A 144,179-nucleotide genomic window follows, 5' to 3' on the forward strand; every position below is an offset into this window, starting at 1 on the left:
AACATTTGGTTCACTATGTACCCATCAAAGAGTGAACATCTGCTTCCAAGTACTTGTGGTAAAAAACAGTCACCGTTTCTGGTGCTCACATCAGACATTCCGTGAGGTCTGTGAGATTTATGTCTAGGGGTCAAATCTCAGAGTTACAAGGTACAACTTCTAGGGATGACTTCCAACCCACAGAGAGGACTCTGCCACAGAGGTGTGGTATGACCAACAGGCTAACTCTGAGACTACCCACTTCTTAGTCTTGCTTCTGGATGCCCCCTCCACGAAAGCTCACAGAGCATAAAGCCACACTTGAGGAGTTGGTGAAATGGTTCAGAGGATAAATATGTCTGCCACCAAGCCTGACAACCTGGGTGCAACACCTGGGACCCACATGGTGGGGAAAACCGATTCCAGCAGGTTAAAAAAACAACATGGGCCTGTCCCATCCTGGTACAGAACACAGACACCAAGTTTGTATTCTACTTATCTCAGTCACCCCGACTGTTAAGGCACAACTCGTACTGTGCCAACTCTACTGGAATTTATTTTATTTTATTTTTAGTTTTACAAGACAGGGTTTCTCTGTAGCTTTGGGTCTGTCCTGGAACTAGTTCTTGTAATATTGTTAAGGTTTACCAGTCAGTTGTGGTGGCACACACCTTTAATCACAGCACTCAGAGGCAGGGGCAGGAGTATCTCTATGAGTTCAAGACCAGGCTGGTCTACAAAGTGAGTACCAGGACAGCCAGGGAGACACAAAGAAACAATTCCTCAAAAAAAAAAATCCTCTTCCTTCCTTCCTTCCTTCCTTCCTTCCTTCCTTCCTTCCTTCCTTCCTTCCCTTTCTTTCTTTCTTTGAGATAGAATCTACACTATGTCAACCAGACTGGCCCCAAACCCATGAACTGCCTTAGCTTGCCAACTACACACAAACACCACTGCTCCGGGTACTGCTATTGCTTTCTCCTGGTGCACAGATTTGAAAAAATATAAGTACTAAACAGAATCATTTCTTTTACTTCTAGGTGTAAACTACTAACCCAAAAAGACCACTGAGAAGAATAAAAGCTGAAGAAAAATGTAATTTTGGAATAAAAATGTAAACTACTCCTTACACTACCCTGCAATACTCATTTACTTATACGGCATAAAAATTATGCAGGTCATAAGAGCATGGAGTTAATTGTGATCTTATTACAAGTGAAACTTACCCGCCAGCCCCTTCTGTTGTTGAGAGTGCAATTCAGGGCCTTGTGAGAGCTAGGCAAGCACCACACCCCAGAGCCCTTCTTTTTATTAAATTATTGTTTAATAAAGGACAAAACCAAACAGCAAAGTTGCCATCTTCCAACCCGTCTGTAATGGCCAATTGGAACAACAATGAAAAAGAAAGCATTTATTGGAATATCTGATCAATTCTGACTCATAAAGCAGAACTTCACATGGAACGTTTTGAGAATTTACAAGTGCTTTTTCTCTAAGTGGGCCCTTTGGTAATGTGTCTCCTTCAGCTCCCTCCATGACTGCCACAGTAGCAGTCCTGGGATCAAAACCCACAAGCCATTAAAAAATAGCAAGTAGACCCAAAAGTAGAGCCAGCTCTCGGTGTTGAGGTTGGGGCTTCCGACAAGCCACTCGGGGAAGAAGGTCATCCAGCCACCGTAGAGTTCGCACACACACAAGGTGATCTGCATGAAATGCCTGGGGGAGAACACACGGCATGAAGCAGGTGTAGCTTGGGACTCTGAATTGCGGCATCTTTTATTTAGGGCAGCACCAACGGTCTTTACTACAGAAACTTGTGGGCTCCTCGGTGGTGCTCCTTTGATGGGCCAGGTCAGCCTAGATAGCAAAGACACCATCCCTGCTTGCAGAAGCAACGCTGCCCTTCCCAGCATTTAGAGTTCTAAGGACACTTGAGTGCCCTGTACTAACTACTCTCGGGATTTAGTGAGGTCACCGCGGACCCTCAAAGACACCTGGATATGAACTTGACCCCAGCCAGTTCCATCGGTTGTAAAAGGTGACAACTGTCCTTCCTCAAAGGACACTGCGGGGAGTTAATGGACTATGTAGGGTCTTCATTTCCTGTGACTGACACAGGTCATGCACATATATATTATCAGTGCTGGAGACAACATGCATGTAAATCTGTAATGTGTCCGCAAATGTGGTCATGGAGCCAAAACAATGTTAAAGCAGTCAAGAAAAATCACTGCTAATTATCTGTGAAAGTGGTGGGGAGAGGGGATTAAAAGCTGGAGGACTCTCTCAAATCTGAGATTTCATGACAAAGCTTTACATCTTGAACTCTAACATAAAGCTCTTGTCTTGCGGATAAACACACTTGCAACTGCATCCAAACATCGCACAGGCACTGGGCAGCTAATGTCCCTCCCTTCCCGATGGATGGCAGTGAACTTACCGGTAATATTTCTCCTTGACTATGGCATAAATGAGAACCAATGCCAGAATCCCATCCAAGACAACAGTCAGGATTTCCAAAGACACAATGGTTGGGTCAAAATACAGCCATCTTGCATCAGCCTTGCCGTATTCTTTCCCTAAAGACAAAATACCTGTGTTTAGTCCCTCAACTGGCAAACATTTTGTGTTGTTAATTTTTTAGGGAGAAGACAAACAAATGGGCTGCATTATGACAATTTCAGACAAGTCCATCAGTTTATTCTGTTTATTCATGCGCGCCACCTCGTTACCCTCTCTGCTGCTCTCTTTTCTCCCCTAAACAGCCACTTTCTACTTCCATGCCATGTGTACCTCCTAATCTACATTTGCGGAAATGTGGTCCTTGCCCATTTATTGATTGGATGATTTGGTTTTGCCGCTTAATTTTTTTGTTTGGTTTTTGAGACAGGGTTTCTTTGTGTAGGCCTGCCTGGCTCTCCTGGTAATTTTTGAGTTCTTATAGATAATAAGTATTAATCTCGGGCAGATGTATGGTTGATAAAGATTATCTTTCCTTCTGTGGGCTCTCCTCATTCCTTTACTGAGTAGGAATCTTTCAACTTCCCGCAATCCCATTTGCTAATACTTGCTATTATTTCCTGTGTTATTGGATTTCTGTTTGGAAAATCCTTGCCTGTGCCGATATCTTGAAGTGTTTTCCTTACATGTATCTCTAGCAGTTAAGCATTTCAGGCCTCACATGAACGTCCTTGATCCGTCTGGAGTTGGTTTTTACACAAGGTGGGAGAGGGGCAGTTCCACTCTTCCTCATGGACTAGTCAGTCCTCACACTATTGTTGAAGAGGTTTTAATCTTTTTTCCCAATGTGTGTTTATGTCACTTTGTCCAACATCTGGGAGCTGCACCATTGCATGGGTCTGTTTCTGGGTCCTCTATCCTAGTCCATTGCTCTATGACTAGTAAGCCTTTTTATGCCAGTTAATGAGAATGACCACTGTCTTACAACCTTCACAATGCCTGCGGAGGGCAAGGGATGTCTGGGACTACTGTGCCCCTCACCCTTGACCTAAGCCGGAGAGCTGCTCTACTTGTAAAATACAAGCACATCCATGTATGTGCACTCTTGGTTACAAGTTGCAGGATTAAATTAATTCAACACAGTCAAATTTTGCAAACACAATATTTAATAATGATGGTTCTCAAGCCTGGGGAGACAGTTCAGTTGCTAAAGCTCTGGCCTCAGAAGCATGAGGACCTGAGTTCAATCCCCAGCACTCATGTAACAATGTCAAGCAGGCGACACACACTAGCAATCTCAGCACTGGTAAAATGGAAACACATGAAGCTTACTGACCCAGTAGGTCAGCAATTAGCAATGAGTCTTATCAGTCAGCTCCAAGCCAAAGAGATACCTTGTGTGGCAGGAGGTGGATGCCATTCTTGAGGCTTCCTGAGGTTTTCCTCTAATGTACACAGGCCTGGGCGCACACCTACCTCGCAGTGTATTGTGGAATATTATTTTAACTGGGCAAAGATGTGTTATATATGTTTATGCTGTAGAATATCACTTTAACTATGTAAAGGTTGCTACATTTGTTTCTGCTGCCTTTGCTAATATAAAGATGTGTTACATTTGGGTACACTGCATTTGTTTCATTATGGAAGAGACATGTAGCATTTGTTTCACCTTGCCTGCCTACTGCACCTGATTGGTCTAATAAAAAGTTTTATAGTCAATAATTAGTCAGAAGAGGGATAGGTGAGTCTGGAAGGCAGAGAGAAAAAATAGAACTCAAGAGGAGAGGAGAAAGAGGAGCCTAGGGAGAACGAAGGGTACATGCCTGGGGCCAGAAGCCAGGCAGCTACAGCCAGAAAGCCAGAAAGAGACAGCAGAAAAGTAAGATACACAGAAAAACAGAAAGATAAGACGCCCTCAGGAGAAAAGAAAGATAAACAGAAACAAATTAAAATAAGATCTAAGATAAGACCGGAACATTCATAACTAATAAGTCTCTGTTGGTGGTCCAAAAGAGAGCCTGGCACAGCAGTATTGACTGTTACTTACTACAACCTAGGGTCGCATGGGAGATGGGCGTCTGGGGTGGGGCTGGGGCTGCTTTGCTACCACTAATGGAGGCAGGAATCCTGCCCACTGTTGGTGGTACCACTCCCTGGGCGGGGAATCGCGGACTGTGAGAGCTGAGAGAGCAAGCTGAGCATCCTATGTGTGCCCATCGCTCTCTGTTCCCGACTGTGGTTGTGATGGGCCCAGCTCCCGCAAACTCCCACCAGTGACTTCAGGACCTCGAGGGACCGCCCCTGAGCTGTGAGCTGGGCAAACCCATCTCCTTCAGTGGCTTCTGTCATTTTATCACAGCGACAGGGACAGAGAGTAAGATACACATGTGTGAAAACAAAAGGAAAAAGGCAGGCAGGATGGCTCAGTGGGTAACGGCTCCTGCGGCCAAGTCTCACAAGCTGTGTTCCACCCCAAGGACCCACATGGTAGAGAAGAAAACTGACCTCCCACAGGGTGTTCACACACACACACACACACACACACACACACACACACACATTTAATTTTAAAAATTAACAATCTTTTGAATACATTACACTTACTTTAAATATAAAGTTTTCAAGTGTAATCTAGATGTGGGAAATTATTAAGGAAATGTTTCTTAGAACACGTTCTGTGGGACTGGAGAGAGCATAGTGACTGAGGGCATTTACTGGTACTGCAGAGGGCCCAGGTTCCGTTCCAGCACCCACCCGGAGGCTGCCACCCCCTGTAACTCCAGTTCTAGGTGATCTGATGCCTTCTGGTAGCAGGCATGCATGTGGTGCACATATATACACATACATTCAGGAGAAACATTCGTGCACATAAAAACAAATAGATCTTATATAACAAAACATCTTCATGCCTGGACATAGGGGCCCATGCCTTTAACCTCAGCACTTAGGAGGCAGAAGTGGGCAGACCTCTGTGAGACCCTGTCTTCAAAATCCCATTTTGTGATTTTTGAATGTTTACTTAGTTTTACTGGAGAGAAGTTTCTGTCATCCCACCCAGCCTTGAGCTTGAGATAGCTCACCTCCGCCTCCTGAAAACACCCAGCAGACCTGCCAGCTGAGTGTTGAAGGCCTCGGATGACGCAGCCTGAAGTCCAGAGTGAACCCCAAAAGGACCGTGTCCAGCAGCAACAGCCACGCCACCCTGCCAGGTAATACCTGGAAAGCAGGGTATTCAAGAATCTTTCCAGACCCGTGGTCAGAATGTTTCTTCTAGAATGCACTATGAGTCAGGAAGTCTTTCTCCAGTCTGAGAAGAGGGTCTTCCACTCTTGAGACCATTTTTATTCCCACTTTAATTGTTACTAGTACCTTTAAAAAGATAATGAGAGAGAGAGAGAGAGAGAGAGAGAGAGAGAGAGAGAGAGAGAGAGAGAATATACACGTGTATATAGATGCCCAAAAGAGGATGTTGGGTACCCCACAAGTGGAGTTGTAGGCAGCTGTGAACTGCCCAGTATCAGTGCTGGGAACTGAACTCAGGTCCTCTGTAAGACTAGCAAATGGTCTTAACCACTGAGCCATCCTTCCAACCCCTAATTATTTTACTAATTTTTATGGACTGTTTTATGAATTTACATGTGATCCTTGAACAGCAGGCAGGCTAATCTTCTCTGTATGGTTCCTATGGTAGCTTATGTGCTGTCAAAGTGAGCACCCTGTCTATTTTTTTTAAACTGGTAACAATAGCACATGCTGACCTCAGCCTCTCAAAGGACAGGAGTAAAGTAGTGGGCATCTCTAGCTCACTCTCCCTTCAGACACGCTCTGTGATACTGAGAAGGTTTAACTGCTCAGACATGAACTCTAGCATCTGACTGGACAGAGCAGCAGGAATTCTCCTCTCATAGACCCAGAGAAAGGACCCCTTGGGACCAGCTACAAAGGTCTCTCAAGACAGGCCCTCCTGAGACAAGGACCACACAGGTGAAGAGTCTCCACATAAGGCCTCACACACCACCAATCACGACCTTGGTGAATCATCTGCTAGGTTTAGAAATAACTGTAGTAACTGGGAAGCAAGGCAGTATTGAAAAGACAAAATTTCCCTAAATATAAACAGGAGGTAAAATGAACTAATTGAGGTATCCCAAATCTAGGAAAATTATTCACATAAAATGTCAGTTCTTTAAGGAGGGAAGAGATTAGTGAATGCTTAGACATTAAAAAATAGAACTAACCGCACACTGCCATCTCTATTCATTTTTTTAAAGATTATTTATCTTATGCATATGGGTGTTTTGTCTGTAATGGCGAATCAATCCCACACCAGTTATGTTTTAAAGGGGTATTTATTTTGGGGGGTAAACTTACATACACATAAACTGTCAGGAAAAGAGCCTAGTCGCTGAAGCAGGAGCCAGAACCAAGTGCCAGAACCAAGAGACCAAGCCGAGGCTTGCCGCTCTTCTTTTAATAGAAATATACCACGCCCCAGTGGGCTGGTATTTCAGCAGCTATTGGCTGACGCAGCGGAAGGCGCTCCCGCAGCACTGTGAGCTCGTGCTTCAGCGACTATTGGCTGAAGCAGCGGAAGGTACTCCCGCAGCATGTCTGCATATATGTGCATGCACCCTGTGCATGCCTGATGCTTGTAGATGACAGGAGAAGGGGCAGATCCCCTGGGATTGGAATTACAGGTAGTTGTGAGCCACCAAGTGGGTGCTAAGAATTGACCCAAACCCTCTGAAAGAGCAGCCAGTATCTTTAATCACCAGGACCTCTCTTTAGCTGCTTATTCAACAGTATTTTCTGAGCATAGAAGGGTTGTCTCTGCTGGGCCTTAAGAATGTAGCCACAAGGTCTGTATGTAAGTGGCTCACACTAGGAACGACAAAAGTAATGCTTAGATTGAAAAATGAGACCCAGGAAGATGCCCTAACGGTCACCTCCTCTTCACAGTGCTGTGTCAGGAAGGCGTTTGACTCTGGATCGGCCACCATGACATCTGTTCACAGCCCAGGGAGGAGGCCACTGCATCATACAGAGCTCTATGAGGGCTGCATCTGGGATGACAGTGAACTTGCAGGGCCATGCTGGTGGGCTTGGAAGGAACAGGATGGGGTGAGTCGATCCTGAAAGAGAATGTGAAAGGCTCATCTGACAACTCTGTGGTCCACTCCACAGAAACAAGCAGTGTCCGGTCTCCACAGTCAAGAGGGCTGATGGTGCTGAGCGGTGGTGGTGCACTCCTTTAATTCCAGCACTCAGGAGGCAGAGGCAGGTGGATCTCTGTTAATTCTAGGCCAGCCTGGTCTACAGAGCTAGTTCCAGGGCAAGCTCCAAAGCTACAGAGAAACCCTGTCCCAAACAAACAAACAGAAACAAACAAACAAAAACAAAAAAGGAGGGCTGATGGCTGGTGACTCTTTTCTATGGAAATATTGGGGTGGCTTCCAGATTTTACTGTATGCCCCGGCCCCAGGCCAGAAAGCAGAATATCTGCAGCAGGAGGGAAGTGTAAAAAGCTGAGGACTGTCTGGATATGGCAGAGAAGGCAGACGAATGACCCGATGGTGGCCCTGGGGTCCACCAGACCATATGTGAACCTCTGGTCCTTTGTAGCTGGACTCTACCCACCGCCTACCTTGCTAACCCTGAACAACCAAGGGTCCCACACCAGGGTTTAAAATCATGATGATGTGACCACTTCCATTTACTTGTGACTGACAACTGCAGGCAGTAACGGTTCGGAGGGAAAAGAGGCAACGGCTGGAGGAAGCTTTGAGTCCCACCACTGCTGCATGCTCTGCCATCTGGTGGGGATGAGGGTAGCCTACAGCCTGAAGCCATGCCCAGTCTCTTGGAGGTCCTGGTCAGGACCTTCTGGAACAGTACTGCTCTTGAGCATTCACTTTCAAAATAAAAGGGCAGTTTACCTGAAGATGGAGACACTTTCAAAATAAAAGGGCAGTTTACCTGAAGGTAGGTAAACTCTCTTTTAAAAAAATAAAAATCATAAAAGAAATAAGAACTCGAAACACATTCCCACATATACTTGCAAATACCATACACACAGATGCTTAAAAAATAAATGAAGATAAAAGCAGAATAGAATAACAAAATAAAGAAAATAAGAAAAAACAAAGACACACAGTAGACAATACAGAACTGCAGATGCCAAACCTGAAAGCACTAAGAGATGCTGGCGCCCGGCTCACTGACTTAACCACACTGGTAGAGAACATACTGGGAAGTCAATATTAGTTGTCTAAGTGTTGGTCAATTTACACTGAGTGTAAAGAAGATGGCTCTATAGGGTAGGAGGTAATGTGGGGTTCCCCTCTGTATGCTGTGAATACCATTGGTTAATAAAGAAACTGGCTTGACCTGATAGGGTAGAACTTAGCTAGGTGGGGAAAACTAAACTGAATGCTGGGAGGAAGAAGGCAGAGTCAGGAAAAGCCATGGAGCCACCACCAGAGACAGACACACTGAAACCTTGCTGGTAGGCCACAAGTTTCATGGCAAAATATAAAATAATGGAGATGGGTTAATTATAGATGTGAGAGCTAGCTAGCAATATGTTTAGGTAATTGGCCAAGCAATGACTTATTAACACAGTTTCTGGGTGGTTACTTCAGGAGCAGTTAGAAATAAACAAGTGGCCTCTGACAACAAATTGGTGTGCCAACATGGCCAATAAAATCTACTTTAAAATCTGAGCAAGCTTGAAAAGGAATTCTAGACACTAAAAAACAAAGTTTAGCTGCGTTTTTTTTTTTCCTGGATGGGCTCTGCTTGCTGGAGGCATGCTGCAGCTCCTTTAAGAGAGCCTTCCTGATTCTGCAGTAGCAGAAAAAAAGCGGCACAGTTTCAAAACCGGCAGCTTTCTGGGTTGTGATGCCAGCACGAACTCTGGCTCTTTCAGGAGACTGATCATTTAAATGGGGTTTGTGGGCAATGTGCTGCAAGTTACTTGGAGGCAGCATGGGCCAACTGGTTGTCAGAGTTGAGGTGATGAGGACGGCTTCCACCCATCAGTCTCAGAGGCAGTAAACAGACTTCCGCCATGTCAGACTGGGCAGAGCAAGCAGACAGCACCATATTTCCCCTAGCAATGGTGCAGTTTAGGTTAAGAAGTGCATAACATTTTAAGAAATACCCCTGTACAGAAAAGAATTACAGATACGCAATAATGACAGATTCAGACATAAAAGACCTCTAAACGAGTCACAGTGTGTTTAAAAAATGTATGTAGGCTTAGGAGAGAAAAGAAAAAGAGTAGAGAGAGTTATAAAAGAAATAAATGGTTTTAAAAAAACAAAACAAAGTCTTTAAAGAAGCAGTATAGATAAAAGGAATAAAGATAATAAAATATTAAAAAGTAATAGAGTAAAAACAAATAAGCTATGTAAAGAGGGAATATACACAGAGCATCTTGATTATGTATATTATTGTGTTGTTTTTTTTTAATTTTTTGACTATGAAGGAGCTAAGTAACCAACATATATATTTTAAAGATATCTTAATGTCAAAATATGGGTCTAAGGATATGTTGCCTTAGAAAAGAGGTTCTTCTTTTGTTTCCACAGAGGAGGATAACCTGTGGAATCTTTCCAGACTAATGTGGTTTGATGAACCAAGGCCCCTGAAAAGTTGCTTTGAATACCCCCCAAAACATTACTTCACCCATTAAACAGCAGTTAGAAGCTCAGAGGGAACTACGCCCAATTTCCCAAATATTGTTTATAAATGTTTATTTACATTTAAAGGGGGATATGATACAGAGATAAATACTTTGCATTGGTATGAATCTTGGTCTATTGATACAAGTTTAAGATCAGTTTTATTTTATGTATATTTCTGTTCTTGATTATGGTATTGTGTTTGTACAGCTCATTTAAAAATGTAATGTATAATTAAGGAATATAGGTTAATAGAGAGTCATCTTTAATAGTCAAGTTTCTAGTCATGTTAGTTAGGTTTTCTAGATGTACAGAGATGTATTTCAGATGGATAGACATTCTTCAAACCTTTCAAAGACTACAGAATATGGAATTTAAAACATTTAAGAAGTTAGGACTTTTCATGACGACACATCAGATCCTAGCAGCACCAATCTACTTCAAGAGGATAACAGACATTAAAGAGACTCCTTACGGAGTTGGCTAACCATTTGGGCAAGAAACTGCTCTTGCCTGGACTGCTTGATGGTATACTGGGTGAACTAGGCATGCAGGACCCATGGAAAATGACTGCTGAACTTGCCTAAAGGTGAGATGATTTTGGGGGGGGTTCCTGCTTCATAAAAGACTCCACTAGACATTCTGCAGAATACAGAAGAAAGTGACTGGCAAACTGCCAATATAGGCAGAACTATCTTTGAAATTTCCTGCTTCATAGATAAGTCTACTAGATACTATGGGCCTGTAGACTGAAGATGGATGCCCCAATGGTACAGAAGAACTTTGGGTGACTGTAGAGGCAGCAAGATATCTCTGTCATTTCTACAGTTTTGGAAGTTGCTTACAATGCATTTCCTGTTTACTTAGGTAATATTATATTTTTCTGGAGTCTTTGATGGAATTGAAGAATTTGTAATTATAGTTATAGTTTTTCTTGGTTATGACAAAAGATAAAATAGATATAAAATGGTAACTGCAATTGTTGTTTGATATCTGTTTTGTCATATTTTACTATTTTAAAGTTAAAACATTCCTTTTTTATTTAAACAGAAAAGGGGAGGTGATGTGGGATTCCCCTCTGTATGCTCTGAATACCATTGGTTAATAAAGAAATTGGCTTGGCCTGATAGGGTAGAACTTAGCTAGGTGGGGAAAACTAAACTGAATGTTGGCAGGAAGAAGGCAGAGTCAGGGAAAAGCAATGGAGCTGCAGCCAGAGACAAACACGTTGAAACCTGGTCAGTAGGCCACAAACTTGTGGTAAAATATAAAATAATGGAGATGGATTATTTCTAGATGTAAGAGCCAGCTAGCAATATGCTTAGGTAATTGGCCAAGCGGTGATTTAATTAATACAGTTTCTGTGTGGTTATTTCAGGAGTCTGGGCAACCAGGAAATGAAAAGTGGCCTCCTTACAATAAGAAAGTTTGGAGGCCCAAAGAGATCAAAGGTCAGAGAGTTTGGGACTTGTTTCTAATTCATTGAAGGTTATTGTGCTTCTAACAAAGGTCCCACCTAGTTGTAAATCAGAGTTGTAAATCAGAATTCTGCTCTCTCAAGGCTATAGTTAACAGGTCCTGTTCCTGAAATAGGGAAGTAGTTGGTTCCTACCTAAAACCAAAGTCTAAGGATCCAACTAAGTTCCAGTTTCCTTTATGGAAATAACTTGGGATTTCATCCAGGGAGTGGTTTGCCTACAGAGTGTTTGGTCTAGGGCATGAATCAAGGACATGAGCAATGAATGTACCCTGTGACTTTCAATTTGTATGTTAATGCAGTCTTTTGTTTTGCTCCTACCTTTTGGGACAAGAGGCATATTAACCAGTTGGAAATTAAACACGGGCAAAATTTCAGTACTCACTGGAATTCCCTCCTAATACTATCCTATATGTTTCTGCGTTTTATTATTTCCATTCGCATCTTCGTATTCTTTACTATATTTCTAAATCCCCATGCCTCCACTCTGGAAGAGATATTTTTGTCAAGGAGGGATTTGGAGAATTATTTAGAAGACAGGTATAGACATACAATCAAGGGAAGACTGAGAGTTGGAGAGGTGGCTCAGCAGTTCAGAGTATGTATGCTTTTCCAGAAGACCTGAGTTCAGTTCCCAGCATCCACACTGGGCACTCACAACTGCCTGACTCCAGCTCCAGGAGGGCTAGTGCTCCCTTCTGACCTCTGGGGACACTGCTCACATGCACAAACCCACACAGACACACACATGCAGAATTAAAAATAAAGTTTTAAAAGTAAAGCTACACAAAACATCTGGGGAAGTACCTAGTTTAAGAACTGCAGGCCTTTTGGTGTCTTTTGTTTTACAGTGTTGTGTAGGGGCTCACACACGTTAGGTGAGCACTCAACCACTGATCCACACCCCAGGTATACACACTCTGTTTACTATATAACTTTGCTAATATGTAATTCACAAGGCATAAATTCCATGACATTTTAGTACGTCACAGATATGAATAGACACAGTCTAACTGAGAACACTGCAAACAAGAACATTCACCCATTAGCAGTCGCCCACCTTTCTGCCCACAATCCGACTCTCATCCCCAGCCCCGGGCAACCACTAATTTGTTGTCTGTCTCTATAGATTCACCTGTTCTGGTCAGGACATGTCAACGGGATTGTATAATATGTGAAATAGACATTCACTTCATCGCTGTCATTCTTGCAATTAATCTCCTCAGACATTTCAAATGTAAACGTTTTTAATTACTTACATAAAGATGCAATCAAGCCTTGGGAATCTGCAACATTTCCTACTAAAGACAAGTAGACGAAAGCGCCTTCCTAGAGGGAAGAAAAGGAAGACAGGCTCTGTTTAGCCTCACCACCACAGACACAAGGCACTGCATGGCAGCAGCTCCCCCTGCCCCTCTATACGGTGTTCACATCTTGATCCAAGGCCTTGAGGACCACAGCACCTCTGGAGTCTAACCAGAGATATGAGCATGACCAAACGTAATAACAAATGTTACTTTTTAATGATTGGCATTATCAAACCAGAGGTGTGTTCTTATGTAGAAAAAAAGTGAAAATTTCATGGAGAGTGCTTGACTGTTGTACAAAACAAAAATTAGCTTTAGATTATTCTAAAGATCTTAAATCTTCAAGAAGACTGGCAATAGTTCATTTTTAAACCTTAAAAATAAAACACATGTGGCCAGCAAATGTCTATAGCAGAGTTGAGCCCCTCCCTATGCTGCCTGAGAGAAAATTCACAAAGGTTTTCTTTTGACATTTAGTGATCAAAATGTCTGCAAGTATCTAGTATTGCCTAATCATGGAAGTGTTTCTTTACCCAAGCTTCCAAAAATCAAATAGCACTCTACCTGCCCCAACAGCTTCATATGACATTGGCACACTCTGCCCCTCAGAAATATTTCATATGACATTGGCACTCTCTGCCCACCCTCTATTTGCTTGGGTACCATGTTTTACCACTTCTGGGAGCTACCTACTTCTTTAGACCGTTCACCCTAAACATTATTCATTGACATCAGCCCCTCCCAGTCCTCCCAGCCATAAATCTGGGGCTTATTCTATGTCAGACAACAATGAAGCTCTCTTCTCGTGCAAATCTGTGACTCTTGGAATGGACTGAAAGCCTCTGTCCACTCACTCATCTGTGTGGTGTGGGCTCCTTGCTAAGAGCACAAGGCGCTGCTACACTCTCATTCCAGTGTCCAGTGGCCGACTTCTGTCCATTTTGGTTGCTAACACAGAAGAATCTGCAGACAGATTAAATTCCCATCCTGGTTCTGCAAGCATATGCAGTTGCCTTCTCTGTTTTATCTGAGTGGTTTCTAAAACCGGAAAAGCCACTTGAGCCATGCCTCCCGTGCTTGTAGAGGTGGTGTTCACTGCAGGGGACCATGGATCCTTTTCTTTACTCACCCAGTATCTTGACCCTGTGTCACTTCGTGGTACAGAGGTGGAAAGTCCTACCCTACCTGAATGTCTCAAAATCACGCCGTATTAGTTTGCTTCGTATGTGGGCTAGGACTTACTAGTGAGAGATGTCTGTCCATCCCACAGGTTCTGTCTGTCCATCTCTGACTTTCATGTTATCTCATGACTGGCATTCAGCATCGTTCCCCGCCCTAATCTCTGTTAACACAGGCTTGGAAGCTAGTTTATGCTATCTTTTCTTGACACTCTTTCTGGGTCACCTAATTAGTAAATGTGCTTTGTCTGAGTCCATCTAAAATGCATTTTCTTGACAGGAGATTTAGGCCAGGCATGTCAGGAAAAAACCTAGACACAAGCTAATGCCAGTGTAGTCTACACTGTGAGTTATGGGCCAGCCAGAGATGACAGAAGAGAATAGGGGTGAGGAAGAGCAAGAATGAAAGAAAAGAAGGAAGAAATGGGGAAAGAAAGGGAAAACAGAATCTAAAGTGTCCAGACTGAGGACACAGCGCAGAGGCAAATCACTTGTCTCGCGTGCACGAGAACCATCGTTCTGTTCCCTACTACCCAGCAAAACCAAGAGCAGCTAAAGGGTTTAAGATATATTTTATTTTTAATTGTATGCATGTACTAATGTGTCTGTCTGTGTGCATGTTAGTACAAGTGAGTACAGGTGCCTGTGGAGGTCAGAAGAGAGAGTTGGGTCCCCTGAGGTAAACATTTGGGTGGCTGCAAGGAGCCTAGTTTGAATCCTCTGCAAGCACAGGATGTACTCTTGACTTGCAATCTTGATCACTGGACTAGACACCAGACCTACCCAGTTTACCTCAGTTGATATCTCTCTCTCTCTCTCTCTCTCTCTCTCTCTCTCTCTCTCTCTCTCTCTCACACACACACACACACACACACACACAGAGAGAGATATTTACATTACAATTCATAACAGTAGCAAAATTACAGTTATGAAGTAGCAATGAAATAATATTATGGGTGGGGTCAGCACAACATGAGGAACCATGTTAAAGGGTCTCAGCATTAGGAAGGTTGAGAACCACTGCATTAGGAGGTGAAGGCAAGAAGATCAGGACAGCAAGGCTAGCCTTAGCTTTCTGGTGACTTCTAGGCTAGCCTGGGACGCATGAGATCTTGTATCAAACAGAAGATTAGCACACTGCATCAACCTACACCCAAAGTGTGATAGTACACTGTCGTCTCACAAAGGTGTAGAGTACACCGTCATCTCACAAAGCTGTAGAGTACACCGTCATCTCACAAAGCTGTCGCCGAGGCTGAGGGAGAAGGCACCAACTGTGAACAACTGTGAGGTCCTCTCCCTCAAGGTAACAGTGAGGGCTGAGAAACCCCCTCCTTTCCCTCAGGGCAACCCTAAGGCTGGCAAACCTTCCCAGCAATCGCACTAGCCTGGCATCCATTGCCACAGCAGCACCTCCGAGAAGGGCTGACTTCAGAGGAAGGAGTCCCTCAGTTCAGCATCTCAGGGCATGAGGGTCTGAATGGCCCAGCCTGGGGTGGACGGAGAGTGGTGGAGTCTATGTGGAGAAGAAACCACATCTCAAACCAGGCTTGCTTCTTTTACAGCAATCCTCTGGTGTGAACTGTCAACGGGTCCCATAAGGGCTACCACACCCCTCAATGACCTTCCCATTAGATGTCACCTCTTTCAGATGGTATCTCTGGAAGGTTCTGTGACTTCAGCCTGGCCTTACACTAAAAGAACTTGAAGAAACACAAATAGGTAGGCATAGGGCCACTGCAGCAGCTACCCTAATGCCCAGAGACTCCTCAACAACACACTCAGCAAGACATTTGAGGCAGAATCTGGACACAGAAGGAGACCAGTGACCTGGGATCTAAAGATTCCTGAAGACCCCTGATCAAGTCTACTCTTACCACACAGGAACTACACCAGAAACTATCTAGTGTGATTTCCCAGGGGCCAACATTGTTAAAGGAGACCCACAGGGTTCCTGACATGAATCCACTTTGTGTCAATGAACTGCAAAGTTGCTTTTTTTCTACCCCTTAAAGTTATTTTAGGCTCTGAAGCTTCAAATATGCATGGACCTTTTCATAAGCAGCGCCCAAAGTTACAGCTTCAGAAGTTTTTCATCATAACACACACTCCATATCCAGCCTTTCAGATTAAGAGCCAAAGTATAAGAGAACTTAAAAATAGCCAAAAGATTAACAACAGTTTTAACACCAAAACAAGTCAATGAATCAATAAGCAAATGGACAAGTGAACAACATTTCCCAAGGTTCAAAGGGTCACAAGCATGCGACAAAATCTTCAACACCTTTAGCCATCAGGGACAAGCAAATCTGAACTACACTGAGATTCTGTCTTACATCAGTTGGGATACCTAGCATACAAGAAATAGGCACTAGAGAGACATTCAGAGTGGGAACCGGCTGCTCTTCCAGAGGTCCTGAGTTCAAGTCCCAACAACCACATGGCAGCCCACAGCCGTCTATAATGAGATCTGATGCCCTTTTCGAAATGCAGAATGAGCACCCATATACATAAAAATACATTTTAAAAAATCTAGCTGGACACAGTGGTAGTACACACCTTTAATCTCAGAACCAGGCGGAAGCAGGAGGATCTCCAATTCCAGGCTATCCTGAGCTTGAGACCCTGTCTCAGAAATCAGGCTGACAAAATGATTTATCAGGTCAAGGCACTTCCTGTACAAGCTGGGAGACCGGTTTGAGCCTAGAACCCACATAGAGATGGAAAGAGAACCAAGGCCACAAAGTTGTCCTCAGACTTCCACAGAAGCGCCATGGTACATACATATATACACACATGATAATAATAATAAAAAACCCACACAGAAACCTACTACTGTAGAAGCTTCCTATAACACATATATACATAAAAGAAATTTAAATGGAGTCAACATGTAATGGGAAAGACAATACTCTAACTAGACATCATATGCTACCACATAAAACACCCCCAGTAATAAGAATGGGCATCTCTTGAATCTCTGGCCAAAGGCCCAACAAACTCTAGAGACCATTGCCAGTGCTGTTGGTTACCATCCACAACTTTACAGTAAGGCCATGTTGCAGGGAGACACTGCATACTTTTGGCACAGAACATGAAGAAATCAGGCTGGTGCTCAACTGGAAGCTTCACCCCTACTGACTAGTGTCCACAGTGTTAGAAGGTGCTGTGCACACAACCAAACGAGAAAGGTCATTATCAATGTTATCCAGGGATGAAACCAGTAAGAAAGAACAAGAAGTTGGGTGGGTAGATATGGAGGCTGGAGGAGATGGGAGGAGTTGGGGGACAGGAAAGAATGTTATAAAAATATAGTATATGAAATTCCCAAAGGGGGAAAAATAAAAATAACCAAACCCAAACATATTACCTATACCCACCACTTCCTGCACAGCTTGGTCCTGTTAGCTGGACAGGGGTGATGAGGGAATGAAGAAAGACAAGACACAAACACTCACATCCGGGAGTGTAGTCAATGCATTCTGTGCACTCTCTGTCAACACTCACACATGGACCACAGGGAAGCTGTGATAATTCCCTGAGCCTGACCCAGGGGAAGGCTTTGCTGTTTCCATGGGTCTGAGGCACTGGAGACCTTGACATGGCCGTGTCGCTAATTCACATTCACTCAGGGCTTCCTCTGCTCCCCACACATGCCCGTATGGAAAATGGCGGACATTGAACTGCTCATCCCTGTCTCAGTTTGTAGATGGCACATCACTGTCTAATGAGGTCTGCATAAGGTTTGCTTATGTAAAACAAAGTAAGGTTCTGAAGATCAGGATGTTTGGCCAAAAAAACAAAACAAAACAAAACAACAACAAAAACCAAGCTATTTCCTATTGCAAGGTCAAAACAGAAATGAGCTAACTCTAACTGAGAAGCTGCAAAGTCACTTTAAACATAAACAGACCATGGCAGATGAAGTTAACAAAACTCTGCTTCCTTTTTCTTTTCAGATATTTAGACGTGTGGCTTGTAACAATGTATTTTATAGATTTCTAGAATCTGGGAGTCAAAAGAAGCCAGTGCCTTGCCGGGATGCTACTGTGATCTAGGATTGAATGACAATTGCACAAGCAGTGGTGCATGCACTCATTTAGTCCTCAAAGAGATGAAAAAAAAAGTGGCTTTACCAATTTAAAAAACAAAAACAAAATAAGGCTAATTTGCATGTGAAAACACCTTGTAGTTTTTTTTTTCTTTTTGCTTGAAAAGTATTTGAATGAAGACTCAGAAAACAATGTAGCACTCAGCATCAAGAGTGGAAACAATGTAGCACTCAGCATCAAGAGTGGAAACAATGTAGCACTCTGCATTAAGCGTGCAGAATGAGGTGGAGTGGGAGTGGAGCGCACACTAACCCTGTTGACACATATCAGAACTTTCAGATCTGACCAAGGGTCTCAGCCTCATCACACTGGGGTTGACATGGCAACAGCCTACACCACCATTCGAGGGAGGACCAGCTGCGGCAGCCCCTCCCCCAGGCTTTACTGACTTTAGACCTGTCTAGTGACAGCTGCCATTCTCCTATTGAAATGACCACTCCCCTGTGATGTAGTCTTTCCCAGCCCCAGCAGACGGATGTCACCTGACATTACCAGTGGATAGTGATGGCTCCTGCGGAACCTTGGTGTCAGTCACACTAATTCTACTGCAGCTGTGATACTGGGCTTAGTGTTGGATTTAGGACGTGGGAACCTCTGTCCTCTTAAGAGAATCCTCATTTCTGCTGAGACAGCTGTTCTCAGGCTAAGGACCACATAGGAAGCCTCGAGGATCACTGTGGCTGGACATAGGGGTTATGTTGTCTGGTACATGAACCAGGATAAAAAGAGTAGAGGAAGCTGGTGAAGGATGCAGGCAGAGGGAGCTGTAAACTCTGAGTCTGCGGAAATGCCAGGCACTCTGTGTCCTTCCAGCCCTGGTCCAGGAATCACAGATCTCATATGAGAATCTGTCACCAGTGCAGAATCTCAGTCAATCCCAGGGTGACTGTGTACATGGTCAAGTTTGAGAAACACTGCTTGAAATCACAAACGGTATTTAATCCTTACAACAGGTTGTTTGTTTGCTTGTTTTGAGGCAGGGTCTCAATTTATGGTGTGCACTAGCCTCCATCTCAAAATCCCCATCTCAAACACTGAGCTTTTAAGAGTGAGCCACATGACTTCTGGGTTTATAGCACCCATTGATGCTTCCATGTTTTAAGGATGCCAGTCAGGGCTGGAGAGATGGCTCAGAGGTTAAATGCACTGACTGCTTTTCCAGAAGTCCTCAGTTCAGTTCCCAGCAACTACATGATGGCTCATAAGTATCTGTAATGATATCTGGTGCCCTCTTCTGGCACGAAAGTGTATATGCAGGAGGAACATTGTATACATAATAAATAAATCTTAAAAAAAAAAAGATGCTAGTCAGCTTCAGCTGTCACAAGCACCTGAAGGAGTTTCAATAGAGAAATTTCCCAGACCAAGAGTTGTCTTGATTGATGTGGGAAAGCCCAGCTTGCCACAGGAGGCCAGCTCTGCATATGATACCATCTTGCCAGGTAGGTGAAGGGGATGGATAGGAAAGCTAGCTGACCACATGCCAGTATGTGAGCTAGCAAAACAGCCTTCCGCCATGACTCCTGCCTGATTTCACTCAGAGATGGACTGTGCCCCGGAGGCAGATGGTGAAATAAACCCTTTCCTCCCCGCTGCTTTTGGTCAGAACATCACAGCAACAGAAAGCAAACTAGCAAACTAGGGTGATGGATAAGGAAACTGAGAAGGGAGTTTCCATCCTTCCTTCTCTTCCTCATTACTGGAAGGACTTAGTGGGAGGGGCCTGCCTACGCCTTCGCAGCAGGCAAATCTCAGCACTGGGCTCAAGCGCACATCTGCTCTTCCCTCCATCCCCAGAAATACCAAACCAAACAGTTAAAGATAATAACTGACCCTGAGCTTATCTTATTTTATTGCTTTTTGTTTTGTTTTGTTTTTTACAAGACAGGGTCTCACTATACAGTCCTGGCTGTCCTAGAACTCACTATGTAGTCCAGGCTGGCCTCCCGAGTGCTGGGACTAAAGCTGTGTGCCACTATGCCCACCAAGCCGATGTGTAAAGAGGAATCTATAGCCGGCAGGATTGGGGGAGGACAAGAAGAGTGGCCAGCTAGCAACATGTACACACATGACCTCACTACCTTTGGTTACAAATGAATGTTGGGCTGGATTGGGCTGGGCTGGGACGGGCCTGGCAAAGAGAAGCCATCAGAGGTCAATCTCAACTCCATATCAGAAAGACTTCTGTAACATGAGGGCCGGCTTGTTGGGGTATCTGTTCCGCCCGGTACCCCACAACCAGCAACTCCCAAGGAAAATCACACACAAGACTCCATAAGATTAGAAACTGATTGGCCCATTAGGTCAGGCTACTTATTAGCTCTTATAACTTATGCTACCCCATTATCCTTATCTACGTTAGCCACATGGCTCAGTACCTTTTCCAGCGGGGCGCCAATCAGCGTTTTATTAAAATATGATTGGCAGAATACAGATAATTCTCCCACACCAGACTTCTACAAATAGGGCTGCTTCAGCCAGAGAAATGGTGCTCACTAAAGCTCTCAAACAAGTAGAGGGGGACCCTGCGTCCAGAAGGGGTGTCAGGAAGATCCTGCCTTCCAGGACCAATGGAACCACTAGGAACTTGAGACTATTCCTCAGACCCAGCTGCTACCACCTTCTTTCTTCGTTACATTCATTTATTATTTATTACATTTATGACATCTTTTTTGCTGTGTGTACGTGTGCCACAGTACACACATGGAGACTGGGGGACAATTTGTGGCAGTCAGTTTTCTCCTTCTAGCACGCTGTCCTGGGATTAAACTCGGTTCTTTAAGCTTGGGAGAAAGTGCCTTTACCAACTAAGACATCTTGCCACATCTCTGCTATCACCTTCTGTCCCTGCACCTGGTGCTCCTGGGACACATCTATGTAGTATGTGCTGTGCTTGGCATGAGCCCATCCAGCTTCCAGTAAGACAGTTGTCCTAGCTTCCTATTGCCATGACAAAACACCATGACCAAGACAACTTATTAAAAAATTAACTCGAGAGACCAGGGTTCTAGAAACTTAGAGTCCATGGCAATCATGGTAGAGAACACGGCAGCAGATAGGCCTGGTGCTGCAGCAGAAACTGAAAGATTACATCTGGATCCAGATTGGAGAGTTAACTGGGAATGATGTGGGCTTTGAAACCTCCAAGCTTCTAGTGACACACCTCCTCTAACAAGGGGACATCTCCTAATCCTTCCCAAACAGTTCCACCAACTGTGGAGCAAATATTCAAATAGATGATCCTATGAAGGTATTCTCATTCAAGCCACCACAATAGATATGGGGGTCACAGGTGACTGGACCAGAGATAAAGATAGAACATACCAACTTGAGAGGAGGTGCCTCCCAGACTGACTGCTGGTGGGAACCAGTCACCTGTAAAGACCAGCTGGTCAATGACATCTTTGCCCTCTGCAATACAGACTGAGAAACAGAGGGAAGAAGTCATAGGACTCCAGGGAAGTGGCTCAGTGGATAAAGGCATTTGCTGCCATGTCTGATAAGCTTGCTCTCCAGGGTTTCCATGGCAAAAGAAGAGAACCAAGGCTTGCAAATCATCCTCTGATCTCCATATGCATGCTGTGGTAAACACAAATGCTCCTCCAAATAAGTAAATAAATAATAAATAAATGCAATAGCAACAAAAAAGAATGGGTAGCCAAGATCCAATCAGCATGTACACACACACACACACACACACACACACACACACACACACACACACACACAAATGATGTGGGATGTCCTTTTGTATATGTATTACTCTTATTGGTTAATGAATAAAGCTGCTTTGGCTTATGACAGGACAGAACATATCCAGGTTGGAAGAGATATAGAGAGAGAATAGGTGGAGTCTAAGAGACACCATTTAGCTGCCAAAGGAGAAAGCCGCCACCACTGGAACCTTCCCAGTAAGTCACAGCCTCGTTGCAATTCACAGATTAATAAAAATGGGTTAATTTAAGATATAAGAGCTAGGTAGGGATATACCTAAGCTGTTGGCCAAGCAGTATTGCAATTAATATAGTTTTTGTGTGATTATTTGGGTCTGGGTGGCCAGGAAACGAACAAGCAGTCTTCATTTACAAAATGGTGTACACCATCTGAGGCATGAATCCACATAAGACCTAATAAAAGCTTAAGGAAAAAAAAGAGAGCTTCTAGACCCACAAAAATGGAAGCCACGTGCAGTTTCTTGGTAGCCACATTTCAGATAGGCTCTGTTTGCTGGTAGCAAGCAGAGGTGTGGCTCCTTTAAGAGCAGGCTTCTTGACTCAGCAACAGCAGCAAAAACTGCACACCTTCTTTAAGGGAAGGTTTCCTGATTTGTGTAACTGTAATTATTGCTTGATTCCTGTTTTATGTAATTTTACTATGTTAAAGTTAAAACCTTCCTTTTTTTAATTAAACAGAAAAGAGGAGATGATGTGGGATGTCCTTCTGCATATGTATTGCTTTTATTGGTTAAGAAATAAAGCTGCTTTGGCCTATGGCAGGACAGAATAGAGCCAAGCTGGAAAAGATATAGAGAGAGAGTAGGTGTCTAAGAGATGCCATGTAGCTGCTGAAGAAGAAAGACGCCACTGCTAGAACCTTTCTGGTAAACCACAGCCTCTGGGACAGAGGTTCAAGCCATGCAGCCCCACAGGCAGTTCACCTCAAGCGTCCAACCAGAGTGTACTGAGTAATCATGATTATCAACCTGACTGGATGCAGAAGCGCCTGGAGCTGAGTGGAGCCCCCTCTGTGTGAGAGGACTGGGGTGACAGATAATGAGCACGGCTGTTACACAGTGGGGAGGATTTGAACAACAACATAGGAACTATACCATGTCATATGTGTGAGGGGCAAGCTCTGAGTTTGGTGGCAGAGAGCAAACCTGCGAGGTTTAAGAGGCAATGAGGGCAGCCTGAGTACCAAGGGCAAGGCTTTTGGTTCTCAAGGCTCTACCTTGTAGTATCAACTCATCCCATATTCTTGGATACCCTTGCCTGTCAGGCTTCATTTGCAGCCAACTGCTAACCAAAGCTAATCCAAGCAAGTGCATTCCTTAAAGGCCTCACTGCTAATGCCTGTGCTCCCCACGGACCTCCAAAGACACCAGGGAAAACACTATTAGTTATTGCAAAATGCCCATTAATGTGAGTTTATTAGGATTTGTAAGATTTGTCTTAATTTCAGAGAGATTAAAGTACCAACCAAGTGGCTTGTGCTTCTCAGTGATCACGTCCATATATGGAGAAAAGAACACCTCAGGTGGGAAGAACGAGGGCAGGGGCAGGGTGAACCCAAAGGAGCCCTTCCCAGCCAGCAATCAAAGGCTATTTGGGGGCGTTTCCTTCATATCTGGAGAGGTGGGGCGTGGGGGGCAGAGACAGACCATTTACACACAGACCACACCTCCAGGCAGCATGAATGGAGGCATGTGTCATGTCACCTAGTCAACTCAAACTGGGTTGTAGACATACAAATATATTTTTTGAGAAGTTTTACACTTTTATATATTTCTGGAATGTTATCACTGTTTTCCTTTAAGCGGGACACATTTGCTTGCTTGTTTGTTTTTGAGCCAGGACACCATGTGCCCCAAATTGTCCTTGAACTTACTATGTAACCAAAGATGGCTTTGGTTTCTGCCTCCCTCCCAGGCGCTGGGGTGACAGATGTACTACACACGGTACGGCTTCACTCCTCTTGCTCTTTGGGAGGCTCTGTAGCTTAAAGATCAGTTCTTTAAACAAAGGCTTCCAGGGAAAAAACCTTGCTCTAGTCTCTATACAAAATTACTAGGAAATTACTGGGAAAGAAGGAATTTCATCTTTGCAAACACCTGGTATTGACACATTTAACTGGAAATGCTCATTGACCTAAACCATTGCCAAACACCATGTCTTCTTCATATTTCAAGACTATGGACTTTAGCTTCACATTAGCTTAAAGGAAGGTCAGATTTTATTATTTTTTTTTAAAAAAGGGGGTATTTAAGATTATATTTTTAAAAACTTGGGGGGGGAGTAGATTTCATTAGTACTTTCTATTGGCTATTATAGTACTTTCTATTTGGCTATTTATAAAGTGGGGTGAGGGACCAGAGAGATGGCTCAGTGGACAAAGGCCCTTCAGCCAACTCTGAGGCCAAAAGTTTGAGCCATAAAACCCAATAATGGGAAGGACAGAACTGACTTCAAGTTGTCCACTGCTCTCCACATGTAATCCTGTGGTGGGTGCATGATCTCCTGCCCCATCCAATTAAATAAATGAAAAAAATAAAGTTATTCACTTATTTTAGGTGAATTTTAAGGACACATTATGGTTAATCTGGACTGTCAACTTGATGGAATTAGAATCACCATGGAAACAATGCCCTGTCAGGGACTGTCTATACTAGGTTAACTGAGAGGAGAGACCCACTGTACATGTGGGTGGTACCATGCCATCAGCGGGGGCCATGGGCTGAAGTTTCTGACTGTGGACCCTAGGTGTGCAGCTGACCCTGCTCTTGCCAAACCTTCCCCACCACAGTGGACCACGGCCCCTCCACTGTGAGTCAGAGCAAACCCTTCCTTCTTAAAATGTCTCCAGCCAGGATTTTGTTGCAGCAATAACACAAGTAACTAATACAGGAACTTGATAACCAGACCATGCAGTTCTTGGGCCTTTGGAACTGGACTGTAAGAAAAATGTGAATGGTTTGAAACTTTGGGCTAGAAAAGCCCTAGAATGCTCTAAGCAGCGTTTAATAGGCCATTCGGGCAAAAGTTTAGAAGACTAAGATACTGAGAGAAAGGATGAGAGTGGAAGCCAGGCTCACGAGAGCCCGGGGGAGTGAGGCCTCTTCGGGAAGCTGACCTAGAAGTCACTCAGGTTACACCCTGACACAGAATCTGATTGCTTCCTGGCTGTATCTTGAGTCCATAAGACCAGAAATGCACACAACAACAGATTTGGGAATGAGTGGGTAGTTGAATAAATCAAGGAAATTTTAAAACATGATCTCAGAATTATGTGAAAATGAAAAATATCAAGCTTGTGGGATGAAATAAAGTCAGTACTAAGAGTGAAAGTTCTTAGCACCTACATTAAAAAAAAATCAGAAACAGTTCGAATAAATAACTTAATGATGCACCTCAAGAATTAAAAAAAAAAAGAAAGAAAGAAAAAGAAAACCAGGAATAAACCAAATTCCAAAACATGAGATTGGAAAAAATAAATAAAATAAAAAACAAAGGAATCAATATAAAAGAAAGCTGATTCTTTGAAAAAATTAACAAGATTGACAAATCCCTAGCCAAAATAACCAAAAGACAGAAGACCTAAATTAATAAATTGGAGATGAAAAGAAATTAATAAAATTGGAGAAATTCAGAAATCTGTAGGGACATACTTGAAAAACCTATATTCTACATAATTAGGAAAGCTGCAAGAAATGGATTTCTGGATATAGCTGACGCACATAAGATAAACCAAGATGAATGGTGTTGGGAGTCGGGTGAAGGGGGTGAAATTCCTCTAGCAATTCTCAGGGGATACCTTTGATAGAAGGCAGCACCTGGGAAGAAGGGCTCGGTTTGAACCAGGAAATCAGCCTCGGCAAAGGGGGCGCCCTCGGGCCTCCCGGGACGTGAGCAGGTTCCCATACTTCCTCCCATGAGCGGAACCCAAGCAGTTGGCAAGGCGGCAACGCTTACCAGGACGAAATGCACCAGGGCATCATAACAGAGCCAGGCGAGCACCCCACGCTCCACCGCGCTCCGCCCGCGGCCCAGGCTCAGGCCCAGCGCGCACCCTGCGGCCAGCAGCGCAGAGCACAGCAGCAAGGAGGGGCCCGTCGCCATGCTCAGCGCCCACTCCTCTTTCACGGGTCCCCAAAACAGCCCCAAAGCTCTGCAAGCAAGCCAGCGAGACTGTCGTGGGAGGGGCTTCCCACGGACTGAGCTTCTCTTGGAGATCCGAGCACGCAGGGGGGAGGGACTTCTCGTGGGCGGGTCCCTACGGGCGGAGCTTGTGAGCGGGCGGAGCTTCGCGTGGGAGGGATCCTGCGGTGTGTTGACGGGCTCCCGTGGCCAGAGCTTCTCCTGGGCGGAGCTTCTCGTTGGCGGGCCTCCGAGGGGCCTGCCCGCAAAGCTGGCTTGGCCAGCCTGAGCAGCTGACTCTGACTAGATGGTTCCTGAACCTAAGATCATGTTTTACATGCTTAACCGCTTCCACAACATAAATGAAGTCTGACGTCTAACAAGGTTCAAAAGATTAAGCCACTGAGTGAAAGTCCAGACGGTGGAGATTTTGTGCGGAGACGGAAATCTTGAGAACAAAGGTTCTGAGGAGGCCTAGCAAGTCTTGCAAGGAGGCCTAAGCAAAGATCTTCACAGTCGTTACAGGCCTTTCAACCATTGTTTCGTTTGAGACAGCCTAGCTACTTAGCTCAAGGTAAAATGAAAATCAGTCTGCAGCCCAGGCTGATCAACTCAAAGTTATCCTCCTGCCCTGACTTCCTGAGGGCAGCAAAGACAGGAGCATCACCATGCTACCACCCCCACCTGGGCTCCCTTGCAGGGTTTTTAAATCTCATACAGTTGACTGACCCTATTTCTAATATTTAACCCACAAAAGTCAGGTGCTGTATGCCTCTGCTGGGGATGGGCCTCAGCAACACAGCACTTGCCTAGCACCCACTAATTTCCAGGTTTCCGGGTGGGGGCAGATTTTGGGAAAGAGGGGAGGGCAGTTGCTTAATGGAATTAATTCCAACTTTGCAATACAGGGCACTTCTGTAGGCTGGCCTCACGGCAGTGTGAACACATTAAGCATCACGGAGCTATAGGCTTTAAAAATGGCTGGCTAGGAGGGTGAATTTTTCTGTATCTGCGGAAATTATCTCTTTACTGTGTATTGCTCCTCCCTCGCACTAGAACATAAACTCCACAAGACAGGGACTGTGACTGGCTTGTCTGGTAGGGGATACCTGACACCTATTGCAGATCTGGCACATACCGGCTGTCTAAGAACTGCTGACTGAGGGAGCAGAGCAAACCCTGCCAGAGCAGGAACAGAGAACCAATGGCTCTTTAGTAGTCAGAGCATTTCTCAACCACACTGACAGGCCCTAAGGCCCACTGAGAGCCCAGCCTCTCTGAGCATGCCTATGAAGGATTCTCCGGATTAGTTTAGTTACGCTGGGAAGACGCTATTCCATAGGACAAGCTCTGCACTGAGGAAAGAAATGCAAGGCACTGGCATGCTTCACTCTGCCTCCTGACTGTGCACGTCACTAGTCTCTAGTTCCTGCCTCCATGATTGCCCTCCACGAACTGGAGCCAAAGTAAACCCCTTCACCCTTATATTGCTTCTGTCAGTACATTTTTTTATCACAGCAGCAAGAAAAGCCATGCACCTGGGAACTAACCTGTCTTCCTCTAGATGAAAAAGCTGGAGATGTCTCCTGCCCTTTCAGAGGGTCTGAGGTCAGTTGCCACCTCATCAACCAGCTGTTAACTCCTGCTCCAGGGGACTCAATGACCTCTTCTGGCCTCTGCAGCACAGCCCTCGCATACGCATGTACAGTTAAGAAATAGAAACAATGTAAGAGCTTAGACTAGGAGCCCTCGGAGTCCACCCCTGCTCTGCGATCTCAGTTTCTGCCTTCACCACCATGCTGCAACAGCTCCCTCAGTCCTTCCTACACTCCAAACCAACTTACTTCACTTTGCACAGTTCTTTCCTGTGCCTCAAGTTAATTCCATCCCCTCCTATCTAGAACCAGCCAGAACCCAAGAATCGTTCTCAATACTTCCTCTCCGCAGACTGCACCTCTCAGCATCACCAAACTAGTGTGTACAGCTGTGAGGCACCTCTGAGCCTGGCTCTCCATCTGTCACCTGTGTTTCACACTCACTAAACTGACTAATTATCTTGAAATGACTAAAGTTGAAAGACTCCGCTACCAACTAGCTGTCCTGATTAGAACTCATCTTTTGTGTACGTAAACAGGTTAGGGTAGGTCTCTGCCTGCCACCCCCCAGAGGCCAGAAGATGGCACTGATCAACTGGTGATGGAGTTATGGACACCTGTAACTGCAGTGTGGGTGCTGACAAATCGTGGGTCCTCTGCAAGACTAACAAGTGCTCTTAACCTCTGAGCCATCTCTACAGCCCCAAACACCATCTTCCCTTGCCCCCTTTGTGCCAATTTCCTACTGCTCAGTGCTGAAATCCTAGGCTGACCACCGGGCTGTCATCTGCCCCATCAGCCCCTTGCTGGCCCTACTTACCTCTCCCTCCGTTGATTCTCATTACAACCTTGCACACCCTTTTGTGCACCCCACAATGCCTCTGTAGTTTTCCCGCCTCCACATTTTTCAGTGAACCTGTCCAATCAACCTCTGCTCTTGCTTCACAGTTTGGAGAAAATACAGCTGAACAGATCTTCATCAGGTCAAGAGGGCTGCACTAAATCAAAAGCACAGCCGACCTTTAGGGAACGCTCACTAGCCTTTCTGAGCAGGCCTCTTCCTGACATTTGTTTAGCCTATGCCCTAGGGTAGTACCTGGCATGAGATAGGATGCTCAATTGCTCAATAAATACCTTAATGTTTCTAAAGGCTTAGTCAAAACCATTAAGAAAAAATTTACTGTCAAGGTACACATAGAGTTAAAAGAATATGATAAGGAAAATTGGACCGATAGTATGAAATTTAAATTTCAGACAGGCAGATGCCTATGTGATAGGGCAATGGAAGTTTAGGCTGTTCACTCTAGAGTTGGAAAATGACTGAAACTCTCTTCCCACACGAGAATTAAGGGTCGAGAGGACGGAAGCTGCCATTCCACGATAACCAGAAGCTAGTCACACTATTCATTGTTGAGGTACACTGCCTGTTTAAGGTGACAGGAACCAGGCCCAATAAAACATTGACAACCAGGACGGGGCCAAGGCATGGCTGCTCTGGTGTGTGTGTGTGGGGGGGCTCTTGTACCAACAGCTCCGCCTCTTCTGCTCTCTGAGAAAAACCAAGCACTAGTTCCAATCACACTTGTAATGACGGCCACTTAAGAGAAATGAGTTTGTACATGGATAGGAAACTCTAAAGCAACAGCAGCCAGAATTGCAGACTGAGCTCCTTTGAAGTGACTCATTACTTCTCAATCTTATCCCATAAAATGGCTGCCTCAAAAATCTGGTTTTATCTCCAAAATAACACATGGATGTAAATGTATGCTCTGGAACACAGGTTTGCAGCTGCATAAAACTGGTAAAAACTGCTACCCCATGAAGACATTCCTTATTTATCTTTCAGCTTAACAAGGTTTTGTCTTTGGACACCGTCATTGGAAAGGGAGCCATCAAAAGGTAGATGGTAATTTTTAAGGGAGTGCAGGGGCATGCAGAGGATACCATTCCGTAGCACTGGTACCCACTTTATTTAATGGTTCTGGAATGTGTACTCAGGGTCTAGAGCGTGCCACTTCATCTCTCTACTTTTTTTCTCCTGTATTACTCAATATCCTTTAAGCTTTCCAAGAGAACAAAATTCTTGTGTGATTTAGGAAGTGATGAGCATCAATCAGTTTTCAAACTGCGCTGCCTTGGGGCCGACACTAACTCCTAGAATGGCTGACCTCTGAGAACAGCCTACCACTATTCACACAGCAGACAGCTGCACACTGTCTCGGCTGGGCCTTTGACACAGGAGTTGACTTAGACCAATGGTGTACAAGGATGGAATTTAGGAATGTCACGTTCAGGTGTCTGGACTGGAAGAGGAAGAGGTGCTACTAGGACCTCGTGAGTATAAGCCACAAATGAGGCTAACCATCTCAAAGTGCACAGAACACCTCAACAATCAATTACCCAACAGCTTGAAATGGACTGAAATAAGTTGCAGTGCCGGTTGAGCTAAGAAATCATGGGGACAGACTGTACTCCCACAACCATTTTCCCAAACACCCTTCTTGAGGACTGATCTGTACATACATTTCCGAGTCTTGCAGTCCCAGTTTTTTGTGTCTGCATGAAAAGTTTCCTTTTAAGCTTCAAGGTGGGTTCATGAGCACTTTTTAGGCCAGTTGAATTAAGAATCAGCTTAACAAATATAAATTACACACTTCCTTCCCTTCAAGAGTTAAAGGTTTTTCAGAAGTTTAAAAATCATAGGTCAAAAGTGTTAAAAAAAATTGTCACAGGAAGGCTACCTGAAAGCCAGGTGCTGTTGGTTTACCTGTAACAATGAATGCCCGAAAGAGAAGGCACCTCGGAAGGAGCGATGGAAAGATCACATTATTACATTGATTTTCTTCTACATCTTTTACAGGTAGTCTGAAGTGACAGCATACAGAAGAATATCTCTATGCTCAAAAGTCCGGCTGCTTCTTTGTTCTTCTAACTAATCCAAGATTTCATTCTGAGCTACACTTCTACCTCGACAGGAAACACTTTCAGGTTATTTCAATGACTACTCTCTGTTACAATTACATGCCTTCATAGCTTAGGCAGCCTTACTCTGAATGACTAGTTTGTTGCATCAAAATCATAACCACACTATTTTTCCAAATAATGGTTTTCCCCCGAAAATACAGTTTTCCAGTACACTCAGATTGGCAGAGAATGGCATGATGAACCTATGAGCCAAGGATTGCCGGTCACCATCAGAAGCCAGGAAGGAACCCTTTCCAGACTGAGTGGAAGACAGCGTGGAACAGAGAGCCGGGCTTGACTTGACTTCTCGTCGCCAGAACTGCAACAGTTTCTGAGGTTTGAAGCCCCTGGGTCACAGGTTACTGTTTTGACAGCTTAGAGAATTATACACATGTTGGTACTTCTGATGTGCCACAAAATATTCTCTAGGTAGCTACTGGCTGGTCACTGTTGTGGTAAAAAGGAGATATCAAAAAACAAGGGCAGTCACTAATGCTTTACCATCACTGTGGCTGGCACTTGAAGATAATTCCAAAGTTAAGCTTAACCACACAGAAAACAAGCTAAACAATTATTTTCAGAAATAAATCTTTCAATGTTTTATCATATTTGATAGCAGCTTTTTTATTGGTTACAAAACCTAAGCCCATATACAAAATTAGGAACACGTTTAGATGCCTCTTTTGAAAGAACATTTTAGTTATTTTTAAACTGAGTTTAAAAAAAAATAAAAACAATGCAATTTTAAAACACTGTTTTGAAAACTTAAAAGTGCAGCAATACACTCAGTTCCTTTGTCTACGAAATGGTGCGATTCCAATTCAGGCCTGGTAAGGTCACGGCAAACTGAATCAAGCAGACGTCTGCACTGCTTGATGCTACTGTTACTAAAAGGTTAGTTTGCACTTAGGATGCGAGAGGAAATAGGGATCATCACAGTAGAGGCCCAATTTTCATCTCAATGTGTGCAAATTTTAGAAGGTAACTGTCAGTTAAGTAGGGAGAATCCAGAAGAAACTAAACTGGAAGGGGGACAATTCACAACATTAAGAAGATTTGGACTTTAAGGATTTCACCAAAGTTTGTGACCTTAATTCATTCTGACTTTGTTATTCCTACTTTTAGTGAACACTACACAGTTTCAAAATTTAGACAAGTGTTTGAACAGGATGCAGTTACCATATGAAGCTTTAACTCAAAATTTGGGTAAAGAAAAAAAGGCACAATGAACTTCAACTCAATTTTATGTGCACAAGAGTTGAAAAATCTGAGCCACCTTAAAGAGAAATTGATTCTAAAATTTATAAAACCTATAAATAATCAGAGGCCAAACCACTATATTAAAACAGATTCTCTAGCAAGTAAAAATCTTGCAGTTTAAACATACGCTTGTATCCATTTTAGATACAAGACAAAGCTCACTCTTTAAAGTGGCTCCACCTTGGCAGATACACACATTTGTAATGAAGCACACCTGCTGTGTTGTTTCTCAGTGAAAACACCCCAGCTGGCTCACAAAGCTCTGATGGCATCCGGCTCCTCTTCGTCACAGTAGACACGCCCCCATCTGAAAACTAACTTAGTTTAGATTTCTATCCCTTCACATCAATGCATTGGGAAATTAGACCCCGGGAACAAGAGCAACAGAACCATTTCTGTGACAGCACAAATTATTTAGTTTAAAAAACTGCAAATCCATATTCATTCATCAATATCTGGGTCAGACAATTTGCCAAAAGCAATGACTTTACATAGCAATACCGGATTTTACAGATGAGAGATCTCTGCAAATCGGGCTGAGTTAAATAACTGCACATCATTCCTCTACACAGATCCTGGCTTTCTCTTTAACATGTGCGGATGCTCTGAGTGGGATCGGAATGAGCTCCCCGATACTTAAGAATGAAGTCTTGGAACACTTCTAAAGAGTTGCTGGTTGGTTGCCACCACTTTATCAAAAGTACTGGTTACTAAGTAAAAAATGTTTTAAGACTAAATTACAGTAAACATGAAAGCTCCACAGTTTAAACCCAATATAAATCAACCATATCCAATTATCAAATTAAAATAAAAAAAAATAACTCCTGGAAGCTGAAAGCAAGGCTATCTTAAAACTTTACCAATGAGTATTTTAGACCTTTTCCATTCCTGTTTTGACTTATTTATTTATTGACGTATTTTTTTGTAGTCAGGGACTCTTGCTTTCAACTTAACAGAAGTTCAAGTCTGTAACAGGTTGCAGCTCAGGTAGAGACCATGCACAGCATTTGATTATTCAGAACAGCAGGAGCACACAGGCTGAGTGGGTGGTCAGATAGGGTTTGCTGTTCTCAAACATTAGGTACAACGGCGAAAGCATTACCACTGATATCTAAAGCTCTTGCTCCAACCCTGGCTTCTGAGGCAGATAATAAACACATCAATTAATGGTAGGTGAAGTACAGTTTTAAAAAACTTATCTTTTTAAATCAATAACCAAGTTTCTTGTTTTTAAGTTATTACTTTTTTGTGTCAGTTCCACCAATGAAAATCATTTGGCTTGTACTTTAATTCTTCCACATAAGAATATGAAAATATGTTTGTGGAGGACAATGATGGAGGCTCAGATCACACTGCACCTCTGTAGTCTTCCAACACGGATATACATCATACCAAAGTGTCTTGATCCACAGTGCACCTTTTTCCAAAGGAGTACCAGCGGGCAGCTGATACGCCACCACTATGGAGTATTCTAACTGGAGACTGCAGCTCTCAGCATGTGGCACCAGGGAACATGGAAAAATAGGGTAGTTGAGATTGTTAAGGAGAATTCTAAAACAGTTCAGGAAATCATGCATATGCATTTACAGTCCATGTGAGAGTGACTTTTGGCAACTGCAAAGTGACTGAGACATGGCTTGCTTTAGAAGCATCAAAACGAAGAGGCAAGAGTGCTGGGAGCCTTCTGCTGCTTGCTGTCTTATCGCTTGGTGGCCATCTGGTGGTGTTTGTATTGAATGAACGATGCTGCACTTAATGGACCTTAGAAATTAAATTCCTTTGTCTGGAGGTTGGCTGTTGGGTCAAAGTTGTAAGTACCTCCTTGTGTTGCTTCAGGAATGAGGCTGGGATCTTCATCAATCTATAAAAACAAAGAGAAAACTCCAAATGAATATTTTAACTGCCTAAAACTATCCAGGTAAATTAGCAACAATTTCATGATATTAAACAAACACAATTGAATAATTTTCAAAAGGTTCTTGGCTTAATAAGTTCCCATATCTGCAGATGCACTTCATGTGAGTGTCATTTCCAGAATTATTTCTTTTCAGTTAATAGATTAAAACTGTAACAAGAAATGCTTTTATAATTTTTCCTTATACTGAAGTTGTGGTAAAAATGTTTAAAAAAGTGATTAGTGCTGGGCAGTGGTGGCGCACGCCTTTAATCCCAGCACTCGGGAGGCAGAGGCAGGCAGATCTCTGTGAGTTCGAGGCCAGCCTGGTCTACAAGAGCTAGTTCCAGGACAGGCGTCAAAAACTACAGAGAAACCCTGCCTCAAAAAAAAATCCCCCCCCAAAAAAAAAAAACCGAGAAAGTGATTAGTGGAATATCTAACAGAAAACAATACAAATTTCGTGCACATTAAGAATGAGAAAAATTCTAAGTAAATGCCCATTACATGCAGACATCTGCATTTTAATATGTACTTACATCATCACCAGAGAAATATTGATCTATGATTTCAAATGCTAATTTATATATGTCTTCATTTTCATGTTGCTGCAAAACTTCAATTTTCTCCAAACCTGACAAAAAAATGTAAGAATAATTAAGGTGGTAGTAATCTGCATAATCTAGTTACAGAAAAGCTCTATGAACCTCAGAGTATGTCTTATCTCACTCAAAGATGACAGTCTGGAGAGGTAGCTCAGCAGTGAAGAGCACTGGCTGCTCTTCCTGAGGACCTGGGTAAATTCCCATCAACCACACACTGTGGAGCACAACCATCTATAGTGGGATCTGATGACCTCTTCTGGAATAAAGATGTGCATGTAGGTACATAAAATAAATCTTTAAAAAAAAAAAGTAATAGTCTGGAAGAACATACAAAAACCCAACCATCAGCTGAGTAATTCCTTTCCCCTTAAAAATATTTGATATTCCCTGGTCTCACAAATCAAAGAACAAATAAACAAAACCCCCAACTCAATCACCAAAACATTCAATCTGACAGAGATAACAGGGGTTTGTTTCTTGGTGCATGGCAAGTTAATGACAGTACAAGATCGGAAAACCTCCGAAAACGTTTCAATATAATCATGATAGCTCTTCCACAGTTTTCTGAATGTAGGTCTTTAGAACTAAATTAATGGAAGCTTTGCATCAAAAACACTGCATTTCAAAAAGAGAGTAAGTCAGGCAGTGGCAACGCACGCCTTTAATTCCAGCACTTGAGAGGCAGGGGAAGGCGGATCTCTGTGAGTTTGAGGTCACCCTGGTCTACAAGGTGAGTTCCAGGACAGACACAAAGGTATATGCAGAAGATTCGTCTCGAAAAAACAACGAAGTGAATAGCTGTGTTCACAGGTCTGAACAGCAGAAAGAGGAAGTTTTCAGAACACTCATCATTCATCTCCTTTTCAGGCTTTATGAGAGAAGACTGTGTAGTCAACTCTGAACTTGAGGTCCTCTGCTTCTATCAAGTGCTGCATACAGGTGTGCACACCTGTGCGCAATTGAGAGTATCTTTTATAGTTACACTGTACCATAGACTTCATGTACCAGGTGCACAAGTTTATGTATTTAAAACCTTAGTATTCATCCAGGAGATAACATTTTTTAACATTAAAACAGTTGAGTTTTAAAATATTATATACAAATCAGAATATGAAGAAATAGGTGTCAACACTAATTAATGAAAAATGCTTTATAAGACGATATTACACATTGTGATTATTACTCCAACAGGAACAAACATAACTTTAAAAGAAACATTAAAGAATTGTCTAAGCTATTCAAAATTACTGGGTTATGAACTTGACTACGAAATTAATTTTTATCTTAAAATATATCTTAAAACAAGCATGAGCATGAATTTGCTTGTATTGAAACCATTTACACGATCTTGAACAAAACTCTCACATACCTTTCTATTTTTACTGATCTGTGAGGCTATTGTATTTATTTTCGCTAAAGCATAAGTTGGGTAAACGACATAGTTAACAAAAATGCAAACAAATCATTATTTATAGTTTTATAGAAAATGTCTGGATACTTTAGTACATACAGAACAGGTACTTTTTAAGAACAAAATTTTTAAGTATGTATTTCATTATGTCCTTACCAGAAATGATAATACTAAATAAATGACTTCAGTCCTATTTATTTCAACACTTTTTTTAAATTTTTTTTAAATTTTTATGATTAATGTATCTTTTTATTTTATGTGCATTGGTGTGAAGATGTCAGATCCCCTGGAACTGGATTTTCAGACAGTTGTGAGCTGCCATGTGGGTGATGGGAATTGAACCCGGGTCCTCTGGAAGAGCAGTCAGTGCTTTTAACCGCTGAGCTATTTCTCCAGCCCCCTTCAACACACTTTTGTAACAATCCTAAAGTCTCTCCAACTTTGGGAATTCAAACAAGACACAGACAATTGGGCAACCACTACCCAAAGAAGAATCTACCCAGATACATGGTACTATGTATAACATAAAAATAATAGGTTTGCTTTGCCTAGATTTTGAGAATGGATTAAAGAAAGCTTTTACCTACTCGAGTAGTCCACCAGGCTTTTAACATTGTACACTGTGACTTCAAAATGAACACTGTGGTATGGTCCTCAGAACTGAGTTGTTGGGAGGACTTTAAGGACCATTAAGTAACGGGACCTACTGAAGGTTTGATGCTGGGGATCTGGCCTTAGAAGAGTTAGTAAAGCTTTTGCAGAACCATCCTCAGCATTACCTTACATTGTACGTTATTACAAAACACTGAGTCTGTCCCTGGGTCTCTCTTATATTCTCTCTTATGTGTTCTGCCCTGCAGCTCCCAACCACGAGGACTTTCCTAGAGGCATGCGTATCCATACATTGTACACAAATTGGAACAACCATTCCGTCTTAAGCTTTCACTTTCCAAAATTCCCAACTAAAGAAATCTTATTTTATAAGCACTTATCCTCAGATTATTTTTTTGTATGGCGATGGAAAACAAACCAATGTAATAATGAGTATTTCCTAAAATCTATCAACCTCCAGGAAAATTGATTTCATGACCAGTATTTCTAAAGTATGAACTGCTGTATTCTTTTGTGAAAATCCTTCAGCAATGCTAATATGCTGAATAAGACCAGGAAAATACTCTGGTCACTTAATAACAATGAGCCTATACTAATTTTCTAGTAAGCTGAGCTGAGAGGAACTAGTGTTTAAAACGCCAGTGTTCACCTACTCACCTCCGCATTCTTCTATTATCTCGGCTATTGTGCTTGCTTCATCACCAGCCATTATCAGGATGTTTTTAAGACCATCCAGAACCACCTGAACCACCTGAGAGTCTTTCACCGACAGTAAGTTACAGAATGGTGGTATTACATTTTGTTGTACAAGGTACTCCACCTAGACAATACAAAAGAAGATTTTATGAACTCTCCTTCCCTCTAGAAACTGGAGTAGAGACGAAAACGTTCAGTAACTTCTAGGAAGAAGAAAGAAGTGTCCGTGCTGCAGTTAGTAACAGTGACCAGTTACATTTTTTTCAAACTCACTTGGTCTTTTCTGCCACTTATTGTTAAGTTGCTAATGGCCCAAGCAGCTTCTTTTTGTGTTCCGAAGTCCCCCTGGAGAGCAAAAACAAATTCATGAAATAAATTCTTTACCCAAAAGTCTGGGTTGTAATAAATTAAGGTAAACAATGTATTAATGATATGACTGACCTTAGCAAGCTGGTGAATGATCATGGGGATTAACCCAGCATCTATTACAGCTTGAACTTGCTGCTGATTGCCTGCTGTTATATTGGAAAGGAACCATACTGCTTCCTGTAGTGAACAAAATATGGGTCAGTTTTATTGGAAAAACTATATTTAATATCTGTATTTTTCTCATTTTAATGTTATAAATATTTGATAATAAAATCTCCTGAGTAGGGTTAGAGTGATCGTGTCTAAAATGTAACGGGTTAAGACCTCCATTTTATTTGACTTACTATCATTTTATGTGAGTCTAGTGTTTGTAAACGAGTAGACGGAAGCGCCCGTGCATGTCATGGTGCGCATGTGCAAGTCGGTACTTCCCTCCATATGCGGTTCCAGAGACAAACTCGGGTTGTCAGGTTTACACGGCGAGCATTTTTACATGTGATTTAGCCAGCTCAGACCTACCATTTTATTAAAGGGGAAAGAAGCCTCCATCCCTAATACTTCTGTGTCCACTTAAACCAGTATTTATTCAATAATCTGTAAGCCTAGCTAAAGCTACGTATTGTTCTAGGCAATGGTGATACAGCAACAAATAAAACAGACCCAAATCTTTAGCCTAGGGGGCACATTTCATTCTCTTTTTGAAAGGCAAGCCAGAAGAATGGAGTTTCCAAATACTTGTCAACACTACTTGTATTAAAGAGCTTTAGTTTATTGGAAAGCATGAGGTGGGGGAGAAGGATCACTGGGTAAGGCGCCGAAGTCCTGACGCTCAGCACCTGCCTTGAGATGCATGGTGACAAGCGTCTGTACACACAGCTGCAGAGAAAGCAAAACCCTAATATACAGTCAAGGACAGCCATCAGTGAAAGTCTGAAGGTTCCTCAAAAAGCTACCACACAATTGCCATGACTCAGCAACTTCCAGTATGTCAGAAAGGAAATTAAACCAAGGACTGAAACAGTCCCTGAGGGGTCAGTGTTTTCTGCAGCATTAATTACAACAGACACTAGGTATAAACAATCCCAGTGTCAACCAACAGGCAAATGAGGAAAATGTGGCACATTCATACGAACAGAATGACTTATTCAGCCATAAAAGCGAATCAAGTCAGGGCTCTGGGAGGTGGCTGAGCTGGGGAAGGGCTTGCCATGCAAGCATGAACATCTGATGGATCTCCAGCATCCAGGTAGAAGTTGGGCTCAGAGGCATCTCTACCTGGAGCACAACCGAGGCAGAGAGAAAGGGTCTGTGGCGCTCATGTCCAGTGAGAGACCCTGACTCAAAATCCGAGGTGGAGGAGCTGGAGAGATGGCTCCATGGTAAAGAACACGGACTGCTCTTCTCCAGAACCAGAGCTCAGCTCCTCGGAACCACACTGGGTGGCTGACAACCGCCTGTGCCTCCAGTCCCGAGAGCTGATGCCAGATGCACACACCCATCCGCCCGAACAGACAAAGACACAGAATTAATAATAAAAGCAATTTTAAAAAATACATGTAGAGGGAGGAGAGAGGAAGGGAGGGGAACAGAGAAAAACGTACAGTTCAATAAAATCAATTTTTAAAAAAAGGACAAAAAACACATGTAGCAAGTAACTAAGGAAGATACCTGATGTTAACTGTGGTTCTTCACACACACATTCACAGAAAGGGAGAGAGAGAGAGAGAGAGAGAGAGAGAGAGAGAGAGAGAGAGAACTCTATAATACATTGTATTAAATGAACTTTGAGAACATGGTATAGGATAGCCAAAACAATCCTGTACAATAAAAAAAACTTCTGGAGGCATCACAATCCTTGACTTCAAACTCTACTATAGATCTGCGCCTGGTATTGGCATAAAAACAGACAGGAGAGCCAATGGAACCGAATGAAAGACCCAGATATCAATCCACACACCTACAAACACCTGATTTTTGACAAAGAAGAAAAAAATGTTAAATGAAAAAAAGCATATTTAACAAATGGTGCTGGCATAACTGGATATCACCATGTAGAAGACTGAAAATAGATCTAAGTCTATCAACATTCACAAAGCTCAATTCCAAATAGATTAAAGACCTCCACACAAAGTCAACCACACTGAACCTCATAGAAGAGGAAAACACACTTGAATGCACAGGCACAGGAGACCACTTTCTAAATATAACCCCAGCAGCACAGACACCGAGAGAAACAATAACTGGAACCTCCTGAAACTGAGAAGCTTCTGTAAAGCAAAGGACATGGTCAACAAGACAAAATGACAGCCCACTTCACTAACCCCACATCAGACAGAGGACTGATCTCCAAAATATACAAAGAACTCAAGAAACTGGTCACCAAAAGAGCAAATAATCCAATTAAAAAAAAAAAGGGATACAGACCTAAATAGAGAACTCTCAACAGAGGAATCTAAAATGGCTGAAACACACTTAAGGAAATTCTCAACATCCTTAGTCATCAGAGAAATGCAAATCAAAACAACTCTGAGATTCCATCTTACACCTGTAAAAATGGCCAAGATCAAAAACACTGGTGACAACTTATGCTGAAGAGGATGTGGGATAAAGGGAACACTCCTGCATTGCTGGTGGGAGTGCAAATTATTACAGTGCCTTTGGATATCATTATGATGATTTCTCAGAAAATTAGGAAACAACCTTCCTCAAGACCCAATAATACCACTTTGGGGTATATACCCAAAGGATGCTCAATTGTACCATAAGGACATGTGTTCAACTATGTTCATAGCAGCTTTGTTTGTCATAATCAAAACCTGGAAACACCTGAAAAGCCCCTCGACCAAAGAATGGATAAAGAAAATGTTGTACATTTACACAATGGAGTACTACACAGCAGAAAAAAATAACGACATCTTGAAATTTCCAGGCAAATGGATGGAGCTAGAAAACATCATTGAGTGAGGTTACCACCCAGAAAAACAATTATCATATGTACTTACTCACAAGTGGCTTTTAGACATAAAGCAAAGAAAACCAGCCTATAAATCATAACCTCAGAGAACCTAGAGAACAATGAGGACCCTAAGATAAACATACATGGATTTTATCTATAAGGGAAGTTTAGACAAGATCTCCTGAACAAATTGGGAGCATGGGGACTATGGAAGAGGGCTGAAGGGGAGGGGAGAGACAGGGAGGGGAGCAGAGAAAAATGTATAGTTCAACAAAATAAAAAAAAAAGGTATGTGAAATAAGCCATAAAACTCTTAAATAATTATCTACTATACAACTAATAATAAATTTGTAAATAAACTTGAAACTTTTAAAAGTAAATTTTTATGATCTTTGAAAGAAGGCATGACACCCTAAGGTCTATTCTAATTTGTAAGGGAGTAAATTATCTGTTTTTTTAAGAATACCAGTTATTTTAATGAGAGTTTATATGTTTTTGCATACTGGTTACTAATTTAATGATACTGCTCAATCTATAAACACATAAACAGTCTGAAATATTTTACTGTGATGATAGTAGGACGAAAGGAAACAGAAACTAAAGCAATTATAAAAGATTCACTTACAGCCATCCTCATCCTGAGTGCCATGATCCTGAGTGAGAAAACACATCGTAACTGCAACAAGGAAACAGCCACAGACAAAAGAAGGGGCAGCGTGTGCCTTACCTTATTTATTTTCTCTTTCGGGTGTGATAAGAGGTTTGGGAAGTGGGACAGGACATCGCAGTTAAGAACCACCTGGGTCTGCTCGTCAGTGCCGGTCACTATGTTCCCAACTGCTCTGAGTGCTGCAGTCTGGAGTGGGGAGAAAATGTTTTAAGTATGTTTATAATGAAATTGTCATCTCTGTAGTTTTCATAACTCTGAGGAGTGTGAGGAGCAAATGATGAACATTTATTTCATCCCTACAGCAAAGCCAGAACCAAACTAGCAAGGACTTTTAAACAACCATCTCCTATGGAAAATTATAGAATCCCACAGAAAAATTATGTGAAAATTTTTTAGAAAAAAGGTTTTTAGGCCTAGCAGTTATGGCACACACTTTTAATCCAGGCACTTGGGAGACAGAGGCAAGAGAATCTGTGAATTCGAGACCAAGTCTGGTCTACAGAGCAAGTTCTAGGACAGCCTGGGCTAAACAGAGGAAACCTTGTCTTGAAAATAACAAAAGAAAACGAAAAACATGTTCTGCCCCCAAAACCACACAAATATAAAGCATCCAAAAAAAAAATTTTTTAAAACAATGGAAACTAAAAATGATCAAATCTTCTCTTTAAAAACAGGTATTCTTATTTATGACCAAAGCAGCACCACAGATTTTAATATGGTTCCAAGTGAGCACACATTTGTGTTTCTCATTTAATGCTGTCCTGTATTTAATATACTCAGTGTTACCCTGGGTCAGCACACATTTGTAGGGAGAAAAACACTTTGGCAGAGAAGCAGGACGGGCAGAACTAAATGCCGACCCTAATCAGAGCAGAGTCAGGGGGTTCGCAGGTGGAAGGCTCTGGAAACTATCCCAGGGACGGAGAGCTAAGAGAGGCAGAACGAAAGCTTAAGTGAGAAGGAAAAGGAGCCTTGACAGAAGAGGGTGAGGGAAGAGCCTAAGCATCCACCAGGAGACGAGAACCCAGAAATTCACCCACGGGGGTGAAGGAGAATGGGGGCATCAGACAAGCACCATGCTGTCTCCTAACAGGATAGTAGAAGAAAGTTATTTGTGGAGACCAACAATTTCACGTCTTTCTATTTGAAATCATAATGGAATGTATGCAGGTCTCTGTTTAATGGCTTATATAACTGAAAAGCTGAAAAATTATTTCAAATGAACAAATCTGGGTTCAGGAGATAAACTAGGGCATCCTGAGATGCATGCTGTTGGACTTAACTCAAAGTTGGCTATAGAAAGATTGGTCATAAAAAGAATTTTATGAGAAAAAAGAAAGAAAATACTTACTTGAACTTTCACTTCCTGGTGGCTCAGAAGGGGCACGAGGAATGGTACAACCCCTGAGTCAATAACCATCTGGATCTGCTCATTTCCTCCATCTGTCAAGTACGACAGAGCCCAAACAGTGTCTACAAGAATCTATAAGAAGTACAAACAGAAAAAAGCTATTCCAGGAGCTGTAACAGAAAAGTAAGGAGTTTTCTGTTTTAACTAGATGGGAAAGGTATCGTGTACTTGACTGATGTAAGTTTAATCTTTCCCTCAGGGCTTACCTGCGATCACCTTTCATAAACATGAGACGGAAGTTTAGGATGCTTGTTTCCAATTTCTGACTTTATGTACCAGATAGATAAAAATAGAAATAATGTGTTGGCAAGATAGCTTAGCAAGCAAAGAGTTTGCAAGTTAGCCTGGAAACCTGAGTTGGATCCCCAAAACCAACATAAAGGTGGAAGAAGAGAACCAACTAGAGAAAGTCATCCCCTGATCTCCTCACAGGTGCAGCATTCATACATAAACATAATAACAAACATAAAATAAATACTGTTAAACAAGCATAAAATTTTTCCTGAGCCCAAAAATTAGGCACAGAAGTAACTGTGATCTATCTTATACACCTGAAGCCAAAACACTATGCTGCTTCAAATTTAGAAGACCCCAAAAGAATCATATATTCATTTTTACTAGTTTTGAGTATGATCTGCTAATACAATTTTTCCAGCCACTAAAATGAACAGGGTAAGGAATGATTCAGCACTTGAACCTTGACAAAGGCCCTCAAATGAAAAGCATGAAGCACAATCATGTAGTGCTGAGTGTAATGGCACACATGTGTGATCATAACACGTGGGAAATGTAACCAAAGGAGCAGGAGGAAAAGCCACCCTCAGCTACACAGTGAGAGTGAGCAGGCTGCATGAGACCCAAAACCCAAATTAAGCCACATCCTCATCTATCTGAAGCTTTCAACTACAAGAACAAGACCAAACAGGGTACCAGCCTCCAGGATCTGGTAAACTGATTCAGAACAGAGGTAGTGTGTGGTTCTCCTTGGTGTCCTCACAGCAGCAAAAACACCACTCTTAACCCATTTGAAATCCAGAGGCCTTTCTACTAAGTGTCCAAATTAAAGACATCTTTTGCCTGAAGTTTTCAAAAGCAGCTACCTGAATACACATATCCTTTAACAAGGCATGCATACAAGTCAGAGGAGCAGATAAAACTTCACATAACTTATACCTTTAGCATTACTAAGAATCATGAGAACACAGTTCCAAATTACCTATAAGAAGAAAACAAATACTAATTTGGATCTGGACTCATTCCAAGCCTGTGTGAGATGAAAAGAATAAAGAATGAGAAGAGATGGAAGAGGTGCGATTATGCACGTTTGAAACAGAAACTGTCAGAGGGAAAAAATTAGAAGGACCTCAAGACCACCACCATAAGAAACCATATAATGTAAGTATGGTTTGAATATAATGACTCCCATAGGCTCATATATTTGACTATTTCGTCATTAGGGAGTGGAACTGTTTTAGAAGAACTAGGAAGTATGGCTTTGTTGGAGTAGGTGTGCCATACTGGAAAAAGTGTGTCACTGGAGATGGGCTCTAAAATTTCTAAAGCCCAAGCCAGGCCTAGCGTCTTTTCTCTTCTGTCTCATGTATGTGGATCAGAATGCAAGTTCTCAGCCACTGCGCCAGCACCATGCCTCATGCTACCATGCTCCCTACCATAGTGACAATGGACTAAACTTCAAAACTGTAAGCAAGCCCCGATTAAATGCTTTCTTTTATAAGAGTTGCTGTGCTGGAGATGTCTGTTCTCAGCAATTAACACAGAAACTGCACCAAAACTGGGGTGTCGCTGTGACAGGCCTGGCCATGCAGTTTGTTGGTAGAATGTGGACTCTGGATTAGGAAAGCAGGTGAAAGCTTTAAGTGGGCCAAACTAGTAAGAGCAGGGAAAATAATGGTGCTGGTGCTGAGAGCAATGCAGATGACGGCAGTCTGGCGCAAGAGGTTTCAGAAGAGAAGAATGCCAGTAAGTGGCCTTGAGACCATTCTTGCAGTATTTTGGCAAAGAATATGGCTGTTTTCTACCCTTGCCCACTCCACCCCCAATCTGCTTGACAGTAAACTGAAGACTTTTTGATTAATGGCAGTAGCAGAGGCGATTTCAAGATAGCCTAGTATTGACTGTGCTGTGTTGTTATTAGTGTTCAATCTTACGTAGATGTTGAACAAACAAGCTTAACAAGGAGAAATAAAAAATGTACAGTTTGAAGAGAAAAAGGCACCAAGAAATGGAGCTAAGTCCGGTGTTCAAGGAGACAGAAAGTTTAGAGTTCAATGCTAAATAGAATAAAGGGAATGGTGACCTCCGGGCAAGACCCCATGCAGCTAAGCTTCTAACTTGTGACGAGGGAATTAAAGAAAACCTTAAGGAAACCACTGAAAACAGAAAGCTAGACAAGAGGCCCAAGCTCCAGCCCCACTAAGCAGCAGAACTTGGCAGCTGTGGCCACGTGCTTCTGGCCTTAGTATCAAGGATACAAAATATGGGTTGTGGAATCTCCCTCCTTGACTAAGGAAATCTGCTGAAGCCAAGTGTGTGGCAGTGGTGTTCCTTCATGAAAGCCACTCACTGTGTGAAGCTGTGAAGGTGAAGTAGGGATTGCCTTGGAGACCCCAAGATGTTAGAAATGTCAGAGCCATGGGATAGCTGCTGAGGAAAGCTGAAGACTGGGTGTGGAACCAGTCCAAGAGAGAGAAGCGTTGTAGTCAACAAAGCTGGAAAGAGTTGGAGTTCTGAAGAGCACATTAGGCATGGAAATGCAGAATTTGGAGTTTGTTCTGATGGTTTTCATTCTTGTGTTGTATAGCATTTCCTCATTGTAATCCCTTTTCCTCTGTGTTGTTAAGTACAGGAGCGCTCGCTCTCGCTCTCTCGCTCGCGTGCTCTCTCTCTCTCTCTCTCTCTCTCTCTCTCTCTCTCTCTCTCTCTCTCTCTCTCTCTTTCTTTTTTGAGATAGGATTTCTGTGTTGCCCTGGCTGTCCTGGAACTAGCTTTGTAGACCAGGCTAGCTTTGAACTCAGACATCCACCTGCCTTTGCCTCCTGAGTGCTTGGGTTAAAAAGCATCTGCCACTACGCATAGCTGAACTTTAAACTTTTAAACAGTGTTGAGACTTTTAAAAACTTTTGAAGCTGAATTGAATGCATTTTCACATTATGATACGCCTACAAGCTTATGGGGCCAGAGAGTGGACTGTGATGGCTGGAATAAGAATGCCCCCCATAAGCTAATCTATCTGAATGATTAGTTATCAGGGAATGGCAATACTTTTGAAGAATTAGTAGGTATGGCTTTGGGGTTTCAAAAGTCCAAGTCAGGCCCAGCCAGTGTCTCTCTCATCCTGCCATCTGAGGATTCAGATGCTACACTCTCAGCTACTTCTTTAGCACCATTTTACCTGCATGCCACCATGTTCCCCACCATGCTGACAATGGACTAAACCTCAAAACTGTAAGCAAGCCTCAATTAATTGTTTTCCATTGAAAGAGTTGCTGTGGTCGTGGTGTCTCTTCACAGCTACAGAATCTAAGACATTAGGTAAACAATAATAACAGCAAAAAAAAAAAAAAAAAAAAACCCAAAAAACCTGAAAGGGGCAAAGCCAAGAAGCTTGCAGTATAACAACAAAGCTGACATCTGAGTCATCAAGAGTCCCAGGAAAGAGCTGAAAACAGCCTTGGTCCCAAGACTGCGAGCAGCCTCTGTGTTGAGGAGGTAGGAGTTAAGTATACATTTATTTTTACTGTGACTTGTTCAGGACCACACTTTACAAAATGCCTTGTTTCCTTTACTGTTGTTTTGGAAAGGAAAGTTTTATTAAAACTGTTTTAGTTTTGAATATAAAATAGTTTTATTAATTACGCCTAATTTTGGAAAACTCTTGTGCTTTCATTTAACTGTTTGCCAAAACCTTCCAAAGTAAAGTGATATTCAGAGACAGTTATTGAGACCAGATGGCTTACAGACATTTCTGGGGTACTTACATTTGAAGATTCCTTATTAATGAATGTCTGATTTAAATTCTAACCAAAAACTATAACATCATTTCGTACATTTTCGTTATAAGGGTTAACAACCTTAGCTGCAGACAAATAAAATACTTAAGCTATTTATTTTTTTAAAAAAAGGTAGAGCTGAAGAAAAATGTGCATAATGGAGGAAAATGCCCCCAACTGTGCAAACAACTTAAAGTCTATAGATGCAAAATCAGAGAGATGAAGCAAAAGAATAAGTTCATTGATCATTGCACAGGCAAATGGAATAAATAAAAGGTATTTAAAAAGAAGTAAATATACAGATAGCTACTAGAATAAAGCATATAATTATAAGCATATTAAATATAAGATGATTATAGAATTAAAATTAAACTCTTTGTTGTGTTAGCGGTTGCACACAGGGCTTTGTATGTACTAGGCAAGCACTTTACAACTATGCAACAACATCCTGAGTGAAGCCCTCAATTAGCTTCTAAAATAAAAACTAACTCTACAATCTATATGAGACATATCTAAAGTAAAGTAATAGAGACTAAAAATAAAACTAAGGGCATAACTATACCAAATAAACAAGAAAAAGGAAGTAGAGGTTGCAATTCTGGTAAGAGAACAGTAGAATTTAGCTAAGAATTAATGCAAAAGATACTTTATGACATGAAATTAATGAAGATACAAATGTCTATTCACCAAATAATACTGCAACTGTCATTATAAAATGGATAATATACAAAAAGAATATTTCAAAAAGCAGGAGAAATTTGTTCTGTTACTGTTTTTCTTTTTTGGTTTGTTGAGATAGAGCTTTCTGTGTAACCACTGTGGTTGTCCTGGAACTCTCTCTGTAGACCAGGCTGGTCTTGAACTCAGAGATCTGTCTGTCTCTGCCTCCCAAGTGCTGGGATTAAATGTGTGAGGCATCACTGCCCTGCCTCTGTTACTGTTTTTTAGACAGGGTCTCTAAGGCTGGCCTTAAATTCCTTATCCTCCTCCCTTTAGCTCCCAGTGTTGGGATTACAGGCATCTGCCACAAATACCTAGCAATTAGGAAATTTCAGTAACCAGGAGATCAAACCAACAAAGAAACAGCAACAGGGGCTCTAAATTTGTAGTCTATATTGAACTTTGTATCCTGGTGATTTTTAGCCTGTATCCTTTTGATGGGTAATGACGAGCATGAGTGTCAACACTTTCTGAGTCATGAGTCATTCCACTCAGTCATCAAGTGTGAAGTGCTCTTTGGGGCCTCCAAGTCACCTGTCACTAAATACCAAGTCTTGGCACATAAATGACCTCCTGAAATTGTTAACTTTCCTTTACATTACTAGTAAAAGAGGCTAGGCTGGTGTGAGATGTTATGTGACACTGCATTGTCCATGAACACATTCAAACAGGTGAGAAAGCCAGATACTCTAGCATTACAATCGCAAATTAACTTCCAGCGACAAAACAGATAAACAGCAAACACACAAACTGGCCCTCTGGATTGTCCTGCGATCTTCCACAGTAGGTGCAGTTTGATTTCTGATGCCTTATACAGACTACTAATGGTATAAGCCCATCTAACTGTTTCCATAATTCCATCTGACCTCATTCATTCTCATTAATTATCATCTCACACATCCTGGTGCCGTGGACCTCTTCCTGCTGATAGTTGTGTGTTGCCATATGCATCCTAAAATGTAAGTAAGAAACCTGGTATTCCTCATTTCTTTTCTCTCATCACACATATCAAATGCAGTAAACTTTCAATCTAAGCATATTTAAAGTCTCCCACACTTTCATATTTCCCAATTCTTAGCTCTGACATTGTTGTGGGTTTTGTTTTCTTTTGGGATAAGAGCTCATGTAACTCAGGCTGGCGTTGAACTCCTGCTCCTTCTCTCCTTCCCAAGCAGTAGGATTCTAGGTGCAAACTACCACACCTGGCTCTTATATTGTTCACTGCATATGTTACTTCCTTGGTGTGTGTTACCTTTAAGTTGCCAATAGTACTTCCATAGTCAGCACTCTGGTTACTTCTCTATTATATTTTCTTATTTCTTTTTACACCATGTTGTGTGTTTGTGAGATCATGGTATAGATCATGGACCTAGCTTTAATTCTGTCATGGCAATTATTTATTGTATGACCATAGTGTTTCATAAAATTTTACCATTTTATAGATAGTTGTGGTGTGGGAAATCCTTCTGTATATGTGCTGCTATTACTGATTAATAAAGATCTGCTTTCAGCTAATGACTTAGCAGAACATAGCAAGGCTGAAAGAGATAGAGAGAGAATAGAAGGAGTCAGTGAGAAGCTATGTAACAGGCAGAGGAGAAAGAATCGCCAAATGGAACCTTGCTAGGAGGCCACAAGCCTTGTGGTAAAATACAAAATAAGAGGAATGAGTTATTTTAAGATATAAGAGTTAGCCAGAAATATGTGTAAGCTATTGGCCAAACAGTATTGCAAATAATATAATTTCTGTGTGATTATTTTGAGTCAGGGCAGTAGGGAAATGAACTAGCAGCATCCGACAACATAACTGTACTTTAAAATTGACCACAGCAGGCCCCCGTGGGGACAAGTTATAATATCCACCATGGATGCCCACTGTGCTACAGCACAACACAGATATACATACATACATACATAGATGTATTTTCTTATACATAGATATTGGTTTAATCCACAAATTAGGCAGATTAATAAATTGACAAAAACTAATAATAAAATAGAGCAATGATAGGCATATACTACAAAATTATTTTAAATATACTAATAAATTATTCTAAAGTTGTTCATTTAATATTTTAAGATTGCAACTGACTACAGGTGACTGAAACTTTGGAAAGTGAAACCACAGAAAGAGATTGCTGTTCTTAATCACTTCAGGGACCAACAAATCAGCATATTTGCTGGAAGATTAAAAACAAAAATTACATCAATCTGACTTAAACTTACTCTCATCCTCCACCCTCCGCCCCACTATTCTTTAGCACTGCTTTAGAAAACCCTCTGGCAGCATCAAGAGAAAAACCCCACAGTGACACCACTTTACTCACATTTATGTCCGTGTGATATATGAGAACACATAAAGCTGGCAAAATCTGAGGAAAGAAGATAAACAGTCATGCTAGTTGATGAAAATGTCTTTACAAAAACAAATAATGACACAAAAAAACAGTAACTACTTAAAGTGTGAAATTTGTTTGAATATCTAATTTAATAAATTCAATTTGAAAATCAAAAACGTATTTCAAATGTTTAAATAAAAGATCCAAATAAATCTAATAAAGATTAATACTCCTAAAAGAAAGTCAATTATTTTCAGAAATCTTATTTATGACATAAAATGTCAGGTGAGAAGAATGGAGATGTTAGCACACAGGCATACACTGATAGTCACAAGAAATTTCCTTTCACAGTTACCATCGTCTAAATTTTTATTCAATAAGATGTTTGAGTAAAACACTAACTTTAGTCAGGAAAATTACAACCAGCTGGGCAGTGGTGGCGCACAGCTTTAATCCCAGCACCTACGAGGCAGGGGCAGGTATGGATCTCGGTGATTTTGAGACCAGTCTGGTCTACGACAGCTAGGACTGTTACACAGAGAAACCCTGTCTCGAGAAACAAAAACAAAAACATACAATTACAACCAGTGCAAGGTATAGGGTTTGTTTGCTGACTCCTGGGTCTAACAGATCTTCTACAAACCTAGAGCAACTGAGTAATGGCTGCTAGGCACTCACACTAAGAACAGACACTAGATAAAGACACAGATTATAAAGATACAGAGTCAATGACTCTCTATACAGTTGAGCCAATAAAGGTTTTAAAGGATTTTTAAAATTTAAAGTAGAGCACATTTCTAAGAACATCAATTTTTTTCAGAAATTAATGGACTGAATACAAATTAACTCAAATTATTTGCATATTTCTTAGCATTAAATCCATAAAGTAGTACAGCAAAACAGAGCTTCTCCCCTCCCCATTTATTTGGATTTATGTTTTCTCTTCATGGAAACAGTCATGAAAAAAATACATTATATGGACTGGCATTCTTCTTGCTACTATAGCACTCAACTCTGACATATGCTATGTTATACTTAAAAACAGAAGAATCTTCAATAAAATCAGTATATGCTCATTATATTCCCTGTGCATGAATACCTAAAGCATAATCAGGGAGATAAACCATCTCGCCTTTACAATTCTGCATTTACCTCCTGAACTGTCTCCATAGGCGGTGGGGGGTCCTTATTCCTGCAGAGATTGACAATGACCCATGTGACGTTCCGAAGGAAGGTGATGGGAATGGAGGGGTTGATGAAGGACAGAAGAGGTTTGACAACTCCCAGTGATATGACATAATCTCTACATTGAGGACCATCACCTACAGAAATGAAAATTGTATTTAAAAAAAAAATTACAATCAGGATGGGAAAGTCTGAAATGTGTGCAATGGTTCATGTTGGGACACTGATGCTCTATGTTTCCTCACCATTAGTCAGACATCAAATGCTGTTTTCCGTGATTTTGATTTGGGGAACACAAATTTAACCACTACCAACACAAATTATATATTTCTTTTACACTTAGGAACCACCTTACAAATGTTTATGAATACAGTCAACTCATATGAAATTCAGAGGAAACATAGTGTGTAATGGCTATGCCAATGTAGGAAAAAAAGTTAATTTAAGATTCTCAACTAAAGCCTTTTCAAATCCAAATTCAGCTTACCTATAATGTTTCCCAAAGCCCACACCGCTTGTTCACAGACATTCTGATGTGGGGAATGGAGGAGTCGCAGGAAAAGGGGCACTGCATCTGTGTGTAATAAAAACTCAGTTAATAAAATAGTCACAAGTCAGACACACTATAGTTGTCCAACTACAGTTCACTGCACAAACAGGGGAAGGATACATAAAAATAACTAATTTCACTACTTTTAACCTGGTAATACTTGAACAATAAAGTACCAGAGCCCAAAGCAAAGTACTATGCCATCAACTTAAAAAAAAGCACAAAATCTTCCCTATATTTAATTTTTTAAGTTCCCATCCCAAACATGTATCCTGAAATCATCATACTTATTTTCAATAAAATTCCCCAGAACCAACTAACCAGATTTACCAAGTAATGTAAAATAACCATATTTCTTCTTCTATCTTTATGTTTATGTGTGTGGGTGTTTGGCGTACATGTATATCTGTGCACCACAAGTGTCTGTGGAAGCCAGAAGAGGGTGTCTGATGCCCTAGAACTAGTTAGAGATTGCTGTGAGCTACTATGTATGTGTGTGCTGGGAAAGGAACCTGGATTCCCTGGGAAAGCAGGCAGTGATCTTAACACCTCTCTAGCCTCTTAATTTCTTATTCCATTAAACCCTACACATTATCACCATAACCAACCTCAAGATGAGTTCACCATTTCTTAAACTTTCTACTCTTGTGCTAGCTCCAGGATATTTAGGCTTTATCTGTATACTACTAAAATTTACTAGGCCTTTTTATTAAAAAAAAAATCATACTTTAAAAGAATGTATCACTGGTAAGCATACATTACCTTTTAGCACTTTTGCAGAACTACATGTTCATCAATCAACCTTCAAAGAGCTTTCCTATCTCTAGCAATCACTAACCACTTACTCTTCTATTACTCAGAACCCCAGAACCAGGCAAACATTAAATAGCTGCCTTTTCTGTTTATACATTTCTCTACTCTGGATATTTCTGAGAATCACACCAAATGTCATTTTGGGGGGGGGGTCTGATTTCTTTCACTATGTGACTTTCTTTTTTCAGTGTTCTGCCTGTATGCATCCCTGCAGGCAAGAAGAGGGCACTAAATTTCCTGCAGGGGCAGGTTGATTTCTTTAAGGCCAGTCTGGTCTATATAACAAGTTTCAAGTTAGCCAAGGCTACACAGTGAGGATGTGTGTAGTGGCGTATTATTTATGACCAGAGGCAAAGCTAAAGCCACTAGAGGTCAGGCAACGGTGACACACACCCTTAATCCCAGGATTTGGGAGACGTAAAGTCAGATGAATCTCTGTGAGTTCAAGGCCACCCTAGGCTACACAAGAACGATGCAGAAACAAATCCAGGTGGTGCCCTTAATCCCAGCACTAGAGAGAATATAAAATGAGAGGACAGAGGGGCTTAGTATGTGGTCACCCAGCCTTGATAAAGGTAAGACTTTTAGTGGCTCGGCTGTTTTTGCTTTTCTGGTTTTTGGGTTGAACCGCAATATCAGTATTCGTGCTACAGACCTGTCTTACAGTTCAAAAACAACTTTTTAACTGGTGTATATAAACCAGGTGTAACACCTGCAATCCCAGCACCTAGAACACTAAAGCAGGAGTGTCCTGAGTGTACGGTCAGGTGGGGACTAGGCCCTGTCCTGCCCTGCCCGCCCCAAACAAGTATATGCCATAACATGAGAAGGCTTAAGCTACTCAGTACACTCAGAAAGTATTTAACACAGGACTTTTCAGTCCTTACTAGGGGATGGATAGTCTCCACCCTGAAAGATAATAGTCCATTTTCTTTTTGGGTCCAAAGTAACAATTATTTTATGACAGTTTAATACTGAGGGAAAAGAAAAAAATCATTGAAGTAACATAAAAACTTATACTGTAACTTCAAAATAATTCTAAGATGAAATTCAGTCTTTAGTATAAAATCCTCTGTCATCATTAAAAAGAAAGATTTGACTTACTAGACTGTACAACAGCTTGAGTCTGTGCAGAGGTTCCTGATGCTATATTAGTTAGTGCCCAAGCAGCTTCAAACTGTAATGAAGGACTGTTAAAAAATAAAATAATCCTTTTAGACATGGAACTACGACCTTAACTTATAAGCCTCAAATCTACACAAGCACCATACCCGATTATTTCAATTTCACTTGTTATATTCATCACTGGCTGCCACCTCTACCTAAGCATGTGATTGCTTCTCAGTCACTACAAACCTGTCTTCTTTATGTCCATCGGTAGTTGCAATACTTAGCCAATATGTCTCATGACTCTTCCTCAACATTCCTTGCCTTACAGAGTAACCCACTATCACTGTACTAGCCAAAGTTCTCGCATCACGTCAATACCAGCTGTGCCCTCCAGACTACTTACAACTGGGACCCTCACCGAGTACACTATCATTTGGGTTACATTACTAACTGTAGTTATTAAAGCCTGCATAGTTCTGCAGCTAAAGCATTATAATTTGAGACAGTCACGGAAGATCTAACAAAGTAAAAAATCAAATTCACTATTCTAAATTTTAACTTAATCAGCAGGCACTGACACGCTATGCTAAAAAGGGTATCGTGGGTGGGATGATACGTATGGACAGTAAGAAATGGGTCTAGAAAGCTGAAGTTAAGGATGCACAAAAATAAAACTGTGCTCACGTAAATGTTCGTGGGATATGGTGTGTATCTCAAATGTTCTAGGGTTCACAACTTGAAATTTATCCTACTGAGAAGAGTAAATAAAGCCAGGCATAGTGACACACACCTTTAATCCCAGCATTTGGGAGACAAGTGTAACTTTGTGAATTGGAAGCTAGCCTGGTCCTCTTAGTAAGCTCTAAGTGAGCCAGGGCACACAGTGAAGACCCTGTTTCAAAAAAGAAAAAAGAAAGAAAAAAAAAAGGAGAAAGAGAGACAGACTGACAGACAGAAGAAAGAAAAGGGTAATGGAAAAAATAAAAACAGGTGCAATTTTAGATACAAGCAAGAGGCGGGGAGGGAGAGAATGATGTTAAGTTCACCAACTGCCTGAGCTACAGAGCATATTCACAATGGCCCACCCAGGTCAATGAACAAAACCACAGCACAGAAACAAAAACAGAAGCAGCAGCTAGAGATACAGTCCAGTGGCAGAGCACTGCCTGCTGGTATAAGAACCCAGTAGGGGCGTAGGAGGATGGGGGTCAGAGTCAACAGCATATAAAATGGATAAAAGAGGTCAAAGGCTACTACAGGAGAGGTGTTAAAAAGAAGTTACAAAGATAGATAGAAGAATATACTGTTGTCAGAAAGAATAGTGGAATAGGAAGGCATATTGCCAAAAATATAAAATAAAAAAAAATGAGCTCAAGACTAGTGAATGAGAAGAAAAATCTCTATACAAACATGGAAGTAAGGAAAACAAATGATCAGCTTTAGCAGCAGTGCAGATGGAGAATATCTGTTACATGTCATAAAGAGCAAATCAGAGCTGACCAGATCAATTCTGGCAGAACGCAGGGAATGAGAAGGCAGGAAAGGCAGACTGGGAAGGGGACGCTAACAGGATGCTGCAACAAGAAGCAACAATCTACACTTCCCTAACTAGAAGTGGGAAGCGTTAGCAAACTCCTGCGGAGTCCTTAGGAAACACTGGAAATGGGGCCATGAATGGAAAATGGGAAGATACAAAAAGTAATATTTCAAGGCCAAGGAAAGTCTTCTAAAGGGTCATATGGGGAAAAGAAGAGAGAGAAAAGATATAAAAACAGCTGAATGAAGCAAATAAACAATGCAGAATATTTTGTTTAAATTATGTACATTTTCTCACAGCCACCTAATTTTTACAGATGGGATGCCTGAGGCTCAAAAGTCAGTTGGATTCTGGTCAACGCCAAGTCTAGATTTAGACCAGGGTCCATATGACTCTGACGTCTAACATGCCTTTCACACTGTAACACAGCTTTCCATGAGAACCAAAAGTCACTATCTAAAAGCACTGACAATTTTCTATTTATGACTTGGGAGATGGCTCTGAAATTATTAAGTTGTTTATATTTTGTCCTATTTTTTGTTTGTTTCCTAGACACACTCACACAAACCTATGCCAAAGGCTGTGCAAATAGACAGGAATGGAAGGACCAGAGCCAGGAACCACGAACAAAAAGGAGCCTTGCTGGCAGATGTAAGATGAAATTTAATCTTTTAAATAGCTGGAATAAAAGTTAGCTTTACTCTCTGCTATGGAAAATATACGGCAGTTTTTTTTAAGGTGGTAAGTATAGTGACACATCTTCATCAAAGTATCTCTTAATTCCAAAGAGACTGAGACTTTCCAGACCTCACAGCTCAACTGATAATCTCCCCTGAGATCACTTAAGACGGTGTACTTAGCCAGTTAGCCTTCTAGGAGTTCAGGGTCTTTAAATTTAATTTGCCTTTAAGAGAACAATGTAACCAGCCTTACTAGGCATTGAATTGTTCATGCAATCAGCAACTTTTACAACTTAAGCTAATGCACAGGTTTTAATCTTAGTACTCCTTGATGCTCCTAACCCAGAATTGTGTGTGTGTGTGTGGTATCACTTGCTGAAAACACCAAAGAGATTTAGAAGCAACCTTATATGACAAATATCCACCATAAATGTTGGAAACAATTTGTGGATATAGCTTGATCATGTGTTTGCAGTTATTGTTTGCCTGAGTCAGTTGAATTCCCCATCCCTTTCTCAATGCCATGTTTTCTGTGCTGACCAATACAGAGAAAAAGTCATTTGTTAAGGACAGACACAAGGACAGGGGCATATTCAAACACATAAAGATCAGACAGGCAACAAGGACAAATCAGACCCATACAACAGGCAGATTACAGATGGGTCAGTAACCACAGTGTACAGATAGATGAAAGACACAGGAAGAAAAATGGAAATAGAAATTTGGGCATACTCTTTGCCAAGTTAATCTAAAGGAAGTGGCTTTGTTTTCATCCCCTATAACACCATCAATGCATTTTAGTGTTTGCTGAGGTTATCTTCAACGCATTAACAGACACAGTTAAGGCCTAGAGGTAGAGGGAGGATTGCAGCTACTGTGGAAGCATAAGGTGTTCGCAAATACAAAAGGTCCTTATCGGCAGCACTTTTATATCATTTTTATTTAATCAAGTAAAACTTTCTTGGTTATTTAGCAAAATAACTTGCTCAGGCCATATGTTCTAGATGCAAAAATAGTATTTGTTTTAAAGAATTCTGGGGTTAAAACCAAGTTAATTCAAACTGAAGGAGCTTAATGCACAGCCCTGAGAAATGTCTGTGTACAAATGGATTGCCCTCCCTTCTCTTCTGGGTAAGCAGAGGTTCCTTGCATGATACGGGACAACTAACCATGGGTGGAGTGTACTACCCAGAGGACCGGTGATCTGTGGGTCTATTCCCCAGGGTAAGGAAGAGCCACATGGTTCTGGACACCATTCACGCTGACTGGTCATGAGGCTAATCTATATATAGACTCATAAGCAAATGGTGACTCAAATACTATTTGTGATGTTTAAATACCATCAGAGAGTAAGAAAATTACAAGGAAATGTATGACAATTTAAAGAATATAGGGTTAGGAATACAGCTCAGTGGCAGAGCACCTGCTCAAGGCCTGAGTTTTTCTACAGTACCTCAAAACAAAATAAACCCAAGCTCAGTGAGAGGGAACCACCACCAAAGCATTTAGTAAAATACCAATTTTAAATATAAGTTAACTGGAAAAAGTGAGCAGACAAATCCAGACTTACTTATCATCCCTTTCTAGACATTTGACTAGAATTGGTAAAATCCCAGATTTTATTAGGTCATCAATTGGTGGATTTCTGTCACTGGATAATAGTTTCCTATAAAAAGAAATATAAGATTAATATTTGTTGTAGCTCTCAAACTATGAACATAAATATACTCCACTACCCCACTTCTGCACAGTCAGCTCCAACACCAGAAGGTACGGATCAGCTCTTACCTTGCTGCCTGGACAGCACTCAACTGGACTACAGGGTTATCACTTGTAGCATTCTGCAACAACAAGTGTATATTTCAGACATTTATTTAAAAAACTTACTTAAACCATTTCAGGATGATAGTATTAAATTAATAACTCACCTGCAATATAGCTTCTAGTGTTACGTTTTGCTTAAAAAAAGAAGAAAGATAGTTCAGCAGAGAATATTAACAAAGCTAACAAAACTATTTAGTAGTCTATCTGGTTATGAATTACTATGCCTTGTAATTATTACTATCTGATTTTTGTTAAATTTAAAATAACATCCCCTGGTCATGATGAAAGTATTTACAGGCACCTTATAAAAACAAGGCCAAGACTTACTGCTTTAAAATCAGCATCGACATCTGAATCTTCTAAGCTTTCTTCCTGGGGAACATTTCTCTTTTTCAGTAAGTGTTCATCTCTTTTGTTCTGAAAGGTAATCGATAAATGTTTAAGAGTTCATGAAGGCTGTTGTTAATAAAATTGTATTTGGTGCCGAATTAACAATGAACTTGTTTAATTCCACTGCTTCTGTGTCATCTCAGCTCTTTAAGCACCAAGTGCTCTGACCACTCTAAGGGTACTTGAGGTACAGAACTATGCATCAGTTTTCATATACCTACTGCTAACAGCTGTCTGAAGCAATTTATTAAGAAAATCTTAGGATAAGTACTAATGCCTAGTTGCAAGTTGGGGGGTATAAGAAATAGGAATTTGTTAAATGTCATATGAATTAGCCACAGTGCCATGTATGGAAGAGGTCAGAGAAATACTTCTGGGATTCAGTTTTCTCTTCTGCTCTTATGGATACCAGGAATTGAATGAAGATGGTCAGGCTTGTGCTGCAGGTACTTTGACTGACTGACCATCTTGCCAGCCCAGATTAAACCCTTGCTACCTGAATTTTACAAACAAAAGTTCCTCCTACCCTACATTTCATGACACCCAAATTGTTCTGAATGTTAACTATGCCATATCAAATATTACTTAACAGCAATAAATTTTCAACTTAAAATTTGAATAAATTTCCGGTACCCAATATTTGTGGATGTATTTGATTCCAACAGAAAAGTTATTTAAATATTCTTAATATTCATGGCAACATTCAGAATAGAAAATGAAAACGACATACACATGTGCATAACACTTAACTTTTGTTCTATGTACAAGCCAGCACATGCAAACACAAGGACGTCTATATAGTCATTCTTTCATTCCCACTTTTATAACATCATTCCTCCTTAGTAACCAACAGTAGTTATCTTTTAAACCACAGTACCTCACAGATGGCAAAGCCCCTGACATTTATGCATCTCAAGTGGCTTCATGCAGGATATATATTAATGTATAGTGAAAATAACGGTGCGCTCTCTGGTTTTTGTTTGTTATGTTTATTTGATGTGAGGCAGTTACTAGGGACAGAACCTGGGGCTTTGTACATGCTGGGCAAGCACTCTACGACTAAGCCATACATGTAGATTTCAGATGATATTTTTGGCCAAGTAAAAAAGCGTGCTACCAACAGTAAAGGACAAGTTAACTCTGTGTGCTCCCTGGTCTGGTGCAGGGAAAAAGAAAAAAAACAACAATATCCCCTTGGCATGATTCCTAATCAAACTAAATAACTTTCAAAAAACTAGAAAAACCCTAATCTACCATTTAATAATAACAACAATAAAGCCTGTATGCTTTCAAGATGAAGTCACTAAAGATGAGAAAAACTGGGGACCAGTCCTACAAGAAAACGCAGTACCTGATCTTGGATAGCCTCTTTGACTTACAATTTGCAAATTCTGAGTCGACTCTATTGATTAGAAGATGTAATCCTATGTTAACCTGATAAAAGTACTATTACACAGAAAAGTCTCTATGGATTCTAAAGGTAATAAAAATCCTGCCATTATTTGTAGCTGGTTCAAAGAAAAAAATGCATGTGTGTCTAATATATAAATAAAAGAAAGCAAACATGGAAAAGTGCTAACAATCCAAGGAAGCTACGTGCCACAAGCATGTACAGTGGTTTCTGTATTTTGTATTTCTTGCAATTTTAAGTTTCAAACTACAAATTTGAAATTGTTTCGCAAAAACTAAAATTAATTCCATTTACAAGTTTAAACAAATTAACTTTCAGCCCAACTATCATCCTGGCTAGCTTTTTTTTTCCTTTTGTCAACTTGACACAAGGTAGATGGACTCTCAGTTAAGAAAACACTCCCATAAGATCTGTCTAGAGGCAAGTGAGAGGCACTGTCTTGACTGATGGTTGATATGGGGGAGTACCCTCGGCTGGTAGTCTGGGTGCTCTAAGAAGGAAGGCAGGAGGAACAAGCACAAGGGGCAAGCCAGTAAGTATCAGCGCTCCTCCATGGCCTCCACTTCAGTCCCTGCCAACTTGCCTACATGACTGACTACAAGCTAGAAGATGAAATAAACCCTCTTTCCCCCAAGTCGCTTTGTTCATGGTGTTTCCCCAAACTATTCTAACCCTGATCCCTTCTATCTTCATCCTGGTTCACGTTAGCTTCTCAGCACCTGAAAAGTTAAGCGCCCAAATCTCTCAGGAATCTTACTCCATTTATCACTCCTACTACTCCAGGATATAAATAGATCCCTGTCACAGGATAGCACTTTTCATCATAAACAACATGTCTGCTTTCGTAGGTGCAGCCTTACGTACATAGGGAAAAACTTCCTATACTTTTTGTTTGGATAGACAGTGTCTCGCTAGGTAGTCCTCACTGGCCTGAAATTTGCTATCTCTGTCAAACCAGCCTCTGACTCTGATGTGCCTCCCTCTGCCTTCGGACACTAGGATAAAGGTGTGTGCCACCACACTGGACAAAACACCTTTCTATACCTAAATTGTTATGTTTCTTTTCAATTATGATGTTTAATTCACTAAATCGTGTTCCTTTTCTATCAACCTTTCACCTTTCTCTGCAAATGTGAAATAACCCACTTTTCAATGTGAAACTACCCTTTTAATTCTTGGACTCAGTTTATAAAGATGTCATTTAATTATTCTTCCTCTCCCAAGTGGAAGCAGCTGACAAGCATATTTTCTGGAACTGTCTCATCTAGTGCTCTTGTGGTAGTTTTTGTTTCATAAAAGTGGAAAACTTTCCAATTGCCGATCAACCTCCTCCCCTAAACTTTCTAGAAACAGTCGTTGTGCATCTTTAGCTCTTTAGAAACACCATGGCTGTTCCTGACAACACAGGGAACAAGTGAAACTGTCTGGTTGGACTGAAAGGCTTGCATTGTATATCAATCAGTTCACATAAACAAAGTTCCTAAGCTCTGACTGATGGTGAAAACTGTAACTGTACCTTAGCATTTGTTAATGCTTGTAACTTTTGTGCTTATAAGCCCCGTTTCTGCTCCTGCGTGGTGCTGTCAGGAGAACAAGGCTCCTGAATACTTGTCCTGCAGCTCTGATCGATCAGAGATCAGCTTATTTGGTTAATTATTCAAATCTTTGGAACCCGTAAGTGTTCCTTCCTCATGGTTCGTAACAGGCTAGGTGTAAAATCTGCACTACCTTGCCAACCCTTAAATTCCTTGGAACACTTCTCCAAGGAATCATGTGATTCTTTTAGGATATCAATAACCAAGAGGTAGTATCTAGTACTCTGGATATTGAGGCAAGTAGATCTCTTGAGTTCCAGGGCAGCCTGGTCTGCACAGTGAGTTCCAGGACACCCAAAGAATTATAGAGACCCTGTCTCAAACACACACACATACATACACACAGAGAAGAAAGGAAGGAAGGAAAGAAAACAGGCATCTAAAAAAAAACTTTAAAAAAAAACAAATCAGAATACAACAAAACAAAATAAAACCAAAGAAATAGCACACAAACACAGCTGCAGGGACGTTCCCATTCACACACACATTCCATTAAAACACAAAATAGGAAATGACAGAACATAAGCAAGAGATCTGGGGGGCACTAGGCAAAGCATTAAGTTAAATACTACCCAAAATACCATTGTGTTTGTTTTGTGTTGGCTATCTGTTGCTAACAGATAAGCAAGGCCTGCCCTTAAGTTTGATTTGTATACCCAGAGGAACTCTATTGGAGAAAACCAATTTTTTCTTTGCAAGCAGTTAACAATTAGAGATGGCTTTCTGGGTTAGGAATGGGAATTTCTGTCCACTTCCACTCTCAGTACTGAGAACCCCGTCTGACTTAAACCTATGCAGGCCCTGTACATGCTGCCATGGTCTCGAGTTCATATGTGTGTCAATCCTGCTGTGTCTAGAAGGCCTTGTTTCCTTGGTATTTCCCATTCCCACTGATTCTTAAAATCTTTCTGCCTATTCTTCCACCAAGTTTCATGAGACCTGAAGGGAAGTATTTGACAAAGACATCCCATTTAGGACAACATGTTCAAAGTCTCTCACTTTATACACACTGTTCAGTTGTAGATCTCTAAATTTGTCTCCATCAACTGCAAGAGGAAGCTTGGGGATAGTAGAATGTCGTTAGCAGTCATTTTATTGCTACATTTCTTTAGCAGACAGTGGTATCTGGTACCCCCCTGGGTCTAGAACCTATCTAGTCTCAGGTTCTTGGGCAGTGTCAGCATGGTCTCCATCTCATGAAACAGGACTTCGATCCATTGGGACAGTGGTTGTTACTCCCACAACTTCTGCGCCACACCACTGCACCAGCACATCCTACAGGCAGGTCATTGCTGTAGACTGAACATTTGCAGCTGGGCTGTGTATCTTTCTCCTCTGGTAATACACAGAGTTACTTCCAGTACCATGAACTCTAGTCCATAGGGGTGAAGGTTCTAGATAGGCAACAGCTCAATTTCTCTGTACAATGAGTTATGTAGTTGCTGCCTTCAGCAATAGGGCCTCATCATCAGTTTGTGGAGAGAAATCAACAGCATAGAAATCACATTGGTTGTTTAAGGATTACCATAGGTTCCCTTTGGCCAAAAACTCAATTAGATGCAACCATTTCCAGCAAAGGTTTCATTTGGTTGCAAGAAATGTCTCGTTGGGGCTTTGTCTCCCCTGCTACGTGGTGACATCATTTAGAGTTCATTCATAAACATGTGTTTAAAAGCTTCTACTGTAGTAGTTTTTCATACAGCACCTCAAATGGTCCTTAGTGTAGTTGTCCCTCTTCCATCTCCTTCCTTCTTCCTCACTCCTTCCCCACATTTGATTTTCCCATTCCAGTCTTCCCACTTCTTTAATGTCTTAAAGTTTTTATTACACAAATCTACCATTTGTTTGGTTAGTTACCCCACACACACAAAAAACTTTTGAGGCTATTGTTAAAGATACTGTGTTTCTGATTTATTTCTCAGTCCATCTCTCACTTATTTATTGGAAAACTACTGTTAAAGATGTTCGTTTTTCTTTGCATTTGCTGAAAGTGTTTATCAGCTGTGGAATCTTAGTGTCAAGAGTTTTCAGAATCATTTATGTATATGATCACATCATCTGAATACAAAGATATTTGGACTTCTTCCTTTCCTATTTGAATCTCCTAAATCTTTCAGTTGTCTTCTAATATGAATAGATATGGAGAAAGTGGATGACCTTGACTTTTTCCTGATTTTAGCAGAAAGACTTTGATTTTTTTTTCTCCATTTAGGTTGGTGCTGGCAGTGGGCTTGCTATAAATGGCCTTATTATGTTGACATATGTCCTTTATATCCCTAGTCTCCAGGAATTTTATCATGACAGGATATTGGGTTTTGTCAAACTCCTCTGCATCTAATGATACAATCAGATGGTTTTTGTCTTTCTGCACTGAATCCATCTGGCCCTGGGTTGGCTTTGGTTGGGAGACTTTTAATTACTGCTCCTATTTCACTGGAGTTTGTAGATCTGTTTAAGTTGCTAATCTGATCTTGATTTAACTTTGGTAGTAGTATGTATCAAAAATTTTATCCATTTCTTTGAGATTTTCTAACTTGATGAAGTAAAGTTATTTTAAGTATGTCATCACAACTCAGTATTTCCTTCATTTTTGTTTGTCCCCTTTTGTTTTCTAATTTTATTAATTTATACTACCTCTATCTTTTAGTTTATTTGGCTAAGGGTTTATTTAATATTTTTAATTTTCTCAAAGTCAATTCTTCATTTCACTGATTGTTTTAAAATGGTTTTTGTTTCTATTTTATTGATTTCAGCTCTGAGTTTGATTATTTCTTGCCATCTACAAATTTTGGTTTAGGAATGTTATGTTTTTATTTTCACTCAATTCTTAAGTTTCTTTCTGAATTTTTGCTTGAACCAGTTTTTATTCAGATACGACTTGTCCTTGTTTCCATGAGTTTTAAACTTTCTATTGCTGATATCCAGCTTTAATCCTTGGTTGTCAGAGAGGATGCAGGGCGTTATTTCAATTTTCTCTGACTTGTTGAGACTTACTTTGTGTCCAAGTATGTGGTCAATTTTGGAGAAAGTTCTATGTGCTGCTGCAAAGGTGGTATAGTATTTTGAATTTTGGGTGAAATGTTCTACAAACACCTGGTAGGACCATTTATAGTATCATTTTGCTCCAACATTTCTGTTTGATTTTTTTTGTAGATGAGCTGTCTTTTGGCCACTGTGTGAGGGCCAATGTGTGATTTTAGCTGTTGTAATGTTTCATTTACGAACTTAGGTCCCTTCAAGTTTGGTGAGGATTGCAGGATTTCCTCTGATGAGTATCTAGTTGCAATTAGTTTTGGTTTGAAGTTTATTTTGTCAGATATTAAAAATGACCGGCTTGCCTCTTAGATCTACTGGCTTGGAATTACTTTTCTATCCTGAGGTATTGCCTATGCCTAATGATAAATAAAGTGTTTCCTGAATCCAATCACTTAGTTTGTATCTTTTTATTGAGGAGTTGAGATCATTGATGCTGGTCACTATGAATGAGCAGTGTTTGTTATTTTGTTGTGGTGTTATGTGCTTTTTCTCCTTTTTGTTTTGCACGAATGGGATTATTTATCCCTTGTGTTCCCTTTGGCATGGTTAAGCCTCTTTAGTTTATTTTCATTTTAGTGCTTTTGCAGAGTTGGATTTGTAGATAGATAATGCTTAAAACTGTTTGTATCATAGAATGGTTTTTTGTCTTCATTTATTTTAATTGAAAGCTCTGCTGTGTATAGTACTCTGGGCTGGCATCTGTGATCTCTTAAGAGTTTGTAAAACATCCTTCTGGGACCTTCTGGCTTTTATTTGTTTTATACATTTAATTTGATTATTGCATGTTAGGCAAAAAATTATTTTCTGGTCCAGCCTATTTGGTGTTCTATACTCTTCATATACTTTGACAAGGACCTCCTTTGTGTTAGTGAAGCTTTCTATACAGTTTTGTTGAAAATATTGTATGCATCTTTGATCTAGGTTTCTTTTCCTTCCTCCATTTCTACTATTTGTAGGTTTGGTCTGTTTATGATGTACCAAATTTCCTGGATGCTTTTAGAATTAACACTTTCTTGAACTGAGGTAGGCATTTCATTCATCTTCAGTGCCTGAGATTCTCTTCCATGTTTCATATTCTGTTGGTGGAACTTACCTCTGAAGTTTCTGCTTGACTTGCTAAATTTTTCATTTCCAGTTTAACCTCTGTTTTCTTTATTGTTTCTATTTCTACTTTCAAGTCTTGAATTGCTTTCACTATTTCATTCCATTGTTTGTGCTTTCAGAGTTCATTGAATAATTTTTCATATCCTCTTTAATATTCTTGAATATGTTCCTAAATTATTTTGATGTGCTTATTTTGTGCTTCAGTTGTATTGCATTTCTCGGGGCCTACTGTAATAGAGTTACTGGGTTCTAATGGACACATATTGTCTTGGCCACTAATGTCTGAATTTCTGCACCGAAGTCTAGGCATCTAAATTCTGGATGACTATGATTCCAGGTGTTTATAACTGTTCTTGTCTTTGTTGGGTGGGTATTCCATTATTGGTTTCTTTTCTAGATCTTAGGACAGTGTGGTAGCTATGGCTTGCCTGGTAAGGAATATAGAAGTCCCTGTCAGGCATTGCGACTGGGAGGAGGGGAAGGCTGGGTAGAACTTGCTTCTAGGTATGAGGATCTGAAATGAAGGAATAAAGATGTGATAGGAGGGAGTAGGACTGAAAGGGTCCACAGGGAGGAGGAAAGCTGGGTCTACCATGAGGTTTGGTAGAGTACCATAGGAGTAGGGTCAGAGAGGAAGGAATCATTCTTGCAAGCCATCTACTAAGAGTTGGGGGGTGAGACTAAAAATTATTTTCAATGAACAAGAAGAACAGTGCACATCACCTACCTGATCTACAAGCCAGTACAGCAAACTTTCTCATCAGTGGCCAGCTCACAAACAACCACACAGAGACTTAGTATGAAATTTTGGTCTTAGCTTAAGCTTGTTTTAACTAGCTTGTATAACTTAAATTAACCCATTTATATTAATCTACATTTTGCCATGTGGCATTAACCTCTCTTCCATCTTTACCTCCTGTTTCCTCTCCTTGTCTGGCTGGCAACTCTGTCTTTTTTCTTCCCAGAGTTCTTTTTCTCCCAGTAAGTCTTGCCTATATCTCTTCCTACCTAGCTATTGTTCACTCAGCTCTTTATTAAACCAACCACAACAATATATATTCACACAGTATACAAATATCCCACAACAGGCCAGCATAACCATCATGTTCCCAGGTAGAAAGAGCTTCTGCATCTTGATGGCTGACAGAAAGGGACAGTGTGAGGGGGTAAGGTTGACTCTGCTGCTAAGTTCTACAGAGTCCCCAGAGAATGAGGCAAAGGGGAGCATAGGACAAAGGACTGGGCTGGTGTACAGGATGTGCTTCCTGGCCCATGCCTAGAGTGTGGGTAGAAAGGTTGGCTGTGATATGGAATGGTTGGATGTGATATGGAAAGGACCTATGGGCTGGGGAACAGTTAGGAAGACTCCTGGAAGAAGCCTAGAGATCAGCATGGCACAGTAGGTGAGGCTAGACTAGACCAAGGTACTATATGTGGAGGTCAGGGAAACTCACCTGGCTAGACCCTAGAAAAGGAAGGGAAGTTCTAGCAGGGTAAAAAGGTTGGATTTGGTGCAGAAGGGACCTGAGGATGGTAGCAGGTAGGGCATGTCTGAGTGGAAGCCTACAAGGTGCTTCAAGCACAAGTGGGGTGGCCTACAGTACCGGATGTGGGAAATGGGCGAGATCTATTAGGTTGGGGAGGTGTGGCTTTTTTTTTTTTTTAAGATTATGATTTTGTAACACACTCATCAGTCTATGTCTGGCCCTAGATTCTGAACATTTCCTGTATTTTTTTTCCTACAAATTTTATACATTTAATGCATTGTGTTTAAATGCATTATCGGAGTCTGGATTTTTACATATAGTATGATGTCTGGGTTGAGGTATATTTTTGTTGTTTTTCAAAATATTATTTATATAAATGTTTTGTTTGCTTATTCTGTTTGTGTACCATGCATGTGCCTGATTCCCAGAGGCCAGAAGAGGGCATCTAATGTTCTGGGGCTGGAGTTACAGATGGCTGTGATGTACCATGTGGGTGCTGAGACTCAAGATCATCTAGAAGAGCAGCTGGTGCTCTTAACCACTGAGCTACCACTCCAACAACCTGAGGTGTTATATAAGTGTTCAGTTGTTTGGTGCCCCTTGATGAGAAGGGTATCCATCTTCCATTGAAATGGTTTGTACTGTTACCAAAAATCAGCGGGGGACTAAGGCTATAGGTTGGTGGCAGAGGCTTAACATGTACTACCTAGGTTCAATTCACAGAACCATTAAATACATACATAAGCAAGTAAGAAATCTACCAGGTATTTGGGTCTATTTCATAGTTTTACCTCTGTTCCATGGATCTGTGGAACTGTCCTGATAGTAGTAAAGCATTGGCTACTATTCACTATATACTATAAGCTTCCACAATGAGAAAACCAATTCCTTGTTTCCTTTTCCTTTTTTTTTTTTTTGCCAAGACTGTATTAGCTATCCTAGAGTACATTTTAAAATAAGCTTTCCAGTGTCTATAAAAATTCTTGCTAGATAATGTATTAAACCAATAGATCAATATGGGATGGAATCTTTACTGTGTTGAGGTTTCCAGTCTGAATATAGTATACTTAACTCTATTTACATAACTCTTCCTTCCTTTCATTAGCATGCCACAGTTTTCAGTATATAGAACTTCTACATGTTTTTATTATGTATTAGTGTGTGTCTGTCTGTCTGCCAATACAGGCATGGAGATCAGAGGACAATGCACAGGAGTAGTTTCTCTCCTTCCACCATCTGCATCCTGAAAATCAAACTTAGGTCATCAGACTTGCCAACAAATGCCTTAACCACTAAGCCATCTTGCCATCTCCCATATTTAAGTTATTCATGAGCTGGTAGTACAAAGACCAGTTACAGATAGGGTCTCATATATTCACAGGCGGACCCTTAAATTTGCTATGTAGCTGAAGATGGCTACAACATCCTCACCCTAAAGTGCTAGGATTACTGGTAGGCATCACGACTGGTTTATGTAGAGCTGGGATAGAAATGAGACTTCTTACAGTAGTAAGCACACTACTACAAATGCATTTATTTTCTCAGCCCCAGAAGCCTTAAAAGTATTTTAGGATTTTCCCATACAGACTGTCTTGACATGGACAAAGATATCTTTTCCTTGATTTTCTTCTTTCCTTCCTTCTCTTCTTTGCATCGATTAGAACTTCTAACAGTATAATAATTAACAGCAGTGAGAATGGATCCTTGGCTACAAATCTTAGGGAAAGAATAGATAATTTGCCTACAAATCTTAGGGAAAGATTTCTGTTTCTCACCACTAAGTAGGAAGTTTGTGGTTGCTCTTCATCAAATGTGATAATTCCTCTCATTCTGAATGTGTTTAGTCATTTAACCACAAATGGGCATTAGATTTTACAAAATGCTTTGCCCAACTAACCAATATAATCTTACAATTTTTTCTGTATACCTTGCAAATATAGAGAAAGTTCAAGGCAAGGCTGTTGCAGTGGTTTAAATAAAAATGTCCCTCATAGGCTCATATATTTGAATGTTTAAGGAGTGGAACTATTTGAAAGGATTAGGAGGTGCAGCCTTGTTAGAGTAGATGTGGCCTTAGTAGAGAAAGTGTGCCAGTGGGGGAATGGGTTTTGAGGTTTCAGAAGCCCAAGTCAAACCCAGTGGCTCCCTCTTCTTCCTGATTCCTGCTTATCAGGATGTAGAATGTTCGTCTTCTTCAGCACCATGTCTGCCTATGTGTCTATGCTTCTTGCCACGCTGACAGTGGACTAAACATCTAAAACTATAAGCAAGCCCCATTAAATGCTTTACTATATAAAAATTGTCATGGTTATGGTGTCTCTTTCCAGCAATAGAACACTAAGATAGTTGTTCTATTCTGTTTTGAGGTTTTCTGAGATAGGTGTTTCATAAACTCAGGCTAACCTTGAACTTATGGCAATTCTCTCTCAACCTTAAAAGCACTGAGATTATAGGTGTAGGCTACCATACTCAGTTCAATTTGTAATACTCTGTGTAGAGGGTATGTGTACATGTCATTGTGCTCAAGTGGAGGTCAAAGGACAGGCTGAGAGAGAACTAGTTCTCTCCTTCCACATATAGATAGGTTCTGGGGATCAAACTCAAGTTATCAAACTTAGTGCAAGCGCCCTTACCTGCTGAGCCACCTCACTGATCTACAATATAGAGTATTTTTAAAAGAACATTTTAAGAAAAGAAACAACTAACTGATATAAACACAATCTGATCAGGCAAATGAGGCCTGTAGTGATTTCTTAAACTAAGACCTTAATTTGTCTCACTTTAGCTTACCTAACTGATCAACCATCAACAACAGATCTTAAGTTTAATATAATGTATCAAAGTGGGAAATACCAGTAACAAGTTTTAAGTTGATTCGCAACTTATAAAATATTATTCCTTGAACACTTATACTCGGACATATTACAGCATCACGGTTAAAGTTTTGTCATTTGTCAGCTAATGACTTCAACTAAAAATTCAATTCCTATGTAACTGTCCACATGAGAGAAACCAGAAATATAGATGTCTGAGAATCATCTGTACAACATCTGCATACAGACTTAACAGAGAAGAGTAAGGAGATAAAACGGAAACAAGGGTTCACATAACAGGAACCAATCTTCCACCTGCTGTGGGAGTATCTTCCGCTGCCTCAGCCAATAGTCGCTGAAGCACGAGACCATGGTGCGGCGGGGAGCGCCTTCCGCTCCATCAGCCAATAGCCGCTGAAATACCAGCCCACTGGGGCGTGGTATATTTCTCTTTTAAAAAGATACACAGATCCCGGATCAGGTCTCTTGGTTCCGGCGCTTGGTCCCGGCTCCTGCTCCCGGCTCCTGCTCCAGCGACTAGGCTCCCTTCCTGACGGTTTATGGTGTATGTAAGTTTTACCCCCCAAAATAAATAACCCCTTAAAACATAACTGGTGTGGGATTGATTCGCGGATATCCATCCTTTACTTCCTCAGTGTTGTGATCACAGGAATGAGGCATCACATCCCCAACCAGAACATCTTAACGCATTTTCTTTAGATGCACACTCCCCTTACCTTCCGGAGTTCAACTGTCACTTCATTTCTGTGTCTTCGCATTGTCTACAAATTAAAAAAAAGATCACATTAGTATCAAAGTATTAGTACTGCTAATATGCAAATTGTTTCTTTTAAGAATCAACTTAATCTTCTTAATAGTTTTTGAGGCTTATTTTATATGTATGTTTACCTGAATATATGACTCTGTATCACATGTATACAGTGCTCACAGAGGCCAGAAGAGGGCACTGAATCTCCTAGGACTAGAGAAGAATGCGAGCCACCAAGTGGATGTCAGGAATTGAACCTGTATCTTCTGCAAAATCAGCCAATGCCCCTAACTATTAAGTTGTCTCTTTGGCTCCCAAATTTAATCTTAAAAATTAAAAACTGATGTAGGTATTATTTATTTAATCTGTTTGTTTTTGAGACAAGATCTCACTACATAACCCAGGCTGGCCTTAAATTCAAACTCCTCCTATTTCAGCTCCCTTCCAAGTTCAAAATCATAAGCCTGTCCCACAGCATCTACCTGGTCAATTCTTTTTTAAATAATGAACTAAAAAGATGACATTGTGCCAGGCAGTGGTGGCGCACACCTTTAATCCCAGCACTCAGGAGGCAGAGGCAGGTGGATCCCTGTGAGTTCAAGGCCAGCCTGGTCTACAAAGTGAGTTCCAGGACAGCCAGGGCTAAACAGGGAGATCCTGTCTTGGAGTAGGTGGGGGCTGACATTGTTTTATCAAACATTTGTTGGTTGATTTGTATAAACGGAGGGGTAGATTGGCTATCAATGAACTACTATTCTATCCAAATTGCACCCAAGATTTTGTGTGTGTATGTTTTGTTGTTATTGTTGGTAGTGGTGGTGATGGTTGGTGGGGGTTTGTGCGTGAGCTGTGTCCTCTCTTCTATGTATTTTGCGTAGGAAATCTAAACTGCCTCAAACTCTCCTATCTTGTCTCTTAGCAAATACCACAGAAACGATCACCTGTACTAACTCTTGAGTTCTAAGCAAGGAGGTGCCATTAAATTCCCTAGGAAGAAAATGGTCATAGAATCAAAATGCCCACACCCTCATCCACAAGCTACCTCATTCTTCCAGTAAGTAAGTTGTTTAAGGCAGTCAGACGAGGCTTGCAACCAATGAAGTTATCTCTAACGATTCATATTTCAAAGTACCATGCAATTTGCTCTCGATTACAGCCTGGTTCTGTATGAGCAGCTGCCACATGCTTCTGCTACCATACCTTCCCTACCACGACCGACTATACCCCTCCATCCATGAATCAAAATAAATTCTGCCACCTTAATTTACTTCCTTCAGGTATGTGCTCATTGTTACTGTAACAACCCATAAAGTGCAGACAGGCTGTTGGAATTGGTTTGCAGGGGGAATGTAACAGAATTTACAAACAGGTGCTAGGGAGCAAGAGCACATTCTGTTAGGAGACAGGTAAATTAGAAATTACGATGCCAGCAGAAATAGAGGCAGTAAACACTGTGTTCATGAAGTTCCAAAGGGGAACAAAGATTCTATAGGAAATAGGCCAAAGGCTAATCATGTTACATTCTGGGGGGGGGGGGGTCTGGCTACATTTTTATCTGAGAATTTTAATGAGGCTGAATTCAAAAGTAATGAACTAATTTTGTTTGGAGAAGGAAACTTAAAGATATCCTAGCATTCCGGTTACTGCATGGGCGGTGCTCATTGCCTTTAGCCTGGTTTATAGCAAGAACTCTAAGCAGAAAACAGAAGAATATGTAAAATGTGCAGTTTGATAAGGAAAGGGTGTTAGAAGTTAGACATGACAAAGCTGCTGCAAATGTTGAGGTAAGGGCAGTAAAGAAGAAACTGCATGCTGTACTGACACATTAAAAATAGTTTTTGTCAGGCTTAAGAGTTGGCTCATGGGTTAAGAGTGTTTGCTGATCCTTAAGAAGATGAAAATTTGGTTCCTAGCTTGCATATTGGGTAGCTCATGGCCACCTGTAACTCTAGCTCCAGGAATGCAACCCTCTTCTGGTTTCTGAAAACAACTACACATTCATGGTGTCTTAATGGCAACATCACACCTATAAAAGACTCAGCATTATAAAACTAAACATTTGTTTGAAAAACTTTCAGTTGACAGCAGAATGTCTGAAAAACGAGAATACCTCTGTAAGAGTTCTCTGCTCAAAAACTGGCTGCCTGGAGAAGTATACTGCCTGAGTTAAGCTGTGAAGACATGTGGCCACTACAGCCACAGCAGGACTCAGAGTCCAATTTTGCAGGCACGAAAAATACAAGGGTTCAAGGGTCATGAAGACTTACACCAATGTTTCAGAAGAGGTCAAGCAATGTGTGGCAAGGGCAGATTCACTGAAAGGAGAATCTGTGTGGTCACTGTGTAAAATTAAGGTAAAGCCTAAATTTCAGTGATGACCCCAGTGTGCTGAAAATGTCAGCGATACAAGATGTCTACAGAGAGAAGCTGCAAGGAATAGAGGTGTAGAGTGAGGTCACCTAAAGACCAGTGGGACCCACGTAAGGTAAGGGTTCAGATGCCAGACATGGGCTACTGGGCTTGGTCTTTCCATGTTAGGTCTCCATTCCTTCCTTTGGAATAGGAGTGTTTATTCTCTGTCACTGTAGACTGAAACCTGATTTCTTTTTAATTTATAGGGACTCACATTTAAGAGATTGCCTTGAGTCTCAGAAAAGGCTGGATTTTTAAACAAAGCTTAAACTGTAGACTTTGGAACTTTCAAAGTTGAGCTGTATGTATTTGACCATAAGTTTATGGAGAGCCAGAAGCAAAATGCTATGGTTTGAGTATGAAATGTCCCCTACAATCTCATGTGACTGCTAAATTCAGTTTCTCACTATTTAACTTTCCAAACAAGTCAGAAATTGGCAAGATGAACTTCAAAAATGATCCAATTATATACCTCAAATGACTCCTTCAGATTTAAAGACAAAAATGTCATTCATTCATTCATTCATTCATTCATTCATTTATTTTTGAGCAAGAACTGCTCAAAAAACTGCTGGGGGTTGGGGACCAGACAAACAAGGAGGAAGTAACAAAGATAAGAAACTGATGGTTCAGTGGTTAAGAACACTTGTTGTTCTTGCAAAAAAAAAAAAAAAAAATATATATATATATATATATATATATATATATATATATATATATATATATATATATATATATTGATTCCCGGCACCCATACAGGGGTTCACAACTATCTGTAACTCCGGTCCCAGGGGAATCCAATGCCCTCTTCTGGCATCTGCTAGTGTTGTGCACATGTGGAACACAGACACGCAGGCAAAACACTTATACATAAAATAAAAAACAATTTTAAAAAGAGTAAAAGTTGATAAATCTGAAAAAAAAGGAACAATGAAATTCAGTTCTTGATCTATCTGAAAGCAAAATCAGCATTAAGTGACAAAACAGAAAAAAACACAGAAAGAAAAACAAAGGAGGTCACAAACTTCTTATACTGGAAATCAAAATGGTAGTAACACAGTCTGTAACATCACAAGAAAAAGAATAACTGAAAATATATAAATCTGTTGATTTAGATTACCTGGTTGCGCTGAAAACTAAATTACTATGTCTTAAACAACAGAAGTTAACAATACTATATAATTAATGATGAAATTAAATTTCATCATTAAATTAAATTTGTAATTTAAGTGTTTTCCTGTCAGATTTAAATGGAGAAATTTTCTAATGTCTGGCAGAAAAGTCATAACATCACCTCTTTTCAAAAATAAAACACGGTAAGTAACAAGAATATAAGCCAATATTCCCTATGGCACAGATGTGGAAACTCTTAAGTAAAAAAATTACCAAATAATATTCAATATATAGTAATTCTTCCCTATCAGGAGCTTTTCTTCCCAAGCTTTTACCCACTGTTACCTGCAGTCTAAAAGTATTAAATGGGGGCTGGAGTGATTGGTCAGTGAGTAAGAGTGTTGGTTGTGCCAGCATGAGGACTTGAAATTAAAATCCCAGATGTTACTCCTGACACACATGTAAGCACCACACACACACACACACACACACACACACACACACACACACACACACACATATATATATATCCTGGGCATGGCCATGTATGCCTGTAGTCCAAGCATTAGAAGGTGGAGACAGACTGGCCCCAGCAACTCAATAGCCAGCACAGCTGAAATGACCGTGTTACAGGTACGGTAAGAGACTGTTTCAAGTGAATAAAGTAAAACATATTAAGTCCTTCTGTAGCTCCCATTCATAAGCCAATAAGTACACACATTATATACACAAATGCATATAAAGCACACAAATTCAACAAAAAAAAACACAAAAAAACTATTCTGTACTATTCTAAACAGCATGATAAATGTCACCTTCTCATCCAAAGAATCCCTTTATTCTGTTTAGTAACTACTTAACACCATGTTAGCTATCTCATTAACTGCGTAGCATTGTACTGTGTTCAGGTAACCTTTATGTGGCATTCCAATGCTATATTAAAATGCCCAATAGTCTTCATTCACCCCACCTCACCTCATCGAATCTCATCTTGTAGGCAGTGAGCCACCTCAAATCATCATCACAGGAGTACAATATGATGAAGTATGTTGAGAGAGAGGTAGGCCATGTAAAAGTTATTATAATATTGTTAAAGCTGTCTTACTTCTGCTAATCTCTTACTGTTCAGTTAAACAGATTATCAATATTTATATATGGGGGAAAGTTAGTTATATATACGGTATAATAGTATCCATACCATAGTTTCAGATACCAGTAAAGATCTTAGAACATAGTTCCTGAGGATGGGGGAAGGGGAAGCACATGGGCAAACAATGACATACTGTACAAAATTATACACCATAACCAAGTGGACTTTGCTCCAGAATCTAAGACTATTTCTGTATTAGAAGACTAATCATTGTGAACCATATTAGCAAACAAAAAAAGATAAAATATTCGACAAAATTCTATAGCCAGCTGGGCATGGTAGGTAGCATACACCTTCAATCCCAGTATTCAGAAGTCAAGGGGCAGGACTGGGAGTTCCTGGCCAGCCATGTATACATACCAAAACCCTGCCTAAAAAACAAAACACAGAAACTAAACCCATGCATAATGAAAATCTTTCAGAAAAATAAAAGGGGTTCTTCAAATCAAACAAAAGAACTACAAAAAACAAAACCAAAAAAGACCTAAAAACTGTTATTAACATATCTGAGAACACAAGTCTAAGTATCTTCCTCAAAAGACTGAGAAGACAACAAAGATTTCACTTTCACAGTTCTTAATCAATACTGTAATGCCAGGAGTTCTTGGCAGTAAAGAAAGGTAAGAAAAGGAAGCAGGGACACACAGACCAGAATGCAACAACAACAAAACAAAAACAAACGAAACGGTCCCCATTTAGAGTCAGCACGACTGTCAATAGAAAACCCCAAAGAACCTACCAATAATTTCTGGATCTGACTAGTAAGTTCAATGAAATCATAAAACAAAAAATAAAAACACAAACTATACTTCTACATTAGCAATAAAAACACAGACAACAAAATTTAAAATGAAGTTTTACCCTTTGAAAAATTTACATATTCAGGATCACACAAGCTACAATTTACTGAAGATTCACAGAGAGAGGCACATTTTTAAATGGCAGGAAAAAAACAAACAAACAAACAACAACAACAAACTAAAACCGATCCCTGTATCTTAAGGTAAATGTTCATATGCTAAGCCTGACAAATCTGAGCCACAGACACTGGGCATGTACCTTTCTCAAAAACATATTAACAAATGTGATGTTAGTTAAGAAAACCAAAGAGGTGCTGAGGAGACTCCTGAGTAGGTAGGTACAAGTGCATGCTGTGTAAGCAGGCCGACATGAGTTCGGATTCTCAGCACCCACATAAAAAGCCAGAAGTGGGTCCCTGCACCTGTAACCTCAGCATTGGGGATTAGGTGGTAGAGACAGGACCACTGGCACCTGCTGGCCAGCAGCCAAGCTGAAAATCAGCATACACCGGGTTCAGTGACAGACCATTTCAAGGGATACAGCAAATAACTATAAAAGAGAAATGTCTTCCTCCATTAGAAGAGTTGCATGTGCATGCACGTGCACACACATACACACGTGCACACACAAACCCTACATATACATCAAATGAGCCATTGCACAAACACCTCAGATTATTATCTTAACTTTGCTCCATCCAGTGGGGTGCAGGACCACAAGTGGGGAAAACGGCAGTAATTGAGGCGGCTGTAGTCCAATCAAGCTGGATTTCTATAATCTAGCAATACAGAAGCAAGACTTGTATGAAGAAATTACACAACACTGATAAAAGAAGTCAATGGAAAGAAGGCTTGGTGGATGAAGAAAGTATTTACCATGCAAGCAATATCTGAGTTCAGGACCCTTGAATTTACATAAAGCCTAGGTAAGGCATGCATCTGTAAACCTAAGCACCCCTATGCAAAACAGAAGGCAGAGACAGGAGAATCCCCAGAAGCTCTGAATCTGCAGCAGGAAGAAAAATGGACTATCTCAAAGGAGGTAGAAGGTAAAGATCAATACCGAAGTTTGTACTCTGACCTCCAAACCTATGCACCCATTCTTTCCCCCATCCTGCGCATGCTCACTCTCTCTCTCTCTCACACACACGCCAATTTTTTTTACATTTTAAAATGAATCCAATGATTATATAAACAAATGGAGAATATAATGTTTATGTATTAGTATATGCAACTCTTCCCATACTGATACAGGTTTACAAAACAATTCCTATCAAAATCCCTGGATTGTCCTATGGCCGGCCAGCCAGAAAAGCTTTGTAATGACACCAGATGTTGGCAAAAAAAAGTCCATACCTTGTTGGGGAATATAAAACAGAACAATAATTCAAGAACAATTGATATTCTTAAACTAAATATTCAACTACCACAGGACCCAAACAATAAACTTCTATGCATTCACCCCAGTAGAAAAGCTTATTTCCATAAGAAACCTATACTCTATGTTTACAACAGCTTTACTTCTAGTAGTCAAACCAAAAAAGCAACAACTATTTTCTACACCTAAACTGCGACACATCTGTACCGTGGAACATTGTTCTAAACCAGTAACAAGTGCGTAAGAAAGTCAGATGGTGAGATTAAAAGGCTTCAGGCTAATGGCATGATTTGGATAAGTATCCCCAAAGGACCCTAGCCTATGGTATTACTCGAAAGTTTGATGTCTTTAAGAAGCAGAACCTAGTGGAAGAAAAATAGGTCATTGAGGGTATGGCCTTTCCCTAACAACTTTCTTTGCTTATTCACTGCCTAGAATGAACAGGGCTTCCTCCACCATACACTCCCAACATAATGTACTGTGTGGCCACAGGCCCAAATGACCATAAATTCCAACTCTGAAACCATAAGCTAAATAACCCTTTCCTCCTGGAAGCTGACTATCTGAAGTACTTCATCATGGTATAGGAAAGCCGATTAACAATGTAAAAGACATTACATTGTTAGACCTCAAACTAACAATCTCATGTACAATTCTGGTGATGTTAAATATGGTTGTTAATTTATTAGATTACGGTATGGCCAGGTAGCCAGTTAAAAAAACAAACAGCCTGGTGGTGGCGTACGCCTTTAATCCCAGCACTCGGGAAGCAGAGGCAGACGGATCTCTGTGAGCTCGAGGCCAGCCTGGTTTACAAGAGGTAGTTCCAGGACAGGCTCCAAAGCTACAGAGAAAACCCTGACTCGAAAAACACAGAAAACAAACAAACTAACAAACCTCATTATTATCAGTGTTTAAGTAGGCACTGAGTTCATTCTTCTCCAGGTGGCTTGGCATTTATACATCAATGAACTGTCTAAGATATGTCTGTAAAGGTGTTTCAAAGGATAGTAGCATCTACGTTGGTAAGCTGAGTGGAAAAAATAATCTGTCATCAACATAGGTGGGCACCAGCCAATAAGCTGAGCTTCCATGCTGAACATCTGGGGAGTCTTCCTTCTCTGCCTTCGAGCACATTCCCTTGGCTTTGGACTCACAGTAGTATGCCTGATGCCTGCCTTTCCCTTGCCGCCCATCATGGGCCTTCAGCGTCAGTCAGAGCGATACTGGACAGTGAGTCTAGAGAATGGCTGGCTGTTAGATTGACATTGGGGTGTGTGGAGAAGGAAGTGTGACAATGCCACTGCAGTGAGATTTAAGAAGCCTTATATTTTAAGTAAAATTATCTTCTTAATAATAAAACCAGTAACTTGGAAAAAGCTCAGAGAGGGCTGCTTTTCTATAACAACTACATTTTGTCTGGTGGGGTGGAGCTTGTAATATGCTGCTGCACCAGGTTAAGCCTGAGGAAAAGTCCTAAGACCAAGTGACAAGAAAGCAAACGACGATAAATACCCACTGCATGTTGGGAACAGAATTTCCACCCCAGATGAAAACTGCAGAGCTAAACAGTAAGACAATTATTTAGTCAGATCTTCAAAATGGCCCCAGCAGACTGTTTCTTACACAAGCAGATGTGTGAGTTTACTACAGAAAAGCAGTCTCCAAAAATTAATCATGTTCCTAGACACTAGGAAATAAATCACAATAAACAGAACCATAATCAGAATAAGAATGAATGGCAAGAACTGGAAGAGAATGTAAGCTCATCCTTTTCAGAACTGAAATACCAGAATTAAGTTATAAAATGTAAATTGATTACCATAGCAAACATTTAAAGTAAAGACAAACAATTTAAAATATCAGGATGTGCTGGGCAGTGGTGGCGCACACCTTTAATCCCAAAACTCGGGAGGCAGAGGCAGGCTGATCTCTGTGAATTCTAGTCCAGCATGGTCTACAGAGCAAGTTCCAGGACAGGATCCAAAGGTACAGAGAAACCCTGCCTCAAATAAATATGAGAAAGAAAGAGAGAGAGACAGAGACAGAGAGAGAAAGACTAAAAACTTAATGTCAGGGTGTAAGAAATGATCAGAAATAATTCTGAAAAAAGAATAAAAAATGCTGAAATACAATAATAAAACACAAAAGTATCAACTATTAGTTACTATAGTAAATTTGGTGTCATTTATTTACATATTTTGTTAACTTTAAAGTAAGTCAGAAGAGGGGTATGAGATGGCTTGACAGGTAAAAGTATTTGCCAACTAAGTTCAATCCCTAAGACCCGTAGAAGCATGAGGTCACTGTGCTCACAGATAAGCATTGGGGAAAGCAGGAATGTTAAACACGCAGAGCTGTCTCTTCAGAAGAGATGTATAGTGAACTCTGCATTACCTGTCTGACCAAGGCCACACTGGCTCCCCCAGACTTCTACAAACAGGACCTGAGATGGTGGATAGCCTGATGACCTCTGCACCATCTACATCACCAAGACTACACCAGATCCTCCCCTAGGCCCTTAAGGTGACACATGTAGTCCACCTACAGAACCCATCTTTATGGAAGAGCTGGCATGTACTTTGTTTCAGACCAATTTCAATGTAATTATGCCTCCAGTTTTCTTGTGTACACAGGATTGTGTTACACAAGAAAACTTTTTTCCAAATTGTACTGTACTTAAAAATGCCTAAAATAAACTGCCCGGTGTCAGACTCCACAAGTAATGTTGAACCAGACTTCATTCTTGCATAATGCAGATCAACACTCTGCTGGCTGTGGGGTTCCTGAGAACCCTCACAAAGACCCACATGGTAAGAGACAACCACACTATCGACTGTCCCCCTAATACACACACACAGAGAGAGAGAGAGAGAGAGAGAGAGAATAAATAAAAGTTAAAAAAAAAAGTTAGAAGAAACAATTAGGAGTTCAACATAGGGTACATGTCTGAAATCCAAGCACTCTGGTAGCTGCATTGGGAGGATCCTAAATTCATGTGCAAAATGGATTATTGAGATTCTGTGAAAAGGGAAGAGGAAAGGAAAAAAAGAAAGGAGACGAGAGAGAATGAATAAACAGAAAGAGAAAAGAAGAGAAAAAGAAGGGAGCGATAACTAGTATATAAAAGACAAAGATAAATACAGAAAAGAAAGAAATTAGCAAGTTTAGTAAATTACAATATCCTGTTTACTCAAGAGCCAAAGAGATAAAAGCATTGACAAAGCAACATTTAAAGAGACAACAGCTAAGAATTTACAACAGGGAAGGAAGGGGAGGAAAAGAAAAGCCACAATTAAGAAGTCAGGCAGAGGCTGCTGGATCTCCGTGAGTTCAAGGCCAGAAAGGTCTACAGGGTGAGTTATAGAACAGACAGAGTTCCACAGAGAAATCCTGTCTCGAAAAACCAAAAAGACAAACTCCCAGTACAAATCAAAAACCAAATGCACATGGACAGATCCATGCACCAAAGGGAAAGGACCCTAAAAGGAGCCTGCGTGAAACAAACTGTATCCAAAAAAGCAGTCATTTGCTTCTGAGCGGGCTTTATACATTTTATTTTATATTTTATTGGTCTAGTTTATTAACAATTTTACCTTTTAAAAAGCAATGGCCCTTAATGGAAAGTGGTTAAAAAATAAGAGAGTATCAACTTAAAATAAAATGACAAACCCAGCCTAAGAATCTACACTGACAATACTAAATCAACCAGTTCAGAAAAGTCGACTGCAGCAAGAGTCACACACCTGGAAGCAAACCACACAAACTGATACTATAGTCCACAGTTGCATGAATAAAAACTGTACCTCAATAATTAATAACAGCCTCATTATACTTGTCCCTTGGCCTATCAACTGTCTCCCAAGCGTTGTACCTAAAAATGGAGTGTTTAAATTTTACCTGAGGAAAGGAAGGTGAAAGACAAAATAATTTGGCTTTGTAGACTGTATAAGAACACAAAACTGCCTTCGTCTCCAGTAGTGACAGAAAATTATTGCATCTTGTATTGACGCCCTTTAAGGACTGCCAAGTAAGCATTCATGTTTCATGGTATTCATGACAAAGCTACTTCTATAACGCGGTGAAAGCCATGGAGCAATGAAGCATCAACCTCCTGAAAGAACAAGACATTACCCTCAAACTCAGAATTGTGAGGCAATGACAGAATTCTGATGTCATCACAACTAAGCAAATTCATAGGTCCAGGCAATGATTATCAGTGATTTCTAGCATCACAAACACAATCTGACATTATATACCTCACAACAGAATTACATCCCACTCCCTTAAACTGGGAGGTTTGTATAAAACTAATAGAAGAGACAATATGTCTTTAAAGTTAACACTTAGTAATATAAAGACAAATGACACTATGAAAGCATGACAGATATGCTAGATAGTCATTTCTCCAAAGAAGGGAGACAATGACCAGCAAACATATCAGAGAAATACACATGAAAACCACCTGCGATGCTGCCTGCAGGATGGTTAAAAGGAGGTCTAGTGTTGCAGCTCAGTGGTAGAACACTTGCCTCACATGTGCAAAGCCCTGTTTGCTACCTAGTACAAAAATAAAAAAAGCAGGTGTTTAAAGAAGGACTATGGAAAACTAAAAACAAATACAATGTACTATATTCATTAACTATGTAGCAACAAGGAATAAAATACATATTAGTAACATCTAAGAACTTTGAATCACAAACAACAATTCTATCTGAACTGGCAATCTACAGGCAGAAAGATTAATATTTCTTAGCTATAGGGGAGTGGGAGATGTGGGAAGGAGGGACAGAAAATGGCAGGTGAGGGCTAAGGGATTTCTTCTGTGATTTGAACGTCAGTTGTGACATTTTCACAACTCCTGAAATCCATCAAAAGTCACTGAGCAGCAGACAATAAATGAGTGAACTGAACAGTTTATGAACTAAAGCTCCATAAATTAATACAGTGTGAATTATATCTCAACAAGTATAGCATCTCCAAGTGTTCACAAAGATGTGGAACAACTGATAAATTTGTCAAAACAACCACTTCCCAGTAAAAATCTGGTAAAATTTGGTAAAACTAAAAATCACCCTAAAAGACATTCCACTCTACTTAACTCTTGCACACGAGTGCCACAGACACACATAAACAGTCTGAGGGCACACGTCACTGGTGTGGAAGAGCAAAACAAAACTGTGGCACAATTATGTAAACGAGAATTAATGAACCTTTTCTTCACATTAGTTTTATGAAAAAAACCAAAATTAATCAATATTATATTTCAGTATAGATGCATATGTGATAAATCTAGAGACCAAAGTAATAATTTTTAAAAACTGTGATGGGAATTTACTTCTGGAAGGTCATAGCTATAGTAACAGAGAGGAAAACACAGCTAGCTTACTGGTTCTCGTTCTGAAATTAGGTGTTGGATTCATAGAAATCTATTTTGTTATTGCTTCAAGAATTATTTACTATGCTATTTTTGTGTACGGAATATCACACGGCTTTTAAATGTTTAAAGGGGAAAATTGCATTACTAATATACCACCATGCATCTTTTATTAAACTTGTATACTGGGCTGGGGTAACAGCTCAGTGGGAAGGCACTTACCTAGCACATGCAATTGCCCTGGGTTCAATACCCAATACCCACAGGTTCTCAGAAGAAATGCATAAAAAATTGTGACCCACTGATGCTTTTGCCCAGTAACACCAACATGCTACAGCCATCAAAAACAAAGTATCTGTAATAAGTACCCATTATAATTCAGTTCAGAGTGTAGCCCTAAACAAACAAATAGCAACAACAAACCCCTACTGATAATACTAGCACTTCTCCAGGGTCATCTTCCTATGCTGCACCTGACTAGGATTAATAATTTTCAAACTTCAGCCTATACCAGAATTCTATGGCTTATTAAAACAGACTACTGGCTCCAATCCAGTGTTTCTCAAGCACCAAGACTGGAGTACTATCATAACATTATGTTTTTAAAAAGATCTCAGAACCAAAAGCAAACCAAAACAAGTAGATAAGTACATAAAATATATTCAATACTGAAAGTATAAAATTCAATGTGAGGCTACAGTTTCCATTGCAAATGCCTTTTCTAACTATTCACTGAGTTGTCCAGTTGGTCTGGTAAACTTCCATGTGTGATTTTTTTTATTTTTAACCAAAAGTTCATAAAATTTAAAAATAAAAACTAAAAAACAAAACAAAAATATATCAATTTAAGATGCTGATATTGCTAATTAAAGAGTCAAACATTAACCTCTAGGTTAATACACAAAATATATAAAACAATCATCACCAAATTACAGAGCATCAAGAACCTACTGAACAGTTTTCCTCTAAGGTAATTATAAACAAAATGAATTTCCAACACAGACTAAGAGTGTATGTACAAGACAAACAAATTAGTGCACTGTCCTATGATGACATGACACCTCCACTCTGGAGTCAGCCTGGATCTGTATCACTGATCTCCACATGTACAAGCTTTGATATTTGGGGAATGCTACACGCGCGTCTATCTGTCTCTCTCTCTTCCCCTCCTCCTGTCTCTTTTCTTTATGAAAGTACCTCATCCGGTTCCTAAGAGCAATCAATCAGGTATAGGAAACGTCTCTAGTAGAAGCAGTGCCTATGGTATGCCGAAAGCTCACAACAAATATTAACTATAATCAACACTGTAATGGCCACAGCCCATGCTCTCAACATTCCACCCGCATACACTTCAATACTGTCTACCAACATCTGTGTTCATTCTCATCTCTGACACCATCTCCCTTAAATTCACCAAAGACTGTCAAGTGGCTCAGCTTAGTGTTCTTTTCAATCAAACTCCTGATTATATTACTGGTATTTTCAACAACTATTCAAACAGCCTGTACAAGAGGCTGGCCAAACATAGACTTCTACTCTTCCCGCTTGAAGTCTTAATTTCACCATAACAGAAGATTCTGTGGCGACTTTTTTCCTAAAGAACCAGCTAAAAGCTGGGCATGGTAGTGCACACTTTTAACCCCAGCACTTGGGAAGCAGAGACAGGAAAACTTCTGAGAGTTCAAGGCCAACCTGGTCTACAAAAAGAGATCTTGTTTCAACCCACCCTCACCCAGAAAAAAGAATTAGCTACAGCATAACAATGATGGCTAATACCAGGAACCTAGCACTTGGGAAGCCAAGGAAGGAGGACCACAAATTTAAAGCCAGCCTGGACTATGGGGAGTGAGATCTTGTCTCAAAACCCAAACAACTACCTATAATCCCAAACATAGCCAAGGCAGGAGACTGTTCCAAGTTTGGGGCCACAGTGAGATGCTGTTTAAAACCACAACAACAAAAAAGATCTACAGATGTGTCATTCCGACAACGATGAATTTTGTATGCTTTATATTTCACTGACCAAGTACATGAATTAGGTAATTTTCTAAACACGGCTGACACTGCTGTTTACTTTGGTGAGTCCCTCTTAGAAGCAGCACTGAACTTCTTCTAAACACAATTTAAGGTGTTAGACTATTTCCTGCTAATTAAACATTTGGCAAATTGACCTACATGGGTAAAGATTACTTGACTCCCTTATCTCCTTGCATTCCTACCTGTCTGTCCAGTGTGTCCTGTCTGCCTTGCCTCTTTTACAGTTTCCATACATCAATAACTCTGCTTCTCTACTTCTATCCTGTAGCTACGGCAAAATTAGCCCTGGATTGCTTCCATTCTCATTCCAAAAGCTGGGCTACTAAATACAATAGAAAATAAATTATTCAATGGCCATCAAGTATTACAATTCTAGGTCTTTAGCCTCTGCTAAATTCCTAAAGCTCACTGTTGGGAAATCTTCACGGTCTTTGATTTGGTTTTGCACAGATGTCACTTTTCTCAAGTTCCCATTCCTATACCCTCATCCTTAATGGCAGAAGACCAGGTCCCTTAAGACTCTTTTAAGATTTATTTTTAATTGTGTGTATATATACTATATCTTTGGGAGGTATGTTTGTGAGTACAGGTGCCTGGAAGGTCAAATGCATCTGATCTCCTGAAAACTGAAGTTACAACCAGCTGTGTGCCACCCAATGTGGGGGTCGGGCACTAAACTAGGGTCTTCTGCAAGAGCAAGTGCTCTTACGCACTGGTCCATTTCTTCAGCCTCAAGCCTTCTTCTGAGAAAACAGAAATTGCCATATAGTAGCAACTACTTCACCTTCCTATCAGGGATCCCAAACATCCTGTTTCCTTTCTCCTACCAAAAACAAAAAAAAAAAAGCAAAGGATGGTTACCTGTACTCCAACACCTATACCCTCTTGTGTACACACTTATGAATTATCCCCTCTTCATTCACTCATCATTGTAAGTACACCCAGTTTCTTCCATTAAATACCGTTACTCTCCAATTTTCTACTGATTACTGTCTTCGTTGGTCAAAATTCTTTATAAAGCCATCTACACTGTCTTCATATCACTCTATCTAAAATTTCACTAACACTATTCTTGCCAAATTCATCAACAACCTTGTAACCGAGGATTTCAATTCTTATTTGGGCTGCATGTTTGCAAAACTCTGTTCAAATCATTTACATACTAATTTTTATTTCTCTAACTTCCACAATACTGTACACCTGACTTTCTTCCCTTTTGGTCTTCCTCCTCCTCCATCTAGGTTGTTCTTCCCTAAATTGTATCAAAATCCCATAGACCCTAAAAATTCATTCCAGGTTATCATACAGCCTTTCAATGTCAATAACCTCAGACATTCTGGGTGTTTACTCAAGAATTCTGAATTGGTCAGTTATACATATACTTTCTAGGTAGTTGATAAACACAACCCATTTAATAGGAAACATCTAGATAATCTTCTAATAAACAGAAATATTTGTCTCCAGAGTTTAATCCATGTCAAAATACGAAAACACTTTAATTCCTTTGAAATAATTCACATAACCACATAATCCACCCACCTTAAGTACCAAAATTGATTACCTGTTAGTACTTGACTAAGTTGAACTGCCACCACTATCAACTTTAGAATATTACCATCACTATATAAAGACACCATGTGTTCTTTATCAGTCAGTCCCCACACCATAAAACCAATTATCTACTTTTGGACTCTACAGATTTGTGAATATGGACTGAAGATTTCACATCTCTGGAAATCCAGACCTGAATTGTCCCTTCAAGTGCAGCTTCCTTTAAATAAACTGCTACATTTACGTAAGCAGATTCAGGAGTATTCCACAAGCCCAACAACCTTAACAAATTTAGGTCTATAGTTCTCACTTGAGCTAAAGTATCTCCTGGATCACCACTCAGAAAAGGCCACAAATGCCATGATATTCCAAACTGAACTCATCATTTTCCTCTCATCTATTTTAGTGGGATGTTACACTATTTAAAAAAGTGTTCCTGAAAAATTATAAACATTAATAAGAGCACCTGTCACTTATACGAATTAGGCAGTTATCGATGCTTATTACCCCTTTTGTGTTCTCCACAGGTTGCAACTTGGATTTCCAATTTGAGACCCCATTTCATGTGCTCATTAAGATCTTAATTTTTTACTTTTACTTTTAATTTTTAACAAACCTGCCTGGCCTATTTTAGTTTCAGTGTCTGCATACTACTTAGATTTATTTCCTTGTGTGTTTCATATTTTGAACTTTGAGCTTGGAACAGTCTGCGTTCTGTTTGTGCTAGTGAAACTACAAAATTTGAAACATTCAGCCTCTAATAATAATTAGAGCAAAAGGCAAATGAAGAACCTAAACACCAAAATACATAATAGCCTAAATATAGAATCATACACCATACAACAACACACCACATATCTGGTGGTCACTCCACAACATAAGGGAAACAAAAAATTCCTATCCAACTACTGCCAAGGTAGCAACTGTGATGTTGCTGTGACAATGTGTACTGGTTAGTTTTTATGTCACCTTGACACAAGCATCTGAGAGGAGGAATCCTTAACTGAGAAAATATCCCCATTAAGGGCAGGCTGTAGGCAAGCCTATTGGACATATCTGTAATTAGTGGTTAATGTGGAAGGCCTAGACCACTGTGGCTCGTGCCACTCCCTAGGATGGTGGTCCTGGATTGCATAAGAAAGCAGACTAAGCAAGCCATGAGGAGCAAGCTAGTAAGCAGTACTCCTCCATGGGTTCTGCATCAGCTCCCGCCTCCAGGTTCCTGCCCTGACTTCAATTATGAACTGTGATATGAAAGCCTTTCCTCCCCAGCTTGCTTTTGGTTCTGTGTTTTATCACTGCAACAGGAAACCTAACTAAGATACAATATAATACACACTCACTTGATTGTGGTGATGCTAGCTTGTGAGAATAAACGTAGCACCTTGCCAGGCGGATATAGTATATACAACTATGTGAAGTACACTGGTACTTACCAATGACAAGCAAGTATATTACTGGTCTATGACTTTGTTTTACTATTACTTTTTTTTAGTGTGCTCCTTTCATTTATACTTTCACTACTCATCTGAGAACTGTCCAGATCTTGACTGACGTGGAAAGGCCCACTCTGATCACCCTGATCGTGGACAGGGCTTTCCTGTAGCAGCGGATAAAAAGGGTCTGTCAGGAAGCTCACCTGCCTTCTCCTTGCCTGGCCTTCCCTCTGGCGCTGAGCTGATCTGCCCTGTGGTTGCTGCCGCTGTTGATCCCCACCCTGCTCTCACACCTGCATTCCCAAGCTTTCACCCTGGACTTGGGACCATCAGCTCTCCGAGAACCTTCCCAGCTTTAGGAGCCAGGCTGAGACTGCTGGGGCACCAGCCTTGTGGCTGAGGAACTAGCGGCCTCCCCACGCCCTCCCAGTGAGGGACAGCTACTGTGGGTCAACTCTGACTGCTAAGGCACCAGCCTCAAGGTCAGAAAAATTATCAGGTGTGATTCTCTTGTCACTATTTTAAAGCTGACTTCATTCTGTTCCCGTTGAAAACCCCGAGTAAAACAACTCTAAGAGTGTGCTCTACACACCAGCAGCCTCCCTCACATACTTCATGAACCATACTGTGTGACTGGCCATACCATCTAGTTCTCAGAACATATTCCTGCAGTTAAGCAACACAACTAGATATTCAGATAAGCATCACTTTGATCCAAAAAGTATTGTTTAGAATGAGAAATTAAGAAGCAAATAGCAACCTTCAAGCCTCCTTTCCCATCAAGTACCTTGGTCTGTTTGCTGGAGATAAAAAAATGTAGCAGGGATGAATACAGTTAATATCTCATCAGAAACTGAAACTATGTCAATTTGCAATCTATTATAACTCCACTGCATCTCTACTTAGATACTAACTAAAGCTGAAAACCGAGAGAAAGGGAGAGGAAAGAGGGGGAGGGACTGAGGGAATGGGGAGGAAAGGAACATAGAATTCCTTTAGTAAGTAAGGTTTGGGGAGCTGGCTCAGCAGTTAAGAACAATTCCAGTCCCAGGGGATCTGACAGCCTCTTCTAAACTACTCGGGCACCAGGCAGTCTGTGCCTCATAAGGGACTCTGTGTCTCAAGAATTTAAACTCTTAGAGCAGCACTGTGAAATAATTTCATTCAAGAATGCAAATCAAATTAGAAAAATCAAAGTACAAAGTGTTATTATTAGAAAAATAGAGATGACTCAGTGGTAAAAGCACCTGCTGCTCTTACAGAGGACCTGAGTTCAAGTCTCAGCACCCACATTAGGTAGCTCACAACTGCCTATACCTCAGATGAAGGGTGGAATTTCTGGCCTCCTTCTTCGTCCCTACCCCTCCCACCTCACATACACACAAATAAAAACTAAAAAATTTTGAGTATTCCTGTTATCTTGATTTGGTGACCGCTTCATGATGTACACACGACAAACATGCAGTTTATCATTACTTTAATTATCCTTCAATAAAGCTACTTGAAAATAAAATTAGTGCATGAAACCTGATTCAAATTGAAAAAAACACATACCATGCAGGCCAATTTTATGTCAACTTGACACAAGCTAGAGTTATCTGAAAAGAATGAACCTCAATTGAGAAAATGCCTCCCTCCCTAAGACCCTGCTATAGAACATTTTCTTAATTAGAGATTGATGGGGGTAGGCCCATTGTGGGTGGTGCCTCCCTCCATGTTGATCCTTGGTTCAATAAGAAAGCAGGCTGAGCAAGCCATGAGAAGCAAGCCAGTGAACAACATCTTCCATGGTCTCTAAATCAGCTCCTGCCTCCAAGTTTCTGCCCTGCTTAAGTTCCTGTCCTGACTTCCTTCAATGATGAACTATGATGTGGAAGTGTAAACCAAATAAACCCTTCCTCCCCAACTTTGCTTTTGGTCATGGTGTTTTATCACAGCAATAGAAACCCTAACTAGGATATATACCTAGTACTTTCTTAGACATTAAAATCCTGACAGTGGACAGATGCTACAGTTCAGCAGCAAGAAGATGGTGACAGTGGGGTGACTGGTATGAGGAGCATAAGTGGTGTGAATTCTCACTGAAATAGGCTACTGTGCAACCCACAGTATATTTCTGGACACTTTCACTTAATCAATTCCTTAAGACATCATTCTTCAGCTGACTCTATACCTTTAAAACCCAAAAGCACTCAGGAAATCATCAGAGCTGTCTGCTATGATGCTTCCTTTTAACCGATAAGACTTTAGACTCCTGATGATTGTCAAGTTAAGCCTTTAGGAAAAACTTTGAGAATGTATCGAAAAGAAAGCACTGTCTTCCGGGTTCTGGGTAGAGTTTTTGAAGCAAGGTCTTCCTACACAGCTTGGGCTGGCCTCAAATGCAGTGACCCTTCCTTCCTGTCTCAGACTCTCAAACATGGATTACAGGTGTTCAATACTGGCTCGGAAAAAGTAATGCCTTTGCTCCAATTTGTCTGAAGAGAGCTGCTGGCTCAATATCTGCTGCTTCCAGTGCTATAATTTGGTGGTGTTTAGGACAAGATCTAGATTTATGATGCAGTCAATTTTTTTGGATGACTTTATAAAGTGACTTTTCATAATCAGACCTAGCTCAACTTCCACTCCAAGTACTAACACATATTAACTGAGCTAATATCAATCAATATAACATGAAAAAACAAGATTAGGTCTACCACTCCCTAGCTATGTGACCTTGAACCAGGGTACTCAGTTAAGAAAAAAGGACACTACAATCATTATCTTTGAGCCGGTACAGTACTTTTCCTAATAGCATTCCTTATGAGCATTTATGGCATATGTATGTGTACCATATATGTGTAGAAGCCTGCAGAGCCCAGATAAAGGCATTGAATTCCCTGAAACTAGAATTATAGGCAGTTGTGAGACACCATGTAGGAGTCAAGCCCTGGTCTCCTCTAAGCAGTTAACTACTCTTTGACTGTTGAGACATCTCTCCAGCCCCACAATAGCTCTTTAATAAACATATTTTTTAAAAATGCTTCAGCCCATCTTATGGAGGCGGTTTCTCAATTAAGGTTCCCTCCTCTCTGATGATTCTAGCTTGTGTCAAATAGACATAAAACTAATCAGTACATCTGTGTTGCCCAGGCTGGTCTTAAATTCCCCAGGTTCTGATTTCTGCATTTTCCAAAGGCTTATTATTATCTAACTGCAAGCATCCTAGTTTACAGTACACCTCACTGCTGGTTTAGTTTGCTAACTGGTAATAACGTTTGTCTTTTCTTGTGCTTGTTGGCCATTTACCTACCTTCTTTGGGGAATGTCCTATTCAAATCAGTCAGTTAACTGACTAGTTTCATGTTGTATTGGTGCACTGTAGTTTTTATGTATTTGAGACACAAGATGGCTGGTAAAAGCACTTACCCACAAGTCTGATGACCTGAGTTCAATACCTAGATCCCACAAGAAGGCCAAAGACCAGACTTCCAAAAGTTGATCTTTGATTTCCATACATATGCAGGACTATGCATACATGCACACACACAAAAATAACAGTTTGAGCTTCAGAATCACCCAGGAAGATGTGTATGAAGTAGATATGGTTATAAATAAGATAGTTTATTAACTGCAATTGTTTTTAAATGTACATACAAGCTCAACTTGCTATTCTCTTTACTTTATGTTTCTTTGAAAGTTTCTAAAACAAAACTGACTTCTGGTTTTCTGCAACTAGGAACAGTACTGCCAACTGGGTGAGTGGGTGACAACTGTATCTCTAAGGTCTAAGTTTTCACCTCTGTGACAAAAGCAAGAGGCTTGGATCATTAAACTATCAATGTTCCTACTAGTTCCATTTTTAAAAATTCAACTAAATATGAAGTTTACACTTCAAATCTGGCTTACCAATTCTAACAAGGTACTAGAAAATGTATTTAGCTAAATCTGACACAACTAAGTGAAAGAAAATATAACTGCCATAATTAATTAACAATACAGCAAAAGAACAGAGCAGTACAACTACTCCTCAAACTCCCACAGAGCTACCTGGACAAACCCATTGTGTGAGGCAGTACTCAGGGCAAGTATGCTAAGTGCAGCCAACCCAGGGCAGTGCATATGGCTAAGCAGCCACATATCATCAGCTCAGGAAGAGTAACTAAAATTTGAAGTATGTATCATTCTCAAATAATGAGAAAGTTGAAAACCTGTATTAAAAAACTGCAATACCCTAAATCAAGGAACATCTGTTTCCTTCAGCTAAATCCCTCATTTCTGGAAAGGTCCTAGGTTGCATTCCCCAAAGCACCTTTTCTTCAAACATCACCTCCTTTAGAACATTCTTTACATTGTAGCCCAGCTTCTTAATCTGGAGGTTGGGCCCTTATATGAGATCCTGTAGCTGAATTTCTCTCAGGTAACAGGAAATACAGCAATGATAAAAGGTTTTAAAATGTCCAACGATAAAAAGCTAACCAAAAATGTTTTAACAAGCCCAAGGTGTTTGAGGTTTGTTCGGCCATATCACATCATGACTTCACTACAGTTCCAGGTCTGAACACGTGTGAACTGCACTCCATGAAATATGACATGCCTGAAAAATCTCAGGCTCAGGTTCTAGACTATGTTTATGTTATAAACGTAGAACTTTATACATGTCTTCTGCTGTTCTAGAGAAACACAATGGGGGGGCTGGGGGCTGGATCAGTGGTTAAGAGCACTTGTTCTTGCAGAGGGCACAGCACCCACATGGCTCACAACCATCTATTACTCCAGTCCCCAGGCTTCCAATGCCCTCTTCTGACCTCCACAGGCACCAGGCACACACGTGGTGCACAAACATACATGCAGGCAAAACACTCGTATACACATAAAACTTTTTTTTTGAATTAAAATTTAAATCCAAAGGAGGCTGGAAAGATGGCTCAGAGGTTAAGAGCAATGGTTGTTCTTCCAAAAGTCCTGAATTCAATTCCCAGCAACCACATGGTGGCTCACAACCATCTGTAACGAGATCTGGTGGCCTCTTCTGGCCTGCAGACATCCATGCAGACAGAATGCTGTATACATAATAAATAAATAAATCTTTAAAAAAAAATTAAATCCAAAAAGATAGTGAATTGTATCTGAGGGCCAGTAAGACAGCTCCTAGGTAAAGGCGTTTACTGCCAAGCCTGACCAATGAGTCCAATCTCAGGCCCCAAACGATGGAAAGATAGGACTGACTTCTGTAAGCTGTCTTCTGACACACACTGACACACACACACTCTCTCTAAATAAATAAATAAATACATTTAAGTTTTTTAAATTAAAAATCACAGAATGAACTGCTGGTCTGAGTTTCATTAAAAGCCATCAAATGATTTGGGGCTTGGGATTAGTACAGAATTCCCAACAGCTTCTGAAGAGCTTTAAATATACTTCCGCCATTTCATGCTACATATTTATGTGAAGTGTCATTCTCAGCACTGATGCATCTACCTTATTATAATGCAAAATTATTTCGTCTTTAACATGTGATAAAATTACATGTATTCCAAGAACTGATTTAAAATAAATTTCTTTATGACTATCAGTAAATGTTTTATTTGTATACCTATTTTATATACCTATACACCCAGTGTGGAAAAAGTTTACAAGCCCTGTCCCAGTAATAACTTTGTTAAAGAAATAGAATAAAAGAAAGCCATCAAATTCAGTAGCTTTATCAGAATACATCCACACACCCGTTTATTTATCAACTATCTACTGTTCCTTTTGTGCTCAAGGCAGAGGTGAGTAGCCACAACAGATGAAATACAGCTCTCCAAAATGCAAATTATTTGGGCTTCAAAGATTATAGCTTTTTACAGAAAAAAAACTTGTTCTACAATGTAAAATACACTAAATAACAGTGCTAATAACTTTTCTTGCTTTTAAGTCTCAATGTCAATGCTATCTCAGATCATCTATGAGATTTCTAAGTATATTACTCCCAACTTGTCTTTTTGCTCTCACCAACACAACTCTTCAACAGCAACCAAAGAATAAAGAACAGTTCTCTGTGCACAGATCACTCCTGGGAGGAGAGGTTTCCACAAATCTAGCTCCACCTATCCTATTCAACTTTCTAACCACTCCATATTTAAGAAATACTCCATTATTTTAGTTCCCTAAATACATCATGTCACCTCTTCCAGGTCCACCCAATACTTACTACCGACTGACACACCTACATGTTTACCTACCTTCAACTTAAGCAAAGCCATCTTCATGAAGCCTTCCCTGACTTGCCCAGGCCAGTTTGTTTCCATTAAAGTGTTTCTTTGCTTCCCATAGTTTCTGAACCAATCTCATTCTTCAACTAAGAATCCTGAGGCAGAGTGGGTGGATGGCTAAAGGGTAGAGCTGGGAGTTGGAAATCTGGGTCTTGCCCCTTCCTAGTGGCACTTTTTTAAGCTATTTACCTAACTCACTTTCTTTATCCAGGTAACAAAACTCTTGCGACAATTAAGAGTATTCTCACAAGCCAAGTGTTTTGCTCACAGTTAAGTGCTCCATAATTACTGGTTATCCTTATCTTCAACATTTTACCCCTCAAACTCAGTTCAGAATTCAAATAGCTAACTAAGAGGAAGAAGTAAAAAAGCTTCTTCAGCACACACACATTATTTTTAGCTGTACACTTGATACTTTTATATGACCATTTAGATTCCAGAACTCACTGTCTTCATACTCGAGCTATTGGTTGGAATGACTTGTTAAGGTTTGCCTAAAATCCTTCTCAGTCCTGTGCGCTAGGAAGTCCTTCTAATCCACACAAACCACATGCATGTAGTGCCTGCAGAAACCAGAAGAGGGCACTGAATTCCCTAGAACTAAGGCTATGAGCAGTGACATGGATGCAGAGAATCACACCCTGGTCCTCTGGATGGGCAGTGCGCCTTAACATTGGCCATCTCTCCAGTCCCTCATATTTATAAACTTTATGGCCAAACTCTCCGCCTGGAACACAGAAAAACATTAAATGTTATTAAATCTGCTTTACAATCACTAGGGTCTATGAATCAAATAAAAAGGGAAAAAAAGGCTACTACAGAAAAACACACTGACAATATCAAAAATAGGAGACTCAGCGCCCAAACACGATAAAGAACAACTCCACAGGTCTAAGAATAGAAATGTACAACCTTGATTTATCTAAGAAGCTGAAGACATTATTTATAAAAAAAGGAAACCCTAATATCTATACATATAACGAATATTCAGAAGAACCAAGAAAACTAAAAGAACAAATAACAGTGTAAGACAGAAACATGCTATTCAAAAAGAAAAGAAAAACTGGTAGATAAAGAATTCTATAACCTAGAAAATCTGACAGTTCAGCCATTACCTTTCTCTTCTCTGACACCACTTGCAAAGACCACTGTCACAGCCTGGCAAGCTATGCACTAAACACCTCATCTGCACCAGTATCTGACTAAAACTCCCTGGACCAGAAAAAAAATCATTATTTTTCATCTTTTTAATCATTGTTTCAGAATAATTCCATATCATAACTGACATGAAAAGACTATGGAAAAACCATAGAATTAACACTTACATCTATGTGCCTAACTATTTTAATACCCCCTTCTCTTCAAGATAAAAGAACAGACCTGGAAGTGATGCTACAGCCACACCTTGTACTAACAAAATAATATTGCCTTATGAATGGTGTCAGTTACACAAGACAATACCAATGACTCTGAAGCCAGGCTTTCTAGAAATACACTTTGTAACTTTACTTGATAGCTAAAATCGGTTACTTTTTCTCCTTCAAGTGTTGTCCAGTATGTCATGATTCACCTAACTAAAATTCATTTCAGCAAATATATATTAACTTTCATATTTGTGACAATTTTTTATCATATAAACCCTCTTGTCAAATAATATTTTCAGCATATATTCTAAAACACAGCATCAATTAAACTTTTTAACAACAAAAAAAAGCTGAACTGGGAGTGCTGATAAAAACCTGTACTCCTACACTCAGAACAGGCAGAAGGATCAGAAGTTCAAGGCCAACCTAAGCTACACAGTGTCACAAAAAACTTAATCTGGGCTAACCATTTAACTTCCAGTTTACAGAAAATCCTGAGGAAGGTGCAGAACATGAAGAACAATCTAAACTACACCACGAGAAAAACCTTTGTCAGGACCTAACAGGCTCAGCCATATGAAACTACTGATACATGGTTATTTTGAACAGCAAAAATGATAATTTCCCATGGTGCAACACAATTTAAGAACACTGACCTTTACTCCTTTTCCAACAAACTAATGACACTTTTAAACGGTGGGGAGCATAGGATGCACACACCTGTAATACCAGCACTACAAGAAGAAGCATCAATTAAAGTTCTAAACCAGCCTAGGCTATGCAACAAAGCTTGTCTCAAAAACAAACAAACAAACAAACAAAAAAACATCCAGTAAGGCTGAAAGGCTGAGGATGTTGCTCAGTCAGCAGAGTACTTGCTTGCCTGGCATGCTGGAAATCCTAGGTTTGATCCCCAGCACTAAATAAGCAGGAGTATCAGTTCAAGGTTCGGGGTCATCGTTGGCTATACAAGTTTAAGGTCAATCTGGGTACATACACGAGGACCCTACATAAAACAAACAAGGCCAAATTGAGTAAAATGGTGAGCAGACAACAGTTAAATGTGGAAGTAACCCAAGCATTTACTGATAGAATGAATAGACCAACAGTCCCCAGCTTTCCTAATGCTAAGAATCTTTTGACCCCCCAACCATAAAATTATTTCCCATTGCTACTTCATAACTGCAATTTTGCTACTGTTATGAATTATAATATAAATATCTGCATTTTCTGATGGCCTTAGGTAATACCTGTGAAAGGTTGTTCAACCCCTAGGTTGAGAACTGCTGGGACAGGCGCAAAAAACAAAATGCAGTATATACATACAAAGGGATAGTAAAGGCAGGAAAATTTTATACATGCTGTAATACGGATGAATCTTGAAAACATTATGCAAAGTGAAAATAAGTCAGTATCAAAAGGCCTGTGTCTCAATCCTTACCTAATAAGTATATGCCTTAATCTCCAAATACTTTACCTGTCAGACTAAAATGTTTGCACTTTATTGGCAAAGTAGAAAGGAAAGATGGTATAGAGTTGAAAGTCTGTCTCAGTTCAACACTGTACTGTGCCTTTTCCCTTGTTGGCAGTCTGCAAAAAAGATGGTCACTAGCAGCTCTAGAGTCACCTGTGGAGTTCAACCAGGGTTTTCACTCCTGCTGTCTCCTCAAACCACCAGGGTCTGACGGGGAAATGGGTTAACATATGCCAGCAGTGGTTGGTTCTTCAGCACACAAAGGACAAGTTTCATTAGGTTTTACTAACTGACCTTTCTTGAATGAATGATTTAAGACCATCTATATGCAGCAAGGGATCATGCTGGTCTTTGTACATAAACAAAACAAAAAAACTTAAGACCATACAAACACACACACACACACACACACACACACACACACACTCTTTGGGGAAATGATGTGCCAGCGGTATCGAGAATGGCTGTATTCATTAGACTGTTCTAGTGCTTGCTTTGTTCCAACCATATTATGTAGCAGACAGCGAAGACATAGAGTGGTGCCCTCAAAAACCTCACAATCCAGTTGGGAGAACAGACAAAACACAATTCAATATATTACCACAGCTACAATAACAAAGATACATGCAAATTCTCTCAGGAGCAAAGAAAAGTACCTTGATCTAAAGTATTTAAGAAGCAGGGATTAGCCAATCAGCAGGAGACAGAGGATATTTCAGTCAGCCAAATAGCCCTGAGAATAGAAACAGCCCTGGCAAAGAGGGGAGGATGGGACTCCAGATTAGGTATAAGCATATAAGAAGTTCAGTGCTGTAGAGCTTAAAGGGGTGGGAAACAGGAGGGGCAATGAGGAGGGAAAAAAGCATCAGGTTTGCTGAAAGACCCTAGTGAATTAGAGGAAGGGCACCACTTTTAGAAAGTGTTTTACTGCCAGGTGACAGGCAGTAGGCCTAACGTGTAGGGAAACAGATTTAGAATAAAGCGGTGAGGCTAAAATCCAGACACACCAAGAGTGATATCCTGACTAGCATCTGACTGAAGGTGAAGGTGAGGAAGGAGTCCAAGAAGGGTCTCAGGTTTCAAATTTAGTCACAGCTAGGGCAATGAGAACACAAAGAAAGAACATGGCTTTACACGCGTTGAGCATGAGAAGTTGCTGTCCCTACGAGCCCCTCCAGCAGAGGACTAAAATAGACTCCACTCCTGCTCTTGCCATCCCCTCCAGCCCCAGGGAAGTGATGGCGAACACTAAATGCACTGCTGGTGTAAACAAAATTGTTCCTAAAGAAGACTCAGACAGATCCCAACACGTGCCTAAACTCAATGGATAGATAGGCAGTGAGCTGGCAAAGCCAGAATGAAGCCAAGCGTGAAGGAACTAGGAAAAGCATACTCCCCATTAGGAAATTCAATGAAACTGGTGCCTGACATATGACAGAAATTCCTGAAACACATCACATGTTGCAAATTTAGTAAGGACAAAGAAATACCAGGAAGGCTGGAGCAATTAAGCACCTTCAAGGCACCGAATGTAGTTAAATTGAACTAAAAAAAAAAAAAAGAGAGAGAGAGAGAGCGAATAGGCGGATAGGTGGATGCCAAAATCATTCTGTTCAATTGCTATTATTTACAAAGACTAAATATCAATGTGCTAGTAAAAATAAATATGAACTAGTATGAAATTTGTACTAATCTTCCTTCTAGTTCACATTCAAGGATGACTTTATTCACTTTACAGAAGTAAATTACAGCAAAACAGATTAAGTTTGCTCCAAAAGAAATTATTACTATCTTACAATAAGGGGCTGCCTGGAGACCTGGCTCCCTGGTGAAGAGCACTTACTATTCTGGCAGGAGAATTCAGTTTCCAGCACCAATGGGAGGCAGCTACAGATATCTGGAACCCTTTAACTCCAGGGCATCGGATGCCCTCTTATGGATTCTGAGGGTATCTGCACTTATTGCACATAGCCATAAACACACACACACACACATTTACAACGTCTTTTTAAAGTTTTAATTTTTAAAAACTTATAAAAAGCAGATCTTACAATAATACTGTCTTTCATCCCTAAATACAAAGTTTTAAAAAGTATATTATCTAGTCCCTTTCCTCAAATAGTATGTATGAAACTTTACCTGTCAATAATCACATGACCAGCAACACTGCAAGGCATCTCAACAGAGCTCACATGTTTTAGAATAGTATACACATAGACTGGATTGTTGAACATCATGGCACTCTATTTCAGACAAGTGAAAAGAAACTCACTGAGGAAAGCACTAGAAAATAGCAAACAATAGTACAGAACACAGGCCAGTCAGCAAAGACTTTACGGGGACCTTCTGAAGGGTCCGTTCAATCTTATTGATTCTAGAGGCAGATGGAGGAGTCTGAGTAGTGAAGAGCTTACATGAGTAAACCCAACTCAAAGGACAGCCAGTGAGTTGTAACAGAATTTCAGGGACAAAGTCACAGAGAATGACTTACCAACAGAATATCTAGAGATAAAGAAACAATCTTGGAATTGCTAATTGAATTTGAAAATGAAAAATGTGTTTTATCCTTGGTACTAAATCTAAAGTATAAATGTTTGAGTGTTTGCTAACCCAAGAATATGGGTTATCATTTCCTTGATAAAACAATCTCACTTTTAATAAGAACGAAACCTTACAAGAGGGGAAAAAAAAGGCAAACAAATTCAATGATAAATTGTGTATGATTAGCAAGGTTTTAAAGCACCAAAATAGAAATGTTATGATATGGTCTTTCAGGCATGCTTCACTCACAGCAAGCTGTACTTTCCATCAATGGAGGAGAGCAGACTGAGCAAAACTTCCTTCTGATTTAGAGTCGCAGTGCTCTGACAGCCCAGGTTCAGGCCCTCCCCATGCTGTGACTAAGGGCTGCTCAAGAGTTGTAGGCCTCAAGTTTCCCCCACAGCATACAGGATGGCTATGGCCAAATAATAATTCATGCTAACTCTTAACATCATAAATACTCATTAAGTATTAAGGTTTCTGTCTTAGTTACTGTTCTGTTGCTTTAAGATGTCATGAGCCAAGTAATTTACAAAAGAAAGCTTTTAATTGGGGGCTTGCTTACAGTTTCAGAGGGTTAAACCAAGACCATCATGGCCCAGAGTGCAGAAGCAGGCAGGCAACTGAGAGTTCACATCTGATTCGCAAGTTTCAGGCAGAAAGAAGAAAGGGCAACTAGGTCTAGGGTGGGCTTTTGACACCTCAAAGTCCACCTCAAGTGACACATCATTTCCAACAAGCCAACACCTCCTAATCCTTCCTATGTAGTTCCGCCAACTGGGACCAACCATTCAAACATACGAGCCTCATTCAAACCATCAGGTTTTTTGTTTGTTTGTGTTTGTTGGTTTTAGTTTTTTTGGTTTTTCAAGACAGGGTTTCTCTGTAGCTTTGGAGCCTGTCCTGGAACTAGTTCTTATAGACCAGGTTGGCCTCGAACTCACAGAGATCCTCCTGCCTCTGAGTGCTGGGATTAAAGGCGTGTGCCACCACCGCCCAGCAAACCATCAGTTTCTTAACTTGTTATTATTAATTATTGATAAAAATGTCATATCCATGCCATCCAGATAGCTCAGTGAGTAAAGACGCTTGCCACCAAGCCTGGCAACCTAAGTTTGATCCCGACCCATGGAAGAAAAGACCAATTCCTTTAAGCTGTCCTCTGACTTCCAGAAGTATGCTATGGAGCACATGCACCAAAAAAAATAAATAAATAAAAATAAGACAAAAAAAAAAACCAATGCAAAAACAAAGTAATCTCCTTGAGGAGTGCATAAACAAGACAAGGTTAACATGGGTTCCAGTTCCCTGAATGTTGGTGGCTCACGCCTTTCATCCCAGCACTTGGGAGGCAGAGGCAGGTGGATCTCTGTGAGTTCGAAGCCAGCCTGGTCTACAAGAGCTAGTTCCAGAACAGGCTCCAAAGTCACAGAGAAACCCTGTCTCAAAAAAAAAAAAAAAAGAACAACAACTCACTAAGCAGAATATTTCTGTTTTGCACACCTTTCTATATTTGAAAAGAAAAACCTTTCTTAAAAAAAAAAGCTTTAGAGTCGATGCTTTATATGAAAATGTTTAGTACTGAGATCCAAATTCAGACCTGTTTCTTCTTCAATGTCTTTCTAGGTTGGCTATAAAAATATGATTCCCTTACCCAAAGCTTCAAGTCACTAAAAGTTCCCTACCTCCACCTGTGCACTCAGGCCCAATTATGTGAACTTCATACAAAAAAGAATGAGGAAGAGGAGAAAGAGCCAAGAGGGAGGGGAAAAAGCTGAGGAGAACCATCAAGACCTCATACTTCTGGAAAATCTCTCTTCACAGACAAGATCACAGCTCTCTTACACCAGACTACTCTACACACTGATCTCGATACTTTTTCCACTGCTCTCATCTCGACGCCATCTCTGTCTCTGTGCTGAATAAATTTCTGAGATCTTCCTACTAAACAAAACCTTCCAAGGGTCACACCTGGCATGTATATTCTCAGACCAACAGAGGCCATATAGCAGCCTCAGGTTCACCCCCTAATGTAATCACACCTCTTTTTCACCTGGGACTTTATTCACTCATTTCTCATCTGCCCATCAAGACTGATACAATCTCTGGTATTTTGTCTCTCCAAAGCCCTCTTGGTGGAATGTCTGTAAGACCGCCCTACAACCTCTGTCTACTCACAATCCCTGCATAACTGCCTTCTTATTTTCCTTATTTACCAGCTGAATGCATAACTGGGACTTTTCAATTAGTACTTCTAAAATTCCAAAGGCCTCCTACCTTCTCCTGCCTTCCCCCCCCCCATAGTTAACCCCTTCTGCTTCATTCATTCATTCACTTATTTTTTGAGGTAGGGTGTCCTATAGCCAAGGATGACCTTGAACTTCCTAACTTCCTGCCTCCTGGTCCCAAGTGCTGGGATTACAGAGATTACACTCAGACTTCTCCCACTCTTAGGATCAGTTCATTCCCATTTATCTATTAGGAATCAACCAGACCTCATCACTGTTTGGAAGCCAAATTCCCTGACCCAGTGTAGGGTTTTCTCACAAACCTGACAGTAAGCTCAAGGCACAGGCTGAATCTTAGGTCTTTTCGTATGACCAAGGCCAAGCATTATTGGCACCTAACAATCACTTAGCAAATGAATGCTCAGACATGACCAGCTTATTACATAAATGCTGACATTCTGTGTCAAAGTACTTTTTTCTCTAGTAAAGTAAGGACAATGCCACACCTAACTCATAAGGATTAAATGGGGTAGTAAGCTCTTAGTACAGCATAGTGTCTAACACCGAGAACTACCATTTGGATGCCTGCTATCTCATGTCTTAGTTATACTAACATATCCTTGGAAATGTAATGTGAGCAAAGTCAGGCAGAATGGCTTGGCAACTCTCCTGTCTTCCTCATGCATCCACAAGCCGCTGGTTATCTTCTCTATATGCTATGGAGCTACCCTATGCAAAAGGCCTTACTAGGTATCACTAAACAAACTAGAAGGAAATTATGACAAAAACTTAAACCAACATCCAGAAGAGAAAAGAATGAACACACAATACGAGCATCCACACAAACTATGCAGGTGTTGCTTACAGTAATAAAAGGCAGCCTCAAGAAAAATCACTGGTGGGACTGGGTGTGGTGGCCCATGCCTGTAATCCCAGCATTTGGGGAGCCTGAGGCACGATTACTTTGTATGCTTGACCAGCCTGCCCTGCAATGAGGCCCTGTCTCAAAAAGAAAACAAACAAACAATAACAAAAAAGGCCAGAGAAATTACTGGTGAACACAAACACTTAATTACTGGTGGAAAAAGATCAAAACTATCTTCTTTAAAAAAAAAAGAGAGAGAGAGAGAGAGACTGACGGCTGTTCCAGTTGCTAGGTTTCACTTTTATTTGGAAGTAGTTCTCAAAAAGGAAACTTAAATGCGATCAGGGCAGAGAGATAGATGCAGTCTCACTCAAATGGGAATTCCACAAGATATTCCCCCAGGTTTTTCCCAATTCATACTTAACTCTGTAGCTCTGAGAAATGCCCCAGCTTCATCTGCTTCTCTACTAAATCAAACCCTGTTATTTACTAGCCTCTTACCAAAAATTACAAGACTATACAAATCATATTACCTAGTATTAGAATAGAGAAGAGGGTATGGGCTTAAAACTATTTCCCCCATCAAATCGAGAGGTCGAGTCCCAGTGAAGTTTGTGCTTGTATACTTCACTGGTTTTAGTAGGAGCAGAGAGACCTCTAGCGCTACTTCAATACGCGGAGTTTGCAAATAGTAGCAGCTAATGTCACCTTAATGAGACAATGGCAACATGCTGAGTAGCAGCTAACTGAGTGACCACAATGAATGTTTACAGTTTTGCAACCACTTGGAAAATCTACCAGCCTGGTGGCATGTGGTATACACAAGGTCGTAGGAATCTATGTATCCAATTCATTTCGATAAAACGGGTCAAAGAAATTATTTTCCTACTAGTCACGCTCCCACTCCAAGATGAGCTTTAAAAAAAGAAAAAGAAAAGAAAAAAAAAAAAAGAACCCCAGATCAGAGGTCTGCATAACAACCTCTTTCTCAAAGCTTCAACACAATGGATGGTAAACTATTGTCCACCTTTAGCTCGCTCCAAATGCCAGCAGTCACAGGGGTATGAGCTGCAACAGCTCGGGAAGACTGGTCCAAAGGACAGCACTGGAATATAAGAAAATGGTCTTGGCGCATCCTACCCTCCCCCATTCACCACCCTCAAACAAGTCAGTTACCCGGCTGGTCCCCACCCCCCTCTGAGGGCTGCCACCGCCCGCCTGGGCCCGGCTCACACAAGGTAGGCGCTGGGACGGAGGCTCCATGTGCGGCAGCGCGGGAGGCTGCACCGGCTGCAGACGCGAGCCGCGGCCGGGCCCTGGCGGTGCGGTCGGCACGCGGGGCGGCAGCATCCCGGTCCGTCCTCCCGCGCGGCCCGCGGACCCCGCCTCGGCTCCACATCCCTTCCCCTCCGACAGCAGGCCGCACCCGCGCGGCGGGGCCGAGCGCCTAGCGGTCCCCGGTGTCCGCGCTGGCCGCTCAGAAGGCGGCTGCAGCCCGGGCCGCGGCGCCCCGAGGCGGCGGCCAACTCCGACTGACCGCCAGCCGGCGAGAGCCAGCGGCCACGGGCCCCTCCCCTCCCCTCCCCTCCCGGCCGCCCGGCCCGGACAGACGCGGAGCACACTCGCCTCCACATCGCGGCCCTTGTTCTTGAAGCTCTTGATGCGGTGGTTCTCCAAGCCGGGGTTCTCGGCCATGGCTGCGCGCGGCTCCGGCGGCGGCTGCTCCTGCGGCGGCGGCGAGTCGAGCGGGAGGGGACGGAGGGGGAGGAGCGCGCGCTCCGTGACGCCCGGAGCGCGAGGTGGCCGCGGCGCGGGGGCGGCGCTGAGGAGCGGCGCGCGCCGGGAGAGGCCGGGGCGCTGGCCTGCTGGCTGTCGCGGTGACCCTGCCCTCACCCCACCGTAAGGCCTCCCCACCGCCACTAGTCATGTGCTAGAAATGGAGCCCGACCTAGCCGCTTTTACTGCCACCCCAGACGTGGGGCGGCGGGCGGGAACTACAGTTCCCAGCAGGCCCGGCGCTGGTCTGAGCCACGCCGGGAGAGGACAAGGAGCATGCCGGGAGGGCTGTGCGCGCGCTTTCGGCGCGGCGCTCTCCGAGCGCGGGCTTGAAGCCCCACCTCTGGGCGGAGTGGTGGGCGGGGCTTCCCCGGCGATAGCACCTTGCGGCCTATCGAGAGCGAGAGGTGGAGCTCCCGGGGGCGCACCTTGCTCCCTACAGCTTGGAAAATTAGAAAAAGAACGGCCACGCGTGCTCTGCGCTTTTGGCTTCTTTGGGGTCTCCTCAAATAGCAGCCACCCCCAAACCCTTTTCTCTTGCTCTGCCTCGGTTTTATAAATAGCATGCTTGTTTCCACTCCCCAGATACATGACAGTGTGATGTGTGTGTTTATGCTTGGGTTACCTTGCTCGCACCGTTGACAAGCTCAACAAAGCACAGACTTTGTTGATCTCAAGAATCTGTCAGATCAAAGCCGGGCAGTGCGGTGGTGGTGTACTCCTTTAATCCCAGCGCTCGGGAGGCAGAACCAGGCGGATCTCTGAGTTCAAAGCCAGCTTGGTCTACAAGAGCTAGTTCCAGAACAGGCTCCAAAGCGACAGAGAAACCTGTCTCCAAAAACCAAAAGAAAAAAAGAATCTGTCAGATCAACGCAGTACTTAGTAAGTTCTCTCGAAAAAAGAAAAAAACAGAATTCTAGCATGCCCTGATTTCTCCCAAACATCCTTGTGCAACCTCACTTTGGCAGCCCTACCTTCCTGTGTCCCCCAGCCTTACAGTTCACCTCAACACACAATCTAGCCTTCAGGCTATAATCAGGCCCTGAGGGCGGCAGACACCCCCTTTAGCGTCATGGAAGAAATAACAGAGAGAAATTTGGAACAATAACAGCTTTTTTTTTTCATTAGGTGGACTTTGTTTATGTATTAGAATATTACATTTCAGAATCTTCTGCAGATGTAAGCCTGTATGGAGTGTTATACTCCGTATGATCGAAACGAGCTGGGTCAGTTTGGTAGAATGATACCGTAAAGAATTCAGTTAAGGTAATCTTCAAAAGAAAAGAGACCTGAAAGGACCCGAGGGCAAGAGTTAGGAACTGAAAGGCCTTTAGTGGTCAGGCTGGCACCTGCATTTGTTTTGTGAGTGGCCAGTTGTGTGGTCAATTGGTGACTACAAGTCCATGTAAAGATTTTACACCTTCTTTGCCCTACTGGAGTGTGATCTACTGATGCCAGAAGTGCTTTCTCAGGGAAAACAAAAGGCTGTTCTCTTTTTTTCTCTATTTTATTTCTTAAAACTATTTTAACTGTACTCTCCTTTTTTCCTTTCTTTCTTTTTTAAAAATAAATTAATTCACATTTTTCACTGGACTTCTTTGATCCTGGTCAGATCACTCATTTGAAGGAGACAAGCAACAAAACAAAATAAAGGTGGGGAAAACACTCACCTGTGGTTAGCATTACGACAACAGTTCAGTCCTCAGTAGTAGAACTTTTTTGTTTGCCACTCTCCGACTGGAAGGGAAACAGACACCACAGCTCAGTTTCCTTTATCATTAGCCAGGAATTCCTTTGTGAGGGCTTTATCTCTTCTGCCACCTCTCATTACCTAGGACGAGTTTAGTGAGTGCTTCCCAAGTGTCAGACAGTGCACTAAGGCTAGAATCGCCAGGTAAATAGAGCCACGTGTTTACAGCCTCCAGCCCACTTCTTCTCTGCCAGAAAAGAAAGATGATAAAACAGTAATGAGCCCAGAGGTGTGGTAGGCATTGGGAAAGCAGCTCAAGGCCCACGAAAGATTCCCTTTCTCACAGACTATTCCTCAGGCTCCTAATGTTTGCAGGTTTCCAAGCAAGATAGCAAGTGATACCCCCCTTTTTTTTGGTTTTTTTTTTTTGGTTTTTCGAGACAGGGTTTCTCTGTGACTTTGGAGCCTGTCCCGGATCTAGCTCTTGTAGACCAGACTGGCCTCGAACTCACAGAGATCCGCCTGCCTCTGCCTCCCAAGTGCTGGGATTAAAGGCGTGTGCCACCACTGCCCGACTAATATACCCGCTTATAATGACCTAAATGTCTGGGCTTAAATTTAAGTTTCCTGATTTACAATTCTGTTTCAGAATGCCGCTGGAGTAGACCTGGGTGCTGACCATGCCAGCAGCCCAAGAACAGTGTTTCCTATGGGCATTTTATCTTGTCAACTAGCCTGGGCTTAGTGTCACCCAGGAAGTTGGTGAGGCACACCTCTGAGTGTGTCTATGCGGGCTTGCCCAGAGAGACTAAGAACTGAGGATGGGATTGACTATTTGAGCGTAGAATCCTAGCGCCCTGGTGAACCAAAGGTTACATTAGTGGCATAGAATCCCTTTGCCCAGGGGGCAAATGTCACAGGAAAGCAAATTCCAAAGCAGGATCCCTTTTGGCTCAGGTTTAACTTGCTCATTTTCACTTTTGGCATTATCCTTAGTGACTTCAGCATCCACACATTATGTACCCTGACTCCAGTGTCCCTCATCATCCTTAACTTCATCAGATTTTTGCCTCATTTAGCCCCCAACAGGTCTGGAGTCCTTCAAGTCTGGAAAATAACCACCTCCAAAGTCTCACATGTGGAGCTTCTCACTGTCGAAGACCCCTTTGCTCCCCTGCCTCACTGACCCCACCCTGCTCCTTTCTTTACATTGTATTTGTTTTCTTAGCTTGTTTTGAGTATGAAAATCAAAACAGGATGCTTGACCAGCCTCGCTATGTACATACTCCTCCCCTCTGTACTATGTGAGGGAACCGGGACCTCCCAGGTGGGGGGACCTCCCAGGTTGGGGGCTACCTAAGGACTGAAAGAACGGGTGCTGGCAGTGAGTCTGCGGACACTTGCGCTGTTCTTCCACACACTGTCCTGGGCCGTCAGTATCGCCCACATATTGGTCCTCTTAGAGTAAATGGACAATAAACATTTTTCTGAAGAAATTTTGCCAACCCAACATCTAGCTTTGAGGCTCTCCCTTTAAAGTATGCAGGTTAAGCGGCTTTGACGTGAATAAAATGTTACTTTTTTCTCCAGCTGCCCCTCCCACCCTCCCTCTTTGCTCAGATGTGCCTCCACGGGCAGTGGTGTGTTCTCTGCAGTCTACTATGGCAGCTAGTACCCAGCTATGGATAGCTACGTTTAAATTAATTAAAATTTAATTAGCTCCTCTAAGATACTAATTTCAAGGGTTCACCAGCCTCCATATTATGCCCGCTGTATTGGGCAGCAGAGCAGTCTCTATGGTCGCCCCAGAAAGAACACAGGTATGGGGACAGAAAGAACCTCATCTTTTCTGTCCCCGCTTCATGTTTTCTTAGACTCTCAGCAATGGACACTCTTTCAAAGTTTCAATCAAGCTATGAAATAGAAATACAAATACTTGTGAAGTGTTTGGCATAATGCCCAAAACATTTTTAACTGCTTAATAAATTACTAACGAATAAAGGTCAGAAATTCAAACTTTTTCAGGAAACCCCAAAACAACTTAGGTTATTGCCTTTGCTCATGGTTGTCCCTATGGCTGAAGGCACAGCACACTGTTTATGGGACATAGAAAAATCAAGCTGGGACTGACCTGAGCACTTCGTCCCCACTGGCTAGCCTGCATGGTGCCAGACAATGCTACGCAGGTAAACGGGAGAGAGAAAACAGAAGTAGTCTTACCCACTGGTGACCTCTGCACTGTACAGCACCCACCTGCCAGACGCGATGTCCTCGCTGGAGGAACAGTGGGATGGCTGTTATGTTAGGGGTCGCTCACCAACCACGTTTGATTGAGTTTGAGGTCTGCTCCACAGAAAAGAATTCTTGCCTGGTACTACAAGTCTAGTCAAAAGTCCTAGAGGGGAACCTACTGCTGTTGTCCTTCTAAATAGACGTGTTGTCAAATTGCCTGCCAGATGTTTATGTGTGTACACGTAGATTAGAGGCTGCTCCTAGCCTTGGCCAGAGAAGCTCCTCTCCAGTGATCAGCAGGCAAGCAATGCAAAGACTCATAACTAGTCAAAGTGCTAAGAAAAGGTGACGGCTGAGCGTTCATCCTTAACTGGGACATTAACAACAAAGGAGCAGAAATATGTGACAGGAGTTGAGAAATGCTGTGATGCGCTGTCTTCTGGCCATAACACCGCCATTGCACCCTTGAGCTCACTGCCTCAAGGATCATCTGCACAAGATCAAGCCAACATCAAAGGGAAGCACGGTTGCATTAAATGGGGCTTTCTTTTTCTTTTTTTTCTTTTTTTTCTTTTTTTTTTTTGATGGGGGAGCAGTTCGAGACAGGGTTTTGCTGTACTTTTGGAGCCTGTCCTGGAACTAACTCTTGTAGACCAGGCTGGCCTCGAACTCACAGAGATCTGCCTGCCTCTGCCTCTGCCTCCGAAGTGCTGGGATTAAAGGCGTGCGCCACCACCGCCCAGCTAAATGGGGCTTTCTAAAGACAGAGAGAGAAGAAAGAAGAGAGAGAGAGAGAGAATACATGAAGTAGGGTGAGGGATGTGTTGGGGATAACTACAGACTACCGGGGAGAGTCGGAGGTTGCTGTGATAAAGATGCATTGTTTACACGTTTGAAATTGTTAAAGAATAAATAAAAAGTAGTCTATTTAACACTTTTGAGATAAGGCAGTGGTGGTCCATGCCTTTAATCCCAGCACGTGGTGGGGGGGGGGTGTAGAGGGAGGTGGATCTCTGTGAGTTCAAGTCCAGCCAGGTCTACAGAGCTAGTTCCAAGACAAGCCCAAAGCTACACAGAGAAACCCTGTCTTGAAAAGCTACAAAAACAAGCAAAAACAAAACAACAAACCAGTAAAACTTTTGAGATTAAACTTAGACCTGAACTTTACCTTTAGATCCTCAGTACTCAGCAAACTCTGCTGGACACCGCCCCCCCCCACATCAAACTACATTTAAAATATCATACAAACTGGACACAGTTGTTCATGCCTGCAGTCACGGCACTCTGATGGGGAGGCAGAAGGACCATGAGCTTGGAGCCAGGCTACCCTATGGTGCAAGACTGCTTTTAAAACAATTAATGAGTTGACTAATAAAAAGATCATAGAGAATATCTGCATGTTTTTGTTTCTTCCTTCTATCAGAGAACAACGAATTGTCTCAGAGAAACTAGATCTCAAGCTTAAGCCCATTAATTGACCCAGAAGATTCTTGATTCCCAAATCATTCCTGACATTTAATTCTGGAACATGCTTAGCAAATGTCTGTACTCGCACAAGAGGAAATCTGTCAGCTGTCTGGATTTGAATTTCAGAGCACGGAGGGAAAACTCATGCCACCACCCCCCAGTTTCTCTTGGAAGTAAAACCCAAATAAGTTATACCCCACCTTCTCCATTCCTTTGGATCAGCATCGGAAACTGAGAGGGAGGAGGGCGAGCATTGTAACTCGAGTGCCCACAGAGCAGCCCCGGCAGAAGGGCACGCTCTGGTTAGGAATGCTGGCAGCCAGCGCCAAAAGAAGTCCAGATCCTCTCAGCAACCTTGGGATAGCCCCAACCTCCAACACACAAACAGGAAAGTGCTGAGTGATCTATGGCTCCTTACATGAAGCTCATAGAACCACTAAAGTCACACTTAGGCAGTCTGCCATCCCCCAAGTGAAGGCTCTGCTTCTGTTTCTGTGTCTTCATGTTCAAGACGGCTACAGGAGGATCTCCTCCCCAAACCCAGGACACAAAAGCCTTGTGGTAAAAAGACCAAAGGAGCAGCAAGTGGACACATACCAACCAGGTTAGGTTTCATTGACAATTTGCCACTACCTGGACTCACCTGAGAAGATATCTCAATCGAAGAGATGCCTCCCTAGTGCTGGGATTAAAGTTGTGTGCCACCATGCTGAGCTTCAAGGATTTTCATACAGCAACAAAGACCGGACCAAGACATACACACATAAAGCGGGTGTCTCAGTAAGGGCTACTGTTACTGTGTGCTGCTGTTGCTACTGTTGCTGTGATGAAACACCATGAACACAGCAAGTTAGGAGGAAAGGCTTTATTCGGCTGTGCTTCCACCATGTAGTCTGTCATTGAAGGAAGTCAGAACAGGAACTCAAACAGGGTAGGAACTCGGAGGCAGGAGCTGATGCAGAAGTTATGGAAGGGTGCTGCTTACTGGCTTGCTTCTGGCTTGCCAAGGATGGCACCACCCGTGATGAGCTGTACACGTTCCCATCAATCCCTAATAAAGAAAAGGCCTTACAGACAGATTTTATGGAGGCATTTTCTCAATTAAGGTTCCCTTCTTTCAGACAATTCTAGCTTTTGTCAAATTGATGTCAAAGTAGCCAGCACAGAAGGAAAGAAACAGAAGCAGACAGAAAACTTACTACGAAGGTACCCATCGTATTCACATGTAAATATATCATTTAGCACAGCTTCCTTCTTCTGATCAAGGGTGATAGTTGGCACCAGCCTGGGATCTGGACCCAGGCCTTTCCTAGTCAGAGTTCAGGCATCCACGCTTCAGTGATCAGTGTTCTGTGGAGCCTATTCTAGCTCTAGATTTACCTTCCATACTCGTAGCGGAGACCCGCCCTCTTGCCCTGTCCCTCGAGACACCGCCCACTCTCCTGCTAAGGCCACTGTCAGTGTCTGTTAATTCCCATTTCATTAAGCCAGGATCGCAGTCTTCCCTTCGCAGCCAGCTCCTGGGTCTGGCTCATCATGTTCGGCCCCACCACGAACATTCCACTTCTTTCCGAGCTGTGGATGGGAAGCTAAGGTCATGGTAATGGGACAGGACCATAGCTACTTCCTGCCTATTTACCTCAAAGTGCCATCATTCTCAGGTATTCTCTTCCTTTCAGGTACCAGGCTTGGTTAATGTCAGACCTTGTAGTCCCCCAAACAATTCATGAGCCCTCAAACTTATTAAGAATGTTAGTTACCTTCCTCATCACTGTGGCCAAAATGTCTGACTCTGACTACGGAGTTGGAAGAATTGTTTGGTTCAGAGTGTTCAAGGACTCAGTCCATGACCACTTGACTCCTCCATGTTCTTGGGTATAACATCGTGGTATTGGTGTACAGTAGCAAGGGTTCTCACTTAGAGACAGAAAATAGAAAGAAAAAGAAAAGAAAAAGCTACAAAAAGGTGACAGGACAAGATACAGCCCCAGGGACACGCTTACTCTAACCCCAAGAAGGGTAGCAGGACAAGATACAGCCCCAGGCATATGCTTCCTCTAACCCCAGGAAGGGTAACAGGACAAGCTACAGCCCCAGGGATATGCTTCCTCTGACTCCTGGAATCTCTTCCTTTTTACTACCTCTCATTAATGCCATGTACTCTAAACTCATCAATGGATAAATTCAGTCATTAGGTCAGAACTAATTGGCTCTGGAAACACACACAACTCTCTCACACACTCGCGCACTCCTATACATTCACAAAGACATACACTGACACACTCATATTCACATACTTACGTGCACATTCACACTCATACACACATGCACACACTTATATATACACATATTCACACACATATGCATAGTTACACTCATGCATTCACTTACTTATAGACACTCAAAAACTTTGGATGAAAGGGTTTATTTCAGCTAACAGCTCTCAGGATCTAGTCTATCATCAAAGGAAGTCAGGGCAGGAACTCAAGGCAGGAACAAGTGGGCAAGGTCTATAAACAACAGTCTTAAAACAATGCCTCAGACTTGCCTATGGGCCAACTGATGGAGTTGATTCCTCAGTCAAGACTCCTTCTCAGATGACTGTAGCTTGTGTAAAATTGACAGAAAAAAAAAGTCAGTACACCATCTCCAGCCAGTTGGTTCTCATCCTTAGAGTTATCCCTCATAGTCACAAGAAGATTGCCACAGCTGTAAGGATCATGTCCACATATGTGTACATATATCTATAGGTAGGAGGAGGAACAGGTCTCCTTATGCCCCCTCCCAACATCAGAAAGAAAAACTTTCCCCAGAAGCATTGTAAAAGTTGTACATATAAATTCATCAACTGGGGTTGACTTGCATGCTCATACCATAATAATAATAAAGGCATGTTTCAGTTTCAGAGTTCTGGGTTCCGGCCACAAGAATGAAAGTTGAAGAAATAATAGTCGCTGGAAAGGGAATAATATTAGACACATTTGCATGATGTTACCAAAATATCTGATAGAGGACTGATTCAGGATCACAGTTTCAGTGGGCTTTAGTTGATCTCGGCCAAGAAGCCATGGTGTGGCAGCCCAGTTCATAGCAGAGGGAGCCTGTGGCCGAAGCTCTTCACATATCTGTACATCAGGAAGCAGAGAGCAGGACAATATCTAGGGGCCTAAGCATAACCTTAAAGAGCCTTCCCTGTTGTGGAATATTAGGTAAAGATTGTCACATTCATTTATACTGTGGAACATTTGTTTAATGATGCAAGGATGTGCCGCGCCAGCGCGGGCTGGAACCAAGAATCTCGGTGGAGTGTGTCCAGGTTGAATGAATGCACAGAGCACGAGGTTGAGGTGGAACAGCTTCTTTATTGTTCTGCTGGGGCTAGCTTTTATACCATGGCACCAAATGAGGAGGGGGCTGCGAAGGACTGTCACCTGACCCCAGCAGGGATCAAGGAACAGTCACCATGCACTCAAAATTCCTTTTCCAACTCCAGGAGCAGAGGGAATTTATTATGTTTTCTTTGCAGATAAGTACCTCAAATGGGGGCAGGGATATGTAACTCGGGGCTGCAGCTCCCACAAGGATGTGGTGCATTCTTTGATGTGGCATTTGTTTAACTCTGAAACTGTGTTACTTTGCCTGCCTAAAACACCTGATTGGTCTAATAAAGAGCTGAATGGCCAATAGCAGGGAAGGAGAAAGGATTGGTGGGCCAGCAGGCACAGAGAATAAGTAGGAGGAGAAATCTGGGAAGGAGAGAGCAAGGACCGAGGGAAGGAGAGGAGGATGTCAGGGACCAGCCACCCAGCAACACAGCAAACCACGTAGTGAGAAGTAAAGAAAGTCCAGAGGCAAAAGATAGATGGGGTAATTTAAGTTAAGAAAAGCTAGTTAGAAACAAGCCAAGCTAAGGCCAGGCATTCATGACTAAGATTCCATGTGATTATTTGGGAGCTGAATGGTGTATCCCCCAAAGACCAAAGAGTAAAAAAATAGCCAACTACTGCACCTCGTAACAAATATCTGCCAGCTAGGGACCACATCCTAGAATTTTCATAACTTCCCCCAAAATAGTACCTCCATCCATTCAAAACATAAATATGAACTGTCAGTCTCTAGCACATGGAGCAGCCGCACACTTCTACACTCTGCAAGGGAAAAAAGCCCATATGTCACTCAGGCGTGCTCAAATATTCTTCGGGAAGGCTTCAGAGAGGCCATTTCTTCCCGCAGTGCCTGTGGGATCAAAGCAGAGGATGTCAACGCTCCTTCCCAGGAGAAGTCCCAGAAGTGCCCTTACTGCATTTCCACACACATACAGCCTGTGTGCTGCGGAGTTTGAACTCTCAACTTGACACAACCTAGAGTCACCTGGGAAGAGAGTCTTAAAGAGGAATTATCTAGATCAGTTTAGCCCATGGGCATGTCTGAGGAGAGATTGTCTTGATTGACAATTGATGTTGGAAGGTCCAACCCACTGTGGGTAGTACCGTTCCCTAGACAGAGGTCCTGGACCATATAAAAAGGATAAAGATAGCTGAAGACAAACAAAGAAAGATGCTTTTATTCCAGCTTTATTGTTGACTATGAATGTGCTGTGCCTGGGGGTTTAAGTTCCTGCCTTAATGCCTCCAAAACGATAGAGGCGTTATTGTGAGCCACATAAGCCCTTTGGGGTGGTTTGGGTGAGGTTGGCCCCCATAGGCTCCCATATCTGCATGCTTGGTCTACAATTGATAAGTTGTCTGGAAAGGATTATGAGCTGTGGCTTTGTTGGAGGAGCTATGTCATTAGGATGCACTTGTTCAAAGCCCTACCCAGCTCTCGTGTCCCTCTCTGCCTCTGCCAGTGAATGAGATAGAGCTCTTGTACTTCTCAGCACCATGCCAGCCTGTGCGCCACCATGTTCCCCACCATGATGATCATGTGCTCCCCAATATGACAGTCATGGCCCAACCCTCTGAAACTGTAACCAAGCTCCCAGTTAAATACTTTCTTTTATAAGAGTTGCTGAGTTCACGGTATCTCTTCAAAGCAATAGAACAATGACCAAGGCAACCTTTCTCCTTTATGTTGCTTTTTGTAGTAACTGGATGTCTCTCTCCCACCCACCAGTTCCCAAATCACCATTCTGGGGCTTAATATTAATTGTAAACTGTTTGGCCGATGGCTCAGGCTTTTCACTGACTAGCTCTACGTATAAATTAACTCATTTCTAATAATCTGTCTATTGCCACATGCCCCGTGGCTTACTAGTAATACTCTGGTATCTTACTCCTTCGGCAACTGACTCTACCTTCTTTCCTCTGTATCTCTGTTTGGATTTCCCGCCTGGCTCTATTCTGCCTGGCTATTGGTCAAATCAGTGTCTTTATTAACCAATGGTATTAAAAACATAGTCACAGCATACAAAAGGGCATCCCACATCATCTAGTCGAGATTTTTTTTTTTATCATAGCTACAGAGAAGAGCTAGAACAATCCATCAGACTGAGAATTATCCCTGAACAGACACAAGACCCATGTGTAAAGGTCCTTGAAATGACTTCCCCAGTGTTGAGATACTGAGGAGGCCTGGCTATGGTGGTACATGATTTTCATCCCGGCACTGGGAAAGAAAAGGCAAGTGCATCTCTGTGAGTTGAGGCCAGCCTGACCTACATAGAGAGTTCCAGGCCAGCCAGGGCTATGTAGGTCCTGTCTTTGACAACAAACAAACTCTGAGCAGCTAGAAAGTGCTTGATGCCCAAGAATGAGGACCCAGACTCGGTCCCCCAAAATCCACACTAAGAACAGCAACGAGAAGCCCGGTGCAGTGATGCAGCTGTAGTCCCAGAGCAGAGGAGGTGAAAGAGGACCCTGTGGCTCGACGGCCGGCTTGTCTAGTCGGATCAACAAGCTCCAAGTTCAGTGAGGGGATCTGTCTCAAAAAATAAAGTGGAGAGTGATTTAGGAAGACACCATATGTCAACCTGCCTCTGCATGTTCATGCACACATCTGCAAACACATATACACACACAGTACTAAATGATTTAGGAAGACCCCCTATGTTAACATCTGGCCTCCACATGTTCATGCACACATTTGCAAGCACACACACACAGTACTAAGTGATTTAGGAAGGCCCCATATGTCAACATCTGGCCTCCACATGTTCATGCACACATCTGCAAACACACACAATACTGAGTTGTAAATAAGTACTTGTACACAGGCTGCCTGGCTCAAATGACCCTGATGTCAAAGAAAACTGAACAACCTTATCACTGGCCCAAAGAGAAGAGACTGGGCTGAAACTCCACCAGAAAGGGGATACTTTCCTGACCTTGCGGAAACTAAAACTCATCCTCGGGTCTAAGGAGGAATGCAGTTTCTGTCCTTGGCTGTCTTGGAAAGCTAAAATAGACCAGCACTTTTAGCATTCAGCTGGGGACGCATGCCCATGTTTGAATGAATACGCCTAAAATGCCAAGTGCCGGTTACACAGCCATCATGTAGGACCCACACACCTGGGACCCACAGAAGGGGGTCCCAGGCCAAGGAGCTTGATAAATTATCTTTGCTCCAGTGAGTTCAGTGCTATTATGGGCATGTGACCAGAGGATGTGGGCATGTTAGTGGGCAGATATCAGGAAAGCCCCGCATTATGTCATCTTAGGTTCGTGGACGGTGCAGTCACTCAGGGTCAAAACAAGAACCTGAGTCATGAGGAAAGAGCTAGGAGGAATTCAGAAGTTCCATCAAACAAGGCAGGCTAAGGGAAAAGGGAAGGGCTTTGAAAGGCCTCTCAAGGTGGTTTGCAGGTGGAAAATGACAGTTTTAAATGTCAGGTTCAGTAATTTTTTTTAAACTTTGAGTCTGTTTTATGAGGCAATGGTTGTACGTGGCTTTATGTATGTTATCTCAGATAATATAATGGTTTGTATACATTATCCAATTTAAAGCTTCCATCAACCAAGTGAGCTAGAGGGTCCATTCTTTCTTATTTTAATTCTCCTTCTCCATCTTCTCATTATTATTAAATTGTGTGTGAGTGTGCTATCACACACCTATGGGAACACGTGCAGAGGCCAGAAGTATATATTAGGCATCTTCTTCCTCCAACTTAGTTTGTTGTTATTTTTTTTTCTTGTTTGTTTTCTAGATGGGATCTCTCTGCATAGCCCTGACTAGCCTGGAACTCACTACATAGACCAGGCTGACTTTGAACTCATAGAGAGCCACCTGCCCCTGCCTCCAGAGTACATGGTACCACCATGCCCAGCCACGGCTTTATTTTTTGAAACAGGGAATCTGACTGAACCTGAAGTTTACCATTTGGGCTCGGCTGCTTGATTAGCAAGTCTCACAGGCTGTACTGTCTCTGTTCCCCAAGGCTGGGGTTGCAATCACTGTGGCCATGGCACTTTTTATGTGGGTGTTGGGGATCCGAATTCAAGTTCTCTTGCTTTCACAGGGAGGCTCCTATTCACCGGACCAACTCTTCCCCATAACCTTATTATTTTTTATTTTATTTCCTGTGTGTGTGTTGCGGGGGGAGGGATTTGTGTGCCACTGTGCCAGTACCCATGTGGAGTCAGAGGGCAGCTTTTGAGAGTCAGTTCTCTCCTTCTGCCATGGGAATCTGGGGATCAAACTGAGGCTCCGTGGCACACGAGCAAATGACTTTACCCATTGAGCCATCTTCCCAGTCCTTATTAGTTTGTAGATAAAATCTCAAACAGCCCGGGCTGCTATCAAGACCGCCCTGTAGCAGAGGATGACCTTGAACTGCCACTCCTCCTACCACTGCCCCCCAAGCACTGAGATTTCAGGTACACACCGCCCTACCGGATGTATGCAATACTGCGGATAGAATCTAGGGATTGGTACAGAATAAGCAAACGCTCTACCAACTGAGATACATTCTCCGCACCTTCTTTTTATTTTTAGGTCTCCCTCCACACATACATTTGTGCATCTGTGTGTGGCACATGTATCTTTTTGTGTGGTGTGCGGACGTATATAGAACGCAGTTGACATCGAGTAATGTCCATGATTTCTCTGCACCTTAATATTGATTACTAATTCTACTTTCATATTTTGTGGTCATTTTATAAGAATTCTGTGTGTATACAGTGTATTTGATCATATTCACCCCCAATTCCTTCTTAACCCCCCTCCAAATCTGTGTTCCCCTGCCACCTTCATGTCCGTGCTCGGTTTGCACAGTTCAGCAGCACTTGGGTGCGGGGCCATCCACGGGAGCATGGGCAACCTACTAATGGCCACAGTCCGAAAGGAAAATGACTCTCCCTCCCACGGTTGGCAGCCAACAGTCAACAGCTCCTCAGCTCGGAGAGTCGCACGAGCTCCTCCCCCACCCGTGGTTGGATTTTGACTACTTGATCTTATGCAGATAGCCACAGCTGTAGAGTTCTCAAGAGTGCCACAGCCATATCCCCTCCAGAAGACAGCACTTCAGAGCATGCCTCCCCACTTGACAGCTCGTGTGTTCTTTCTGTCCCCTCTTCTTTGATGTTCCCTGAGCCTTTGGAGGAAGAAAGGTTGACGTAAATATCCTATTTAGGGACAAGGACTCATCATAATTTATTCTTAGCACTTTGACTGATTGCAGGTCTTTGAATTAACTGTGCTACAACAAAAAGAGGCCTCTCTGACATACATTGAGAGTAGCACTAATTTACCTATATACATACAAACACTTAAAAGTTTATAGCTCAGTGATAGGAACATTTAACAGAGCAACAACAGTAGGTTCTCCCACCCTTGGAGATAGCTCAGTGATAGGAACATTTAACAGAGCAACAACAGTAGGTTCTCCCACCCTTGGAGCTATGCCCATCCAGTCATAGGCTTTATTCTAAGTTCAAGGCACACATTTCATCCTGTAGAGCAGGCTTCATATTCAAGCAGAAAGTGGTTGGTTACTCCTATAATAGTAATGTCACTATTGCCTCAATGACAGATCTCACCCAGTATATTAGTATTGTGGTATGTAGGGTCCAGCTCTGGGTAAGATATTGACAGCTCTTCCACCCCCAGCAGACTGCATGACATCTTCTGGCACCATGAAAGCTGGCCAGCAGATAAAATGTTTTCAGGGAAGTTCTGATTGGATTCTTTATGTCCGGGAACCAAAACGTGTCTCTAGCAAGAGTCTTATTATCTGCTAATGTCCACCTTATTTTTTGAGACAGAATCTCTCAACGAACCTTGAACTCATTGACTCAGCTAGCCAATGATCTACAGGGATTCTCCTGTCTCTTCCTTTCAAGTGCCAAAGATGCAAATGTGTATTGCCATGCTTTGCTTTTAAGTGTGTGCTGAGGCTCAAACTCAGGCTCACATACGAAAGCAGCGAGCATTGTAACGACTGCACTATCTCCCCAGCCCCAGGATGTAAGTTTTTAAGGTGTAGACTATAGAGATCCGAGAGGTTCAACCACCATCTGGGGTTTGTCACCTCCTAACTGGCAAAGTCAGAACACAGACCAAAGTAACTTTTGGGAAATTCAGTCTCCAGAAACACATGCTTTTCTAGGAAAGGTATTTAAAGATTGTATCCAGGATCCGAAAGAAGACTGCTGCTTGTCGAAAACAGCAACAGCAACAACCGAAGTCAGGGATAGCTGCAGAACTTACCCAGCATGCAGGAGACCTGAATTAGACGTTCGGGAAAAATAGTAGAAACAACCAAATAACAAATCAAATTTAAAAATCAATAAAAAGCTAGTAGTAGAAAGAAAAACAGAAAAACAGCTTTCCTAAAAATTCAGACCCAGCTAAAGGAATGTCTCCGTGGTTTAGAACCTTCACTGTACTTGCAGAGGAGTTTTGATTCCCAACACCCTGGCAGCTCATAGAAATGCTAGTTCTTAGACCTGTGCTCACAGTCACATGATAAAGATTTCTCCCTGCAGGATCCTCTGCGAAACTGATGCACAGTGAGCTTGGGGCTTCCCCTGCTCAATTCTACCCTTTCTCTGCCCTCTTCCCTCCCTCCACAGAGAAAGTTCCCGGGTGCCTTGAAAATCAGACATGCCGGAAAGACATGCTGTGGATAGTAAAAGATTAATTTTAGATTGAAGCAATCTGTCTGTGTTTTAACGGGCTTTGATTTAATCTACTAATTTCTTTTCTTAAATTAGCTTTTTTCATTCTTTAATTATTTCCTTTACTTTTTGAAATTATAATTTAATTATATTATTTCTTTCTTCCTTTTCATCCCTCCAAGCCTTTCTATAACCCTCTTTGCTCCCTTTTCAGTTCATGGATTCTTTTACACTAATTGTTGTTATATACATATATGTATATGTACAGACATACACATTCTGAATGAAGAACAACAGCCTGCTCACTCTGTATAATGTTACCTGTGTGCATGTTTGTGGGGCTGACCATTTGGTACTGGATAACCAGTTGGTGTGCTCTTCCCTGGGGAGGACCATGTCTCCCACTCAGCATCCCTTAGTTGCCCGTCAATCTTCGTGTAGGGTTGAAGCCCCATGGGCTTTCACCTTCCATGTTAGGCTGTCTATTGTTGCTGTCCTTGTTCAGCTCCTGTTTAAGCAGTCACCATGGTACGAACGAATGGGTGTAGCTTCTGACATTACTAGGAGATACAAATTCACAGCAGTCTCCCTTTATCTTCTGACCCTTTCAATCTTTCTGCCCCACCCCCCCTTCCACAATGTTCCCTGAGCCTTAGGTATAGGAGTGTTTCATAGATGTGTCGATTGAGACTGGGCTCCACAACTCTGCATTTTGGTTGTTTGTGGCTTTTGATAATGGTCTCATTTTATTGCTAAAAGAAGTTTTCTTGGTGAGAGATGAGGATGACACTTATCTGTAGGTATAAGGACAAATGTTTAGATTGTTGTTAGGTATAAACACAGACTGAGCTTTGGTTTCCTGGTCACCCAGACCTGAATAATCACACAGAAACTATATTTGTTGTGGGGCAATGCCTTGTACCCTGTCAATTGTATTTTAATAAAACGCTGATTGGCCAGTAGCCAGGCAGAAAGTATAGGCAGACAACCAGACAGGAAGTAGAGGTGGGTCAATGAGAACAGGAGAATTCTGGGAAGAAGGAAGTCCTAGTCTGCAGTCGTGAAGCAAAATGTGACTGCCTCGCCAAATAAGGTACCAAGCCATGTGGCTAACATAAACATGAACGATGGGCTAATATAAGTTATAAGAGTTATTAAGTCCCAAAGACAGCCAAAATGATGGGGTTCAACATTTCTCAAAGAATGTAAGAGCAGAAATGTTAACCTGTAGTTCTCTTCCAATTGTTGAAGCCTCTTAAAAAAAACTGACTGGTGATATAATGTTAAAAGTTTTAATGTATAAGTTGTAGACCTCTGTGTGATTTCTTTGGGACTTAACAACTGTGGGAACCGGGCAGGACAGAAAACCTTGACAACATATATTAGTTAAGACACTGCTTGGCCTATTAGCTTAGGATTCTTTTTTTAAAAAAATATTTATTTATTATGTATACAATATTCTGTGTGTATGCCTGCAGGCCGGAAGAGGGCACCAGACCTCATTACAGATGGTTGTGAGCCACCATGTGGTTGCTGGGAATTGAACTCAGAACCTTTGGAAGAGCAGGCAATGCTCTTAACCACTGAGCCATCCCCCAACCCCTAGCTTAGGATTCTTATTAACTATCTTTTACATCTTAAATTAACCCATTTCTATTAATCTATGTATCACCACCACGGCGTCTGTCTCCTTGACTTTGCCTTCTCTCTCTCTCTCTCTCTCTCTCTCTATATATATATATACACACACACACACACACACACACACACACACACACACACATATGTTTTTCAACCTGGCTATATTCTGCCCTGTCATAGACTGAAGCAGCTTCTTTTTTAACTAATAGTAATAAAACATAGTCAGTGCGTAGAGAAGACTCCCACATCAGGGATTATGCTGGTTTAGTAAAGTGGTCATCGCAGGTTCTCCTTCAAGATCCATGACTTCACTAGCCCCAGGAGATGGACTAGGTTTCCAGTACTACACATGGTTTCCCTCTCACTGAGCAGGCCTTAAGTCCGTCTAATTCGAGAGCTGTTGGTTACCCACAAGGTCTACACACCACTACCTCACTCTTGGGTTATTCTGCCATTGATAGGACTCAGAGGCATCATAGCCTGTTGGTTGCTTCTCTCATTTGGAAGCTTGCATGGCATTTTCTGGTATCATAAAAGCTGTTCCTCAGGGAAGAGTCTTTAAGTCAGTTCCATCTCAAGGTCCTCTGGATGTCTGAAGGACATGGTGTCATTAGCAACAGGGACTTACCTCCCACCTCTGGGTTCCATCAAGGGCAACAGCAATAGCTTGTAATTTGGGGGGAATCTCTTGAATAACCCCAACTAACACCTCAAAAGAAGGCTTCTTATGCCTGGTATTGGGGTTTCTGTTAGGTGGTCTGTGGTTCTTAGAGGAAACATTGTTAGCCCAGATGAGAAAAGTTCATTTAAACTATATATGTATATTTATATATTGAATTGCGCGTACTACAGGCTTTTAAAAGATAGTTAAGAGTACACTTCCTTATAACATTTCAGACAGCCTGAATGTTATTTTGCCCTCATCCTTCCTTCTGTATTTATCCCATTTCCACCCCTAATTAGAGCCCGCCTTTGTGTCCCATATCCCTCATCAGGTCACTGTACCCTGCTGGTCTTCTCTCTATTGCCCCCCAGTCCCACTGCCCCGGCCGTGGTCCCTTGTTACTCTCCTGGTTTTTCAGTGACTCCAGGATGTGTGTTCACGTCTGAAGATTTGGAACTGGAAGCCTTAGATGAGGAAGAGCATGCACTGCTGTCTTTCTGGGTCTGGGTTACCTCATTCAAGATGCTCTTTTCTTGTTTCATCCATTTACCCACAAAATTCACAACATAATTTTTCTTTATAGCGCAATATAATCTATCAACTTCTTTTGCATGAAGTCTAGGGAAGTTTGTGGCCAGACAAGAAAGCAGTTGCTAGTAACCAGCAGTATCACGTTTCTCCCAGGGCTCAGGTGTGAGGCCAGCACCCAAGGAACAACTGCTGTTTGCCTATTTCACTACCGTTTCAAGGAAACTACCGGAAACAGTGGGCACGACCTGTGAGTAGTCTCATCTTATTCCAACACAGCATTGCTGGCCCACTGAGATCTTTCCAAATGACACAACCGAACGGCCTCTCTTTCTGAGGCAGGGAAGCAGCAGTGCAGCATGGGAAATGGGCAGGGGACACTGCAGAATGATGGGCAGAGTTTTCCTGCAGAGGAAAATCAGCTTGTCCGAAGGAAGAGGGGGAAGAGTTTCAGCACCAAACCATCAGCGTTCGCGTATGTGAAGTAAAGGAAGATGGAGACAAAACCAGGAAAGAGCTAGGGTAAAGCTGGAGTCAAAGACAAACAGAGACAGGCTTTGAAACAGCCACAAGGAGGAAGCTGTTTTTCCCAGCCTCCTTCTGACTTCTGCATGTGCAATGCTTGCAGTGAAAGCAAGGGGAACCCGAGTTAGGGGACAGTCCCGACAGGAGAGTATGTGCGCTGTGCTGACTCCTGGCTGAACTACACTTTACTCTGGATGACAGCGGAGTAGTGTGCTCACACCTTTAGTTAATGAGGCCCGGGGCCTATAGCAGTTTCCTCCCTGCAGAGTTGCAAAACAAGAGGTGTAAGCTGTGAGGTCAGTAGAGTTCATCTGTGGGGGAATTTCTCTGAGATGAAAGGAGACACAGGCCTTAGGATGATCACACTAGAACTTCGCCAATTACACTATTTGTTCAAGGTGGGTAAAGAGTTTCCAGTATGCAGCGTTACCAAGCTATTTGTAAATTTCTAAAGTCTCCCAGAGACGTACTTTGCTTTAACGTTAACGTTCACTACAGCTGAGTTGGCGAGTCCTGCCCCAATTCTTTCAGTGTGGAATGCGTGGAAATTGCAGGGAAAAAAAGTTATTTAATTTAATCTGCATGTCACAAGGGCCTGCAAGCTAGAAGAAGGCCTGGCTCAGAGCCCCTGAAAGCCGTGAAGATAGACTGGGGACACACATGTAGTGACATTTTCTTAGAGTGGTAGTTTCTCACCTCTACCTTATTGCTTGAGTGATTCTAAGACATGTTTTTACACCAACTTAGCTGAACTGTGCAAATGCATGGTCAACTATAACACTTGATGTCTCTGTGAAGGTGTCTAGAAGGAACTAATATTTAAATTGGTGGACTAGAATTAAGCACATACCTGGTCCTCCCTAATAACGGTACCTTGCTCAATGAGCCCAAGGTCCGGGGAGAACTCAGACCCATCTTCCCTGGGGTGGAGCCTGGAAGGCCTCTGGATTTGAACAACAGCATTTACTCTTCCTGAGTCTTCAGCCTGCTAGCATACCCTGAAAACCGTGGACTTGCCAGTCTCCCTAACCATGTGAGCCAGTTCCTTCTCCAACCTGCCTTCCTCTGCACACACCCAGAAGCTCTGCTTCTCTGGAAAAGCCCTGACTACTGCAAATGTCATTGTGAGTTTTTAGAAAGAATGTTTCCTGGATTCTTTAAATGTGCTAAATTGTGGACTCCCTTCATTGGAAAATGTACACAGACAAAAAAAATATTTTATGGACTCACCAAAATTTGGAACATACCCGAAGATCTGCTCCCTAGGATTAAAATCCCCTGAGCCTCTGGTTAGTGAGAAGGATAAGCCCACTTGCTCTCCAAATGGCCTCACCCTGAGAACAACTCCTTGTGGTAGGAGAGGAAGGCCTCTAACTTCACACAGTTGCAGAAGTTCCAGAAAGGCCTCCAACTCACAACAAAACTCCAGAAAGAAATGATTCAAGAGAAGAAGGGCTTGGGTTTCCAGAGGTTGTAGTTTGTGGTTGCTTAGCCCTTTGGCCCTGTACAACTGGGAGGAATTTCACGGCAGGGGCATGGGGTAGAACAGGCTGTTCACATTGTGGTGAGCAGAAAGCCATGTAGCGGAGGGTAGACAATATCCCCGAGGATCCTCATAGACTGCCCTGCTTCCTCTACCTACATTCCATCTCCTAAAGCTCCACCAGCCTTTGTCGGGGACACTTCATATCAAAACCACAACTCTATGCTTCTCCGAGAGGCCAGGAATTCCTACTGTTGGTGTTGGGGCTTCTAAACAGAGTTGTGTTGCCTCCGATGGAATAAGGCGTTGTTCCCACACTTGGAGCAGCCGGGGCCGACTGGCAGCTGGTTAGCATCACAGCACCTGCTTCTTTTCTGCCCTCACAGATGAACAGTGGCAGCAGGTGATGCCTGTCACCTCTGATCAGAGGTCCCTCTGCTGGTGACACTTTTCTATTCTTTCTTCCTTTGCACCCAGTGATAAACTTCAAGTGGTCATAGAGTTGTTACCTGGTAGGAACTCAAAAGCACAAGGGACCAGAGGCCCGCTCTTCCCAAGCCCCGTACTAGACCAGAAGTAACCTTTTTATTTCGTTAAATTACTGAATTCTACAAGTAGCTTGTCAGCATACTCTAATATAGAAATGCTGCCATTAAAGAACAATGGTGCTAGAAACACTATTCAAACATGAGTCTGAAAGCCTAATGTTTGAAGGCCATCATTTTCCACCTTAGCAGGGACTAATGCCAGAGTCTCACCTTGATGAGGACAGAGGGGTCCAAACACAGAGACAGCACTAGAGACTGGACTCCTGTTAGGTGCTACTACCCCACACAAATCCAGGGGGTGCCATCCTAGAGTTCTCTGAAGTTGTGTGGTACATAGCTTACCTGTCTGTGCAAGTAGCTGCTCCTGAGGCAGGACAGTTGCGGGGAGGGGGGGAGAGCATCCATCAGGAAGAACTAGAAAAGGAAGAAAAGAATGACACAGAAGCCCTGTATGTCTGTCTTATGACTTCATCTAGTGCCTTGGCCTTATCTAACAGTTGCCTCTGCCATTAAAACATCCCCTACTGCAGGGAAGCTCTGTAAGTATCAAGGTAGCGACTCAAAACAGCTTCAGGAAGTTTCTGAAACTGACCAGATTCACTAGACCCCTCCCTCCCAAAGTAAGCAATAAAGAGTCTGCTGAGAGTCGCTCTCAGACAAGTCAAATTGCAAAGAAAACACCAGATCATAAAACTCAGCAGAGCCAGACTTAGGTGATATCCATACCTTGGTCTGTTGTGGGTTCCTTATTGTGGGTTCCCTATCTGGGGTGAGTCCACTACATGTGCGTGGCGCCTCCCCAGGAAGAGTGTTGTCACACAACACTTGGTCATTGCCGAGAGACCTGGAGAGTCTGTCTACATGTCAACAAATCAGATTCCAAGGCAAATCCCAGATTTCAGCTGTCTGACTGTGAAAAGAAAGACTACCTTTCCAGACACTGTTCATGTAGGGTCTACCTTCAGTTAGTAGCTTCCCAGAGAAAAGTGGTGCTGAAAGATGACCCACCTGCTAAACCATGAAGTTGGAAGATAGGGATGGTTAATGTGATTTATCACAGGAAAGCTTTCTCTCTGATTCCAGTGTGTGGTTGGCTCCTTCCACAGGCTGCTGTTTCTTTTTTTCTAACTTTACATAATGTAACATTTCTAATACATACAAAATAGAAAATAATGTTTCTGACTGTCATTAACTTTAATATTTACCAACCATGGAAACCGGGCTTCTCCCGTTCCTCCCAGTCCTTACCCCTCGTTCCCCTGTTGTAACATGAAGGCCAGCTTGTTGGGGTTTCTGTCCTGTCTAGTACCCCACAACCAGCAAGTCCCAAAGAAAATCACAGAGTCTACATTAGGTTATAAACTGATTGGCCCATTAGGTCAGGCTACTTATTAGCTCTTATAACTTATGTTACCCCATTATCCTTATCTACGTTAGCCACATGGTTCAGTACCTCTCTCAGTGTGGCAGCTCACATATTGCCTCATCGGTAGTCTGGGCAGGAATGGTGGAGGAGGCTTCCTCCTCCCTAGCCTTATTCTATTCTCGTTGCCCTGCCTCTACTTCCTGTCTGGTTGACCCGCCTATACTTCCTGCCTGGCCAATCAGCATTTTATTAAAATACATGATTGACAGAATACAGACAATTCTCCAGCACCACTCTGTTGGCTCAGTTGGACTATTTGGAGATGGACACCCTACATTGTTTCATTTCTTTCACACATATTGTAAAATTTGTCTAAAACAAGGACTCCATCAGAAATATAACCACAATATCATTACCATGCCTAAAACTTCCTTAAGACTACAAACTCACTCCCATCAAGGCACAAAATGTCCCCAGTTCTTTTCTGTGCATGCATGCATGTGTGCATGTGTGCCTGCCTGTTGGGACATCAATGCCAAGTGTCTCCATCACTTGCTATATACCTTAGTGTGGTAGTTTAAATGTAATTGGCCCCCATATGCTCACAGGGAGTGACACTATTAGGAGGTGTGGCTTTGTTGGAAGAAGCACGTCATTGTGAGGGCAGGCTTTGAGTTCTCCTATGCTCAAGCTATGCCCAGTGTCACAGTTGGCTTCCTGTTGTTTTCTCATAAAGATGTAGCCGGCATTATGTCTGCCTGCACGCCACTAGGCTCCCCGCCATGATGATATTGGAGTAAGCCTCCAATAGTGTAAGCAAACCATCACAGTGAAATGTTTTGCTTTGTAAGAGTTGCCATGGTCATGGTGTCTCTTCACGGCCATAGAACCTTAACTAAGACATTTATTTTTGAGACAGGGTCTTTCACTGAGCCTGGAGCTTGATGATTGGTATGAGCAGTAGCCAACCACCACACCCTCAGGCTGTCTCCTCCTTCCCAGTGCTGGACTTCCAACTGCACACGGCTGCACTCTACTCTTTCTGTGGGTGCTGGTGATAGAATCCAGGCCTCTGTGTGTGTAAGCCATGCTTTTGACTGTCCCATCTTCCTTGTCCTGTACATGTTTTTACTTTGCTTATATTAATATCCACACATGAGCCACACACTGCAGGTGGCTAATCATGCCCCCCTGGGTCTCCCTTCATCACACGCTTCCCTGCCTTCTTTTCTTTCCCTTTCCAATTTATTTGTTGGAGAAACTGGGTCATTTGTCCTGTTGAGCTTCCACATTCTAGATTCGGCTGATTGCACCCCTCTGGTGTCCTTCAACACATTTCCTTAAGCCCTGGATTGCCTGAAATGTCCAATTGGTCTAGGGCCTTGATGTGTTAGGTTTGATTTTCCTGGTAGTACTTCTCGGGTGGGAGTGGGCTGACCTTCAGGTGCAGCCCCTCAGAGACACATGCTATTTGTCTGTCTTGGCTTTGCAATGTTAAGGTTGGTCAGTGGGTTCAGGTCTTGCCAGCCTGGTCCAGCCAGCACAGAGCCACCACCAGCCTGTAGTGATTTTGCCTGCTATTGACAGCTCTCCTATCCACTGAGATGGCAATGACAGAATCATGGCCTCCTGGTCCCCCCTCCCATTCCGCCTTCATCTGCTAGCTGAACTGTTTCTAAAAGGAGGCCTTTCCCTCAACAACAGTTTAGCTACCCCAAAATACTGCTCATATAGAAAAGACAAATGCTTGTTTCTTTCCCTTTTTAAGCTAGTTTTCAGAGAAATGAGTTGGTTCCCTAGCAACCTGTAAAGGTGACCTATGAGATAGATGGTTTTTCCCCCGATATAATTATAAACTCATGGATTTTTAACATATTTGATTTATTTCAATCCATTGCAGATGCTCAAATTATCCCATCTTTGAACAGAGGGAGTCTCTTTCCATTGGCTCCTAACTTAGGGCTTTTGGATATGGTCCAGGGCTGTGAAGCATCCTTGCTTTCCAGTAGGACAAAAGTGTCCATCTCTTGCCACAGCACCAGAATCACTGATGACCCGCGGGAGCCCTGTTTCCCTTGAGTGATGAATGACACTTTGAGCACAGGCAGGTGCTGAGGTGGCTGTTGCTCCTGTGAGGGTTTGGTTTCTCTGGTCTCAGCTGCTCCTCCTCTATTGTGCCATGGGTGCTGGCCCTGCTCGTTCTGCCACTATAAGGAACAGAGAAAGCAACGCTTGCATTGATTTCCTCTGTCACTAGACACAGCTGACTCACTTTCTTACAGGCTTCGGGTCTTTGTCTGAATACCAGGTGTCTAGCAAGGCACCCTAGCCAATGATGTCCTCAGATATCCTCTGTCCACTTCCTCTACCTAGTTTTCTCTGTGGAAGCTATCCTTCATGGTGGTCTACCCACTGTTTTCAAACTGACTGGATTTGGAGTCACTGCAGAACCACACCTCCGGGCATGTCTGTGAGAGTGTCTTCCAGAAAATTTTATCTAGGCGTAGAAAACCCACCTTAAATATAGATGGGCACCACTATGTAGGCTGGGGTCCTGAAATAAATAAAAATGAGACTATGAGTCAAGCGACGACACTCTGCTCAATTTCTCAGCTTAATGACACTGAAAGCAGCATGACCTCAGGTTCTCCCGCCATGCCTTCCCTGCAATGATGGACGGATCCCTTCTTCAGCCACGAGCCAGAGCAAACCCTCGTCTCTTACACGTACACAGAAAACTGCCCGGAGTACACTCTGATCCTGTGCTGCTCACCTGTTGCTTGCCGATGTTTCTTTGTGTTTGCTTACCTCAGTGGAGCGCCATCCTAGGAGGGCAGAGCATTTTGTCAATTTTCTTCAGACACAACGTTTGTGCCATCAACAGAATACAGCATAGGATGTACAGAGAACAAGTAGGCTGACTGTGATGACCTAAGCCCACTGGTCTTTCAATGCCCTTGGCCAATAGCCATAGCCTACACAGTCCTGTAAAAGGGACTGAATGTAAATACTCACAGGTCAAGGAGGGAGGATTCTGGGAGATAGCTCAGTGTGGCCAAGTATGAGCCATGCCAACATGAGAATTTGAGTGTGGATCTCCAGCAGTAATAAAAGGCCACCCAAGGCCACATTCATCTTTAACCCTGGAGCTGGAATGGGCTGGGAGGATAGGAGGGTCTCCGAGTCTTGCAGGTCAGCCAGACTAGCTGAATTAGTGAGCTCCAAGTTCAGTGAGAAACCCTGCCTCAAAACCTAAGGTAGAGAGTAAATACACACGCAAGCACCCCCCAACTAGGTTAAGGAGGTGTGCCAGCTGAGGAAACTGAGGAAAGGACCAACAGGAACACTCACCACACCTGCCTCACCTCCTGTTGACTGGACCACACACAGACCCCTATTATTATCAAAACAAACTCCCATCTTCCTGTCAGTTTATTTTAAAGCAAACTGCAAACAATATAACAAAGATCCAGAACAAGGTTTTTTCTGTGGTGATTTTGCTGGCTGTGGGTTGGGGCAGGCGATCATTCTGACTTGGGCTGGGGTAAACAGTCTCTCAGATCTGCAGGGAATACTCATGCCATGGCAGAGATTCCTATCCTTGGGAGTAAGAGGCATGCCCTTCAGTCTGGGGAGCCAGCTCCCCCATGTGTCCAACCTTGGAGCTGAAGACAAGGTGATACAGAACAGGCTGTATTAGAGTAAGACTGTTTGGGCTGGGGCTGTGCCCTTAGCGACCCCTGGCCCCTCATAGCAGGGCCTGTCTCTCCCCCACATTTTGTCCCTCTTCCCCTCTGGTAGTGGGCACCCTTCCTTCCTTAAGCCCCATACCTCACATTCATGTTAGATCCTGTTGTCCCCAACCCTTGCTTGCCCCGGCCTCTCCACAACAGAACCAAAGGTTCATAGCTTAAATGAAATGTAGAATGCCAAACAGATATCACCTGGATATGGGCAAATTCAGGCAAACTGCTCTTGCGGTCTGTTCCCATCTTCTTGGGCATAAAGGCCACAAAACTTTCAGAACCCAAACAAAGGGTTGGGAAGTGGGCAACCCTGACCCTTTGCCTAGCGTATGGACCCTTGATCCACAGCAAATTCTAGACAGCATGCTTTTTTTCTAGAGCTAGTTCCTCGAGCCTTTGAGCATCAGATAATCCAACAGCTGCTACACTACACAGCTTCTTTTATTATATTGGTTGTTTGTTTGTTTAGTTGGTTGGTTGGTTGGTTGAGATGGTGTCTCATGTAACCTGGGCTGGTTTCAAACTCTACACAGCCAAGGATGACGTAGAATTCCTGAGCCTCTTGCATCCATGTGGGGGTTCCAGGTGTTCATTACCACACCCAGCTGACTATATGGCTTGTCACTGTGGGCTTTTACCTTTTGAATTGAATCCATCCAGTTAGTGCAAGACAGTTGGATGTGTTTTGTGCAGTCATGGTTGGGAAGGGTCTCTGGCTATTACAAAAACCCTGAACAAAAGGGGCCCTTCTTGCAGATAGAGTAGAAAGTAAAGTGTTTGTTACGCTGCCACAAGAAAGAAGCACAGAACCTTCCTGATCTGTAACAGATGGCATGAACGTACAAGGAAGGTTGACATTTCACTATGTGACTTTCTGTTGTTTTAACATCATCAGTGTACAGGTGGCCGCTGGTTTTCATTGTCAGCTTGACTGGTGTAGCGTACACCTCTTGAGTGTGTGAGAGAGAGGGCGTCTCCAGAGACAGTCAGGTCTGGAGTGAGTGTGTGTGAGAGAGGGCGTCTCCAGAGATGGTCAGGTTTTGAGTGTGTGTGTGAGAGAGGGCATCTCCAGAGACAGTCAAGTCTGAGACGAGTGTGTATGTGAGAGAGGTCATCTTCAGAGACAGTCAGGTCTTGAGTGAGTGTGTGTGTGTGAGAGAGAGAGAGAGCGTCTCCAGAGATGATCAGCTCTTGAATACTCTAATGTAATCAATGGGCTAAATCCCTCGATGGATTCATAATCTCATGCTATTATTGAGAAATGGTAGAAAAGAGGAGGTGGAGCCCAGCTGAAGGAAATAGGACACTGGGGTCTTGTCCTTGGGAGTTCTATCTCACTCTTTTTGCATCCCTCTTTCTTTGCTTCCTGACCACCATTACAGGAACTGTCACTCAGTGTGATGATCTGAAGTCACAAGCCAACAGACAGTCCTTCCTTCAGTTGTTTTGGTTACATAACAAAACACTAACTCACGACGATAAATAAATTATCTATTTGAAACCAGAAAGGACACACTTAGTGAAAAAGCAATGCCGACGGGTTGGTTAACTTCACTTTGTAGGGAGGAGCTATGGATGGATTAAAGGTGAGCTCTTCTGGAGACTCGTCTGGTTTCCAGGAGACATCAGCAGAGATGGTTGTGTCAAGAGACTGTGCCTTGCTTAAGCTGATAGTGAGAACATTGCACTTGAGCATCAGCATCATCTGAGGAGGTGAAAATGGGCTTGCTGAGGAAGCCTGAGGAAGTTGACCTTGATTCTAGAAGAGAGTAAAGGCATCCCCTCTAGCCTTGAGTCAAACCCCTATACTGTAGTGCCTGAGCCACTACAGGTCGGTATGTGAGCCGGGAACTAGGCTGGATATTTAAAAACACATGCACATAGACAGAGACATGGGGACATGGGTCATCCTTGATACAAGAATGCCATGTTTATTGTGCTCCAGGGAAGCTTATATAGGGATCCTTAACTGATAGCCACACCCCAGCTCTTGGGATCTTTCAGCTGCAGGCCTCACCAGAACCCACTCCCCTGCCATCAGGGTCTCATGCTCAGAGCAGCGGCAGGCACAGGTAAACAAGTTGTTTTGCTCAGTTTACTCCAGCAGGCAAAGGGTCTGAGGCAGGCAAAGAAAGTCAAGGGGCCGGGGGTCTGCAGCCCCCAACACTACTCAATATCAAGAGTGGATGGAGAGACCTGCGAAGACTTTGAGCCCAGTTGGGATTGGATGGAAAGGATGCTGGGTTCTCACACCTTACCTCTGGAGTATACCTCCTGAGTCAGGGAGAAGAGAGGAGTACAGAATTGTTGCAGAATATTATTTTAAGGTGTGTTTTTTATGCTGTGGAACATTTGTTTTAATGATGCAAAGATGTGTTGCATTTGTTTATGTTACTTTTGTTTAACTCTGTGAAGCTGTGATTCCTTGCCTGCCCAAAACACCTGATGGTCCTAATAAAGAGCTGAATGGCCAATAGCGAGGCAGGAGGAAGGATAGGCAGGGCTGGCGGACATAGAGAATAAATAGAAGGAGAAATGTGGAAGAGAGAGAGGAGCAAGATAGAACAAGGAGAGGAGGACATCAGGGGCCAGCCACCCAACCACCCAGCCACCCAGGCAGCCAAGGAGTGAGAGTAAAATTAAGATATATAGAAGAAAGAAAAGGAAAAAGTCCAGAGGCACACGGTAGACAGGGTAATTTAAGATAAGAAAAGCTGGCTAGCAACAAGCTAAGCTAAGGCTAGGCATTTATAAGTAAGAATTAAGCCTCCATGTGTGATTTATTTGGGAGCTGTGTGGCAAGCCCCCCCCCCAACAAGAGCAAAAGAACAAAGTGTAGTACAGAATAAAAACCCAGAGACAGATATTAGGTTCAACCTGAAGGCCAGGAAAGCAAAGCAGCCTGTCACTGGCTCAGAGGTAAGAGCTGAATGCAGTTCCTGGTCACACACCTCTGACCTGGTTGCAAGCTTTGGGCTTGGCTTTTATGACCTGACCTGAGAGTGGGTAGAGCCACCCTATAGAGCCATGAGGAGAATCCAGGTATAGCTTAACAGTCTAAAGTTTGCTCATAAAGTCAAAAAAGACTGGAGAGATGCAGCAAAAGAGGTCCAGTTGGGGAAAAAAAAGCGTGTAAGCAGGTTCCAGTGTGTTTTACAATGTGTGTAGGCTTAAGGAAGAAAGAATGTGGGTATAGACAGTCATAAAAATAAATAGCTTAAAAATAATAAAGTCTTTAAAGAGAGAAGTAAAATAATGAAAAAGCATACGTCATGCTGAGATGGGAAATACACAGGGAGTCTGGGTCCTGTATAATATTGTGTTGATTTTGAATTTTTTGATTGCTTAAAAGCAAAGGAGAGCTGCTAAGAGACATGAATTTAAAAGAATTGTTGAAATTAGCCAGATTATATACTTTAAAGAATGCCTTAACTTTAAAAAGTCAAAATATGTATTAGTCGAATGGAAATCAAAACTTCTTTCAATAAGTAGTTTTGTTTTTGTTTCCACAGGAAACAAGAGGACGTGAATTCAGTCCAGATTGGCATGGATCTGGTTTGTCAAGGGAGACCACCTGGAACTTGACAGGTGATATCTATCAACAAAGGTTACTACAGGTCTTCCCAGGATCTGGTCATTATCTCAAATTTTCTCAAGGACCCTAAAAATGCTTTTACCCTAAAATTTTTACTCTAAAATTTTACTTTTAGAATTTTTTACTCTAAATTTTTTAAAATTTTTAATTAATTGATTAATTTTTAATTAATTTTTAAAAATTTTTACTCTAAAATGCTTCAACAGGAACCTTTTTAGAGAATACAACATTCTTCATTCCCAAGAACTGGGTTGTAGGAGGCTTTTGGTTATTTGGCAGGTTATGAATCTTTGTTATATTTAGGGTAATATAGGAGTATAGGATAAAAACAACTATTAATCTCAAAGGTTTTATATATTGATACTGATTTAAAGTCATTTTTGCAACAATACACTGTATGTTTCTACTCTTGTTTAAAGGACTTTTTGTATATTGATACCAGTTTACAGTTATTTTTGTTACAACATTATATATATATATATATATATATATATATATATGTTTCTACTCTTGTTTAAGGTATTATACCTATGCAGTTCACTTAAAAATGTGAAGTAAAATTTGTAGGCAGAAGTTTCCTGTCTCAGAGCTGCTCGGTCCCAAATATCCAGATGTCACCTCATAAATTAGCACACAGAGGCTTCATATTACTTATAAATGCTTGACCAATAGCTAAGGCTTATTATTAGCTAGCTCTTACATTTCAAGTTAGCCCATTCTCCTTATTTATGATCTGTCACATGGTAGTACCTTTTCTCTGTATGGCAAGCCCATCTTGTTCTCTCTATGTCTGGCTGGTGTCTCCTCACTCCACCCTGCTCCTTCCGTTATTCTTAGTTTGATCATCCCACCTACACTTCCTGCCTGGCTACTGGCCAATTAGCATTTAGAAGTAATAAATCTCCAGGAAAGCTTTATTTGTTAGAACACAAACAAAATATCACAATAAAAATTATAATTTTTGAAAGCTATTATTATGAATTATTTGGATAATCAAGAAGCACAGGTAAGTTGTTAGTCATCTATAACAATCAAGTTTGTAGACATGTTAGGTATGTTTTAAGATCATATAAAGATATATTTTAGATCGATAAATGGTTTTCAAACACTTCAAACATCTACAGAATATAGCATTGAAAATGTTTTGTTAACATAAGATTTTCCATGACAATGAGATACATCTGCTCTTGGTAACACCAATTTACTTCATAAAAGGATGTTGGCCATTGAAGAAAGTCCATAGGAGTTTGCTTTCACTGTGGCAAGGTTAGTCATTTGGGCAAGAAACTGCTTTTGCCTTGACTGCTTGATAGTATGCTGTATAAACTGGACACTCAGGACCCACAAGAAATTGACTGCTGAACTTGCCAAAACAAGGTGGAACGGTCCTTCAAGGTTCCTGCTTCATGGAGGAGTCCGACAGACATTCTGCAGGACAAAAAGGGAAGGGGTTGATGAACATTGCCAATACAAGTTAGGAGAGTCCTTCATCTTTCTTGCTTCACTGAAAAGTCTGCCAGATACTCTAGGCCTGGAGGCTGAAGATGGGAGGCCCAATGTTGCAGAGAAACTCTGGGTTACTGTTCAGGCAGCCAGATGTCTCTGTCATTTCTAGAGTCTTGGAAGCTGCTTACTGTTTACTTAGGTAATATTAATTCCTTCAAGGGTCTTGAATGGAGTTGAAGACTAGATAGTTATATTTGTAGTTTTTAAAATTATGATAGAAAGTAAATTAGGTATAAAACTTTGAATTCACTAAGATAGGATACATAATGTATTATTTTCTATGAATGTGCTAACTACAAATGACAGAATATTGTAAATGTAATTCTTACTTGATAACTGTTTTTGTTGTATACAGCTTTACTATGTTAAAGTTAAAACCTTTCTTTTTATTTAGACAAAAAGGGGTAAATGTGGTAGAATATTATTTTAAGGTGTGTTATTTGTTCAAGCCATGGAACATTTGTTTTAAAGATACAAAGATGTGTAGTATTTGTTTAATTCTGTGAAGGTGTGGTTCCTTGCTTGTCTAAAACACCAGCTGGTCTAATAAAGAGCTGAATGGCCAATAACGAGTCAGGAGAAAGCTTAGGCAGGGCTGGCAGGCAGAGAGAATAAATAAAAGGAGAAATGTGGAAGAGAGAGACGTGCAAGATAGAACTAGGAGAGGAGGACCTGAGGGGCCAGCCACCCAACCACCCAGCCACTCAGCCAGCCACGGAGTAAGAATGAAAGTAAGATATACAGAAGTTAAGAAAAGGAAAAATATAGATGGGTTATTTTAAGTTTAGAAAAGCCAGCTCAAAACAAGCCAAGCTAAGGCTGGGTGTAAATAAATAAGAAGAAACCAACACATGTGATCTACTTGAGTACTGGTTGGTGGGCTCCCCCAATAAAGAGTAAAAAACCAACAACACAGAACCAGGCTCATTCTTACGTGAATACATTCTCAAGTATAACCCCAAACTTGGGTTTGGTTCTGGTAAGGCCTATTCCAGGAAGCAGCCTCCCTCTACACGTCAAGGTTGGTCAGTCTAGAACTACTTTACCCACATTGGAATGACACCCGACATTGACCTTCATAAGCAAATGGAGAAAGAGAGATAGTGGTGAGAGCCTGGAAGATGCCTTGAGCATCTGGATTTGCCCATTGTCTCATCATCATGAGGGAGATTGTCTCATCTCCCTGGAGGCTGCTCTTCCTTTAGTTAGTCCTTGGTAGGCTTCCCCTGTCAGCAGACGGCTGCATTGCAGAATGGGAAAGCCTGAATGCAGAATGGGAATATGCTCCCCAATGCCATGCATCTAATGGGATTATTTTGGGTCAATCGCATTATTGTCCTAAACAGTGTAAAAGAAGGGCTGTAGTGACTACTGTGTTCAAGTTAATGAACACTTTTTGCATGCCTATCTTGAGCAGAGGGTTTTTCTGACAATTAGTCTTCAACTTCAACCTGACTGGATCTAGAATCCCCTGGAAGACACCCCTCTAGCTTTGCTTGTGGGCATTTCTAGAGGAATTTAACTAGAGAAGATCCACTCTGAATGCAGACAACATCCCCAGCTCTGAGACTGAATAAGAGGAAAGGGAGAAAGGCAGCCGAGCACCAGCGTACATTCGGCCCTCTCTGCTTTCATTCTGGGGAATAGGAGACCCTTTTTCACACAAACAGGCAAGTGTGGAGAAAGTGAGATGCACCAGATAAAGGCGCTTACCATTGAACATGACGACCTGAGTTCAACCCCTAGGATCCATATGGTGGAAGGAGAAAATGAACTCCCACGAGTTCTCCTTTGACCTCAACTGTGCCCTTTACAATTTGGCCCTGGGAACCTGACACATAGATAGGTACAAAAGAGCTGTGGTCAGGTGGGCTGCGGTGTACTCTCAGGGAATGGCACCAACTATACAACTACCTGGAGCCTCAGTGAATTTACTGTGCGTACAGACAGGAAGTTGTTAACCGTCTCCGTAGGAGGTCTCTGTAGGCTAGCAGTCTCGAGCTGGAGGTAGCTGTGGAGTAGTGTTTGCACCTGTGGTCATCATTCCAAAACACTCCTGCTTGGACTCTATGTCAGCATTCACTCTCGGACCAGAGGAAGACTCTACCCTCCCTCCAAGCCTCGCCCCTCCGGGATTAGAGGAGGCTTTACCACTTTCATGGTTAAAAACCTTTCTTCCTCGACATGGCTGTGCCTACATCAAACAACATACATTTCACTCAAGACTTCATTTACACCTTCCCCACACACTCAGCGCTTCCTCGGCTCTCCACAGACCTTCACACAGGTACTGGGAAATTAATAAACAAATATAGTAAAAAACAAACAAAAAACCAAACAAGTAAACAAACAAAAAGCTTTGTAAAGAATATAAACAGGAAACTTTCGTATTCAGAGTTTCCTTGCAGTTTTATGTCCTAAAAATCGGAGCTGATGTGTTACTAACAGTGTCAACTCTAATGGAAAAAGTAAAATGGCGCTGTTCTCTGAGTGGCGGCAGTGGGCAGCAGGCACGAGACCACAGTGGGCCACAAGAGCAGCCAGTCCTAGGCAGGGAACCCCAGTGGCCTGCAGACCATGAGGGCCAGTAGGTCCTAGGTAGGGTGCCCATGGTGGGTGAGAGACCGAGATGGATAGCATGCCATGCAGAGTGAGGTTGGATATTTATTTAGTGGGTTATGGAGGGGAAAGGGAAAGGGGAGAAGGGAGAAGGAAGAAGAAGAGAGAGAGGCAGAGAGAGAGAAATAGAGGGGGGAGGGGAGAAGTGGGGTAAAGGGAATGAGGTAGAAGCAGCTTCTTTGGGGAGAGAAGACCAGCTTGCCCTGGAGGAGGGAAGGGAGTGGGCGGGGCTTGTCTTTTAAATTTGCTTTGGTTTACATCAACAAATCCAGAAGTTACAATTACTCAGAAAATAAAGTTGGCCCAATATTTACTTACACATATCTTTTTTGTTTGTTTTATTTTATTGAGACAATATCTTACTTTCTAGAAAAGGCTGACTTTGAACTTGTGATCCTCCTGCCTGAGCGTTCTGTCTGCTGCAGAAGCATTTCTGATGATGGCTACAGCTCTGATCTATGAGTACAGCAGCATATCATTAGGAGTCATTTTATTGATGATTTTCTTTGTTTAAACTCAGTAGTATTTGGTTTTACCCTAGCTTTCTTGACTCTGTTTCTTGGTCAGTCAAGCAGTATTGGGTCTGGGTTCCATTTTATGGATTAGGCCTTAAATCAACATTGCTTGGCTACTCCCATAAGTTTTTTTTCCTTTTTCCTTTTATTTTTTTATGTGCATTGGTGTTTTGCCTGCATGTCTGTGTGAGGGTGTAGGATCCATTAGAACTGAAGTTATTGACAATTGTGATCCACCATGTGGGTGCTGGTAATTGAACTTCGGTTTTTGAGTAGCCAGAGCTCCTAACTTCTGAGCCATCTCTCCAGTTTAGGAGGGCCAGGCAGATATCATGACAGGCCTCGAATAACTCAGTTAAGAGGCAGACCTCAGTTCACAAACAAAGGTCAATCAATCACCAATGCCCCTGACACTGGATGAGGCACTACACCTGGGACATGTCCAGGCTTGCTTAAAAATGGACAAGCTATAGCCTTAACCCACCCCTTGTTAGCCCTAACCAATTAGAAATGTACAAATATGATTGCCACTTGTGTAAGTCAATCCTAAGGAGAATGGTCACATTGCTTTTAGAATTCCTGTAACTATACTTAAAAGGAAATTACACGAACTTCTCGGGATCATTGCCATTTTGTAAAGGTTTACGACCACACATGCGTGTGGTACAAGAAACGCTCTTGCTGATTGCCTCGTGACTAGTGATCTTTCGGGGACTTCTTGAGGATCCTAACAGCTCTTCCACAAGCTTTTGTGCCATCATTGCCCAAACATTTTGCAGGCAGAACAGATTTTGGCAAAGGTTTTGTAGCTGCTTTGTTGTTTACATTTCTATTTCAGTAGCCTGCAGAATAGCTTCCAACATCAAAGACACTGGAATGTAGGGGTGAAGGCCCCAGGTAGGCACCAGCTCAACTTTTCCAAGTGCAATGAATTATGTGGGTGTTGTCCTTGGCGATGGGGCCCTGCTGTCAGTATGCAGAGAACAAGCCATTGTCTTAGCAGCAGCCTGGGTTGGTTGGGGATTTCAATGGGATCCCCTTGACCAAAAACTTAGTTGAATGCAACCCAGTCTCGGTACTGGAAACCTTGTTTGATAACAAGAGATGGCCAGTTGATGCTGTATCCCCTATTATCAGGAGACCTCATTTGAATCACTCTCATTTATTTAGGAAGTTTCCACTGCACTAGGTTTCCATACCATCCCTCAAACGCCCCTCAATTCCAGCTGTCTCTCGCTAATTCCCTCTCTGAAGCCTCTCTCTCTCTCTCTCTCTCTCTCTCTCTCTCTCTCTCTCTCTCTCTCTCTCACACACACACACACACACACACACACACACTCACCCTGATCCTCCTGTTCCCATCTCCACCCACACCTAGTCCACCTATAAATTCTATTCTATTTTCCTCTCCCAGGGAAATCCATGTGGGGGTTTAAAGGGAGCTCTAGTTCCTTCCTCTATACCTGAGTCTACAGATTGTAGTTTGGTTATTATTCATTTAATGACTAATATCCACATATAAGTGAATACTTATCATATTTATCTTTTTAGGTCTGGGTTACCTCCCTAAGGATGTTTTTCCTAGTTCCATTTATTTTCTTGCATATTTCATGATATCATGTTTCTTATGATCTGAGTAACACTCCATTGTGTAAATGTACCACATTTTCTTTATTCATTCTTCTGTTGAGGGAAGGCTATGTTGTTTCCAATTTCTCACTATTATGAAGAGAGCAACAACGAACACTGTTGATTCAGTGTCCTTGTAGTAGGATGAAGCATCCTTTGAGTATATGCCCAAGAGTGGTAGAGCTGGATCTTGAGGTAGATTCATCCCAACATTTCGGAGAAACCACTATATTGATATCCATAGTGATATCCAAGTTTGCACTCCCACCAGCAATGAATAAGTGTTCCCTTTACCATGCATCCTTACCAGCCTGAGCTGTCACTTGTGTTATTGACTGCTTGTATTTCCCTAGAAGTTATAGGTCTGTTTGAATTGCTTATCTGCTCTTTATTTAACTTTGGTAAGTGCTACCTGTCAAGAAAATTATCCATTTCTTCTAGATTTTCCAGTTTAGGGGAGTATAGTTTTTTTTAAAGTATGTCCTTATGATTCTCTGAATTTCCTCGGTGTCTATTGCAATGCACAGGACAACTTTCAAGAGTTGGCTCTTTCCTTCTACCATGTGAATTCTAAGGTCAGCAGGTTTGGCCGCTGAAAAGTTTTTGCACCCCAATAAACCTCTCTGCAGATGCAATAATCCAAATCAGACCAAATCAAACCAAATTTGAGAAAGGGTGCAGGCTCAAGTCTGGCTACTTACTGCAGACATGGGGCTACGTGGAGGAGGGAAGAGTTGGGAGTTGGGTTCACTCTCAGCTGGAGGTGTGGCTGAAGAGGCATCTGATTACTGCAATCCTGGAGACCTCAGGCATCTGTTTCTTGAGGGAGATGAGAGGGCACATTGCTAAGGGAGAAAATGTATGGTTATTATTGGCCCTATGAACAGGACTAGCCATAGGAAGGGTCATTAACTGCCAGAAAGAATGGGACAGAGAAGTGTCCTGGTTGTACAGGAGAGGCAAGGGTGAATGGGTGAGACACGAGAGCAGATATGCCCTTTAAAACCAGATTTTTGTTGTTGGGTCAGTGTCCATTTGAGCCAGGAGAGGTGGTACCAATGGTGAAGTTCCAGGAGCTAGTGTTGATGTTAGCGTTATCTGGAAGGCCCTACGTAAGCTGATCTTGGCCCAGACAGCAGGAATGACCTGTAAAATATGCTTGAAAATGGGTGGGGTTAAAATAGGCTCTGGAGACTGTTTTTTACCAGACCAGATTTCTTGATACAGCAGCAGACCTTTTCCCAGGAACTTGCAGGTATCTGTAGGACAACAGGAACAGATTTGCATCTTGGTGTCATAGAAAAAGGCCATGGCTTTAGGTTAAAAGGCATGAACATTTTAGGAGACAATCAGAGAGAATTGGAAACTCTGGACCTCTGAAGATACATCTGAAACCTGTTAATTCTGGACTATGAAGCCTATGAAAGAGGCACACATGTCTGTATTTTTAGCAGGAAACTTAGCAAATTAAGGAATGAACTATCAGTATCTTAAGTCATCAAATGCCATCAGGCAGATTTGAGAGGAATAAATAAATGAGCAGAAGTGAGACAGTTTTTTTCAGCTAGAGATCCCAAGTCTCTCTGTGGTCTTGGATGAATACCAGTCTTAGAAGCAGGACTTGCATTTAGCTGGCTGCTGAGCCCAGGAGGCCTGGCAGATTTTTCTGTGGGGGTACAGTTCAGTCTACCTGTCTGGGCAGGATGAGACGATCAATTCCCCAGTGTTGTTTCCAGGAAGTTGATGAGGTGGAAGGTAGTTTTTTTGCAGTGTGAGTGGCTTTGGCATATCCAAAGGCAAGCTCCTAGGCAGAAGGTCTTTTGCAATCATGTTTCTCCTTGGAGGAGCTCTAGGATGCTGCAGGAGTTATATGAAGCTATTTTGTCTCTGTCATAAAAAGCTCTTTTGTTAAATGCCATATTCTCAGATCTGTAAAGGTACAGCTGAGGTGAACCCACGGGCTTTTATGTTGACACTCAACATTAATGGTCTTAATAGAAAACTCCTTTTCTACTCTAAAAGATATTACATCTAATCTCCCAGATGTTTATGTTTCTAGACTGTGCTTGTTTGGAAGTCAGGGCAGTTTTGACATGCACTGGTTCCGTCTTCTGTAGACTAGTTCTCTACAGGGGTTCATTTGAAAATGTTCTCATGGTTAGGCAGCTCTTGTGGGTTCGGGGAGAGAAGGCCACAGACACAAATGCCATTTCTGTCACAGTCTGTCAAATGTGTGTGCAAAGATGTGACTCACGACTGTTGACACCAACCTTGGTGGTGTGTAAGGTAGTACCCGTCAGGTTTCTACCCCTTTCCACACTCTTGGAAAGAATAAGTCACCACACCATCTACACTTCCCACATCCACAGATATGTGAGTTATTCCACATCTGCAGGGCAAAATCTACATAATTGTCTGGAATTCTACACAAAAGTTTTGTTTCTTCTCTGTTTTATCCAATGAAATAGCATAAAGACAGTGTTCAGCTCTCTACCGGACAGTCAGTGTCTTTGGTGACCCTCCATGACCAGAGCTAGCCCTATGGTTATTGGACAGAGGTCTTAGGCACAACAAGGTGACAGCCAGGCACATTTCAGTGAAGGGAGTCCATCATAAAAAGGGCATTTTCTTTTTCTTTTTTGGGGGGAGGGGTTTTTGAGACAGGGTTTCTCTGTAGCTTTGGAGCCTGTCCTGGAACTAGCTCTTGTAGACTAGGCTGGCCTTGAACTCACAGAGATCCACCTGCCGCTGCCTCCTGAGTGCTGGTATTAAAGGCGTGTGCCACCACAGTCCACCAAAAATGGTATTTTTCAAAGTAAATTTCTAGGCTGGAAACTAATAAGGAAAGCAATCAGGTAGTGTTCCCCTGCTAGAGACTGGTCCCATACATAGTTAAGATGGATCCTCCCACATAGTCCAGATAACCCCTCACAGGCTTCTCCCAGGGCTTTTCTTCTAAGTGGTTCTGTCAAGTTGACAATTAACTACCACAGGAACATTACCAGTTGTCCAGTATTCCTGAATGTATACTGCTTGTACCTGGGTGAAGCGCTCAAAGTCACAGCTAGCTGTGTCTATGTATTCTCTGGTAGAGCCATCAAGCTTAAGACTTCTTCCTTAAGAAGTCAGGCAATGGTGGTGCATGCCTTTAATCTCAGCTTTCAAGAGGCAGAAGCAGGCAAATATCTGAGTACACAGAGAAGCCCTGTCTTGAACTTCCCCCCCCCAAAAAAATTTCCTAAAATATATGAGGGTGATTCAAATGAGGTCTTCTTCATTGGTATCACATCAATTATTTAATCCTGAGAATGTTTATATTTATAATATATTTTGATTATTATTATGTGCATTCATTTGTTCATGGTGTATTAAAATAATGATATATAGTGTTCATAAGTCTCCATTTCTTTTGCTCAGTCATTTTAATTTTTCTCATTCTATTTTGGTTACTGATCTTAGGTAATTTTGGGTCAGGTTACTGAAGCTTTCTGAGTCTTAGAAGCCGAAGCCGCCAAGTTCAAGTTGTTCTAAATAACAACATTGAGAATTTATGGAACTCATTATGTAGCCCAGGCTGGTCTCAAAATTCTGGGTAGTCTTCTTGTCTCACCTCCCGAGTGTTGGCATTTGAGACATGTACCATCATGTCAGCTTCCTGTATTTTGTTTATTTGTTTTTTTGAAACAGGGTCTCACTACATATCCTTGACTGGCCTGGAATTCACTATGTAGACCAGGCTGGGCTTGAACTCATAGTGTTCTGTCTGTCTCTGCATCCCTAGTACTGGAATTCAAAGCCTGTGCCACAACACCCTGCCTTTTTAACACCTAACATTGGCATGTAACATTCATCAGAGTCAATATGTTGATATTTTTATATTATTTATATATAATATATTATAATGTTTATATATTATTTATATATCTCACTGAGCTCCATATTATAGAGGCTTTTCTTCTTTATGAGAGTTTTCCTGTTTTTGTATTTAATGACACTGATATTTTTAAAAGTGTTTATTTTATGTTTCTTTTTAAAAATCTTTTAAATGTGTATGTGTAAATGCAAACAAGTGTGTGAGTGTGGCATATGTGTGTGTGTTAAATGTGCAAAATGTATGCATAAGTATGTGTGTCTATGGAGACCAGAGGGGACATTGAGTAGTCTGCTCTAGGACTCTCTGCCTTATTCTTTCGAGACAGTGTTGCTCACCGAACCAGGAACCTTGCTGGGAGCCATCAGTCCCACCAACAGTGCTGGGGCAACAGACGTGTGCACCCACGCCTGGCTTTCCACACTGGTTCTGGGACCCAAACTCACGTCCTTCTGTTTGCACAGCGCTCCTTTGAGAGGAGCTGGTCAGGAGTTTTTGAGAATGTCCCTCGTGGTTTTCTTCTGATTTGATAGTGTGTCAGCTTGAGGAGGAAAAGCACAGAGACACAGTGAGTGTGGTTGTATACATCCGGGATCTAGTCTGCCACTTGCGTCAGTTCTGTGGATGGTGACTTGTTGGTGTGATAGAAGGAGTGTCTGTCAGGAGCCATTCCCCCTTCCCACACGATTGTCTTTGGAAGAAGTTATACACAGCCCACAGATAAGGGCTCAGCCCCCTGAGGGACAGAGTGTCTACCTCAATTACTCGTAATTGTTCCATGTGGGTGGTTTGTCTATCTTTCCGCATTTACTTAATTACTGTTGTTTATCCCAGCTGCCCAGCTAGCTTAGACCTGAAATAATCACACAGAAACTGTATTAATTAAAACACTGC

General features: G+C 41.9%; 2 protein-coding genes and 1 non-coding gene across 4 annotated transcripts; all 3 read right to left on the reverse strand.

Annotated features, from left to right (window-relative positions):
* Window positions 1–1,372: 1,372 nt before the first annotated feature.
* On the reverse strand, window positions 1,373–26,140 carry Ebpl (EBP like). The gene is made up of 4 exons (XM_085698153.2): window positions 25,884–26,140; window positions 12,858–12,927; window positions 2,417–2,555; window positions 1,373–1,692 (listed from the first exon to the last, which is right to left on the reverse strand). Exons 1-4 carry the CDS (start codon window positions 26,028–26,030, stop codon window positions 1,452–1,454), a joined length of 597 nt encoding a protein of 198 aa, XP_085554279.2. The 5' UTR covers window positions 26,031–26,140; the 3' UTR covers window positions 1,373–1,451.
* Window positions 6,045–6,151, reverse strand: LOC148120237 (U6 spliceosomal RNA). Its single transcript, XR_015734658.1, has one exon. It is a non-coding gene; the product is annotated as a U6 spliceosomal RNA (small nuclear RNA).
* Window positions 26,141–31,205: 5,065 nt separating the features above from the next.
* Window positions 31,206–103,613, reverse strand: Kpna3 (karyopherin subunit alpha 3). 2 transcript variants are annotated; one of them, XM_087912171.1, is made up of 17 exons: window positions 103,456–103,613; window positions 69,833–69,877; window positions 57,587–57,676; window positions 57,364–57,393; window positions 57,224–57,276; window positions 57,006–57,101; window positions 53,213–53,298; window positions 51,233–51,319; window positions 50,713–50,882; window positions 49,549–49,593; window positions 42,432–42,563; window positions 41,138–41,266; window positions 37,527–37,631; window positions 37,359–37,430; window positions 37,047–37,209; window positions 34,301–34,395; window positions 31,206–33,728 (listed from the first exon to the last, which is right to left on the reverse strand). In XM_087912171.1, the coding sequence occupies exons 1-17, from the start codon at window positions 103,522–103,524 to the stop codon at window positions 33,630–33,632; spliced, it is 1,566 nt and encodes a 521-aa protein (XP_087768297.1). In that variant the 5' UTR covers window positions 103,525–103,613; the 3' UTR covers window positions 31,206–33,629. The 2 variants fall into 2 exon arrangements, with proteins under 2 accessions (XP_087768297.1, XP_087768298.1); XM_087912172.1 differs by lacking the exon at window positions 34,301–34,395.
* Between the last annotated feature and the right edge of the window lie 40,566 nt (window positions 103,614–144,179).

The sequence above is a fragment of the Myodes glareolus genome, chromosome 12, assembly GCF_982192425.1.
Source record: "Myodes glareolus chromosome 12, mMyoGla1.1, whole genome shotgun sequence".
Lineage (NCBI taxonomy): Eukaryota > Metazoa > Chordata > Mammalia > Rodentia > Cricetidae > Myodes > Myodes glareolus.

Excerpts from the sequence above, each read along its gene's own strand:
- Ebpl (XM_085698153.2), bottom strand. The coding sequence starts at position 26,030 with ATGGCGACGGGCCCCTCCTTGCTGCTGTGCTCTGCGCTGCTGGCCGCA. Across the intron at positions 2,556-12,857 it reads AGGCTTGATTGCATCTTTAT|GGAAAGAATACGGCAAGGCT; the intron begins GTAAGTAATTAA and ends TTTTGTCTTTAG. Across the intron at positions 1,693-2,416 it reads GTCAAGGAGAAATATTACCG|GCATTTCATGCAGATCACCT; the intron begins GTAAGTTCACTG and ends GTTCTCCCCCAG.
- Kpna3 (XM_087912171.1), bottom strand. The coding sequence starts at position 103,524 with ATGGCCGAGAACCCCGGCTTGGAGAACCACCGCATCAAGAGCTTCAAG. Across the intron at positions 69,878-103,455 it reads ACAAGGGCCGCGATGTGGAG|ACAATGCGAAGACACAGAAA; the intron begins GCGAGTGTGCTC and ends TTTAATTTGTAG. Across the intron at positions 57,102-57,223 it reads AGTGCTGTCCAGGCAGCAAG|GAAACTATTATCCAGTGACA; the intron begins GTAAGAGCTGAT and ends TTCTTTTTATAG.